At 51.9% G+C, this 141131-nt stretch overlaps 1 protein-coding gene across 3 annotated transcripts; it reads left to right on the top strand.

Moving 5' to 3' along the window:
- Positions 1-33943: 33943 nt before the first annotated feature.
- Positions 33944-118916, top strand: GFRA2 (GDNF family receptor alpha 2). Of its 3 annotated transcripts, XM_055300603.1 has the most exons (9): positions 33944-34673; positions 39865-40179; positions 46014-46097; positions 66042-66396; positions 104261-104370; positions 105087-105227; positions 107079-107251; positions 116557-116610; positions 117499-118916. In XM_055300603.1, exons 1-9 carry the CDS (start codon positions 34634-34636, stop codon positions 117619-117621), a joined length of 1395 nt encoding a protein of 464 aa, XP_055156578.1. In that variant the 5' UTR covers positions 33944-34633; the 3' UTR covers positions 117622-118916. The 3 variants fall into 3 exon arrangements, with proteins under 3 accessions (XP_055156578.1, XP_055156579.1, XP_055156577.1); XM_055300602.1 differs by lacking the exon at positions 33944-34673 and having other exon boundaries at positions 39584-40179; XM_055300604.1 differs by lacking the exons at positions 39865-40179; positions 46014-46097.
- The last annotated feature ends 22215 nt before the right edge of the window (positions 118917-141131 follow it).

Here is a 141131-nt window from a genome sequence, read left to right as displayed (position 1 = left end):
GTTACTGGGGAAGCTGTGTGGAGACACCTGAGTTATCTGACACAGTTTTACTTCTTTATCACATTGGTGTTTTTAATGCCCTTTACAGGTTCATGCCCAATTGACCTGTGAGAACCCCGGGCTCCTGCCATACTTCTGCAGCTCACCCTTTCCTTATATGCCAGCATCTCACTCTAGGCGCTGGGACACAGGGAGCTGCAGGGCCTCCTGTCTCCAGGGTGTTCCAAGACCACCCTGTGCTCTCTCCAAGCTCCTTCCTAGTCCCTGTTACCGGCTCTTCTGCTTTTCTGGCTGCCCCTCCCTACCCCTCCCCACCCCTCTCCTGTGGAACATGTGGAGTGTGACATGGGCCACCATACTTCTGCTCAGTTTTTCTGACTGCTTGAGAGACTCATTTCTTTGGCTTAAATGCAAATGCCCCCGGGGAGTGCTCACACACAGGGCCCTTGCCAGTGTTGGTATCTTGAAAAACAGGAAGGGCTTTATTAGTGAATTAGAGAGAGCATCTGAATGTTAGCCTAAGGTTCAGAATATGAAAGTGAGGCATACCATTCAGGAAACTGCAGCAAGTACAGATCGTCCAGGGCAGGGGTCTGCCGATTTTTTCTGTAAAGGGCAGGAAGTAGCTAGTCTACAGATAGTAAAAATCTATCTGTAATAGTCTTTGTAGACCATCTGGTCTCTGCGGCACAGACTGAAGTGTGTCGTTGTAGTGCAAAAGCAGCCACAGGCAGTGTTACAGGCTGAGTTGTGTTCCCCCAAGTCCATATGTTGAAGTCCTAATCCCCAGTATCTCACAATGTGAGTGTATTTGGAGGCAGGGTCTTTATAGGGGTGCTTAAGTTAAGATGAGGTCCCTAGGGCGGACCTTGATCCAGTAGGACTGGTGTTCTTATAAGAAGAGGAAATTTGGACAGAGATGTGCACAGAGGGAAGACCACATGAAGACACAGTGAGAAGTTGGCCGCCTACTAGCCAAGGAGAGAGGCCTTGAGAAAAAACAACCCTGCCAGAATGTCGATCTTGGACTTGCAGCTTCCAGAACCATGAGAGAATAGATGTCCATGGATTAAGCACCCCTGGTCTGTGGCACTTTGTTATGGCCGCCCTAGTAAGCCAATACAGGTAGAATGTACACAATCAAGGGTGGCTGTGTGCCAATAAAACTTTATGAACATTGAACTTTGAACCTTGTATTATTTTTATGTGTCACAAAATATTATTTTTTCAATTTTTCCCCCCATCATTTAAAAAAACGTGAAAACCATTCTTAGCCCATGGGCCATACGAAAAACAGATGGTGGGCTGTTCTTAGTCTGTGGGCTGCAGCCTGCCGACCCCTGGTTAGGGCATCAGATGTGACTGGGGTGAGGGTGGAGCTGTGACTGGGAGAGTGAGCCAGGTCCACTTTGGGCAGGCCATTCGTAGTGAGAGAGGAAGCCACGAACATTCTAGAGCCGGAGAGGGAGGTGGCTGAAACTGGATTTTCAGGGCAGAGATCATTCTCCTTGAGGCCGGAGGAGACAGGAGCTTGGTAAGTCTGCTTTCTCACTGAAGCCAGGGAGCTGCTAGTGCAGCTGAGATTGTTTTTGCGTTCTGCAGATTTCTCTCCTCTCTCTTCCCTGCTGGAGTACTTTGCAATCACAGAGTGAGAATCTTGTCTCCGGGAATTGCTGCCCATCTTTCTCCAAATGTCTCCCCTTTAGAGTCTCTGGTCATAGGATTTTAAAAAAACATTTTATTTATTTATTCATGAGAGAGACACAAACACACACACACAGAGGCAGAGACATAGGCAGAGGGAGAAGCAGGCTCCCTATGGGGAGCCTGATGCAGGACTTGATTCTGGGACCCTGAGCCAAAGCCAGATGCTCAACCACTGAGCCACCCAGGTGCCCCTCTGGTCATAGGATTGTAGCCACATTTTCTTTAAGTGACTGGAAAGTCTGTGACACCTGCCCCTCTGCACCATTGTTTTCTTTCTGGGCTGTTCTGAGCTCTAAGACGACATGCTCACTTTCCCCTAAGCTATCCCTCAGTAATTTCTTCTTGCTGGATCAGACTTAAGCCTGAGCAGGCTGTTGCCTTTGTTACCTCCTAAACCTTCTGCGGATAAAACTGTGAACAGATGAGTCTAGAGGTTATGAATTGCACTGTACTTAGCAGAATGAGATTGATGTGTATTGGAGTCGTTGCTAATGTGTCTTGATCCCATCCTGGGGCTGTGATCTGTATCGGGGAAGCACCATGTGTTCTGACATCTCAAACCTGTGGGGGGAAGAGTCCAGGGACACTCCCTGTCTCCCCAGACCTGATACGTGGTACCCATTTGGCACTGATCTGGTCCTGAAAGGTAGGTTGGGGGAGGATAACGCTCCCTATTGCACAGAGGGAGGAAAATCTGGCTCTGGGAGAAGGCAATCCACCCAAGGCTACACAGCCAGGCTCCAGGAAAGTCAGAGAGCAACACGGTCTGAGTCTGCTGTAGTGTTCCACAGTCACCAAGAGCCCAGAATCCCCGCAGGGCCTGTGGGGAGCCAGGATTCCAGAGGAAGTACAGACTCCACAGCCAGCACTCACTACCTCTTGTCAACCGACTCCTCCTGCCCCGTGAGTTCCACCCTCTAACTGCGCCTCCTCTGTAGGCAGAGAGTGTTCTCACTCTTTCCTGCTTCTGGACTTTTGCATATGCTATTCTCCCTCTTGGAATGCCTCTCTTCCTCCTGTCTTTCTAGATCCTAGCAGTACGTGGGGCCCAGCACAAGTCCCAGCTCCTCCCCGAAACCTTTCCTACACACCCAAATCTCTCCTTCCTCCCACCCCAAAGCTCCTGTCTTCTGGAGCCCTCGTTGGTGCTAACACACACATTGTCTCTTCACATCTAGTGCCCGTTGTCAGCGTTTCATGAGTTTTGTGGTTTCCTACCAAGAGATCACAAGGCGGGGAGCTAAGTCGTACAGGTCTTTGCAACCCCATCACATGTAGTGCTGCCCTAAAATGTGGAATCTCTTCAGTGAGTCCTGCAGACAGCCGGGGAAGAAGGAAGGAGGGAGGGGGGCAGAGAGAAAGGATGGCTGGAAGGAGAGAAGGAAGACAGCTCAGTGCTGAAAACCTTTGTGTCTTTGCACAGGTTAAAGTGCGGCCTCTGGGACAGGACATGAGCAGGAACTGGGGTGGGGAGTGGGTGGTGGCCAGGAAGGGCATTGGCTCTAGGAGGCACAGAACCTGGATGGACCAGCTGTCTCCTGGCAGTTGCGGAATCTGAGGGAGCATGTGCCTGTGAGGGGAGGGCAGGGGAGGAGGGTCCCGTAGGCCAATCACTGCCTCTGTTGTATTTCTCTTGGTGGTAGTGAGTGGAGCTGGGCCAGGGTGCAGGGGGTAGTCGTAGGGGGTGAGTGTTGATGCCTTTGGTGACAGGAGATAAATGAATCCATCCTGAAGAGCAGCTCCTTTTCTAGAAATGTAGCAGTTCAGCTCCTGACTTCACTGCCTTGGAGTTTTAATTAAATGTCAAATATAATTTAAGACTGCAGGGCTGATGGGTGTATGAACATGGAGTCCGGTGCCTCATCTTTGCGGGTCTCCCCACTACAAACCCAATTTGGGGGGTTAATTGATCATTCTTCATTTGAATGTGACATGAGAAAGCATTTGATTTCCCTTCTCTCCTCATCCTTGGTTTTGAAATAATAACTGGAAGAGTCAAAATAAAACAAAACCAAAAACTTGTGTGTGTGTGTGTGTGTATATATATATATTACATGTAGAGAAAGATGTAGGTTGGGACCTGTGTGATTTGAGACCTGTGGAAATCTGTGTATTTGACCTGCAATTATTCTTTGCCCAGTCGGGCTTGGGGTAGCAGAGTTACTGCCCCATTTTCTCTGCTGTGCCTGGTGGCCCAGGGCCTTGATAAAGCCATCCCACCCACTTCCCCTGCCCCTTTTGTGGTAGTAAAGAGGAGGGAGCCTGGGACACCTCTCTGGGTTGCTGGATGCAGTCAGCCACGGTCCCCGGAATCACTGCAAAAAGTGAGAGTGATTTGTCCACTTGCCTTGTGCAAATGAGGTCGCTGAGCCCAGAGAGGGAAGTGACATGGCTGAGGTCATACTGGGTTAGTGGCAGAGCCGGAAGCACAACTGAAGCTTTCTGGTTAGTGCTAGCAGTTGTTTGAAGCAGTGTGTGTCACACAAAAATAATTAGGGTAACTTTATTTTAATTCAATTCCACAAGGATGAAATGGTGAGTGTATTAGAGGCTGTAGAGAAGCTTAAATCGCACTGGACGCTCCTCAGAGATCACCTGTCTTTCAGAGGGTGATAGGTCTTCCTTTATAGGATCAATGTAGTTTTCAAACACAACTCTGTTACTTCCTTGTTTTTTTTTTAATACTCCTTTTTTCTTTTTTATTATTTATTTATTTTTTCCTTTATTTCTTTTTTTTTACACATATGCATTTTTTTAAGTTGGAGTTCAATTTGCCAACATATAGCATAACACCCAGTGCTCGTCCTATCAAGTGCCCCCCTCAGCGCCTGTCACCCAGTCACCCCTACCCCCTGCCCACCTCCCTTTCCACCACCCCTTGTTCGTTTCCCAGAGTTAGTACTTCCTTGTTTGAATCTCTGCAGACCTCTCTGTTAAACTCTTTCGCATGGCAAAGCAGGCCCTTTATGTCCTTCCTGACCTTCCTCTGCAGCCTCTTCCTGGCCAACCCATACCACACACCCATCCTCTGGCCCAACCAAACCTCTCCCCAGCCCCAGGTATGGCTTCCTGTGCAGAGCTTCCTCTGCTGGAATCTCCTTGGATTGGTTAGGACGGCATTGAGCTGCTCTTATAGGATACTGGCAGAAATAGGCCTTAAATCCCCAGGACCTTCTATTTCTCATGTGACAAGAAGACAGACATTTGTGCCAGACATTTGGCTATTCAGTAACGCTGTCAGAATTCTGGGTCGCTTCTCCCTTTCCACTCTGCCATCCTTAGCTTGTTGGCGTTTTGTTGTCTTGCTCAACACCTGGTGGTCGCAAGATGGCTGTAGTGGCTTTAGGCATCGCATTTGCATTCAGGGCAAGGGGAAAGAAAGGGATAGCAACAAATCCATCTGTTCTTGTGCTCAGGAAAGCACATGCTGCCTCAGAACCTTCCCTGACAGATCTGCTTTTACTTCTCATGGGCCAGAACTGGTTTATGGGACCACTGCTCGATACAAGAGAGCCTGGAAAGCCAAGAATATGGCAAGGGGATGAGGATTTCAGGAGTGGCTTATGGCAATGGGTTGATGCCTCCAATCAACCCATTGTGGGGATAATTTTAACCCTTAAGTGGGGGTAATTTTTAGGTATGAGCTTTTCTGTGAGCTTGATCTTGAAACATGCTCTGAGGTAGCGGGCATAGTAAAACACATCATCTGGACAGTCGCCCTCAACCTTGCTGGTGTTCTCTGCACCTCCCAGGTTAGCCACATTGGTCCTTGGCCCAGGGTGTGCTTCCAGAGTGATCCAAATTAGGACATGGTCTTAGGCATCTATGTATTTCCAGAGGTCAGCATAGCATTGACTTTAGAGCAGACCCCCAGAAGTTCTGTGGAATGAATACCCGGGTAGCCAGGGAGGAAAGGTAGGTGCACAGAGTTAAGCATAGTTAAGTCACAAGGCAAAATGTCTCATGCAGCGTTGTGGTAGAGACATTTACTGTTCGTCAAACATCTATGTGTTTCTCTGTATTTCCCATCCTCCTTGCAGTTGGAGGGAGCTATGTGACAGGGCCTGGCCAATGACTGGGAGGGGGCGTGACACCTGTCACTGTGTACAGCATTCTAGCTCTCTTTCCTGCCATAGTTACCTAGAATCTGTGCCCCGACACAGCAGGCAGTGTGACATGACACGAGCAGCCTAGATCTCTGAGCTCTTGCTCAGAGGGCACCTGACCCAGGCTGGACTTTGTATGAGTGGGAAGCAAGCCATGTTAAGCCATACAGAGTTTCTTTTTTTTTGTTATTACAGGGTAATCTAGCCTGACCTGCCTGATTCAGTCACCAACACTTATGTCTGAGCTCCTGCTATTTGGTTCTGGGTGTTAGGGAGAGAGGCAAGCAGAGAGGCCGAGGCCATGTCCTTAGGAGCTTGTTGTCTCTTACTTATGCCAGGTGGTGGACAGGTGTCTTCTCTTCCAGGTGGGAGTGGCTCTAGCTTGGCTCCCCGCCCCCCTTCACCACTTCGCTCCTCACACTGGTGGAGAAATTAGGCAGATTATAGGTTTGTGGTGCTATTGAGGCTGGAAGGCACTAATATCTAATGTTTCCCAAAAAGTTTTGATTGTAACTCACAATGGAAAATAGAGTTTACATTTCATTAGTATGCAACACGTATGTGCTTATGTGCGTGGGTGTGCCAGGATCAATATCATTGGCAATATATTCTGATATTTTGTATTCTGTTCAATTTTGTCAAAGAATATTCATTGTGGCCCACTGAATAGATTCCCAAGACCCTCTAATGAGTCTGCAGTTTGAAGACAATGAGTCTATACAATAGAGACTTTAGGGAGCTAGAAAGTGGTGGTTAACACTGGCCTGGGGATGGGTGTAGCGGTACTTCCTATAGGGAAAGGCCCTTGTCCAGTGTCCTGGAGGAGGCGCAGGTGCTGTGTCAAGTATGGGAATGTCATGCTAGGAGAGAACCCAGAGCAAGGCCTTGAAGGATAAGCCTTCGTATTTGTTTGGCTTCCCTGTAGGGGAGTGGCCATATGGGGGTTATGGGAAATAGGAAAACAGGCTGGGATGATATTCCAAATAGCTCCTACCTGGAATATCTCTGACTCCTGGAAGAACATTGCTGATTGCTTTGAGCAATCAGAACATGCACCAGCTGTGCCCTCTCACGCCCTGAGCAATGGCATCAAGGTAAGCCTGACTGTTTTTCTGGAAGTTGGACGTGCAATGAAAGGAGTTAGTTGTGAATGTGGGTGGGCAATGGTGATGGAGCTGGGAATGGCAGCTTTGGGTACCAGAAACCCTTGTGGGATGGAAAAACATGTCTTCATCACGCTCCTTTCAAAAGAACAATCTCATTATCTTTTTATATGGTTCCAACCCTCTCAGGCTTCTGAACATCTCATTCCCAGGTGAGGATCCTGTCTCCTGGGAGAGATCAGGACTCCACGAAGGTCAGGGGCAGGTCGCAAATAGGAACACCTGTGCATGCTGGGGCAGACGGGGAGGCAGCCTGCTGAGACACCTGTGTTCCGTGTTGCCGGGCTGAGGACAGAGGGAGGCACTAGGGATGTGGCTTTAGGTCCAGCCAACAAACTTCCTTCGCCATGAGTTTCAGGATCCAATAAAGAAAGTATAACGGCATCTGCCCTGCTGACCTCAGAATTATACCATGAGCATGTGATGAGGAGCAGTTAGATATCACCTTGAAATGAAAAAGTGGTTTATGAGCATAAGCACTGCCTTGGGGTGGTAGAGGGAGCACTTTCCTCCCGACTTGCCTAAGAAGGAAAATTTTTGTTTAAATAACAATAACAGAACAACAATAATAAACAATAATAGAACTGTCCAAAGTACGTGATTTCAGCAATGAAATTTGTGGGACCTAACTCATGGTTCTCTTAGTTTTACAACAGTGTGAAAATAATACATTTTTCATCAAGATTAGAAATAAAAACAATAATAAAAATCTAACATTTATTGTGTGTTGGTTATGTGCCAACAACCCTACCAGGTACTTTGCATCTCATTTAATTCTCACAACCAACTTGTGTAGTGCATACTATTATCATCTTCATTTTGCAAAGAAAAACGATGAAAAAGCTGGTATAACTCAAATGATGATCACATGGCAATTGTCCCACCTCACGAGGAGAGCTGAGAACGTGGTGGCTCCTCCACCCGTAAGCCTTATGTCATGCTACGCCTGAGTGCACAAATGCAAGGTCCACTCATTTGCCCTGTCCCCCAGCTGGATGGGGCCATCTTTCCTGCAAACACAGCCACGTTTTGCTCCCACTCCACTCCCTCTCCACTGGTTTCTCTCTGCCAAGCCTCTTAACTTCCCAAGAGCTTCGGTAGGAGTGTCGTATATGGAGCAAGTGCTCCAGGAGCAGAACAATCCTGTCACTTTCTCTGAGATCTGAGCGATCCTCCAATTATTCTGGGACAGGGCCTGGAGAATGGGGAGTGGTGGGCAGCCATCTGGGAGCTAGACAGGGAGTCTGCGTTCCTTCTCGCTCCCATATGTATAGCTACCAATACCCGACGGAAGCTTATGGCTCTTACTAGGCCTTCCCTGAGATTCCATAAATTCCAGGGTCTTCCCTGTGTTCATCTGCTTTTCCACATCTCTTGTCCCCCTTCTCTCCCACAATCCCCTTGGAGGTCAAGCTCCAGGCACACCTCCTCCATGAAAGGTATCTTTGTACTTTCTTTGTCTTTTGTACTCAGGGACATCTTTCCTTCTTGACACCCTGCCTGTTGACATTTGGCCACATATGGTCCTTACTGCTCGTACTGTGAAGAACACGTTGAGTTGAATGTTATCAATGGAGACCCAAGGCTAGGACATTCCAGGAGGTAGTTTTAGGACTTCTCTCATTGGGACACTCAAATGTGTTTACAAACCCACTTAAACTTGCTTCTGTCCATCCCTGATAGATCTTTATGAGAGAGGATGATGGTTTAATGAGCTTGAATTCCTCACCTACCACTTTGTATCTATATGCTGTTGGGCAAATCAGTCCATTTACTCAACCCCCAAATTAGGATAATGATACCTCAAAAAAGTGGCTGAGAAAATTAGAAATAATTATGTAAAGCACCTAGCACAATGCCTGGTTTCAATAAAGAGTTCTGAGGTAGTGGAATAAACCAGAATTGGGAGAACCAAGTTTTCATCCTGGCTCTATGACTGTTCAACTGAACTTGAACAAGATAGTTCTCTCTTTGGAGCCTCAGTTTCCTCATTTGTGGAATTAGCAGGTCTGGGCAGTATTTGAGGTCTCTTCTATTTTTTTCCCTTTTCTTTATAAGTTTTTATTTAAATTCCAGTGAACGTACGTGTAATATTCGTTTCAGGTGTACAATACAGTGATCAGCACTTCCATACCACACCTGGTGCTCATCACAGCAGGTGCCCTCCTTCATCCTCATCACCTGTTTGACTCCCCTCCCCACCTCCCCTCTGTAGCCATCAGTTTTTCCTCTAGAGTTAAGCGTCTGTTTCTTGGTTTGCCCACCCTCTCTTTTTTGTTCTTTTGTTTTGTTTCTTAATTTCCACAAATGAGTGAAATCATATGGTATTTGTCTTTCTCTGACTTATTTCACTTAGGAAAATACTCTCTGGTTCCATGTATGCCATTGCCATTAGTGAGATTTTGTATCTTTTTATGGCTGAGTAATATTCCATATTTATCTATCTATATCTATATCCATATCTATATCTATATATCAATATCTGTATCTATATATCTATATATCACATCTTCCTTTTCCCCCCCTCAGATCTAGGGTTAGAGTTCGGGGGTTAGGGCCAGGGTGAGGGGAAGGGTGAGGGTATGTGCCTGCTATTCTGCAGTTCAGAGTCCTTTTCAGAGTGTTAGGTTTAGGGTTAGCATTAGGGTAAGGGTTTGGGATTAGACATTACAGGTTATGGGTTACAGTTTTGCGTTAGTGTTAGTGTTAGGGTCATGGTATGTGCCTGGTACCATGCAGTTCAGAGACCTCTCCAGAGAAGGAAACCCTAGGCTTCTGTTGGGGTTAGAAGAGACTTAGCAGCCATCTCCTGAGCTGACACAAGGAGAGGATTTGGGCCTCTAAATGCTGTTTAAATAGATATTTAATTGCATCTCCTGTTTTTATCTCTTCCTCCATACTCATTTTCAAAAATATTACCAATTCTTAAAGGTTTGGTATCTTCCTAAGAATAACTAAGGCTGCTTCTCAGTTTTACTTATCTTGTGTTCAGGAATTCACTTTGGCAGATCTATGGTGAGGGTGAGGGTAGGGGTGGGGTTTACGATGAGGGTCAGGGTGAGGGTGACAGTTAGGGCAAGGCTATGTTCCTGGTAACCTGCAGTTAAGAATCCTCTCCAGGGTGTGAGGCTTAGGGTTCTGGTTATGGTACTAGTTGGGGTTATGGGTTAGTGAGGCGAGGGGCAGGGTAAGGTTAGGGCCAGGGTATGTGCCTGCTTATACTGCAGCTCACCACTGCTGTTCTTTTACCACCACCACCCCCCCCCCGGCAAAGAAAGTTTTTATTTAAATTCCAGTTAGTTAACATGGACTTAATTTTAGTTTCAGGTGTAGAATCTAGTGATTCATCCCTTCCATCCAACACCCAGGGCTCAAGTGCCCTCCTTCATGCCCATCCCCTGTTCACCCATTCCGCCTCTTCCCCTCTAGTAACCATCAGTTTGTTCTCTGTAAGTAGGAATTTGTTTCTTGGTTTGCGTCTCTTCCAGTTCTCATGTTGTCTCTGTCCCAGCCCCCCACCCCCCCACAAGGCCCGGATGAATGAACCCAGTAAGACGCAATCGGGTTCCATGAACTGCATTTTGAAGGTGCCTGTTTTCCCAGGGGACCTGCCTGGCCTCTCATCTGTGACTAGGGAAGCTGGGGCTCTTCCCCGTGTGAGGCCTGGCTTGGAGAAGAGAGCATGGGCAGGACAGAAAGAGGCAGGGCATCTGAGAGGAGGACAGCATGACCTTGGAGTTGGAGTCCTGTCGTTAGCCCAGAAATGACAGGTTAAGGAGGGACTCTGGCGTGCTGCTCTTCTCAACTTTAATTACTATAATTCTGAGAAGACTTGAGTCTAAGCCTTAGAATTCCTCCACGGAAAACCGTGTCTTTGCAGCGTCCGCAGACAAGGACGTTAGCGAACTGGCAGTCAACGCTCCATCAACTCCCCACGCAGGGAGGGCCGCCGCTGACAGATGGAGGTGTGTTTGCGGCATGGGTCAGAGCCTGCCGAGCACCTTCCACGTGCCTGGCTCCCCTGTCCCTGCGATCACATGGCTACTCAGCCAGTCACAATTATAGAGACATGAAGACGTCTGTTACCTCCTGGGGCGGGGCGGGCAATTCTGAATGAGGCAAAAAGAAGAAAAGGTGGGGAAGAGTCAGGGACCTTGACTTTGGGTGTCTGTACTGGATGGCAGGTCCATGTTACAAGGGGTGGCGAGGTTCCTCTCTGTGTAGTCCTGGAGGCGGGGGTGGGGGGCAGGGGGATGCCGTGTGTGTGTGTGTGTGTGTGTGTGTGTGTGTGTGTGTGACCATGATGGTGAGTGAGGGGCAAGGAGCAGCCGGCAGGGCTTGGAGAAGCCTGGCTTCCACTTGAGGATCTTACTCATTCATCAGGCCCAGATCGCCTGGAACCTTTCTTGATTCTAGAAAGGATTATTCAGTAATTTCGATGTTGATTCTTGGCAAAATTCCAAAACAGATGACTGAAACTGACGATTTGTGAGTTCTTGGAAAAGAAAGGTGATTGCTAGAAGCCAGCATGAGTTCACTTAGAACAAAGCAGATCAACCCACCTCCTTTCTGTCTCTTTTTGACAGCTGTTGGATAGATAATCAGTGGCAGGGCCTCTCTGCTGGGGGGGGGGGTGAGGGTGTAGAGGCCAGTAGGTGAGAGTTACCTTCTCCCAATATTATCCATGTGCCCATGTGAATTAGGTACTGCGGGGTGGGTGGCTTTGTGGGCTATCCCTCTCTTAAGTCTCTATTTTTATCCTAAATATACACAGGAGTGGGGTGGTCCCCACAGAGACTGAAGAAGGCACCCCATGCCCCACATTGCCACATGGGATGGCTGCATCTAAGGCACACAGGCAGGCAAGAGCATCATGGCTCCCTGGGAGGACTTCACCTGTAGATAAGGGGGAGTCCCAGGCCGTGGCCCAGGCCTCCAAGACTGTTAGCAGGAGGCAGGGGGATGTATGTGGGGTGCATGGGGAGATGACTCGGATGCCATTGTGGCCCAGGGCAAATTTAGAAGTCTGTGGATCCGGGAAAAGCTTTCGACTTCCCATTAACAGTGCGAAAGCTTGGGTCCTGAGTAGATTTGGTGTCCTCTCTCTCACCTTGGAGAGCCACCTCCAAGTCAGACAGACATCTATGGCAAGGCCAGTGAGAGGACCTAGCTTCCTAGTTTCTGTTTCTTTGAAGGTAGCAGCAGCCAGGTAGCCTCGAGGAGGGCTGAGTTTTATTTTATTTTATTTTTTTTTAGGGCTGAGTTTTAGACAGGTGTACATAACCCTGGGACTTCTTGGAAATCTTTGGGAATCAGATCCTTGGTTAAGTGATTGAGGACTTAAAGCCATAGTAACTTGTGCTTGAAAGGAAATGTGACCACATTTTATACTTAGAGGCTGATGAGACCTAGCTACTTGCCTGGTCAATCTTTGAACACAGTGAAAAATCACTCGTGGCAGCCTTGGGAAGAAATGACAAAAAATGAACTTCAGCTGATAGTGTACTTGGCTGAACCCATAGCTGCTGGACAGCTGTCCCTAAAGGGGATTGCTTAAATCTCAAATCTCAGTCTACAAGGGAGACTCCTAGTATTGCGCCATAGAACTTGGTCCTAAACCCTCGTCAGTTCAATGATTTCATTGATGATGCGGGTGAAGACACAGAGAGCAGTATTATTAAATTTTTAGATGACAGTTAGGAGGGATAATTGAGGTCCAGAGAAAGAGCCAAGGGCTTGAAAACATCCTGATAAGCTGAAATGATGCCTGAAACAAACAAGAGGAAATTTAATAGGGACAAATATTAAGCCCTATATTTAGGTAGTAAAAATGAATTATGTAGGTACAGTACGGGGAAGCATGATTTCGAATTAAAATTCTGTGCCTGAGACACGTTGAGCAGCAAGCTGCCTGATGGGGGCAGCAGAGAGCAGCAGCTTAACGACTCACGAGGGGGAGTGGACCACGCAGGTAGGGATGCTGTTCCCGGGCAGCAGGAGGCTGGGAAGCACAAGGGGACAAGGGACAAGCGGGCTGACGTGGGTAAGGGAAGGCTGATTTGTAGCACACAGGCTCCAGGTATGTGGGTTGTCTGAATCCACAAGGGAGGTGGGGTCCTGGTGCCTTGAGTCACTTCTGTCCCCAGCCTGCCGCCCTGGTCAGTCCTCTTCTCAGCTGGGGTTTGCCCAGTGTCTGCAGGGGCTTTCCATGCCCACTAGCTCCGTGGGGAGCCAAGACTGGAAATGACACACTTCTAGAGATGGAAAACAGATGAGTGACAGCCTGACGTTAGGGAGGGGATAGAGGGGCCCATGGTATCTGAGGGGAAGGACGAGGAGGAGGAGGTGACCTTTCTGGTGATGGAACAGTTCTGTATCTTGATCGCAGGGCTGGCTATGTGAATCTACACCTGTGAGTAAAAATGACACGGGGCTATACACACACATGTGCCATTGTAAACAAGTCAGTTTCTTGGTTTTGCTATTGAAGCATAGTTAGGTAAATTCTAACCATTCAGGGAAACTGCAGGAAGGGTCTAGGAGGTGGAACTGTGCAATTGTTTTTTTACAACTTCCTGTGATCTCGAATTATTTCTTTTTTAAAAGGTTAAAGAGAACAAAACCAGAAAAACTAAGCTACTGAGTTAGGGCACTCGTCACTCTGCGATGAGTACCCTCAGATGGGGGTTAAGGAGATCTCCATTCAGTCCTGCAGAAACTAGCTGTTAGGACAGCCTGTGGGGAGGGAGGGGAGACTTGTGTGCGGGAGGTCTTTAGGGTCACTGGTGTTTGAAGAGCCCTTGGCAAGGCCCAGGACGTTGGGAATATAAAGCTTATGCAAGATGGAGATGAGGGCTACTCCCCAAACCCACTGGTGCTCCAGGTGGGTGGAGGACTGGGGACACTCCACATTCCTGGGCCCTTGACACTGAGTTTAGTTAGTGGTTGCCAGGGAGAGATGCTTTGGGATTTTATCCTGGGAGGGACAATCAACTGTTGGTATGATCCAGTGTGGGAAAACCTGCCTCAAGTTCTTTTTTTTTTTTTTTTAAGATTTTATTTATTTATTCATGAGAGACAGAGAGAGAGAGGCAGAGACACAGGCAGAGGGAGAAGCAGGCTCCATGCAGGAAGCCTGATGTGGGACTTGGCCCCAGGGTGGGACTTCATCCAGGGTCTCCAGGATCACACCCTGGGCTGAAGGTGGCGCCAAACCCCTGAGCCACCTGGGCTGCCCCCCAAGTTCTTTAAGAGCTGGAAAAGCAGAAAGTAAAGGTCTCCTGGCTTGAGAACTTAGAGGGGGGTTGGAGCCCTGGGGAGACCTGCCCCCAAGCTCAGCCCAGACCTCCTGAGTGCAGGCTGAGGATAGCTATGAGACTGCCTCAATGAGACCACCTTTGGGGGAGGCCAGCTCTGATGTTTGCTCTGGGGGAGACAAGAGACAGAGAGTGCATGGTCCTGGAGGACACTGCCAGAAGGATGATCCATGGGGGCCCTAGCGACTTCCAAGGAGGTGGCTGCAAGTGTGTCCTCTGTCCTGGCTTTGCTGAGGGTTTGGGGCTGTCCTGCTGTCTGCATGCTGTTCCACCTGTCTCTTGGGGCCCAGGAGATGGCAGTCACAGTCCTGTTCCCAAAGGCAGTGGGATTTGAAAATGGATTTCCCAGAGAGGACAGAAGTGCCAAGTATTTCTGCAAGGCTACCAAGAGGCAGCTCTCTCCCCTGATATCTGCGGATGGGGGGGGGGTAGCAGGTGGCTTTTCAGTTCCCTCTTCTCCCCTGGGGATTGCTTACTCGCTGGGGCTCCTCCAGGTCCCCAAGACTGATGATACCCAAGGCATGAGATGCATAAGTGTGCTTCACTGCCTCTCTCACTCTGTCCCCAGGGCTCCATTCTGAGAATCGGGCCTTGGTCTCACACCACCTCCTCTTTTTGCCAGGATCCCTGAGAATCAGGCCTCTGTAGCTGACACTTCCTCCATTGCCATCCACTCTATGGCAGGCCCATAGCCCACTGTGGTGATGGCATTCTTCTGGGTCCTTGGCCCTGCCCCAGTCCTGCTGAGATTGGATTTCTGAGGGACAGCTCCCTTGATGCCTCCCATTCCCCCAGTCCCACAGGAACATGCCATGTTCCTGCTCCCTTAGAGCCCATTCCCCTGGAGCCTCAGTGTACCAAGGAGCTGGCATCAAGTGGTTGTAGATTTTGATCCATGCTGGTAGCAAATGCCCAGGAAGGACTCTGTCCGGGGAGGGGAGGGACTTGAAGAGACTACGGACATCAGTATGGGACAAAGGAGCAACTATAAGGCTCTAGACCAATTAGGGGACTTGGGGAGAGTGGGAGGCTGACTATACCCAGCTAGAGACAGACTTACCTGGTGAGAAGTAGGAGAAGACCACATGTGGTGGCTCAGGTCCATTCCCTGAGTCCAGAGTAATGGGTATCAACAGGGGCCTCTTTGGGTTTGGGGTCCTGTGCTCATCAGCGAAGGGAGTGGTGTCATCTGCTATGTGCTTTTTGTATTTGGCTTTCGAGGGAGCCTGTGGGGCTCACAAATTCTCCTTTCTGAGCTGAGCTGGTCAGAGACCATGGCTTGTTAATTCTGTGTCTATTGCATATCGTATATTAGAGGATGATCAAGAAGATAAAAAATGTGGGGTCCATTTATGCCCAGGATCAGCATCTGGGCCTTAAGGCACCAGACTCTATCACCTGGGCCAGGGCCTGCCTGGCCTTGGCAAAATTATGTTGCCGGGCTCGGAGGGGCATGCAGTTTGCATTTGCACTCCCCTTCCCAAGTCCTGTGTCATACCTGAAGTTCTCTCCCTTCCCTGACATCCGGAGGCTGCCCCAGGGAGCCCATTGCAAGGATGCTGTTCACAGACCAAACAGGGGTTGCAAGTTCAAAAGGCATTAAGCGACCTGATGACAATGTAGACTCAGACAGCAGGGATTGATGCATGAGGGCATGGGGTGTGTGTGTGGGGGTGGTCTGTGGGGGACTATGGAATCTGCACCTCAGCTGAAATCATTCAGACGCAGATTGTTTAAAAATTGTATCTGCCAGACACTTGGGTGGCTCAGTGGTTGAGACTCTGCATTTGGCTCAGGTCATGATCCCGGGGTCCTGGGATCGAGTATCGCATCCGGCTCCCCACAGGGAGCCTGCTTCTCCCTCTGCCTGTGTCTCTGCCTCTCTCTCTGTGTGTCTCTCATGAATAGATAAATAAAATATTAAAAAAATTGTGTCAAAGATGATAAATCTGCTAGAGTCTGGCAACTGCTCATGCTGACCTTTCTCTTTCGTCCTGCCCTTACCCTAGAAGGGAGCTCTCCAGGTCTGGTTCCTCTTCGGGGTTCCTCGCACACCCAACCGGGGACTCCAAGGAAGCGGCCTTCACTCACACTCCAGGCAAATACTCGACCTCCGTCTTGCTTTACTTATCTGTCAAATGGGTATAGTAACATGCTTCTAAATCCACTTTGAAGCATTGTTCTGAGGATGAGATGGAGTAGTATATTTTTAAAATTCACACCCTGTTTCATTCCACAGTGGATTTGAGGCAGCTTCTAAAAATACCTGCGATATAAAGGATAAAAATAAATAATATGTGAAATCATTTTGCGATTGTACTGTAAACACGTTTTCCTTATCGTTCCTGGGAGCAGTGCGAAAGTGATAATAGATATATTATTTCCCAGACTCATTTTCAATTTAACCTTGGCCTTCAGGGCCTTAACTGAAAAGCTGGGCTGTGGGGGTGGGGGGCTGGGGATCCTCAGACACGGAAGCCAGCCATCTGCCGATCCCTCAGGCTGGGTTTGCCAGGGGGTGCGCTCAGTTCTGACTCTTCGGCCTCTTGGTGCTCTGTGCGGAGGCTTTCCTGGCAGCCCCATTATCATCAATGCCACGCCTCCCCTGAGCATCCCCTCTGCGCCCTGGCCCTGGCCTTGGTGTGCAGACGCAGAGAAGAAAATGACCAACTCCGGTCCTACCGGGGCTGGGACGGAAGGACCCTGGGAGGGAAAGTCACACTGGGCTTAGCTTGATTGGGAAAAGTTATTAATTCAATTCTTTGTCCCTACGATGGACACCATAACCCTCCTCTTCCTCCCTCGGAGCCATGCTGGAAAGATGAAATAGGAACGTGCTCTGATAAAACAAAATTGCTATGCAAATGTAGAAAATAATCATCTCTGTTCAGGGCTGCTCTGAAGTGATTTTGAAAATAACGGAGCTGTTAGGATTTTGGAGCCGACATGACCAAGGGGGTTTGCTTGAAACACTCTGCAGTAGAGTCTTCCAGGGACCGATGCAGGACTGGGAGCTTAGGCCGCAGAGATGAGCCCTTTCCCAGAGGAAACAGAATGCCTATCAACTTTGGAGCATGGTTTGAATATTTAATATGTGCCTGGCACTGAGGTAGGCATTATGAGGGGAGAGTTGTTATGGGCTGAATTGTGTCACTGCCCCCTCTCCCCCCAAATTCCTACGTGAAGTCCTGACACTGAGGGCCTCAGAATGTGACTGTATTTGGAAATAAAGTCTTTAAAGAGGTAATTAAGTTAAAATGAGGCTGTTAGGGTGGGCCCTAATCCTATTTTATGAGGGTGTCCTAATAAGAGGAGGACGTTGGGTCACACGCAGAGGTACCATAGATGCTCACACGCAGAGGGGAGACTGTATGAGGACATAGAAAGAAGGCGGTCACCTGCCAGCCAAGGAAGGCGGCCACCTGGTCACAAGCCAACCCTGCTGGCACCTTGATCTTGGACTTCCAGCCTCCAGAGCTGTGGGAGAATTTAAGCCTCGTAGTCTGTGGCATTTAGTTCAGGCAGCCTGAGCAGACTAATGCAGATTTACAAAGAAAAGTACAAAGTATTCACTCCTTTAATGACTACTCAGTGAGCTGGGCACGATGTGGACGGGAGATACAAGTGTGAAGAAGAAAGATGTGGTGGGCACTCTCAGCAAGCCTGACGTCTGATGGGATATCCTGGCTGCCTTGCGATGGGGGAGATATAAGACCAGCGCTCGGAGAAAATACAATGGCATCTAATTATATGTGTATATGTGAGGTTTAAATTGAGTGGTGCTAACTGCCAGTGATGGAAGCACAGAGAAAATAAAACTGAAAGGAGATCATTAAGGGAGGTTTCATGGGGCAGGGGCTAGAAAGGCTCAGGGGATGAACATCTAGGCTGCTCTGGCTATTTGCAGGGGACTTCCAGGTCCAGCAGGGGTGTCCTGTCAGCACTGCTTCCTTGGAAGGCACCCCACCCTTGGGTGCTTCTCAGTGGGCGCTTCCCATTTGTCCCCTGGGAGCCCCTGTCGCTGCCCTCAGGCTGAAGGCTCCTGCTCTCCAGCAGCTGGGGCTGGGCTGGCCCTCGTGCGGTCCTTCGCTGCCATTTCTCCAGGCAGATGGGGACTGCTGGCTGTTCATCAAGTTAGCAATTAACAAGTAATTCATTAGGCGCCTAATGAACAAATTATTAACCTGGCAAGCCATGTCCAGCTGCTGACTGGGCGGGGAAATGGCTATTAATAAATGGCAGCTGTGGTTTAGTGGTTAAGGCATGGGCTGGGCAGCAGGAGCTGTGGGTTCTGGACGTTTGGGCCAAATTGCGTTGCCTCTCTAGGCTTTAGTTTGGCTGCTTACATGGTGGGAGTAATAAAACCCTATTAGTGGGCAAATGAAATGTCAGAAACAGTCTGTATAAACACAGGGCATTCAAGTAATATAAACTCCAAGGCCCCTTCATTCTAACTTCTTGTGATTCCACTTCCCCAAGCCAATGTAAGGTATGCCAGGACCATCCCTATAACCCCCGTAACTGGTAAGGGTCACGCACAACTTAGTGTGTGCCTGGAGCTCTAGTATATGCAAAGACGGTGCAGGGTAGGGCAGATGTGAATAATGGGTCCCTGCTCTCATGGAGCTTACAGTTTGTGGTTACCTGACATTCATACACAGCAAACTCACCAGAGTGCAAAGCAGTTTGTGATTGGGCCAAGAGCCACAGAATTTCAGGGGAGAAAAAGAAGTGTAAGCCCAGGTGAGGGGGAGCCTTGCAGGAGGGCAGGGACTTGAAGCATGACTTCATTGTGTTTTTCTGATTATAAAAATAACATGCACTCATTCTCCCAAATCTCCAAATAGAGAAAATTGGAAAGAAGAAGATAAAGATAATCTGTAATCTCATCAGCCAGAGATAACTGCTGTTGACATTTTTGTGTGTATCTGGGGAGGATTTTGACAGGCGGAGATGGTGAAAGGATATTCTAGGTGGAAGAAATGTCTTGAGTGAAAGCTCTGGGCTGGAGGAGGCTAAGCCCTGTGGTGGGGGCTTTGAGAGATGGATGTGCGGACTGGGTAGGCTGGAGCAGGGGTCCTGGACCAGAATGGAATTGGCAGCCAGAGACAGGGTAAAGGGGCGAAGAGGGCAGAAGGGGCCAGACTGCCGTGGGGGAGGGTGTGTGTGTGAGAGAAGGTGCCTTGTGCATCAGAACAGAAGCCCCAGCCAGCAAGCCAGCCAGCCCTCTGCTCTTCAATCACACTCCTGATGCAATGGAACTTATTGATGTAGCTGTCCCACTTAGGAGAAATACTGCAAAAACCCCGGCAGGAAAAATAAACAAATATGAAGCTGTAGCAGAGCTGCCAAGGGGAGTGTGGGACCAGAGGAAGAGGCACAGAAGGCCTGCCTCTAGTGGGACTGGCTGGGGCTGTTTCCTCCGTGTGGGCACGTCTGCTCAGGGGATGAGGAGCCTGCCCTGCTTTGTCCTCACCCGGCAGGTGGGACCTCCTTTCAGACTCCTGCCTCATCCCCGGGAGACATCTGATCCACAGATGCTTTTTGTCTTGTAAGAGCAGAAGAGTTGATAGTTGAAAAAAGTCTGTTCTCTGAGATACTTTAAAGGGTTTTGCAGGAGGCAGAGCTTTTCTTTGGCCCCCTTGGCAAAGACATCGATGCCCAGCACACACTCCACCTTTCTCCACATCTGCCGGTCCCCGTGCTGTCAGATGGGACTGCATATTTGTTCTGACCCATGGGCTGTGGGTGAAAGTGACCTGAATCACTCTGGCCAGCTGTCTACACTCCAACTCTCTCACTCCTGCCTCAGGGACAGACGGAGGAGGCCGTTTTGTTCCGGGAGGAGCAGCCACGAAACGATAGCGTGTCAATCAGTCTGGATCCCTGAGTGACTGTGTGGAGCGGAGTCCCTGCAAACCAGAGCTGAGCACTTTTGTGAAGAAGAAAGAAACCTTCGTGGTGCAACCCTCAGAGCCCCTGCAGGTGTTTTCTGCTGTAACGTATGTAGCCTAGCTTAACCCATTTTGGTTGGCTGAGGGCTGACATTTTATCTTAACAGTAAAACTAATACTTCGCCCTGGACTGCTTTCCACAGTTCATTGTAAACCAGGCTCACGCCATCATTTCAGTCCTAGGAGCAATTATATATATGGGAATTGGCCCCCGGCAAGAGCTCAGAAAGCGTTAATTCTTTATGTAATGACTTCCTGACATCCCCACTGCTACACACATCCGATTTTTAATCAATCTCTCTCTCTTCTATGCTCTAATTCTACCACTATTCAGCTTCCAAATGATGTTACACTTCTTTGTTCTTACATCTGCCTGCCCACAATCAGGGGGGAAGCTCCTTGATACTGTCTTATTCGAGACAGACAGCGTTTGTCGATTTTGTGTCTCAGTGTCTACTATGGCAGGTGCTTAGATGATGGCTGAGTGGGCCACAGCTGTGTGAGGGCAGTATAAGCCCATCGTCACTGTTTTCTGGAGACGCAGCTAGGTGAGGGGACTGGCCCAAGGTCACGCAGCTAGTCAGTGTGTGAGCCAGTGGTGGGCCCCATCTTCACGGTGACAATCACAACCCGTTGACTGAACAGGCGGTTTTGAGAACTGAATGAGATATTGCCAGGGTGCTTTGTGAGGCATTCTCATTATGCTGCATTTTCTAATTTAAAGGCCAGCGTGGGGTCCCAGTGGCAGGGTCAGAAGCTGGAGAGACGTTGAGAGGACTGGGCCGGGAGCCCCTTGGGGGAAGAGGCCTTGTCTGTGGTACCTTCGGCAGCAGGGCATGCCTGGAGCGAGGTAGATGCTCAGTCCAGTGCCCCCTTGAACAAGTGGACAGGAACCAGCAGGTGAAGGGAGGTGAGAAAGGAGCTGCAACTGGAATTCTGAAGGTACAGATCTGTGATGGGCGTGTGCAGGATAGGGAATGCACGCAGGCCCCATTACCGCCTGCCCTCCAGCTGCGTGCATCCCCTGGGGCTCACGCTGTGTCTGTCTTCTGCCCCTGCGGAAATGTTAGGGCTGGGTTGGCTGCCAAGCAGGTGATATTATGTGTGGCTGGTTCATTGTTGCACCTGTGTAGTCCATTTAAGTGCTCCCAGAACACTCATTAGCAAACAGTATCAGCCAGGGGCCTCCCCTATTCCTAGCTCCTCAGTGGGGTAGAGGGGCAGAGGGGAGGCCCTTTCTCAACCTCTGGTGGCCTGAATCCCATCCAAGGAGCAGATGGATGGAGCATCTGGGTGTGGGGGTCCTGCAGGGGCTGCGAGCAGCACCTCGGGAAGAAATGCCTGCTCCCTCAGGGCTGACGGCAGGTGGAAGCTCTTCTGTGGCAGGGATTGGTTTTAATCAGTCATCAGATTCCACCAGGGCCTGGTTGTTTTTCTTGGCACAGTAGGTCTCTTCCAACAGACCCCCGTTCCCTGTCCTTTAGGGAGTGGAAAGGGCTTTCTCTTTTGAAAAGCCCTTTGACTCCCCCAGTGGACACCCCTGGCCTGGCTGGAAACTGTAGGGTCAGCTAGGGTGTGATTTGAAGGGTGAAGGGAGCAGCTTCCCAGACACCTCTGAGAACCCCAGATCTTAGGACCAGAGGGCATTCAGAATTCATCAAGCAGCACTTGCAAATGGATTAGATGAACTTGCGTGCCCACTGCAAATGTCTGGTTATGGCTGCCTGGAGCGCTGCACTGAGAAGTCTTAGCTGCGATCAATTAACAGAATCTGCCATGGTTAGGAGAGGGGAGTGGTGCATGAATGCAGCAGATTTACCTTCTCGGATCTCATTTGAATCTCTCTCTCCTAGTGCCTGATTTCCACCATTAGAGAACCATTACCTTACATTAAGGCCTTGTCTCTCTCTTCATATTTCTTTAAAATGCATGTGTCAGAGAGGAGTACCGAGAAGGTATTGAAGAACTCAATGATTGATTGATCAGGATTGACTGCAAAAAAAGACCGTTATCAGTTTTGCTAGTTCTGGAAAATGCAACGCACTGACAAACTTAAAATACATGGATTATCGCTTGGGTTAGGATGTGTTTATCAGATTGTCTCTAAAGTGGCAGTTGGCTGAAAGGAAATGGGAGAGCAGGTCATTTGGGTGGCAGGCAAGGTTGGAATCCGGAAACCCTCCTCCCCGACAGGGTGCACACTGACGGGTGGACACCAGGGAGCCAGAGGTAGGGAGGCCCTGACTGCTTAGGAGGGGGCATAGACCAGCTCTACTCTTCTAAGTACACTCTGCTCAGAAACCCTTGGGAGAGACCTGTGTTTCTGACACTGTTGCCCATTCTCTGTTGGCTAGGTCTTCATCACCCATTTTGGGGGGGAGGTAGGTTTGGGGAGAACCGAGGTTGTAGCTGCTTCATTTCTTCAGAGTAGGAATTATTAGGGTCGCTGGGCTGAAGTGCAGGGGGTGGGGGATTACATGCTAACAAGTAAGAGCAAGGCAGTTCATTGTGTCGATCGGGATTCTAATGAACTGTTAACGTACTAAGTCTTTATAGAATTAGACTTTAAAGCGAAGAGTATAAGCCAATCTAGCCTGAATTAAAAGAAGTTAAATGGCAAAAAAAAAAAAAATCCTTCGGTCAGATTTATCAATTTTTCCTATGGAGAACAGAATGGGGGAGGAGAAGCATTCTATATGGGTCAGTTAGACCCCAGTGAGTCCAACAATAGGCCAGTAAAAGAAGGGTTTTTATTCAGGTCAGTGATCCTGGGCCTGAGCCTCCTGCTGAGCTTAGATCAGGGAAGGGGCATCATTCAATTCATTAATTCAACAAGCACTTACCTGAATACTGATTATGTGCCAGTCTCTGACCATATGGAGATGAAGAAGATGTAGGTCCAGTCTACATAGAGCTTTGGGTGGGGTGAGGGTTTAGACAAGAAAACAGGCATTGTCAGTAGACTATGGTAAGTGCTGAGCTTTGGAGGCCTTGGTTTTCACATCTGTGAAAAGGGGATATTCCTCTTTACCATGGAGCCCCAAGTCACTGGAGTAGCAAGGGCTGTCCCAAGCAGTGCACCAGGTGTGGGCTGCTCACTTCTGAAGCAGATGGGGAAGGGCTGCCCCAAAACATAGGGTGTTCTTCATGCACCCATACAACATTGCCACATGCAGCATCTCATTGGATCTTTCTCTTCTGTATGGCTGGTGGCGTAAGGGATTATCATCCCAGTGGACCTAAGGTTGCACATGGAGTGGGGACAGAGCTGGGGCTGAAACCCAAGTACACCCAGCTGGCTTAGTGCATGGGGTGAATAGGGTGGAAGATGGACTGGTGATTTTGGGCAGAGATGAAGAGAGGACAGAGATTCTAACAGAGACTTCTCAACTTGATGATGGTTCAACTTACAAACACTCAACTTTATAATGATGTGAAAATAATATGCATTCAGTGGAAACCGTACTTTGAATTTTGAATTCGGAGCCTTGCCTAGGCTAGTGACATATAGCACAAGCTTCTCCCATGATGCTGGACAGTGGTGGCGAGCACAGGTCCCAGTCAGCCAGGTGATCATGAGTGTCAACAATTGATACATCGACAGCCATTCTGTTTCCATCCACAGCACAATATTCAATTACGCGAGCTAGTCAACACTATATTATAAAATAGGCTTTGTGTTACATGGTTTTGCCCAACTGTAGGTTACTGTAAATGTTCTGAGCATGTTTAAGCTAGGCTGGACTGAGCGGTGATGTTTGGCAGGTTAGGTGCATTAAATGCATTTTCTACTTATGATATGTTCAACTTAGGGCAGGTTTATTGGCTGTAACCCCATTGTAAGACAAGGAAGATCTGTAGTACAAAGGCTGCCCTTCCTTCTTTCCTTCCTTCTTTCCTTCCTTCTTTCCTTCCTTCCTTCCTTCCTTCCTTCCTTCCTTCCTTCCTTCCTTCCTTCCTTCCTTCCTTCCTTCCTTCCGTTCTTTCTCTCAGCTAGGAAATCCTTACTAAGGGCCAGTTGTGTGAACTGTGATGCTTCCAAATAGTAATGGGTTCTTTTTTTGAGAGACACAGAGAGAGAATGTGTGCATGTGTGCCCAGGAACCGGGGGTGGGATAGGTGGAGGGTAGTGGGGTTGAGAGGAGGGAGAAGGAGAGAGAATCATAACAGGGTCTATACCCATTGTGGAATCCTATGAGGGGCTTGATCTCATGACCCTGAGATCATGACCTGAACCCAAACCAAGAATGTGGATGCTTAACTGACTGAGCCACCCAGGTGCCCCAGCACTGGACTCCTAAAGTTGGAACTCTAACCCTAGGCTGGCCTCTTTCCACAGTGCCACACTTGCCAATTGGGGTGTTGCCCCAGGAGCCAGGCTGCAAGAGTATGGAGAAGTGGGACCACCCCAGGCCTGGGAAGATCTCAGGATCCTGAAGCTCCCACTGCTCTCAGTAGTGCAGATCCCTTCATTTGGGACCATCCAATTATGGGGAGGCCATGGAAGGTGAGAGAATTCACCTGGGGCAGAGCAAAGGAGATAGAAGTTTATTGAATACATTGCAAGGGAGCAGTGGGCAGGACAGCAAAGGATAGGCTGTCTGCCGGGAGCCAGTGGTGGGAGAGCTATAGCTAAGGGGGTAGTGAGGAGGTGTGGGAATGTATGGAATTTCCCTCTTTTGGCACCTGTGCCTGGTGTAAATAGCCCATTGGTCAGCGGTGGGGGGGGGGGGGAGCCTATGGCTATTTCGAAATAGGTCGCCTAATGAGCCTGTTTGCACTCACTATTAGGCCCTTCTACCTTACTCAGGTTCCCATTGCTCAAGCCTGCTGCCTAATATCAGCCTCTACACCTAGTGCAGTCATCCCTCCCCCTCCAGGGAGCAGGGCCTCACTCAATTTTTGGAGTAGGGAGGCAGCAGGTGCCTGGACCTCTGAGAATGGCCCAACCAGGAGCCTGCTTTGTGGATATCATGACGCCTAGCACATGATGACTTGGGCTAGGGAGTAGGAGGTGGGGACTACACCTGCTGGCTTTGATGGGAGAAGCCTCTGCTTCCTCTGCTGAAAGCAGACAGCTCCCAGAAGAGGCCTGCTGTCAGGGAGGCTGATGGGCAGCTGGCTGTCCATGAGTTTGTGCAGTATGGGGGTGGGGGTGGGGAACTCCTCCACAGGTCCCATCCTTGAGGACATGGGAGTCTTGGGAGACAGATTCCATCTTGGCATAAGGAAGAATGTCTCAATTATCCAGGCTATTTAGGACTCGCAATGGGAGGAGAAATAAACCCCCTGGAGAAATGAGCACCCAGTTATGGGCAATGTTTTTGTGAAGTTGTCTTAGTTTTTACAATTAAAAAGTATTTTATTTTTATTTTACTGAAGTATTTGAGCAGAAGCCACCTCACAAATAGGAAGTTTGGAATCAGTTTAGGTCTGGGTCCAAGTCCTAGGTGAGCAACTCACTACGTGATCATGGATAAGTCACTTGATATCTTGACTTTAAGCTTTTTTTTTATCTGAGAAATGCCCACCTTACAGGCTGTTTGGGGGGGGTGGTCCAAGGGAGATGAATTTGCAGAAAAAAAAATCTTTGTAAGCTGTTGAGTGCTATGCATTTTTGGCTTTTTATTCTGGTTGTCCTGCAGGTTTCCTTCAACCCTGAGCTCCTGAGGGCTCATGATGATTGAAATTCTACCAATAGCAATTCATTCTTTTGGGTAAAACATTGCCCGTCCCTTTGGGAGCAGCATCATCCTTTCAGACTTTCCTACTGGGCAAGAGAGAGAATGTAGGAAAGCACAGTGCATGGGGGCAGTGGAGATAAGGAGAGATCATTTTGGATGATGACAAAAGAAGTTCCAGGATTAGAGGTCAGGGTGAGGAAGGTGGGCCATGAAGGTAAATGTGCTTAGCCATCCAAGCTCTAGGTTGGGTCCAGGGAAGGCATGTCTGCTCAGAGAAGGACATTCTGGTCCTGGTTTTCTGTCCATAACCGCTTGTGAGTTGCCTTCCAGCCCCCTGGAGACGGACCTGGGCCCTTCAAGTGACAGTCCATCTCAGACTTAGCTCTGGTGCTCCACCCACTTCGCCAGGCTAAGCTAAATAAAGACATAGTCTCTGTGGGGAGCTGCTGGGTCTGAGAGCTCTCCTGGGGGCCACTAGCCAGCAGGAGCCGGCTCCCCACAGCTTAGCAGAAGTAATCACTGCCCCTCTCCCTGGATTCTGCCTCTGACCTTGGGTAACCTGGCAGATGGCCAGTGCCTGAGAGCTGGGGTGGGTGTGCATGCTCAGGAGAGGATGTGGGGTTGTTCCAGGCAGTTGGGGTCTGCCAAGCACAGTGCTGGCACCAGGACAACTCTGGGGCGTGGCCTGGATGGTGCCAACACAGGCGGCAAGCAGCACAGTCAGGGCCATTGGGGAGGAGGCTTGACAGTGAGCTGGGATATTTTAAGCTGACAGTAGCTCACCAGAAGGGCCATTTACCAGCTCAGCTCCTGCTGCCATTGGGGAGTTGTGAAGGGGGCAGAGGAGAAATGGGGTTTTGCAGTTTTTTCAGGATATCCGTGACTTCAGGTGAAGGAGGACTTTAGACAAACAGTCCTTCCTAGATCTGTCCTGGATGAAAGAAAGACACTGCCAAAAATTAGTGGGTGCCTTCTCCCTCTCCTCCATGATCCCCTATGGTGGAGAAAGCAGCAGAGAGGCCCAGCACCTTGGCAGGATGGATGAATGCTTGGTTTCCGTGTTAGAAGAAACTCACTAGGTAAGAGTGAACTCACTAGATGAGAGTGTGGAAGGACCTACTTTTGAGTCCTCTCTCTGCCACTTGCTGGCTGCATTGTGACCTTGACCACGTCGTGGGACATCTTCAAGCCTGAGTTGGTTCACTTGGAAGGGAAGCTAATTTTGCTATGCCCTCCTCCCAGGGATGCTGTGAGGGCTTCATGATTAGGGAGGAGAAAGCCATGAAACTCGGAGGTGCTATATCCACAGAAAGTGATTCTGATAGTTCCCTGCCAGGAGTAACTTCCCATTTGCATTCCTGCATTCCTGCATCCCTGCATGAGCAGCAGCAACAGCAGCAGCAGCAGCAGCAGCAGCAGCATCCCCCTCTAATCGGTAACCCCAGGGCTTGGGGACTCCCTGGCATGGGTGGGGCTGCAGAAAGTTCTGGGAGGCCCTGGGGAGAGGCTAAGTAGAGCCAGATTCCCACCTCTTGCGGTGCCTACCTCTAAAGACAATGATGAAGCACAGAGAACATTGACCAAAATCAATTAGAGAAATCAATATCCCAGAGCACAGCATGCATTTCTTCCCTCCTAGCCTGGTCCCACCCACCCTGCCCTGCAGCCCAGTTCACTCTTGGGGATCAGATGGTTTAGTTGAATCCTTGCTAGTCTCCATTCCCAGACTAGTTCTCTCCTTCTAGGCCAGGCCTTGGATCTGGAGTGGCCCTGTGGGAAGAGGATGTTGGTAAGGGGGTCCAGCCTGCCATTAGCAGGCAGACAGGCGGCTGGAGCAGAGCTGGGAAAGCCCATGGATGAGCTGGGCACTGTGCAGCTGGGGCATGTTGGACAGGATCCTTGCTAGGCTCTCCACTTAACTCCAAGGATGAGGCCAGACAACGGTCACAGGAAAAAGAAAGAAATTTCAGTTTTTACAATGTCTTCACACTGGTTGCTGGGCAGGGCAGGGAGAACGGGGAATATTGAAGATGCTCTGAATTGGGATGGAAAAACTTACAGGCTGGAGAGCCATCACTTGGCTTATTTATTTAGGACCATAGGTTACCAGGGAGGAAGCCTGGATCCCAACTGCCAGAGTTCGAAGTATGTTTCTGCCACTTAAAATATGACTAAATTTAGACAAGTTAAATCACTTTTCTTGCCTCAGTTTTCTCATTTATAAATGAGGCTCTTAATAGTTAACTACCCTACAGAGTTTTTTTTTTTTAATTTTTATTCATTTATGATAGTCAGAGAGAGAGAGAGAGGCAGAGACACAGGCAGAGGGAGAAGCAGGCTCCATGCACCGGGAGCCCGACGTGGGATTCGATCCTGGGTCTCCAGGATCGCGCCCTGGGCCAAAGGCAGGCGCCAAACCGCTGCGCCACCCAGGGATCCCCACCCTACAGAGTTATTATAAGAATTAAAGAAATAACATGTATCTTGCCATAAAGCTGGTTACTTAAATTATTTTTTCCAATTGACAAAGCCTGAGAAGTCAGGGCTGGTCACCTTATCCTGGCTTGACCACTGAGTAGAAAGCAATTTCTCTCCTCCCGGGACTCTGTGATGAATCTGTTACCAAGAGCTTGCAAGTATATCTTTACATTGCCTTTGACACCTCCTCCTATCCCTGCCCATCACCACCTCCTTGGCCCCGCCCACCGCCACCTCCTGGCCCCACCCACCACCTCTTGCCCCCGCCCACTACCGCCTCCTTGTCCACGCCCCCTGACGCCTCCATCACCACCTCCTTGTCCACGCCCACCGTCACCTCCTGGCCCCGCCCACCACCTCTTGCCCCGCCCACCACCACCTCCTTGTCCACGCCCACTGAAGCCTCCTGTCGCGCCCATCACCACCTCCTTGGCCACACCCACTGTCAACCCTGGCCCCGCCCACCACCACCTCCTTGGCCACACCCACCGTCACCCTGGCCCCGCCCACCACCTCCTGCCCCGCCCACTACCAACTCCTTGTCCACGCCCACCACCACCTCCCATCCACGCCCACCACCTCCTGTCCCTGCCCACCACTGCTTTCTGTCCACGCCCACCGCCGCCTCCTGCCACGCCCACCACCACCTCCTTGTCCACGCCCACCGTCACCTCCTGGCCCCGCCCACCACCTCTTGCCCCGCCCACTACCACCTCCTTGTCCACGCCCACCGTTTTTCCTGCCCCCGCCCACCACTACCTCCTTGTCCACGCCCACTGACGCCTCCTGTCGCGCCCATCACCACCTCCTTGGCCACACCCACTGTCACCCCTGGCCCCGCCCACCACCACCTCCTTGGCCACACCCACCGTCACCCTGGCCCCGCCCACCACCTCCTGCCCCGCCCACCACCTCCTTGGCCACACCCACCCTCACCTCCTGGCCCCGCCCACCACCACCTGCCCCGCCCACTACCAACTCCTTGTCCACGCCCACCACCACCCCCCGTCCACGCCCACCACCTCCTGTCCCTGCCCACCACTGCTTTCTGTCCACGCCCACCGCCGCCTCCTGCCACGCCCACCACCACCTCCTTGTCCACGCCCATCACAACCTGCTGTTCACGTTCACTTTCTCCACCACCCTCTGTCCTGCCACCCTCTCTGTCCACGCCCACCACCGTCCTTGTCCACGCCCACCTCCTTCTGTCCCTGCCCACCACTACTGTCTACGCCCATCGTCATCTGCCACGCCCACCGCCACCTCCTTGTCTAGCCTACCACCTCCTCCGGGTTGGTGAGACTGTTAAAATTGCCTCCTAACTGTTCTCCTGTCTCCATCCTTCACAGGGTTGTCAGATCAATCATACCATTTTCATTATGTCACTTGCCTGCTCAGAAACCTTTGCGGCTTCTAGGGGAGCAAGTTGGAAGCCTTCGCTAGCTTGGTCCTCCACTGTGCATCCCAATGGCACCTTCCAGATCTTCTTCTGACCTGTGCCCATGATTCCTCCTAACTCTTGGACTGTTTCTCAAACCGTTCTTACCACTGTCTTTTTACCTTTGCCGCCCCCTTCCCAGAGCTGTCTCCTCTGTGTTCAGCCCAATCCTACCCATCCTTCCATTCCAGTTCAAATCCTGCCTCCCCAGCCAGTGCTGAAATCCAGTGATCCTAATTCTTTTCTCTTACGTGGCCCCAGTGTGCCTTTGGAGTGCTCACTCTTTTCATGGGTACGTGCCTTAACTCTATCTGTAAATGTTTCCATGGCAGGGGCAGTCTGTTGCTGTGCTGGGGACAGAAAAGGGGTCCAATAAATCTGTGCTGGTTGATTGATTTCAGGAGACTCTGATTGGCTCCTGTCCCATGGTGGTTTCTGACATGCCTTAGCTGGCACCTTCTTTTTATTCCTGTTGGTTTTCATGTCCAGAACAAGGGAACAATCACTCAGCCTTCTTCCCTCCACTGAAAGAAAGGAAGGGGTGAGATTCTGCTGGGGCAGCACAAATCTGGTCAGCTGAGCTCTGTGGCTAATGCATGTGTGCACATGCCTATGTGTGCATAAGCATGTATGTATGTGCACATGTGTGTGTACTGCACGAGTGTGTACTGCAGTGGGGCTGTAACCCCTTATCCCAGTCCTTCTTCTCTCTCTGCTACTGCTCTTACCCTCCAGTGAATCTACTCCACAGGATGATTAGGTCTAGAAAGATGAGGCTAAAGGAAGAAATTGAAGCCCTAAGTGTTCTCTTTCCCTCCCCTTTGCACATCATAACTTCTGGATCTTTAATGGTGGAGGGACAGGCAAGGTGGGTGGGTGAGCAGGAGGCTTACCAGCTGGTTAGCTCAGGGCTGCTGGGTTGGGCCCTTGCAGGTGGTCTGAAGGATATAGTACCTGAGGGCGTGTGAAAGTGCATCAGTGAGCCCCAGGGGCTTTTGTTTACACCTGCTGACTCTCCTTTCTCCCATGACTCCCTCTTGCAAGATTGCCTATCCCTCATCCTCTACAAAGTAGTCACTTTTTCCCTTGGATCCCTGTAGTTTTTTTTTTTTTTAATCTTCTCTTCTCATTTCCCACTAAGTTTTATGCCTTGTCATAGGTTCTCAATTCTTTTTCGGGATCCCAGAGGAAAAGGGTGACATTTTATGAATAACTTCCTATGAACCAGGTATTTGATTAGCTTCTGTGTGCACAGTATCTCATCTAATTTCTTCAGGATTGTTATTGTTGTTTTTTAATTCTCACTTTATAGAGTAAAAATTTTATAGATTAAATTGCCTATGGCTAGGATGTGTTCATCTGTATGTCCTCTGCAGATCTTGGCCAAGGGGGGCCTTACATATAGTACATGCTCAGGAAATAGTGGCATGGCCCTTGGACTCTGCGTATCTGAGGGCGGCTCAGGTTGAGGGCTGGGGTCAGCAGAGGGTGGGCTGTAGTGGGAGAGGCTTGTATAGATAGGGAGGAAGAGAGGGCCACAAGAAGCCAAATGTTGATCTGGCTGGTGTTGCCCACTGTCTTTATGAAGGCCTGGTGGTTCCATGTCCTGAAGGGTCCCAGCCATTTACTCCTTGCTACCAGATGCACCATGAAGGTGAGTCAGTGGGAGCCATTCCTGGGTGTCCATTGCTGCTTTCTCAGCCCCTTTCACCCAGAAGGGGCCCAAGCAAAGCTTCCACGTGTTTTAGAGTTGTCCTTTATATACCCAGCCAGGGTGAAAAGACAGCTCAACAAATTTTTGGAGGAGAAGGAGGGATATGCTAATTTGGAAGCCTGGAGTAGAGCCCCTGGAAGAGGGAAAACCCACAGAGGACACCTTAGTGTTGGGATGGTAGAGGGCATTTCATTTGGGTGACCAGTAGGCCCTGAAGTGGGGGAGCAGAGGGAGAAAGTTTATTTAGAGCAGGCTCCCAAGCTCTAGCCTACAGTCCAAGCCTCCCCAGCAGTGTATTTCCTATCGGCCTGTCATCCTTCCACCTATACTTTTCTAAAGCTGATTTCTTAAGACCCTGAATTTTGGAAAAGAGGCCGGGAGATCTTGTCAGATGTGGTCTTTTTCTAGAACTAGAGAGGCCCGGTGTAAAGGCAGGGCGGCCTGCCCGGAGGAGGCGTTCCCCATCCCCTATCCCCAAGCTTTCTTGGGCCTGGTCTTCCACTAACTGTCTAGGGCTGCGCCTCCATGGGACATCACTTAGTGGCGGGGGGAGGAGATGGGGCTCTGGCCTACGCCCCAGGGTCAGCCAAACAGGAGAGGCATTCGGAGGAGCCCCGCGCTGAGCTTCCCGGTCTGGGGAAGCCCGAGTTCCCGCCTAAATCCGCAAGATGGAAGTTGCTCCCTCTAGCTTTTCCACTAGCGAAGGCTGCTGGTTTTGTAAGTGACCCCTCCCTTCGCGCCCAGGTCGATTTCTAACATCTACTCTTTTCTGGAGTCTTGTTCATTTAAAAACGCACGGTGAGACACTACCAGATATGCCTTAGAGGCAGCCCAGATCCGGTTTTGGGGTAGCGCGTAAAGTTTACAAGGCACTGGAGGTACCCCACCCCAGCACCCCGGGTGCGCAGAGCCGAACACAGGGATGTGTGCACCGAAGCCGAGGCACGCAGGCAGCTCCAACGCTGCCGAGGATGTGTGTGCGCGCAGGGAGAGGGAAACTGGGGTGCCCGGCGTGCGTGGGCGTGCGCCCCCCGCGTGTCCAGGGCCCGCCGCCTCGCCCCCTCTTGCCGAGACACGCCAGGAACCTCAGCTCTCCTTCAGCCCTTTCCCAGCCAGACGCTTCCTTTTTGGTGCCTCTGGGCGTTTACTGTAAATTCCGTGACTAAAACACGCCGGTGAGCCCGGCCCATCGACAGATGGATCAATCGCCCCCTTCTCGGCTGGGGGAGGGGGACCCCACCCGCAGCCTCCGAAGCGGGCGGCTGCCGGCTGCCTCGGGAGAGCTCGGAGCCCAGCACGCCGCCGAGCGCGGGCCGCCCCGCGTGGCACGGAGCCCTGGCCGGTCGGTCTCGGGCGCTCCCGCTGGGGTGGGGTGCGAGCCCCCGGCCGGTGCCTCCCGGGCGCCTCGGGCTGCTCAGCGGCCTCGGAGGAGGCGGTCAGGCCGCCCGGGCCCCGCGGCCTTCCTCCCGCGCCAGGGGAGGGGAGAGGAGTGGGGAAGGGGGGAGTCTCCAAGGGCTGCAACGCCGGGGCGTGCGGGGGCCGAGGGCGCGGGGGGCGTGCGGGGAAAGTTCTCGAGCTCCGCGTGGAGAGCACACGTGTGTGCGTGATGGGGGCTAGACCCAGGCAGGCGGGCTGCGCGGCGGCGCTGGAGGGGGGTCCCTTCCCTGGCGCTTTCGGGGGGAAGCTCGGCTTCGATTCCCCGGCCCAAGGACGCGTCCGCCCAGGGAGGGTGGGGGCCCCGCCCCGCCCCCGCCCCGCCCCCGCCCCAGACCCGGGCCCCCAGCCGGGGGCTGTCGAGCGCCCCTCCCCCACGCCCCCGGGATGGCTGGGGGGTCCTGGACTCCACGCCCTTCGGCCTGGGCTGAGCCTCCCCGGGCCTCCGGGACCCGTGGGCCGAGGCGGCGGGGGCAGGGGCAGTGGGGGTGGGAGGGCGCAGCCCGCCCGCGGCGGTGGCGCGCTGCGGGGGGAGGAGCAGGGTGCGGAGGCTTTGGTGGGTCTGAGCCGGAGCTCGGGGAGCCGGTCAGTTGGCGGCCGAGGCAGCAGGTCAGTCCCGGGAAGGGCGGGCGGCGGAGCTCTGCTCTCGTCCAGCGTTCCCGGCGCCGCCACCAGCGCCGAGTGGCCGCCGCCGCTGCAGAGCGTCGCTGCTCCGCCGCGCCCCGCGCCCCGCGCCCCGCGCCCCGCGCCCCGCGCCGCCGGCCGCCTGGGAGCCCGAGCGCCGAGCCCCGGGCGGAGGAGAGGGGCGCGGGCGCGAGAGCCGAGAGCCGCGGCGAGGGAGCCGCGAAGGGGGAAGGGGGCGGGCGGAGGGAGGAGCAGGGAGAGAGGGAGAGGGGGAGGGAGAGCTGGAGAGAGCGAGAGCAAAGAGCGAGAGCAGGGAGAGCGGAGGGAGGGACAGAAGAGGGAACGACACGCGCACGCAGAGACACACGGTCACTGGAATTCCAGTAGAAAAAGTGAGCCGAGCAAGGGTTAGCGGGAGAAGATTTTTTTTTTTTGGATCTTTTCTTCGTCTTGGTGCGAAAGAAGCGACTCCGGGCTCGCGTCCTCGAAGCTCCCACTGGATTGTTCTCGGCGCTCACGCCCGTCGGTGGATTTCTCTCCTATTTGCATTTTATTCTGACCCCCACCCTCGCTGCTTTCTTGCAGCCCTTCACTCTCCGATCGCCTCGTCCCCACCTCCCCAGTCCGCTCCTGGGAAGCGCAGGGGAATCGGACCCGCGGGGACTCGCGCCTTCCCGGACCGGCGGCGGGGAGGACAGAGGGAGCACCAGGCTGTCGGCTCGTAAAGCAGATAAACCCTCATATACGTGCACGTTTGGTTTTAGTGGGCAAGGGGGGCGTTGAGAGGCAGCCCACCGCCCTCCCCCCTCCACCCCCTCCAGCCAGAGGCGAGCATCGCAGGACTCGGGATCTTCACCGGGCTGGACTCGCTGGCATCTCCGCATTGGATTTGGGGCTGATTATCACTGCTTGGCTATTATTATTGTTGTTGTTGTTGTTATTTTTTTTTTTACCCAAGGGAGAAAGACAAAAAAAAAAAAAAAACGAACACACAAAACTGTGGGATTTATTTAACATGATCTTGGCAAACGTCTTCTGCTTCCTCTTCTTTTTAGGTGAGTACCTGCGAGCGGGGAGGGCAGCTCGCCCGCCGGAGCCTGGGGCGCCGTGCGGGGCCGCGCGTTGGGGCGCCGGCGAGAGCCCGGGAACGCGGGGGGCGAGCGGGGCGCGGGCTGGAGAGCGGCGGGGAGAGCGCGCCGCGGAGCGAGCCGGGCCCGGGCGCTGCCGGAGCGAGCGGGCCCGGGCGGCCAGGCTGGGGGCGCGGGGACCAGAACCGCGGCTGGCTGGCTACGCTGGGGGGGTGGGGGGCCTGGGAAGGAGACTTGGAACACCCAGACCCCCGCCGCACACACGCACGCACACAGGCACACTCGCTTACTCACGCACAATGATAGCGCTCATTTCTCTTAAAATAATGGGTTCAAATTGCGGCAACTTAAAAAAAGAATTCCAACTCTTGATCTGGAGGGGAAGAGGGTGGGGAGAAGCTGTGTGTCGCGGGGAGAAAATTCGTGCCAGTTCCATCTTTCTGGTCGGCTCCCGGATCGACCCGGGTGGACGGCGTGGGTTTCTCCAGGATCTCCTGCTTGGACATCTGTGCGGGCAGCGCCGGCAGCCATCCCCTCACCTGCCAATCAGCCTCCGGGAAATGCATCCCGCTTCCCGCTCCCCGAACCCTTTTCCAGTGGCCCCACTCCCGAGAACACTTTGCAAGTTTCTCCCCACCCTTTGCCGAGCCAGAGGCTTGGGCAGGAGTGGAGGGTGGCGAGCAACCGTTGACTACCTATCCTTCACCACCCCTGGCCTCCTGGGGCCCCTGTCCTAGCTTATGGGAGGAGGCGGGAGGGAGGTCAAAGTTTTCTTCCTTGGGTGAAGAGGGAGAGGAGTGATGGAAAAAAAAGGGGTCTGAACAAAGACCACTGCTCATTCTGTAAGCCCCTTCCTCCAAGGGCGGAGAGGAGGGGCTGCCTGGCGCTCCTGAACCGAGGGCAGCCTCTTTCCCACCCAGAATTCCCAGCCCCTGGCCCCCTTTTGTGCTCTGTGAAATTTCAGCTGCTTGGGAAATGGGTGTATGTAGAGAGAGCATTCTGGGAGTGGAGGTGAGAAAGAAGGTGTTTTTGAGGCCCTGTGCTGACCTGGAGTCCCTGGTGGTGAGGCTGCTGCCCCTGGTAGGTGTGCTGGAGAGGGAGCTGGGTAAGGAGTGTGTTGAGGGAGCACACATCTGCCATGGATGCTGTTCCTGCCACCCTGGCCTGCTGTCAGCCTGTGGTGAGCCAGGCTGTCTCTGTGGGTCATGAGTGTACCCCTTTCCTCCTGGAGGAGGGGAGAAGGAAAGGCCTGAGGGGGTGGTGTCCATCATCGAAAGAAGAGGTGGGTGGGCTACGAAGTGCTCTTCTGGCTGGAATAGTGGATTTGAGTCAATCCTGGTTGGGCGCTGGACCCTATGTCTACCCCTAGCCTCTGCCCTCTCCTAGAAGCGCCAGTTCTGGGGTGGGGGGGTGCCCTGCCCTGCCCTAGGGTGTGGCCTTCACAGGTGCTGCCCCAGCTAAGCCAGAGGCAGCTTCTCTCCAGAGTGGGAGGGGCTGTGTAAGGAAGGAAGCTGGGTAGGTGCTCCGGGCCCACTAGGAGCCTGCAGCTCTTCCTGGCAACCTATTGCAAGTGGACTCTCATTCTGGAAGGATTGTTCTAAAACCTGACCTTTTCTCTCACTGCTGGTTTGAAAACCCAGCTTTCTGGGGCCAAGAAGAAAAGAAAATTGTATTTCAGGAAAAGCAGCCCTCTTGCCTGCTGCTGAGCTGTGTATGTACCCCAGAGGTGCTTTCTGATGTCCTAAGGTGGAGAAGTGTGGTATGGGCCCTTTGGTACTGGCTAGGCCTGGAACCCCATGTTGCAGGCAGGCTTTTCTCAGCTGAGATGCGGAGTGGACTTCATTCTCACAATACAGGTGTGTGTGTTGTGTGTGTGTGTGTGTGTGTGTGTGATGCACACAGTGTCTGAGACCCTGGGGGCCAAGGTGAGAGGAGTAAGAGCAGGGTGTCAGCAGTCTTTTGGCCTAAAGCCCTTCAGTTTGCTTCCCTTGAGATGCCCCTTTCCAAAGCTGGGGGAAGGCTTAACTGAGTGACCACTGGATATTAGGAGACTCTAGGTCAGCTAGCCAAGGAGGAAGGGATGGGTTGGTATGAAGGGAACTTCCGCCTCGGAACTACTTTCCTGGCACGGAACCCACAGTTGGGAGTTGGTTGGAGATTCCGCTTGGAGGGATTTTGTGGGGCTGGAGATTGGGTAGCAGTTGCAGTGTGTGTGTGTGTGTGTGTGTGTGTGTGTGTGTGTGTGTGTGTAGGGGGCACGGTGAAGTGTGTGGCCAGGAGCTTGGGTCTTCTGTGTGCTCTTCCCCTCACCTGAGTGAACTCTGGAAAGCGGGTGGCCTTTCTGGCCCAGTCCTCCTGACCTGCAGGGTTGACATACCCAGGAAGAGAACAAGATGAGATGGGGAAAGTAAGTGGGAGGGCGGGCCTGGTCAGAGGTCTGCTGCCTACTGGTGTCCTAGTGTGCATCCTCACTCTTGTGGGGACGTTTGTGCAGTCTCCTAGTCCCCCTTGCCTCTAGAAACTGTTCCGCATGTCTTTTTTTGGATGGATCTGAGTTTTCGCCTGATTTAGAACTGGGAGGCAGCAGGATACCTGCTGACCTTTACTCTTTTAGAATTTAGAACAGCTCCCAGTAGCTGTTTCTCTCTCTGGCCGGGCGTGATTGGTTCTGAGGGTCGTGACGCCAAGCAGAAGAGCCAAGGATGGGTGCAGCCAGGGAGTTTGGTGAGAGGATACACTGGCTCTCTGCAGTGTCTTCCTGCCCTGGTCACACATGCTGGCTGGCAGGATCAGGGAAGCTCTTGCTTTGGGCACAGGAGCCCAGGGCTCTGTGAGGAGGACCCCACCTGTAGGGCAGGCTGGGTAAGTACCCTATCGCCCCAGCGCCTTAGGCCGATGTGCTGACCTTTCCACCTGCCCACGATGCTGCTTTCTGGATCTGTCTCTGATGGTGCCGTCTCAGGCACAGTCAAGGTGGGAAGGGAGGAAGCTGCAGGGACGCTGGGGGAAAGTCTGGAAGCCCCAGGGCTGGGTCCTTCTTGAGGTTCTAGCAGGCAGGCAGGCTGGCTGGCTCGGTGGGGGCAGCAGGTGCAAGTGAGGCTGGGTCAGCTCAGCTGCTCCTGGGTGGCCCAGATGCCCTGAGTCCTGCTCAGGGACCTAGGAATTTGCTGAAGCCAGGAAATAAAGCTGCTGCCTCGGCTCGGACGGAGGACACCTCTCCAGCTGGTGCCCAGGCAGATGCCCCACCGTTGGTGCCCACACCCCATGCCACATTCTTCTCGGGCCTGCCCACAGCCCTCAGCTCTTTCAGTCCCAAGGCAGAGGTATGCCCCATGGGAGAAGAAATATCTTTTGCTCCAGTCCTTAGGCCTATTCCACTCCTGGCCTACCCCTTGCTCTTCCACTTCCTCTTCTTGGGGGGCAGGTCTCCTTTCTCCAGTGGTGGTGGAGTCCTTCCCCTTGGCAGCTGTCGGGAGTGACAGGCTCGCGTTGCAGGGCTCTGCCTCTAGGTGTCGCTGTCTCCCTACGGTAGCTCCCCCCCTGAGCTGGGCCTCCAGGGGGAAGGATTGAGAAGTGGCCTTTCTGGGTAGGGATGGGGGGTGGGGTGGGGTGGGGAGGGTGGATTCTGTGGGATTCTGGAGAGAGGACTTCTGGCCTAGGATCTCACTGCGCCTTGGGCTGAATGGAATGGACGGAGCCTCCCAGCCCAGGTCACTCCTGGGTCTTGGAAAAGGCAGTCTTGGCTCTGGCCTATGGAAGGGCTTTTTCTCCGGCAGGATCTGGAGTGGACAGGGAGACTAAGGAGATGCCTGTGTCTAGAGGAAACCATTTTGGGAGCTTGATTTTGATGGGACCAAGTGAGCCCCTCCCCGCCCTTCACTTTGGACTCTTTGTCCCCCTTGAGCCCCTTCCTTCAGAGAGGACTGTGGGTTTAGATGCTCTGAGGGGTAGGTAAAAAAGGTGGCCCAAATCCCGCTTGTTCACTTTTGGAGAGGTGAGGCTCCATGTGCAAGGCCAGAGTCCAAGGACGGAAGCTCTTTCTGTTTTGCAATTGGCTTATTATTTGGCTTTTGGAAAGAAGAAGAAGAAGAAAAAAAAGGAGAGACTGGGGGAGATGGTTTTAGAGAAGGGTGGAGAGAAGAGGTAAGAGAGAAGTAGGAGGTGCTAGAGGAGAGAGAGAGAGAGAGAGAGAGAGAGAGAGAGAGAGAGAGAGAGAGAGATACGGGAAAGGCCCATGTGGACACACACGGAGGAAATCTAGTTGCTCGTCAGGCTTGCCTGCAGCACTTTTTCTTTAGGCAGGGCTGGGGTAGGACTTGGCTACAGAAGGCACGTTTTCAGGTGTCCACCAGGTGCAGTTGGACTGGAGGGTGTAGAGGGCTGGGCTGCAAAGGGGTGACTGCTCCCTTCTGGGCGTGCCTCAGGCCATAGGTCAGGCTTGTCTCTCGGGGTCTTCTCTTAGAGTCTGAGAACTCAGGATGGACAGGCCAGGGGTCTGAGAGGCCCTTTCAGCCTGTGTGTGACCTTGAGTTTTCATCTCCCTTCTTTCAGTCTCAGTTTCCCCAGGGTAGAATGGGGGGCTGGATGCTGTGGTCCTCTAAGGTCCTAACAGACTAGGAAAGTAAAATTATTCTCTGCCGTTTTCCCAGTTGAACCCAGCATGTTGGCTTGGACCTCTGGCTGGACCTGAGGTTGATGGAGGTTTGGGCAGCAGGAAAGCCAGAGTTCCCCTCCGCACCCCCGGAGGCCCTGCGGCCCCCAGCTCTTGGTTGAGGCTGTGGCATTCTTCTCTGGCCTCGGGGTGTTTTGAGCCTCTAATGCTCTTGCACAAGGGTCTGCTTTGCTGAGCTCGGCCCCTGGGCCCGGGGCTGAGGGGTGCCGGCGTGGAATCCGAAGAGAAGCTGGTCGAGCCGGGCACAGGGACAGCTCCGGTTCCCCTTTGGGTGTGAGGAGGGCCATTGATGCCTTGGGATCCTTTCATAGCTCTTCCTCTGCTCGCTCCGAGGCGCCGTGGGGAAGGCAGCACTGAGTCGCCTTGGTGTGCTTTGGAGTGGAATGGGTGTGGAGTTCCCAGCAGGGCCCAAGCCCCAGGCCTGCAGCTTGGATCGGAGGTCCTGGCGGCCCTCATTCATGCTTGTCTTCCCTCCCCACCACCCAGACGAGACCCTCCGCTCTTTGGCCAGCCCTTCCTCCCTGCAGGGCCCCGAGCTCCACGGCTGGCGCCCCCCGGTGGACTGTGTCCGGGCCAATGAGCTGTGTGCGGCGGAATCCAACTGCAGCTCCCGCTACCGCACGCTGCGGCAGTGCCTGGCGGGCCGGGACCGCAACACCATGCTGGCCAACAAGGAGTGCCAGGCGGCCCTGGAGGTCCTGCAGGAGAGCCCGCTGTATGACTGTCGCTGCAAGCGGGGCATGAAGAAGGAGCTGCAGTGCTTGCAGATCTACTGGAGCATCCACCTGGGGCTGACTGAGGGTAAGCCCTGCTGGGCCTCCAGGGGGACGCGGTGGGGTTGGGGGGAGGACGGGGGAGTGGTGCGTGGGGACCTAGGTCCTGGGGCAGACTTGGTAATGGATGGAACTGGCCAGCTCTCCACTGCTCCCTGCCAGCAGAGCCGAGAACACAGAGGAAGTAGTTGGCCCACCTGGGAGGGCAGGTGTCGGAGGTGGCCAAGGGAGGTGAAGGAGGAGGCTGCGTAATAGCTGGGGATGAGAGAGGGCTGGTGAGGGGAGAAGGAGAACAAAGATGGAGAAAGGAGGGGAGTAGGGGGTCCGAGAGAGGATGGGCGGGATGGATGGATGGACTTGTGAAGTGGTAAGAGAGAAGGGGAGGCAGGAGTACCCAGGCAGCTGGTGTGGGTCATGTGCATGCAGGGTTGTGGAAGCAAACCAGCCCCCGCCACTCTCCAAAGGCCTGGGCTCTGAGCTGAGCCAGGCCCATTTCTGCTCTTCCCGTTGCCACGAGGCCTGCTCTTCAGGTGGCTTCCTGACCCCAGGGCTGGCCTAGTTACCTTCTACAGAGCTCGGAGAAGTGTGTGGGCAGCAGGCCCCTTCAGGTCCCAGGGTGGAACCTGTAACCGCCCCCTCCGCTAACACCCCACTCCCCTGTATCCTCTCCCTTCAGACTTCAGAGGGAGGATTTGCAAACAGTGCAGGAGGATTGGCCACTTCGGTCGGATGCTCATTTATTGATTCAATGATGATTTATTGAGAGGTTATCATCTGCTAGGCATTGTGGGAACACTTGAGAGAACAAGCTGGGGTAGATTCTGCCTTCATGGAGCTCCTAGTTGGAGGGGCAATACAGATAAATGAGGGGCTTTGTGTTGTTTGGCGACATGAGTGCTGTTGGAAAGCACTGTGCTATGGTAGCCCCAAGGCAACTTCTTAAAAATCTGAAGAGCCTTCCTGGAGGAGGCAGCTTCTAAGCTGAGACTAAGGAGTTTGAGCTACAGTTACACCAGGAGATGGGAAGAGTGTGGGAGGTGGAGGGGGAGGTTGGGCAAAGGCCCACAGGAGGGAGTCAAACTCACTTGCAGACCTAGCAGTAACCCAGTGTAGTCAAGTGAGTGGGGGATGAGGGGGGGCAGGACCTGAGGTGCAGTAGGGAGCCCTGCAAGGGGAGTCTGTGATCTCTGCTTCAGGGTGGTGTTTACGTGGTTCCAGTGAGGAGCGTAGATTGGAGGCTGCAGCTGTGGTATAGGCCAGGGGTAGTGGTGGCCGGCTGAGGACAGTGGCAAGAATGAGGGGGGCTCTCAGGAAGTAGAATCAATAGGTCTTGGTGAAGAAAGAGGAGTCAAGGAGGGCAGTTTGCTGTTTTGGGCAACTGGGTAGGCCATGCGGCTGGTTCACAAGAAGCAGAGGTTTCGTATCACGGGAGGGCAGGGAGATGCTGCCTTTATTTTGGGGCATGTGGTTCTTGTTGGCCATGCCCCTCATACAGCGGGGCATGGGGCTGGAGCCCAGGTGGAGAAGGAACATGGGACATAGGGATTTAGGAGCTGCCATCAGCCTGTCCGTGTCATGGGGGCCAAGTGTGCTGGGAGAGGCACGCTGAGAGGAGGGCAGGGACAGAGCCCCTGGGGATGACTGACATTTAAAGATGTGGAGGGGGAGGTGCTGGGAGAGAGGTGGAGGGATGGCAGGAAACCAGGAAGGAAGGAGGGTCAGCAGTCCCCAGTCCATCTGGGAGCAGGAGAGGGTGGGCAGCGTGTCCCTGTGCCCTCGTGGTGAGCTCTGCAGGGGTGCTGGGGGAGAGGCCTGCTTTGGGGAGGGAACGAAAACTGGGGAGCTGGGAAGGGTGACTGTGGACAATGGCTAGAATTTTAGTGTGAAGAGGAGGAGAGAACAAAGGATGACTTTTTCTTAAAAGATGTGTGAGGGTCAGGCAGCTTGAACTTGAAGCAGGCGGGTAGTGGGATGGAAGTGTTGCGGTGAAGAGAGGGGCGCGCTGGCACCGGGCCCTTGGTTAGCTGACATGGAGGAGCAGCACGGCCTCAGGATGCTGGGGGGAAGGAGGACACCGGGACCCGGTGGGGGGGCTCGGGGAACGAGGGTTTTCTGACCGGCGGCCAAGATGGTTCCAATATGCCCTGAATACGGGAGCAAAGCTGGCATGTAATTATGAACAGTGTCACCACCGTTAATAGCAAAGTAATTCCTCTGAATCAGTCTCCCGTTCCTAGCAACCTCGAGTCCTGGCAGCGGAAGTGAGCAAAGAGAGGGACACGGTGCCACAAAGTGCGTGTCCTTTATTCTCTGCTGGGTGAGGAGCAGGCCTCACGGGGAGGCCTCTCCAGTGCATGAAAACTGAGGCCCCTGAGCCCCCCCACCCCCCCCACCGTGGGAGGGAAGCTCAGGTGCAGGAGAAGGGTTGGTGGGACCAGGGTCCTTAGATTCTTATTTTCTTTCCCAAGGCCTTCAGGTTCAACCCGGGGGAGGTGGGGCATTGCTTTGGAGTGGGCTTGCTGAGGGCTGCAGGACACACAGGCCAGGGGACAGAAGAACTGCCAGCTAGAAGGGCCGGGTGGGCCACCTGAGCACCCTGTCACCCGAGTGCCTCCCTCTGGCATCACGGCGTCAGAGGCCGAGGACGCCGAGGACCTTGCTGGTCGGAGCCAGGCAGTGAGGCGTTTGGATGATGATGGTATGCGTAGTGGGCCTTAGGGTGCGTACTGCGCTGTGGCCTTCAAGGCCCTTTAAACCAGGAATGCCGGACTGGAGAGGCCTGAGCTGGCTTGCGGGTTCTCTTACCTGGCAAACGTCTGTGAAGGCCCGACTGTGTGTGCCTTCTTCTGGAGGGTGAGAGCACTGGGCTGGCCTGCCTACAGGCTGGGAGAGCCCTTCCCTGGGCCAGTACTAGAGCAGTCGACCCCCTCCGACCCCCTCCCCCGTCCTTCCTCGGAATCCACCCACCCCCATTCCTGGCTCTTGAGAGCTGGAGGAAGTTGTTGCCTTGGGCTGGCCAGGGGAAGCTGAGAGGCCTTTTAACAGCAGGTAATGTTCCTCTGAGTGACAGGATCCACCTGAGAGTTAATTATTCACGGTGTGGGATGAGTGGTCCCCCTGGGGGACGCTGTAAGCACTTCCTCCCTGTTCCTTAATAACACTTAATAACCTGGCTTGGGCCTGGGGCGGGGTGGGGGGACTGTGGAGAGGAGAGATCTGTGTGGGTTTGGACTTTGATTGTGGCTTCTCCTTGGCCCCTGCCGGCCCCTGCTGGCGGGGGTGATTCCCCTGGAGGCTTGGCCCTACCTTCCCCCTCCACCTGAGGCTGAGCTGTGTAGAGGCTGAGCACCTCCGCTGTGGACAGAGCTGGCGGTGGCAGGAATGTGGCCTTTGCTGAGTTCCTAGACAGTCCCAACTGCAAAGGACCTAGAGATTGTTCTGTCCCACTTTGATGGGGGAAGAAGCTAAGGTGCCAGAGAAGGGTTGGTGGGACCAGGGTCCCTGACTCCTTACCCAGACCCCTGTCCAGCTGCCCTAGGGAGAGCCTGTGGTCTGGGGCTCAGCTTTTCCTTCTGTCGCCATACCACAACCACCAGTATTTACATGGTGGCGCTGTCACTGACAGCTGCGCAGGGCACTGGAGACCAGGCTTCTTGCCTTCTCCAAAGGTGGCACTGAAGTTCAGGTCGTTCTCATACTATAGATGTGAAGAGCAAAGGCCTCTCCCACAGGTCATGGCCTAGGGATCTGATATCCTAGATTTTGGTCTGTCTGGTTGTGTGGTTGCCAGGATGCCTGGTGGCCAGGTGTCTTGATTTCCCACAGGTGTGTACTGCGCTGTGGCTTTCTCAGCCACAGCAGCAGACAGCGTGAGTTAACTTCAATAAGGTGGGCCTTTCTCCCATCCCGTCCTGGAAGAGGCTGCTTCCCCCCGGATCATACTACAGTCAGCCCCCCAGTTGGTCATACTAGCTGATGGGCACCCAGTGCCTAGCTCTGCCAGATGCAAGAGGGAAGGACAGGCCCTGGCCTGGGGGAGCGGTCCAGCTAGCACAAGACTGCCCCTGTGGGAAGTTCAACAGCAGCAATCCTTGTTTCCAAGTTTGGTTCAGTAACACTTTTAATTTTGGAGACCGTATTCGTGATGTTTAAGTACTTGGACTCGGAAGCCAACTGCCGGGGTTTGAAACCTGGCTGTGCCATTTACCAGCTGTGTGACCTTGGGCCAGTTACTTAACATCTCTGTACCACTTCAGGTCAGTTTTTTATCAATAAAACAGGGAGAGGAATAGCGCGTATCTCATAGAGAAATTAAGAGGATTAAGTGAGTTCATACATCTAAAGCACTTTCAGTGGTGCCTGCACTTAGAGGGCTTGGTATAAAATCATTTTCATCACAAAAATGTTTCCTAAGCTCTTGTATTATTTGGCCCCAACAGATAGCGGTGGCTGGTCACCCCACCACCCAGAGTTTGTCCAGTGCCTGTGGGTAGAATGGAGGACACTGAGATGGCACAGGCCTGGATAGTCCCGGGGAAGGCAGGATTGGAGAGTGGCCTGAAAGGATACGTACCATTTGGATGGCAGTCAGTGGGTATGACTGGGGCACCCACTGTGCATAGTTCACTCAGTGTGCTGGGTGTTGTAGGGCATGAGGGGTGCTCATTCCTATGAGGTGAAGTAAAGGGTGGGAGCCATTTCTCCAGGGGGAGAATGAACATCTAGGGGTCTGTGCCATTTTGGGCTATACCTAGCAGACAGGTGCTTTGCTCTGAGAACCAGCAGAGGGCTGGATAAACCTTGAGTGCTGGCCTCTGGGTGACCTGAGCCCCTTATGGGCAGATTCCAAGTCCCCTCTTCCAGATGGCTGGCACCTTCCTGCAGGTGGCCCCCCTGGATGCCACCACACATGTGCGCTTCTTTAGGTGCTGGACCTGGGTGGATAGGAAATCAGCGTGTGAGACTGTGGGTCATCACTTGTCTCCCCCGCCCCTTCAGCGTGCACACACACACACACACACACACACACACACAGTCTGAGTGATTATTCATTGATTTCTCCTCACAGTAACGTCTCAAGAGGATATTTCCTCTCCCGCTGAGGTGTTGGCGGAAGGGGCGGGAGTCCTGATGAGGAGGTGGTGGGTCTCCAGGGCATGCCTGTGCCATTTATCTCCTGTCACTCGCTTGCTTTTCCATTCACCAAGCCTCTGATGCATCCCGAAGCCTCCAGGAGAGGTCTGAGAAGCAGCAGGTGGTGGGGAGGCCAGGCAGGGAGTGCAGAGGTGGGGATCAGTCAGACAAGCTGGGGGTCAGGCCTCCACTCAGCAGACTTTCGGCTCTCCAATCAGACTCTTCTGATGACATGATGGGAAGCAAAGAGGAAGTTCTGTGCCCTTAGGTGGCCTGAGCAGAGCCAACCCAGTGTGATGGGAGAGAATGCTGGTGTGAGGGCCAACGGACCAGAGTCTGGTCTAGCTCAGCCGTGAGTAGCTGTGTGATTTCAGTCAGGTGGCTTTACCTCTCTGGGCCACCCGAGAGTCCTCTCTTGTGAAGTGGGGAAGTTGTACCAAATGACCTCAGAGTGCCTTTCGCTTCGAATCCTGTGATTTATACCTGGCCTTCTGCAGGCTGTCCACCTCCCTGGTGCTTTCTTTCCAGAAGCATTTGGAGGTGCTTAGAAGAGGGCTAGACATGCAGGGAGGTCAAGAGAGGGATATGTTAGCAGTACTGAGCTGCTGTGGAAGACTGCTAGAGAAAGAACTCACCTGTATGAAATTGTCAGTATTTCCATGGTGGCTTGCTCTGGTCTAGCACCATAGGGAGGGTGAGCCTGTGCCTGACGCCGGTTCTCTCTTCCAGGTGAGGAGTTTTACGAAGCCTCACCCTATGAGCCGGTGACCTCCCGCCTCTCGGACATCTTCAGGCTTGCTTCAATCTTCTCAGGTAAGTGGAGTTGCGCTAGGGGCTCCGCAGTCCTCCTAGGCGCCCTGGCCCTCAGTTGGCTCTGCCTTCCACCCGCAAGCCCCTTGATGTTTCTGAGTTTCAGGTCTTCATCTGTAAAAGAAGAAACCCGTAATACCCCACCCCACCCCGAGGTTGTGTGTGGAGTGGAGCATTTCTTGGAATTGACTAGAATGTGCCTACCATGCAGTAGGTCTTGAGTCTGAAACCTGCTGTCACTCTCTTGTTTTGTCACTGATCTTGCCCTGTGGGTCCTCCTTTCCAGTTTTCAGCTCTTTCACTTTGGAGTTCTACTTTGATCACGTTGTTCAACTTTTCTATGCCTTGGTGTCCTCAGTTGTGCAGTGGGATTGTCATGAGGTCTAAAATGAGCCAGTGGTTGTTAAGGGCTCAGAGAGCTGCTGGGCAGCACAGCACGGGGCCCCAACAGGAGCCCATAGCCGTGGCTGTGGGTGGTAGTATTACCACTCTCTGTTCCACTTGGGGACTCCCCTTCCACCAAGGGCTCTTCTTCTTGAACTCCACTGAGAGGCCTCTGAGTGCCAGGCCACTCATGTCCCGGCCTGCACAGGGAGTGAGAAGGACTGTGTTGAGCTCTCACTTTGCTTGCCATGGTCCTTGTTTAGGAGTCAGATGGGTTGGTTGGTTCTCTCTTCCTTGCTTGTTCCCTCTGGCATTTGGGAGACCCGTGGGCCCAGGGCAGCCACCCCTGCTCAGGCCCTGGGAGGGCCTTCCAGTCTTGGGAACTGGTCTGTGGGGCCTGGGGATGAGCTGCTCCTGAAGCCACCACTGGTGCTCAGAGGTGGCCGGGGGGCCTGTTATGGTACAGGGCCCCAGACTTGAGGTTTCTAGGAAGTTTTGTGGCAGTATGTGAAGCCTTCTCAAGTTTCTTTTGCTCTAAACTATGGGTTCTCAATAGCAGCACCGTTGAAGTTTTGATCTGGGTAGTTCTGTCCTGTGGGAAGAGCTGGCCCATATACCGTCAGATGTTTAGCAGTATCCCTGGCCTCTACCTACTGGATGCCAGTAGCAACCCACTGAGTCGTGACGACCAAAAATGTCTCCAGACATTGCCAAATGTCTCTTGGGGGCACAACTGCTACCAGTTGAGAAGCAGCACTCTAAAACTGTGAAATGAAAGACTCTCCAGTGAGACCCTAAACCCTTTCAAATGAAGAATTCCCTAGGAGACTGTTTTCAAACTTTCTTTCCTGTTATTGCCCCCCTAAGGAGAAAAGTCAATACTCTGTAGAGAAATACTGTCTTCATCTGTTTTGGCAGCCATAGCAAAATTCCATGTTGGGGAGTTTCAACAACAGAAATTTATTATCTCATAGAGGCTGGAAGATGAAGATTAAAGCCTGAGAGGGTTTGGTTTCTGGTGAGAGCTCTTTTCCTGGCTTGCAGATGGCCACTTCTCCCTGTGTCCTCACAGGGTGGGGTGAGGGATGGCACAGAGGGCAGGAGAGGGAGAGAGAGCGAGAGAGCCCCCCCTTTTTTTTTAAAGACACCAGTTCTATTGGCTGTGGCCTTACCTCCTCAGCTTTACAGCCTCATTTCACCTAATTACCTCCTAAAAGCTGTCTGCAAATACAGTCACATCGGAGATTAGGACTTCAGCATATGAATTTGGTGGGCACAATATATTTAGTCCATAGCAAATGCCAAGGAATACCTAATTTTTTTTTTTTTTTTTGGCCTACTCAGGAGCCAATTTTTCCTCACTTGGTTCCATTGAGACTATATGGGACTATATCTAAGCACTGATGTAGGAGGATACGTAGGTAGGTACCTGGGGGGAGAAATCCTGGAACCCGGTGAGAAAGGAGGCATTGGCCAAAGGGTGACCATCTAGATTTGCCCTTGGGCCCTGGTGGTGGTTGGGGGTGGTAGTGAATGAAATGGAGACTTCAGAGATGATCCTCATTGGTTTTGGGTAGAACTCCACATTGGGCTACTCCTTTTGAGACAGCCTCAGGGCTCAGATGCAGGTTAAGAATATTCTCAGCACGCGATACCATAGTGGGGATGCCCTGCCAGCCCAATGTACCTGGTTCCCACCGTGCTGGCTGAGTACTGCTGCAGGGGTGGGAGCCATTGGATTTCTCTCCAATAAAGAAATAGTTTAGGCTTGCTCCTTGAAGGTTGAAGGTCAGAGGTCTGCTTTTTGGAATCCCACTAAACATCTTCCTAGCAGAAAATCTTTATGTGATGGACTAGATACTCTGTGGGATAAGGATATTGACAAGTGAGGAAATTATCAGGTCTCAGCTCACTGAATCAGCTTCCTTTACCTGCTGCCTAGATGAAACTGGGCCCCACATGACCCTAGATCCCTGGGCTCTGAGGGCCGCTCCCCGCAGAGAGGGCCTAGCTTCAAGGTCTGTGACAGCTCCCCCCTTATTGCTCCTGTTGACCCCACCCCACCCAGAGTAGCCCAGCTTAGAGTTGGTGCATGAGTGGCCCTCTCTGGGAAGCTTGTGCACGTAGCTGGGTGGAGGACCCTGGCCAAGCCACCAAGAAGCCAAGCGGGCAAGTGTGGGGCACAGAGAAGAAACAAGGCTGGATGCGGAGCTGGGAGGCCCGAGTGCCATTGCATTCTCTGCCACAGACTTGTTTCTTTTCTGATGAAGGAAGACAGAAGCTTAGAACAGAGCTTCCTAATATTTGCCCATCAAGGCACATAGACAGCAGCAGCATTGTTTGGTGTACTAGGGTGAGCAGAGCGTCTTGGAGCTTAGGGGAACATGCATCCCTCTGTGGCTTCCCTGTGGGGTCAGCATCTGGGCCCCTATATCACCTACCTGTGGCTTGCTGGCTCGGAAGGCTGGGCTTGTGTGACCTAAGATCGGCACTGGTGCTTTAGGGTGGGTGATGAGGCGGCCACCCTGTAGGACTGTAAGGAGCCCTTCTGCACTTGCACATACTCATAGTTGTCTGTCCATTGCCTCCTCTATCATCTTTGTGTGGAAAGGCTGTGAGTGGGGACTATGTGGTCTTTTGCCCCTTCTCTAGGCCTTACTGTCCCCACTCAGTCCTCGGGACTCAGAAGAGTGTGCTGTTATCTTTGGGGCTCAGTTCCTACTGTCTCTTTAACATTTACTGTCTAAGAATTTGGGTCCCTGTCGTTGGAGCCTCCTGGAACGTTTGTTCTTTATCTCTGGCCTCCTCTCTCTGTTGGGGTTCTCAGAAAGTCCTACTGGGATTCTATTGGCAAAAAAAGTTGCCAGAATTTCTCTAGCATTCTGATGCCAGAGGCCCTGGGGGAAGGGTAAGCCTGTCCTTCTCTCTGCGTAGGCCCTAGGATCAGTAACTGGGTCTGGGATTACTGGTGTCCTGTTAGCCCTGAGTTCAAGGCCAGGAGGAGAGCAATCTGGCTCAGCCCTGAACCATGGCAGCAGTGATGGGAGAGGCATCCAGGGAGAAGGGAGTGCTCATGGAGAAATGAGGTTTTTCCTGCTTGCAGCAATTCAGCTGCCCTTGCAGGCATGAAGCGGGGTGGTTAGGGAGGCAGCCTAGTGCACAAGAAGAGTGTGGGCCTTCGGGCAGACAGTCCGTCTGGGGTTTGAATCCCGACCTGGCCACTTAGGAGAGTGTGATCTTGGGCCTCACTGGGCCTTCTTGAACATAGTGCCTATGTGTGCAACATGGGGGTGTGATACCTGCTGGGGGGGTTGCTATAGAGAATTCACCGAGAATGGACATAGGCAGAGTTGCAGAATTAGTCGTCCTCCCTGTACCAGGGATGTTCAGTAGGGGACAGGGGTTTGGGGAGCTGAAGTTGAGAGCCCCTCCATCCCCAGGTGTCTGTGACCCCATGAATACTGAACCCCAGCTGTTCACACATGGAGAGGCAGGAGAGGATGGAACAGGCAAGAAGAAGGTCTTATTAGGGAAAGGAGACACCGTTCAGGTGGAGAGAGGTTGTGGAAGATTCCACTGCTCGGTTCTCATGGAGGGAGGCCATCCATGCGAGGGTGAAGGGTCCGGGTGGCCCAGGCAGTGGTTTCCCTCGCAGCCACAGGGCCATGCTTTGGGGACAGAGAGAAGCCACAGGCAGATGGCCTGGCCGGGCTGGGCATTCTTGGCGTGGAACAGGAGCCTCTGGGGCCTCTGCATCCACTGCAGGCCTTACCAGATGCATGGGTGTGGAGCATATTTATGGAAACATGTCCCTCCTGTAGCTGGAAGGGAACTTGGAGATCACCTAGGCTCAGGCTTTCTCTGGACAGAAGAGGAAACGGAGACCCCAAGAGCAGGGCCAGACTGGACTGGGAATCTAGTGCTCGCTTCCACCCTGCCTGGTGGTTGCTCAGGCAGGTGCCTGTGAGCCCTGGCTTCCTCTCCTACAGCAAGGCACTGCAAGAAACACCTGCCGTCTAGAGTTTCTGTTGGGACTAAGTGAGCTACTGCAGGCAAATGCTTGACTCAGTGCTGGGGCACATTGCACTAAAATATGTAGCTCTTTAAAACGTATGGAGTGGATTCTCTAAGGGCAGATGACTAGCTGTGGCAGAGCTGGTCTGGAAGCTTCCATCTGGAAAATGGTTGCAAGGCTTTTGGTGACATGAGGTTGCCTCCTACCCACGATGGTGCTTGGTGGGGGCTGGAGTGGGAGCTGACTGGTAATTTTCATGGGACAGTACACCCTGGGGACTCCTGCTGAGCCACCCTGACCTTGGTGAGCCATGCTGTGGGGTGGTGGGGACACACGGAGGCTGGCGAGATGTCTGGGCCCATGGCCTTTTGTGGGTTGGAGGAAGAAGCCATGGGCGCTGTCTGCCTCAGTTGGCCAGTGAGCCTCTGGGGTGGATGGGCTGTCTTGCTTGGATGAGGGCGGGAAAGGCCTAAGGATGTTCTTGTTTCAGGTTCCAGTGGTTCCGTTTTTGGGGGCTTAGGAGTGGAGGGCACCCTATCCCTGCCAAGAAGTCTGGCAGGTGGCCCCTGACAGATGAACACCACCCTTGCCCTTGGTACCACAGAAGTGTCATGGTTGGGGCATGTGTGTGTTGTGGGTGTTGGTGTCTGTGTCAGTGCATCTAGCCTCTCCATATTCCTGGGGGTGCCTTGCACTGCGCCGTGCTCCTAGTATATATCCGCAGAAGATCCTGGAGTGGGCCTGCTAGACCTAGTTTGAATCTTGGCTTTGCTCTACCAGCTGGGTGACCACAGGGTGGGTCACTTGACTCTGCTGACCTGTAAAACCGAGCAGTTGGGGCCTTCCCTGCGGGGGTTGGTGATGATGCATGCACAGGTCCTTATGTGGCGCTGGGGCAACCTGGGTGAAGGCCATGGGTGGTGCTGCTGTGGGCAGGAGGGAGCTGATGGCTTGGTGTGGGGTGTTAGACCACATGAGGAGAGGTGTGAAGAGGTCCAGGCAAGTGTGAGGGGCCTGTGTGGGCTGCACCTTAGGAGCATCTGAGGTTTAGGGAAAGGCGGGGCTCCTAAGTGCTTCGTGGGAGAGGTGGGGCTGGGGCCCACCTGTTTAGTTCAGTAAACATTCAGCTTGCTGTGTGCCAGATGCTACATCAGACACTGCTTTAAACTGATGCAGACTCACGTCCTCACTGTCTGGTGGGGTGAGCAGACACCCACTTAGACACTCACCAGGAGGCTTAGTGGCGGTGGTGGTGGTGTAGACCAAGTGCTGCCTGGAGAGTTCAGTGTGCTTGGGTAGATCATGGAAGTCTTGGAAGGGGAGAGAGGGGTTCTGGAAATGCCATTCCTGGCAGCATCATGGCTTAGAGGCCTGGCCCAGCTGGGATAGTGAAGGAACCACACATCTTCTGGGCCTGGTGAGCTCCAAGGACAGTGAAGAGAGATCCTGATGTCAGATAGGAGATTGGCCTCTCTGGGGTCTCCTTGCCCAGGAGTCCTGCCCTGGACTTCTCTAGAACAGAGCTCACTCAGCATGACTACCTGACTGGGGAGGGGCTGAGGTCCTTGCCTCCAGAGCCAGGCCTGTGTGACAGTCGCCCCCATGGCCACTGGGGGGACCTGGTTCAGCTCTGCTAGATGCCTGTGGAGGCCCCTTCCTTTCCCTGCTCCTCTGAGGGGGTGTCTGAGCCTTTCTGCCCCTAGACCCTCCTCCCCTCAGGTTGCTTGGCAGAGACTGGAGAGCAAGGGCTTCACCGGCTTCAGCTGCTTGGCTGGTGAGTCTCCGAAACCCCCTTCTGAGGCAGCCCCTATGAGGAGGTGGGTGGGGAGGCGGTTTGGGGATGGAGGACAGGGAGGAACTGAGGAAGCAGGCGGCCTCTCTCCCTGCCCCCCTGCATGGTGGCTTAGGCGATAAACTGCTTATCCTCAGGTTGTCTCCCTGAGCCGAATGCAGAAGCGTGTTATTTAAATTTCAAAATCACATTCTTCTTCTAACAGCTGTCAGAGACTCTGAGTGTCAACGAAAATTGGGCTTTAGCTGCAGCTCTATCACCTCTTCCTCCTCCCCTTTCGGGAAGAGCTCCTCTGATGGCCAGGGAGCGAGGGTGTGGGGTGTGGGGCCAGGGACTGTGGGACTGTGGGGACGGAGGAGGGGAGGTGATGGGTGGATCGAGTCAGGTGACCAGTGATTCTTGCCACACCCATCAGCAGTTGGGAGCCCCTGGGAGGAGGCCAGCTTCGCCATCAAGGGGTGCCGAGGTGTCCCCCCTTCCTTTTTGTTTCCTGCTCTCTCCTAGCAGTGCTGTGTTCTTGTGACCTCGGGCTTCCGTCAGTGGGTGGGAGGATCTGCTTGTGCTAAGGTGTGAGCAGGGTGTTGGTGACATCATGCTTCGTTGCCTTTGTGTCCAAAGAAGAAACTGCTGTGAGAAAAAAGGAAGGAAGGAAGAAAAGAACAGGAGAGAACAAAGTTTAACCCCAAAGAGAGGCTTTTTTAATGGTAGAATTTGAGATGTCATGGTTGGGGTGAGGTTTTTAGGGTGAAGACATTTTCTGGTACTTTTTATTAGGGGGGTAAGGGCAGAGGGAGAGGGAGAAAGAGAGTCATAAGCAGGCTGCACACCCAGTGCGGAGCTCGATGCAGGGCTGGATCTCAGGACCCTGAGATCATGACTTGAGCTGAAATCAAGAGTCGGACACTTAACTGCCTGAGCCACGCAGGCATCTCTTCTGGTACTTGTAAAACAGCGTCTCCTAGGGGACACCTACTTGCTTCCTTTCGGGTATGAAGACAGGCTCTGCCAGCAGCGTGGATGTGGGGTTGTTCTGGGCTGGGTCTCTCTGCTCTTGAGAGGCTCCTGAGATGGCTGCAAGATTCCGTCCCCCCGCGCATGCTCCTGGTTTAGCCATGCACTGTGCTCACCTGATTTATCCCGGCATAAGGCAGGGTTTGGGTAACTGCCCTGGGGCTGCCCCTTCCAATCATATCTGTTGATAGACTCCTTTAGCCCCATGGCTGTGGAGAGAAAGGCATAGTTCTGACTGGGGTCAGAGTGTGTGGAGGGTGGTATGTGTGGGGTGGTGCAGATTGTGTGTGTGTGTGTGTGTGTGTGTGCTGTGAGCATGTGTGTGTATGTGTGTGTGAGGTGGTATGTGCATATGGCACGTAGGATATGTGTGTGTGGGTAGCATACGTATGGGGTATATTTGTGTGGAGTAGCATGTACATATGAAAGTGTGTGTGCATATGGTGTGTGTGTGTGAGGTGATGTGTGCATATGGCATGTATGCTATGTGTGTGGGGGTGACATGGGGGTGGGGTGTGTGTGGAGTGGTATGTATATATGAGGATGTGAGGTGGTGGTGGCAGTGGTGCATGGGTGCGTGTGTGTGCGTGTGTGTGTGTGTGTGTGTGTGTATGTGTGGCCTGAGTGGGCAAGTGAAGAGGGGTGATGGGGCCCTTCCCTCAGCAGAACAATCACTCTCTTCAGCCTTCTTTTTTACCGCCTGGGGAAACCCAGGGAACACTGGTCCAGGGCTAGATACTGAGGGGCATTTGAAGATGGGAAGTCCATTTTCACGTGATCAAGAAAAATAATTATTGGACTAAACCTTTATATGTATATTTTTGGGCTTCCTATAGTCTGGAGGCTTTGTCATTGACCTCTGGGCGCTTATGCCCCATCTTGCAGAGGTGGTGTGTGTGTGAATTCATCCTTAAACTCCAGAAGCGTCCTTTGCATGCTGTGCCTCGTTCTAGGTGCTGCGGATATGTTAGTGAACGAGACAAGGAAGTCTGTTGCTCTTATGGAGCTTATTTCAATTAGCTTGAGACAGAAAAACAGAAGACAAGCCAACAAACAAATTAACAGCACCGCCAACAAATAGATAGTGATGAGTGCCATGCAAGTTAAATAGGAAGATAGGACAGAGGTGGCTGGTGGGTCCTCCAGATTGGGAATGCCAAAATTGGACTCTCAGGAAGGATCCAGCCATGAAGTCCCCAGGAGGAGACACCATGAGGGAGGGTGGGACCTGGGAAGGCCATGTGGCTGGGACTCAGTGAATGAGGTGGATGTGGTGGTTTGGGGGGTGAGCACAGATGCAGGCAGGGGCCAGATCACTGGGATGCTACAAGTAAGTTAAGGACTTTGGATTTCATTTGAAGAGTGATGAGAAACCTTTTAGGCACTTGGGTAGCACTTAGGATTTTAGGCACTTGAGAAGCACAGTGTGATTTATACTTTTGAAAAGCTTACTCTTGAGCTGCGGGAGAGTGGATCATGGGGTGGGGAGGGGCACGGGTAGGAGTGGAAGCCGGAGAGCAGTTGGAGGCTGTTGCACAGGCTAGAGTCCTAAGACAGTAGGGGATGCAGAGGGATTTGTTGTGGGACGGAGCTAAGGACAACTCTGGTAATTTAGGCTTGAACTACGATGGAACTGCCATATATTAGGATGGGAAAGAGGGAAGGAGAGGTTGGGGGGGCCAGTAATCTAGAGTTCTCTGTCAGACCTCTGCCTGGAAATGCCAAGTAGGCAGTTGGATGTAAGCCTGGACTTCTGAGGAGAGGTCAGTGTTGATATATAGACTGAGAGTCGTTAGCATATAGATGATATTTAAAGCCATGGACCCATGAGGTCACCTAGCAAGAGTGTGTGGACAAAAAGAGAGGGAGGCTGGGCTTCATGAGCAGGGGAGAAGAGTGAGCAAAGAAGTTGAGATGAGGGCCAGTGAGGAAGGGGAAAGCAAGTCAAGGGTGCTGGGGGAAGCCAAGAGAGGTACAGGTCTCAAGAGAGAAGGGGTCAGCTATGCCCAATGTAGCAGAGAGGTCAGTTCAGAGAAGTTTAGTCACATGACCATCGCATGTGGCAGCATGGAGGTCCCTAATGACCTTGACTACACTATCCTTAGTGGGGCCATGGGTTGGAAGGTTGATTTGGGGAGGATGGAAGAGAGGATGTGAGGTAGGAAGGTAAAAACAGCAACTGTAGATGGCTTTTTGGAACTTCTTTGTGAAGAAGGACATCTTAGGATGAGAAAAGCATATTTCATAATCACTAAAAAAAATTTAACTTATGGTTGGTGCTTCCAATCACGCATCCATTCACCAGAAATAAAAAATGCTGGGGTAGCCCGGGTGGCTCAGTGGTTTAGCGCCACCTTCAGCCCAGGGCGTGATCCTGGAGACCCGGGATCGAGTCCCATGTCAGGCTCCCTGCATGGAACCTCCTTCTCTCTCTGCCTGTCTCTCTCTCTCTCTCTCTCTCTCTCTCTCTCTCTCTCTGCCTCTCATGAATAAATAAATAAAATCTTTAAAAAATGCTGATGAAGGATTTAGGTGAATCGTATCAATATGAAATGCTTCAATTTTGTTTTTAATTGTTGTAAATACAAAATTAAAGCTGATGTGCCATTGTGGGAATTGGTGTGACCATGGTCAAAAACCTAGTTTAAAAAAACCCACTCCGATTACATTTGAGAAGACACAGAGCCCTCAAAAATGGCCGAAAAAGCCCCTTCAAATGTGAAATAATGAAATTTTAATTTTTAATTGCTTGCAACACAAATTAAGACTAATAAGCCCTTTGAAGAATTGGAGAAAGAATTCTGACAGTGGTTAAGGTTTGACAAAATATAAAATGATGTTTAAGAGCAATCGGTTTTTGGAATAGATTTTCAGTGAATTTGCCATTCATCAAATTAACTTTTGGTGTGTTGGTTTGCTTCCAAAAATATGGCTGACCCTGGAGGGTGCTGGGGTGGCTGTGTGCTGTGTGGGTCTGGAGGTGAGAGAAATGTCCCAGAGAAGGTTGAGGATATGAGGGAGCTTGGGACTTCTACTAGTTTGAGGAGGGCAGGCATCTGGAGCAGTGGGGATGAAGACTGTGGTCCCACTGGATGCCTGGCCCTTGAGTGAGGACAGAGGACTGGTAGGCGAGGCATGCTGGGATTGGCAAGGTCATCTCTTGGGGAAGCTGAGGCATTACTTCATGCAGATGGTATGGGGCTCCTGGCCACCACTCCAGTGGTGAGGAAGATTCTGGAGTTCCTGATCTCTTAGGCTCCTGGATGAGCAGAGAGCCTGTCTCTTGTTCACCAATGAGGAGACTGGGGACCCTTCTATCTTTTGGGGTGTGGTGTGTGAGGCTGGGGCAAGAGGTCCATGGGATGAGTCTCTTCCAGCAGAGTTATGTGAAAATGGAGAGATTGGGGGGGAAGATCTTTCCAGCTGGGGAACACATTCTTAAGCAAGCATTTATGGCGCATGTGCCGGGAACTGCGAAGGCATTTTTATCTATATTATCCTGTCTCATCTTTAGCATCCGTCCTATGTGCGGGCAGCCTGGATGTTTTATCCTCGTTTTGCAGATAAGGAAAATAAATGCGGCTCAAAGAGGTTGCATAACCTGTGACGCTTGCTCTGCTAGCTGGTGGCCCAGCTAGGTCCTCCGCCTCCCAGCTGGGCCAGAGTCCCTGCACATCATCATCAGCCCAGCCCCCAGCAGGGATGGGCAGGGAGACTTGTGAAGCTGCAGAGCGAGCTTCAGGCCAAGTGTAACTTTCTCTTTGTTACTGGATTATAGTCTCTCACTCAAAGGAGAATGTAAGCTTCAGGAAGGCAGGGGCCTTTGTTGGTTTTGTTCATTTCTCTGGCTGGGCTCCACATGTAGTGGGTGCTCAGGACGCAAGTGTTGGGAGAGTGAGTGAATCTTGGGCAACTGGGCACGGATGGCCCCATGAGGGTGAGGGGTATGGTGGTGATGGTGTGGGTGGCTACAGCCCATAGGGAAAGTGGGTTCCCTCTAGTTCCTCACCTGTCCTGCTTCCCATCCAGCCCCATTTAGGGTTGGTTTTGTCTGCATCTCATTGTCGATTGCCCCTCTGCTCACCCTTACATCCCTACTTCTTTGGACTGAGTCGATTGTCCTCTTTGGAGGTCTTGGCTTGGCTTCCATGACACCTGGCTTTGTACCACCTCCTGGTCCACTCCTTCCCAGTGTCTGCTAAATGATGGCATCCCAAGCCCATCCTGTCCTGAGCCCTTTCCTCTTCTTTGTCATCACCCTCAACTTGGGCCACCTGATTTAGTCCTCTGGTACCAAATAGCCTCCATGTCAGTCATACCGTTTTATGCCTCTAGCTCAGACCTACCTCCTGCACTCATTTGTCCTTCTGCCCTTTCAGCATCTCCACTTGGACATCTAGTAGGCATCTCCAACTTCAGTGAAAACAGAATTGTGTGTTTAGTTCTGCCCTCCTTCTCCCCTCCAGGTCTTTCCTTTTTTTTTTTTTTTAAAGATTTTATTTATTTATTCATAGACACAGAGGGAGAGAGGCATAGACACAGGGAGAGGGAGAGGGAGAAGCAGGCTCCATGCAGGGAGCCCGATGTGGGACTCGATCCTGGGTCTCCAGGATCACACCCCAGGCTGCAGGTGGCGCCAAACTGCTGTGCCACCAGGGCTGCCCCCTCCAGGTCTTTCCTGTTTTACAAAGTGATTTCACCATCCACCTGGTGCTCAAGCCCCAAACCTAAGAGTTTTCCTGAATTTCTTTTTCGTCCCATTTAGCATCCCACCCATCCTGTTGTTTTTTATCTCTAAGTTATATACAGAATCTTTGTAGTCACTACCCACCTGTGACTTCTCTTCTCTCTTACTTCTGCTTCGTTAAGGAAGCTTCAGCCACTTTACTCTTCCTTTGGCACACACCAAGCTTATGACTGTCTCAGGGCCTTTGCACATGCTATTCCTTTTGTTTGGGATTCTCTTACCTTGGATTTTTTTTGTGTGTGTGTTTCACTCCTTCTGCCCACCATTCTTTCTCAACTTGGATATTACCTCCTAGGACAGAGCCTCCCATCCCCCAGTCATTCTCTTTTGAATTCCCTTAGTTTATTTTCTCTGTAGCATGTATTAGCACTTTAAATTACCATATTTATTTGATAATATGTTTATTATCAGTCTTTCTCTCACTAGACTGAAAGCCTCTGGAGAGAAGGGACTCTGTCTTTTCAGTTCATAGGTGGATTTCTAGAGCATGTGGTCAATACCTGAACATATTTGTTGGTTGACAGCTGGCTGTGTGTGACTGACTGCCAGCCGACAGGACCTTGGGGTCTGCGCATGGAGGAGGCAGGTGTGGCTGTGAGTCCTTGTTTATGCGAGTGTATTTCTATGCATATAAATGCTGTGTTTGCATGGGACCAGGGTAGACTCCTTTTAGCCTGTTTCTAAAGGAGGTGGGATGGGAATTTCCTCACTCCCTGCAGCCCTCAGAGTCTTACACTCTGTGTGTGTGTGTGTGTGTGTGTGTGTGTGTGTGTGTATAGGGGCGTGAGGGTTAGCAAGAGAATCACAAAATATAGACCATATAGTTCAAAACCTGTCATTTTTCAGATGAGGCAGTAAGACCCAGAGAGGGTCAGGCTTTATCTGGGGATTGACACGTTGGGAGAGTCAGAGACAGAATTAAGCCTCCAGCTTCCACTTTAGTGGCAGAGCTGTGGAGTATGGCACAGAGGCCCAGGCTAGGCTTGGGGCTGGACATTGCAGCTAGAAATGAGATAGGGGCAAGTGACCAGGCTGGCAGTTTCTTGGAAGGCCAGAAGGGGAACAGAAATACCAATACCCAACACCCCAATGGATTACAAGTATCACAGAATGGTGAGCATCTTATTTTACTCCCACAGGGAGAGGCCTTTTGGTGGTTGAAGAGTCTACCTTGAAGCTTCCAGTTGGGTTGAGGGTGAAGCCCCAGGGGGTGTGCAATAGAGACCCATCAGTTGCCTTCTGCTGAGGGTGGGTTTGGTAAATATGCTGGATCAGATGTGTGTGTATTTGAGGAGTGGGCACTGGCAGCTTAGCCTCTCCTCCAAATCACTGGTTCTGCAAGTTGGGAAGGCAGCCTCAGAATCATGCGAGAGCTTGCAGAATCCAGATTCTCAGGCACCAGGCATAGAGTTTTTGACAGGGAGGCGTGGGGCCTGTGCATTTGCATGTTACAGGCACTTTAGGTGACTCACAAATGCACCAAAGTTGAAGAACCTCGACTGTAAATCAGTTATTTCCTTCTGACTGCACGCACCCTGCTGCTGGAATGGGAGATGGGCGTAGGAATAAATATTTTTATTTTAATAGCAGTGTAATTTATCACATATTAGAAAAATTCAGAACTAACATAGATGTTATCATTTAGGATAAATCTGGTTAGGTATTAAAGAATTTAAAGGGATGCCTGGGTGGCTCAGTTGGTTAAGTGTCTGACTCTTGGTTTCTGCTTGGGTTATAATCTCAGGGTTGTGAGATAGAGGCTGAGGGCATGGAGCTTGCCTGAGATTCTCTCTCCCTCTGTCCCTCCTCCCACTTGTGCCTGCATGCATTTGCTCAGTTGCTCTCTCAAATCAATCAATCAGTCAATCAATCTTAAAAAAATTTAAAAATTGACAATTGAAGACATTTAAACATTTTTTAAAAAAGATTTTATTTATTCATGAGAAACACAGAGAGAGAGGGAGAGGCAGAGACACAGGCAGAGGGAGAAGCAGGCTTCATTGCAGGGAGCCCGACGTGGGACTTGATCCTGGGTCTCTAGGATCACACCCTGGGCTGAAGGCAGCACTAAACCGCTGGACTACCGGGGCTGCCCAAAATTTAAACATTTTATTTAAAAATTAAGAGATTTATTTATTTAAATTTTTTAAATTTTTATTTATTTATGATAGTCACACACACACACACAGAGAGAGAGAGAGAGAGGCAGAGACATAGGCAGAGGGAGAAGCAGGCTCCATGCACCGGGAGCCCGACGTGGGATTCGATCCCGGGTCTCTAGGATTGTGCCCTGGGCCAAAGGCAGGCGCTAAACCGCTGCCCCACCCAGGGATCCCAAGAGATTTATTTAAAGGAGAAATTAATTCAATGTTCGTATGTGTGGTACTGGTAACGTGCCAAAATTGATATAGGCGGACCAAGGTGACTGCGTTGTGATAAACCCAACTTGATACAAGTGTCACACAGATATTTCAGGATTAGCAGTTTGAAGATCTAGGGACAGATGGTCATTGGCTCAGGGCAGCTCCCCAGGAGGGAAGAGGGGAGGCAGGGGAGGCTTGGCTGGGGTGAGGGAGCTCCTCTACAGTTGTTCCCTGGCCCTGTCTCATGGAGGGGCATGGAGAAGCCAGGGTGTGTACCCAGGGGCTGGAGCTGGGAGGCTGAGTTCCCTGAGTTTCTGTAAAGTATCAAGGTGGTTAAATCCCCCCTCACTCTCCCTTGGCCCATCTGGGCTCCTCACAGCAGACCTGAGAGACCTGTGTAGGGAGGAGCAGAGTGAGTGTGGAGAGTAGGCTGGACAAGGCCTATGTGGACTTCTAGCTCCTGAATTCTTTTTTTTTTTTAATTTTTTTAATTTATTTATTTATTTACGATAGTCATAGAGAGAGAGAGGCAGAGACACAGGCAGAGGGAGAAGCAGGTTCCATGCAGGGAGCCCTATGTGGGACTCGATCCCAGGACTCTGGGATCAGGACCTGAGCTGAAAGCAGACGCTCAACCACTGAGCCACCCAGGTGCCCCTAGCTCCTGAATTCTTTGCAGTCCTGTGTGGTCTCTGCTGGGTGGTATGGGAGGCGGGTAGCAGGGGCCTCCCTCCCTCCCTGCCCTTTGGACATTTTGGTCAAGGGGCTGAGCCCCTCGCTGGGTGAGGCTGCTATTTGCAACCCAGCACTTTCCTCCCTCCTCCCCAAGTGGGGTCTCCTGAAGAGAAAAGCAAGCCTTCTGGACCCAGGGGAGAGGCGGTCAGTGGTGAAAGCGAGGGGGTGGTTGTGGGAAGGGGCCTTCTGGTGGGCCTGCCCGTCTCGGCCCCGGGCCTCCTGGCTTGGAAGGAGAGCTGAGCCCGGGCCAGCCTCCGGGGCCGAGCTCCCCCAGGGTGGGCATCTGCTCCGGGAGGGTCGGAAGGGGCATCATCCCTGTAACCAGGCAATTGCTGTTACTGTTGCCACATTTATTGTTTTTTTTTTCTAGGAAATTTACCAAGTTTTGGCCCAGGGGTTTACATTTCCCGCCCCCTAGCACAAGCTCTCACTATTCAAGTTCCAAATGGAAGGCACTGAGGCTGTAATTACAGCGGCATTAGCTCAGAACACGCTGAGAGGAGCAGGAACAGAGCACCTGGGGAACCTAAAAGCAGCCACAGGCCCAAATTAGCTGCTGCTCCGCGTGCGGCGTCGCCCCGCGCCTCTCCGGGGGCCTGGCCGTCCTGGCGCTCCTCCACCTCCGCCCCAGCCTGCTTTGCTCGCTCTTCCCTTCCGCCCGCCAGCGTCCTGACAGGTGCAAGGAACGTGGAAGAACCACCTGGCTGGCGGGGGAGATGCCCCAGAACAGCCTTTGTGTCGACAGGCATCCTTGGATCCTGGCCCTGGCAGGATGGTGTGGCCACAGCTCGGGGGTGCGGTGGGGACGGCTTGGGAGGCCGCACCCCACTGTGGACAAGCCTCTCTTGTGCACCCCTGGGCTCCTCTTTCAGTTTCCATCTCCTGGTATCCTGAATTGCCGTCGGCTCCCCCCAGCTTTTGCCCCAACTCTTTGTTCACTTGGCCTGGGGACCCGCTTTGTACTCGTTTTGCTTCCTCTGACTCATCCTGTAGGTTCAGCAGAGATGTCACTGCTGCTGTGACCCCTGGGCTGGGCACGATGCTTTCGTCTCTGCTCCTACAGCAGCCTCACTTCGCTGATGCAGAGTTTAGCACTGCCGCAGCCTGCCCCCTTGTTCCCGGCTGGGGCTCTGAGGAAGTGCTTGGCACATAGTAGGCCTTCAGTAAAGATTTCTTTATCCAGTGAATGGGAAAACCATCCTCGATTCCCTCTCTGCCTTAATCCCCTTTTTGTTTTCACAAGAAGAAGAGAGGGAACTTCTCTTTTTCCACCTTGGTAGGGCTGTTGTTGGCAGGGTGTCGGGGTGAGGCCCAGTCTTTGTCCCTTGTCTCCTGACTTTCACATCTGAGCCCTTCTGGACCACATTGATACTTGACTAGACATGGCCTTGCATTGACCACTATTGTTGGCTCCACGTCAGTTTGGCTTCTTTAGTAATATTAGCCAACAGCTTTCGAGTACTTGCTAGGAATTAAATATCGTTCAAAGTACATTTATTCTTTGACTTGTTAAATTTGTCTGCAACACCTACCACGTACCAGACATTGGGAAATATGGGTATTGCAGTGAGTACAACCAGTAAAGCCCCTGCTTTCACGGAGTTTATATTTGACACAAACAAACAAATGACAAAGGAAGTGTATACTATGGTAGATGGTGATGAGTTGTGGGAAAAAGAGATCAGAGTAGAGGTAATGGGCGTGGATTCTTATTATGTATAGTGGTTGGGAAGGATTCACAGATTTGAGCAGAGACTTGAAAGAAATGAGGAAAGGTAATGGGGAGGAGCATTCCAGGAAGAGGAAGCAGCAAGTGCAAAGGCCCTGAGGTCAGGGCACGGTCCAGGAAGAGCAAGGAGGCCATTGTGGCTCAAATTGAAGAAGTAACCATTAGGAGTAGGAGGGGAAGTCATATAGAGCAGTGCTGGCTAACAGAAATATGAGTCACCTATATAATTCTAAGTTTTCTAGTAGCCACATTAAAAGAGTAAAAAAGAAGCAAGTAAAATTAATTTTAACAATACATTCTTTTAAAATACTTCCACAATATTATTGTTTCAATATGTAGTCAAGCTAAAAAATTATTAATGAAATGCTTTACATTGTTATTTTTTCTTAGTAAATCTTCAAAATCTGGTGTGTATTTTCAGAACCTGGTATGGACATCTCATTTCGAGCTAGCCACATTTCAGGTTCAATGGCCACATGTGAGTAGTGGCTACCATGTTGGATGGCACAGATAGAGCCTTGAAGACCACGCCCAGGCCTGAGTGAGATGGGAATCCACTGGAAGCTTTGGGGCCCAGGAGCGTGATCTCTCTGCCTTAGGTTCTAGAAGGTTCACTCCAGCTGTGATGAGAGAGGATTGTTTTAAGGTAGGGGGTGGAGTGGGTGCAAGGACAGAGAAGGGAGACTAGGAACAGAGGCTCCTGCCAGCATGTGGTGATGATGGCTTAGACCGTGGGGGTGGGGAGCAGGGGTGGTGGGGAGAAGTGGTTGGATTCTGGATGTTTTTTGGAGGTGGAACTGCCTGGTTTTCCTTATGTAGTGTGTGAATACAAGAGGAATCATGGAGGTACTGAGATTTTTGGCCTGAGCTACTGGGAGGGTGAGTTATTTTCAGAGGGAGGAGGAGGCCTGCGCTGGGGAAGAACCTCGCAGGGAACATGTGGGCTTGATTTGGGGTATGTTAAATTTGAGATGCAGGTGTCAGCCTTTTAGGTAGAGTGGGCAAGCAGACAGTTGGACATACGGATCTGGGGTTCAGAGGGAGGTCTGGGTGGGGGCCAGCCATGAGGGCCCTAGAGAGTGGGTGCATATAGGAGGAGGCTGAGCCCTGGAAAAGGCGGAGACTGCTCAGACAAGTGCAGGGTGGCTGCAGGAAGACCACAGAGAGGGTGGGCCATGAGGAAAGGGAGCCATAGGGGGCCACCCACTGTGGCCAGTGTCCTGATGGGCTGAGGAAGAGGATCACTAGCAGGAGGGGGAGGTAAATGCCAGGCTGCAGCAGGTCTAGGTGAGACCAGGAGGGGAGAAAGAGACTGCTGGTATGCACAACTCCATTGAGGGGTTTTGCTTTCAAGGAAGCAGAAAAATGGGGTGGTACCTTCACGGTGGGTCATGAGGAGGCTTTTTTTTCTTAAAGATGGGTGGTGTAACAGCTGATGAGGATGATCTTGTAGACACGGCAAAGTTATCATGCAGGAGAGAGAAAAAAGTGAGCCATGTCATTCAAGAATGCTACATGGTAGGTACTGTTTTGCAGGTGGAGAAACTGAGGCAGAGGAAGTTGGTGTGTTTTTTTTTTTTTAAGTCACTTGTCCAGAGCCACACAGCAGGGCCATCCAATGCAGATGGCTCAGTTCTAGAGCACCCAGTCTTAACTACTGTGCTCTTCTGCCTCTTGGTTTCCTAGCTAGATTTGTGAGCTCTTCAAGAATGTGACCACCTCTTACATATTTGTCTCTGCCCCAGCACCTAGCAGAGAGAGGGCTGTGCAGAGGTGGGGTTAGACAGATGGTTAATGACCCAGAGACCTGAACATAAGCGGCGGTGTTGGAAATGCTCAGGCACCTGCACTGGCCATGGGAGGGGGGCATGGCATCAGCCTCCCTCACTCAGTGTCCTTCCCACCACCTTCCAGGACCTTCTGTAAGGTGGGTGGTACTCACTAAGTGTTGGCAAGCATTTACTGGGTGGATGAAGATTGAATAAAAAGGCTGTGGCTCCTCCATCCTAAATGCTAAGCTGATGTTGTACACAGTGCTGGCATGACTGGGTTCCTGCTCTGGTTTACCAGCCAGTGTGCTGGGGGACCTTGAGCAAACCCTTGCCCACTTAGTGCCTCAGTTTCCTTATCTGTAAAATCAAGAGGTAGGATTAGGTGATCTCCCATCTGGCTCTCACCAGAATGTCTCAGGTGGGCACGTGCAGACTGGATTCCTGTCTCCCTCCTCTTGTCATCAGGATGGACAAGAGGCTCTCTGTAGGTGAGGGTCAGCTGGCGGTGGAGGATCAGGTGGTCCTTAGAAGAGCTGAGACTTGTGGGATGATGGAGTAGCCACCACAAAGGGAACGCCACAATTCCTGAGAAGTCTGCTTTTTGTCCAGGACATTCCACTCCATGGACAGTGGTGCAAAACTTAGAGCCATGGCACTAATGCCAAGGTCACAACATCCAGCACATATACCCTTTGGCTGATATGTGCTCAGCCCTGTTAGAGTCCGAGGCTGACCTTTACCCTCCACCTCATGGTGCCAGGGCTCCCGCCAGCCCCTTCCGTTTTCGTGGTTCTCTGTACTAACTAGCCACTGTAGATCCCCTGCCTTGGGACAGTTTGAAATGTGTAGGGACAGTTTCAGTGGCCATATGGTGGGTGTGAGGATGGTGTAGTGGTGCTATTTGTGCTCCGGCTGCTGAAGATGCCTTGATGAGAATTGTCCCTCCCTAAATGCCAGCAGGACCCTTGACCAGGAGCCTGCTCAAGTGTGCTGCTCCTGGGTGCTCAGGGGCCTGGGAACCCAGCCTGCCACAGGTTGTATGATCCTGAGCCAGTCATCTTATTTTCCATTACTCACATTTATGAACATGACTATGAACGCCTAGTTGCTTGCCATTTTGTTTGTTATAAGTTTTAAATAAGACTGAATTAGCAGTCCCCATCCTCGTAGCTCCCTGCACGTACATGCTGCTCTATACCAGGTGTTGTCCTATAAGCCCATTGTGGACCTGCTTATTCGGTCATTTAAATCCTAACTGCCTATTAGGTGTCCCCACTTCACAGATGAGGAAACTGAGGCAAAGGGCTTATTGAACGCCGGGAGGTGTTCCCAGGGAGCAGGTGCTGTGGTCTTCCCATGCTTGTGCGGGCCTGTGACCTGCTCGCTCCTTCCCCTCCAGGGACAGGGGCAGACCCGGCGGTCAGCGCCAAGAGCAACCACTGCCTGGACGCTGCCAAGGCCTGCAACCTGAACGACAACTGCAAGAAGCTGCGCTCCTCCTACATCTCCATCTGCAACCGTGAGATCTCGCCCACCGAGCGCTGCAACCGCCGGAAGTGCCACAAGGCCCTGCGCCAGTTCTTCGACAGGGTGCCCAGCGAGTACACCTACCGCATGCTCTTTTGCTCCTGCCAAGACCAGGCGTGTGCCGAGCGCCGCCGGCAGACCATCCTGCCCAGCTGCTCCTATGAGGACAAGGAGAAGCCCAACTGCCTGGACCTCCGCAGCGTGTGCCGGACCGACCACCTGTGCCGGTAAGCCTGCCGCCACGCTACTGCTTTGCAGCTCGTGGGCCCAGCAAAGAGGGGATTCAGGTATCCGCCGACCGAATTGCCGGCCACTCATTCATTGGGTGCAGGTTCATGGTTTCTGTGCCTGCTCCGCGCTCTGCTCAGGCTTAGCACTGTGGGAAGCCGCAGGGAGCAAGCCCAGGAGTGTAGAATTTCAAATCCTAGACCTCTAGAGCCTGGACTAAAGGGACCTTCAGTGGATTCCATCCCACCTCTGCAGGAGGCCCCCACCTGATGTCCTCGTGAGGTCACGTGGCCATCAGGAAGGGGCTTTCAGAAATCACAGAGGTGGCTCCTTGCACCCTGGTGGTGGAGCCAGGCTGGTTCTGGCCTGCAGCGCGGGTGCGAGTCTGGCTGTCTGGGTTGGACTTTTCCGCTTCCTAACTGCCTGGCTCGGAGAGAGTTGTAAACATTTCTTGAGTTGCCGTTCCTTCACCTGCAGACAGGAGTACAAATGCCCACATCACAGGGTTGTAACGTGAGGATTAGATGAGGTGATGTGTGCCCGAAGCTTGGCACAGAGCCTGGCCTAGAGGAAATGCTTAGTGAGTGTAGCCTAATCATTAGGAAGGTTTTTTTGATCGTCGTTACAGGGAGTTGAAATTTGCTTCTTTACAATTCTTGTTTGTTGTTAAGCATTTATCAAACCCCTGTTGCACCCAGCACTAAGTTGTAAGGCCTGGGCGCGCAGAGGTGAACATCGTGCTCTGCGAGGAATAGCCAGTCCAGGGGGTGGAGACAGAGAAGACAGTGATCCCTGTGCAGTGGGATGAGGGCTGTGGGCTCTCAGATGAGGCACTGCAGGTGGAAATCGTGGAGGGACATCTGCCTGGGGGTCCAGGGGAGGGGGTGTTGAGCTCAACCTTGAAAAATAGGAAGAAGAAAGCCAGAGAATGTTGTCAGCTGGAAAAGCATATTCAGAGGCTGGAGGGTAGGAGAGAGCCTGGCCTTATGGAGAGCTGCGGATGGTGGGGGCATGTGGAAGGAGGGCTGTGACGGGGGGAGGCCACAGGCGGGGCTGCTGGAGGAACAGAAGTCACGGTAGTGCAGATATTCAGAGATTGCTTACTGTGTGTTGGGCGCTGGTTTATTTTTTAAATTTTTTTTAAGATTTTATTTATTCATTCATGAGAGACACACACACACACACAGAGGCAGAGACACAGGCAGAGGGAGAAGCAGGCTCCATGCAGGGAGCCCGATGTGGGACTCGATCCCGGGACCCCAGGATTAGGCCCTGGGCCGAAGGCAGCCGTCAAACCACTGAGCCACCCAGGGATCCCCTGGGCTCTGGTTTATTATATGGTTTATCTAATTTAACTCTCACAATAAAGCTACGAGGCAGATAACTATTATCATCTTTATCTGTCACACAAGGAGATCGAGATGCAGAAAGTACCTCGCCTAAGGTCACACGGCTCATACGTTTCAGAGCCGGGATCCATCAATACTGCTGCTTACCAGTGTAGCGTACTGGCCTGGACTAAGCAGCTATAGGAGTGGAGAGAAGTGTATCATTTCAGATATGATTTGTAAGTAGACTTGCCCGGACTGGGTGATTGGTTGAAAGTTCCCTGGGGGCAGAAGTCATTTCTGTTTTGTTTACTCCACACCTCATCCTGCACAGAGAGCCTGGCACATGGTGAACACTCCACAAACATTACCTGAATGGATAAATGAGCGGTGACCATCATGTTTCCTAGTTAAATACTCATGGGACGAAGGACCCATTCAGCGTGGGGGGCGGGTTTTGAATATGCAGCATTTGTGGTACCTGGAGGACCAATGCCATCCCCTTGGCAATGTCTGGGGGCATGCTCAGCAAAGGGGCTGGGGTGGAGAAATGGGCTTGGGAGTTGTTGGGCGCCTCGTTGGTGATTAAAGCTCCAGCAGTGAGTGAAATGGTGCAGGGTGGGTTGGTGGAGTCTCGGCTGGAGATGCCTACAGACTTGGGCATCCTCAGTGTTTTGGTGATAAGAGAAGCCATTAATGTGGACAGTGAGGCGGAACTCTGCCGAAAACACAAGTTCTTTGAGGAATTGCAGAAGAAGGGGGGCTTGTGACAGAGAGGCTCGCAGGTAGAGAGTGGACCAGAATCCAGAAGAGACGGGGGTTCCTGAGGGAGGGAGGGTGGGAGACATGGCGCCTCATGGTGTGTGTGTGTGTGTCCATGGGAGGGAGTGTGTATGTGGTGTGAATGCAAGAGTGTATGGAAGTGTGTGTATGCTGTGTATGTGTGAGGCGGTGTGTGAATGTAAGTCTCTGTGAGTGAGTGAGTGAGTGAGTGGAGGCGGAAGCTAGTTGCAGTTGATCTAGGTCTGGCAGGAGGCAGAAGTGGAGGCGAACCCTCTTGTTGAGGACATGCACGAGAGGGAGGGAGAGAGAGAGAAACACAGAGAGAGGGCAGCCTGGGTGGCTCAGTGATTTAGTGTCGCCTTCAGCCCAGGGCGTGATCCTGGAGACCTGGGATCGAGTCCCACGTCAGGCTCCCTGCATGGAGCCTGCTTCTCCCTCTGCCTGTGTCTCTGCCTCTCTCTCTCTGTTTCTCATGATTAATTAAAAAACCTAAAAAAAAAAAAAAAAAAAAACAAAAACAAAAAACCAGAAACAGAGATACTGAGACAGAGCCTGCAGAGGGAAGGGAGGCCTCTGTGCCATGGGAGTATGGGGGCCATGTTGGATGAAGGAGAAGCGCTTAGTTGCGTTTGGAAAACAAGCCCTGCCTGAGTTCAGAGATGGGCCTGATCCCCAGAGCTAGCTGCAGGCTCTGGAAAGCTGTGTAGAAGGTGGACCTTTCTGTTTTGCTTACTTAAAAAAAAAAAAAAATAGGTGTCTTATCACCTACAGACACTGCTTGAGGCGATTTAAAAGAAACTATGCAGGGGCACCTGGCTGGCTCAGGGGCACCTGAGTGGCTGACTCTTGATCTCAGCTCAGGTCATGATCTCAGGGGCCTGGGATCCAGCCCCGTGTTAGGCTCCATGCTCAGCAGGGCGTCTGCCTGAGGATTCTCTCTCACTTTCCCTCCCCCTGCTTACTCTCTCAATCTCTTTCTCTCTCAAATAAATAAATGAATCTTTAAATAATAAAATACAGTAAAATGAATCATACATACACAAAGAGGATGGTCAGAAGAAGAAACGAAGAGCCCTGTAAAGGAAGTCGGGAGCAAATGCCACAGGTGTGCGATCTAGCAGTCACTGAGCGGAGCTCTGAGCCTCGGGTAGCTGGGATAGAGCAGGACCTTGATGAGCCGCATGAGTCCCAAAACACGATGGAAGGGAGCAGAGCAGTTCTTGCATGGAGATGCATTCTCTCCTTCTTCTAGGTGCTAACATGACCTGCCAGGCCGCCTCACACAGTGTATTTGCAATGACAGCATTGACCACAGGACCCATGAACAGTACTGTCTCTAGATGTTTGAATTGGGTCAAGAATAGAAATTCTAGGTGCTCCAGGATGTGATAGGGTTGCCTGCATCCAGGATGGGGCTAGTAGGGCCTGGGGCATTATAACAGCATGGCCAGGTGTCCTCTGTGGAACTTTGCCCATGACTCAGAGTTGAGGCTTAAGGCAGGGTTGGGGAGGTGCACGTGGGTGAAATAGACTGATAGGTGGTGGGTGGAAGTGGTTGTCATGGACACCCTCGAGCTAGAAGACATACTCTTGGTCTCCTGGGTGGTCCTGGATGGCCCATTTCACTCGTTATGCCTTCCTTTTCTTCACTGATCACAAGGGGATGCTCACCCATCTCCAAGGACCCCTCCACGGTTCTGAGTCTGTTGGGGCAGCCTTCTCCCCCTGCACCTCCACTTGAGGTTCTGTTCTTGGAGAGAGGAGCTCTTGGCACAAGAGGACACAACAGAGACCCCTCCTTAGAGGGCCTGGGAGGGCAGATTTGAAGGACCTAGGGGCAGGCCTGGAAGGAGAGGGGCTCACTTCCCTCCCAAGCTCTTGCAGGCCTGACATACTGACCCATGGACCCTTCCCCATGTCTGCGGAGGAGCCCAAGGAGGTGACGGGTGGCAGGAGGGGGCATGTGGAGAAGAGGCAGCCCAGGCTTCATTCTGCGCTCTGCCCAGGAAGGAGCGCCCTCCCTGGCATTGGATCTTTTTAGGTTTCTGCCCTCCAGGGTGGGCACCGCAGGTGGAAATCTTCACTGTGAAATGGGAGAGCCCATTGCTATGGTGTTTGGACGAGGAAATGGAGACTTTGAGTCTTCCTTTTCTGGATACTTTAATGGACAAAGCTGGCTTTGATGGGAGTCATGACAAAGCTTCTTTGAGCTAACTCTTTGGGAATGAGGCCCTTGCCTGCAGGCATGTCTCAGAACATGCCCTGTGCTCCAGTGCTCTAGCACCCAGTCCTCACTTTGCCAAGCCTGCCTCGCCCCCTTCACTTTCCTGCTGGGGGTGTTGGCCTGGCTATGCTTCTCCCTGAGTGAATCTTGGCCCAGGGTTCCTGGCAGGGGGCATGGGGGTGGGGGACAGCTCTGCCAGAGTTCACCTCACCTGGCACTACATTAAAGCAAGTTTGTTAATCTGCTTTGGGGCATACCCAGGGGCAGGCCTTGTACATCCCCAGTGTGATATTTAATAGACTCTGCTGTGCCATCTTATGAAATGTCACTAACCACAAGGTGTTGGGGTTTGAAGAAGCCTTTGGTTAAGCAAAGACGTCTCCTTACGGGGCTGGGGTTCTGGGCAGCACTTCAGAATCTTCCCCTGATTCTTTGGATCAGGATCAGCATGGAAGCTTCCTACTCCAGCCATGTCTCTAGCCTTTGTCTCGTTCATATCCCATGAGCCTTCAGAACTGTAAACTTAAGACAAGGGGAGGCTTTTCCTTTTAAAGTCTCCTGATACGGAGTCTGAAAAGCCCGGAGAATCTCTTGGAATGAATCCATGGAATTTGGTCGAATTCTCTCATCCCAGCTCCACAGTGGGCCATGACCTACTTTTTTCTTTTCTTTTCTTTTTTTTTTTTTTAAACCTGATCTTTTGATTGCTACCCTCCACTTACACTCATTATGAGGATGGTCTGGACTGTATGTGTGTGTGCATGGGGGCAGGGTATATGGGGCTGGAAAGCTGTGGGGAGGATGATTCCGTTGTCTTGTAAACTGTGTCCCCTTTCAGGCCTTGTTTGGAAGAGGCTGTCTGAAATGCCCTATTCCTCTTGGTCTCCCGAGAGGACATAAATAACTTGGTGCTGGCCCTGTGCCATATCCTGGGCTGTAATTTAACCTCTGGATGCTGAGGATGGGTATAAATAGATTCCAGCCTGGGGCTACCCTGGCTGCCTGGGTTCCTTCATGCAGTGGATGCTGTCCTGGTCTGGGAGGAATGCTGGGAAGGCAGAGGGATGGGGTCCTCTCCATCAAGGTTGTCCACATGGAGTGGGGAGAAGTCCCTTCGGCAGGCTCGCCCTCTTGCTTAGCTTGGGGGCATGTCTGGTGTCTGCAGGCAGGCAGTATATTTGGGCAAGTCTGGATTTGATTGGTGTGGTCCTTCAGCTTCTTTTGGATTCTTTATAAAATCTGTTGGCTGACAGTTTTAGTGGGCTATCTCTACACAGCAGCAAATGATTATTTGCAGGGGGTGGTGGGCTCTGGGGCTTCCAAGCCTTTACTTCTTTTAAAGGAAAGAGTCTGGAATATCGTGAAATCATATGCAAAATTTCATGTGTATGTTTGAGAGAGAAGTACGGTGCTTTCATTAGATTCTCGAAGGATTTCTGGACTCCTCAAAGCTCTGTCTTTTCTAGATGTCCAACTTGGATTGGCTGCCTGGAGGACTGTGAATGACTGACTGATTAGTGATGTCTGCCACAGGCATGGGTGAGGCAAACTGGACGCCCTGCGGGAATCCAACCAGTGTTCCAGGGCCCTGTGGGTCACCTGGAGTGGAGGAATGTGGGTCTTCAGGACGTTCCTTTATTCATTTGACAGCTATTTATTGATCATCCACTGTGGGCCTTGTGCTGGGATTAGAGTTAGTAAAGTAGGTGCAAGTCCTTGCCCTCAGGGTGCTTACGAGTCTAGTGCCAGCATGCTGTCATTATTGCCTCTGCAGCGAGAAGAGAGCCACACAATCAACTAGATGGTAGCATTTCTGCTCAGGTTCTCTTGACATCACAGTTCTGGTCTGCTACCTACCAGGTCTTCCCTGGGTCACTTTGGTAGCACTGAGGGCAGCCCTTGTGAGGAGGAGCCACATACACATGAACCTGGCTTAGGGCCTGCCAGGCTTGAGCAGAGCTCGGAGCCCCAAATCCCAGTCTTTGCCCAGGAGTGCCATGGGGTAGAGAAGTCACCATCTTCCTGAAGAAAACCTAACCAGCAAGGTTGCTAGTGGATGGAGACTCTACATGCGGGCAGCATTGTGGGATCTTCAGCCTTGCCAGAGACCCCAAAACCCATCTTCCCACTGGGGATCCCATGCTGACTCCTGCTGCTGGCCTCAGTGAGGGTTCTGCTTGCCCAAGGATGCCCAAATGACTCCTCTTGGAATTTCTTGTGGCACATTGAGACCAAGCTGGAATGTTGAATGTCATTTTAACTGAAGGCTCTGGGAAAATAAATGCGGTGGGAAGCCACTGCCTGCATATCTAGTTTACATCTTCCAGCTCTGCCCACTGCAGGGGTCTTAGCATGGCTGGGCAAAGAGTGCCTTAAACCTTTATTGTCCAGGCTTGCTGCCTGGATATCTGGGCTCTGTAACGCTCACACCCCACAGAGATGTGGTGGTGCACCCCTTGTCTAGCAGAGGCTCCCACTTGTGGCATTCTGCATGAGAACCCCTCCATTGCTGGATGAGCAACAGGAGTAATGACCATTTGGAGGAGACGCCACTAACGCAGAGAATTGGAGTACAAGTCATTAAGGTTTGTCCACACCAGAAGCATCACCTCCACTTGTATGTGTGTTGCTTACACAGGACCAGGGCACACTTTCAGCTGCTATCATCTTGCATCGTTCACTGGGCTCCTTTTTAAATAAAGGCACAAATTCCATCATGGGGGCTCTCCCCTCATGACCTCTAATCACCTTCAAAACCATCACACTGGGGATCAGGATTTTAACATATCAGTTTGGAGGGACATGAGTATTCACTCTATAGCACGAAAACTTACCTTCCTTCAAAGCCTGTGTGGTCCTCATCTCCTAGCTATATCTTTTTTTTTTTAATTTTTTATTTATTTTTTATAGTCACAGAGAGAGAGAGAGGCAGAGACACAGGCAGAGGGAGAAGCAGGCTCCATGCACCAGGAGCCCAACGTGGGATTCGATCCCGGGTCTCCAGGATCACGCCCTGGGCCAAAGGCAGGTGCCAAACCACTGCGCCACCCAGGGATCCCTAGCTATATCTTTTACTGATACTTTCTAGAATTTGTCTGTATCCTTCATGTGCCACTGATCACATGACCTTCCTTTAATACTTTATTGTCCCAGTTAGGTCTCTGGTTTTTTCCATTCTTCTATTACTACTGTGTTGACTTATATATTTATCAAATATTTACTGGGTGCTAGGCACTGTGCTAGACATGAGGTACTTACTGAAGGATATAGTTGAGATGGTCCCTGTTCCCCTGGAGCTTATTGTCTGATGGAGGAGATAGTAAACAGATAAATATATAACTGGCATTTGCAAAATGAGTGGGACATAGAAATAGAGGAGCTACTTGGACAGCGGTCAGGAATAGTTTATCTGAGGAGGTGATATTTATATGGAGACCTGAAGAATGGAGAAGCCAGAGGTAAGGCAGATAGGAGGGAACATTTCATGCAGAAGGAATAGCATGTGCAGAAGTTTGGAGCTGGGAGGGAGCCTGGCATTGCTGGAGAAATGAAAAGAGGCCAGTGTGGCTGGAGCGAGGGGGCCCCAGGAGGGAACAGGAGCGGGAGGTGAGAGGAGGGAGGCAGGGCCAGCTCACACAGAGCTTGCTGGCCACAGCAAGGAGTTTGGATTTAGTTGTAGGTTGAAGTATAGTTGACATACAGTGTTTTATTAGTTTCAGGTATGTGACAGCGATTTGACAATTCTATACATTACGCAGTGTTCACTAAGATAAGTGTAGTCACTCTCTGTCACCAGACAAAGTTATTACAATATTATTGACTCTGTTCCCCATGCTGTACATTACATCCCCGTGACATATTTGTTTTATAACAAGGAATTTGGATTTTTTTTTTTTCTGAGCACAATTAGAAGGAAGCTTTGAAGCCAACTAGGGACATTATTAAAATTAAGATTACTTGGGCTACTGTGTGGAGAGCCACGGGAGGAGGCAAAGAGCCCGGGAGGAAGTTATCCTACTATCGCCAGACCAGAGGTGATGGAGGTGATGGCGGCTCAGTCCAGGGGGTGGCCGTGTGCAGGGAGATAAGTGGGCAAATGTGAGATATTTTGAAGATGGAAATGATATACCTTGATGTGGGAGTGAAGAGACGAATTGAAGGATAACCTGCTGGCTTCTGGCTGGAGCAGCTTGGTGTGTGATCATGCCATTTTCTGAGATGGTGAAGGCTTAGACAGGGAGATAAATCAGGGATTCCATTTTAGGCATGTTAATTTTGAGATGCCTTTGAGACATTCCTATCTGGAGCTTGACGGGGGTTATAAATTCTGGGGGTCATTAGCATATTTCTGGTATTCAAAGCGAGGGCAATGGGCAGGGTCTCCCGGGAAAGGCTAGCCTGGGCAGAGGCACTGAGAATGTGCCTGGCACCTGTAAGTGCCTGGTAAGGGGTTGGGGGTGGTGTTATGGTGCCCCAAGGTGTCTGAAGGAGATTTGTGAGAAAGAGGGAGAGGACAGCTGTGCCAGATGCTGTGGAGAGGTCCAGAAAGATGAGGGCACACAGCTAATTATTGGATTTGGGAAAGTAGAAGGCACTGGTGACCTCTTCCACAGCGGTTTGGGTGAAGAGGTGATTGCCGAAGCTTGATCAGAGTGAAAGAAATGTTTGTCAGTTGGTTGGTCAGAGCTTCTTGGGAAAGATCCCCAGGAAAGGCAGCAGGTGCAGCATGGAGAAGTTGCTCCTCTGTTCAATGGAGAAATGGCCAAGGGGACCCCAACCACTGGCTTGGCTTTGAGAAGTATAGGGTGGGAGTCACTGCCACCATGGGCATGCTCAGGCACTCCCATGGCACTCTGCAGGGCCACACCCTGGGCCAGGGTGAGCCTGTGATTCTGAGGCTGCTCAGCCTTGGGGAGAGCCCGTGTTGTGAGCTCCATTTGTGTCATGGCCTCTGATGCTGACTCTCACACTGCAGTACGATTAGGACTCTAATCCTCACCTTGCATGTCCTCCCTGGGCTCTGAGGGGCTGTGATATGGTTGCCATGGACTCAGTTTTTCTAGCTATCACCAAAAGGGTCCTTAAAATACAAGAAGAGACCTTTCTTTAAGCCCCATGCCCTTTTGAAAAACCTACATGAACACCCTCCCAGAGAAGACAGGCTGGGCTGCCCGAGGAAACTTGCTTTTTCAGCCTTCTTCGGCAAGGAGGTACATGCTACAACACTGAGGAACGTTTGAGAAGTGCCTCTAGGGCTACTGCATGGGAATTCCTCTCTGTGGTGTTCAGGGGTGGGATGTGACTTTTCTCATGGTCAGCTAGGATTTGTTCTTTGTCTTCTTGGGGTGATAGCCACAGGGGTGAGGCAGCCCTGTTCCCCTTCTTCCTGGTATCCTAGAGCTGGCTGTCCACATGGGGGCCCTTTTGGAGGCTTTTATGGAAGACTCACAGCCCTCATGCAGGTGTCCCAGTCAGCCCAAGGTCTCTGAGGTGAGGAAGCATATAACCATTGGTGCCCTTACCTGGAGTAGAAGCAGGACACTGAGGTATGCGTAAAGAGTAAGATATCCACTCTTCATTTTGGAGCAATGGGGAATCTTGGGATAGTGGCTCACAGCCTGCCTTGCCCAAGGTGCATTGCTTTAGTCTGGCAGGGGTCATCTCGAGCGTGTGACTCCTCCACCACTTGGCCTGTGGCAGGTGCTCTCTGAGCTCTGTGACTTGCTCAAGAAAAGACTCCCCAGATTATATTCTTCAAAGGGTGGAATGAAGCAGCTGGAGTCACAGTCCTGGCTTCAGATCCTCACCTTGGCAGTTGTGTGAGCTTGGACAGTTTCTTTAACATCACAGAGCCTCTGTGTTCCTCATCAAAATAAGGGCAGTAACATGATGCCACGTTGAAGCCTGGTAACCCATTCAGTGGAACTATTGTGAGTGCTTAGCACCCAGGACACTCAGGTAAACCACAGGCCTGCCCTGTACTGGATGTGAGATGGAGGGCTTGCCTCACTGAGGCTGGCAGAGGCCATTGTGGAGGGCAGCTTTGGGTGGGGGGAGATATCTGAGGCAAGTTTGAGGGAGGAATAGGGCCTACACAAGGAGGCAGGCCTCTCGTCCTCACAGGGGGAATGAGTATGTTATGAAGTGGGGGCTGAGAGCCAGTTTGATTTTCTCCAGAAGACACTGGGAAGTCATGAGATCTTTTAAGCAAGAGACTAACGTGATCCCGCCAGTGTTTTGGAAAGATTTCTTTTGCTGCTGTGTACACAGTGGTTTGAGGAGAGTAAGGCTGGAGACAAAGAGGCCCCACTGGGACCGTGTTGCGATGGGGCCTCTGGTCAGGCCAAGGCAGAGGCCTGGTGCAGAGAGACCGGGTCAGAGACACTTCGGAGACGAGGTCAGTCTCAGGAGACCTACAAGATAGGGACTGGAGAGAGGGGGGAGTCCAGACTGATGCCATGGTGTCCGGTCTGGTGGTCTCCTGATTGGTAAAGCCATCACCTGAGAGAAGAGGGGAAGATGAGGTCTAGGCCCAGAGGGAAGATGCCTGGGTTTCAGAGCTGTTGTCGGCAACAAGTGGAAATCCAGTCGTGTTTGTATATGTGGGAGTTCCGGAGGGAGGCTGGGGCTTGGGATCAAGATTATGGAATTAAGGGAAGTAATGCAGGAGCGCAGTGAGCGTGGGACCTGGCACACAAGCATAAGGTAAACATTAGTTCCTTTAAAGAGCATGTAAGCTCATTTGGGGAGACAAGTCTCACACGTGTGAAAACATTAAATATGAAGAGGAGGCCCCACTTAATTAGGTGTTACAAGGATTAAACTGCTTGCCGCAGGCATTCAGAGAAGAGAAGCCTTGGGACTTGAAGGGCCATGGAAGGTGCTGTGGAGTCAGGGTCTTACGGCTTGGGCTTGGCTTGTTCTGGGCAAGGAGAAATGTCCTGTTTGGAGCAGAAGGTGCTGCAGGTGGAGGGAGGAAGGTGTGTGTGTGTGTGTGTGTGTGTGTGTGTGTGTGTGTGTGTGTGTGTGTGAGAGAGAGAGAGAGAGAGAGAGAGAGAGAGAGAGAGAGAGAGAGATATTGGAGCTTTGAGATGCCCTGGGGAGACAGAGCACATAGGGTCTCCCCCAGCTCCTCCCAGGCCTTCCTCTGTTGATCCCAATTTCAACAGACTCAGGGTTTTCCAAACTTGTTGCTTAGTAAGGGGAAGAAATAGAGTCAGGTGAAAAGGGTCCTGGATTAGGAGTTATATCCTAATACTGTTGCAGTCCTAGTACGACGTTTTGCAGACACTAGACTGTGATCTTGCTGGAAACTGGGATGGGTTGCTTTTTTAGGTAGTGAGTTCCCCATCCTCAGAGGTACCAAGCAGAGGCTTGAGCTCCCTCGCCAGGCTCAGATAAGTATCAAGTTGGATGGGCTTTGTAGGTTCCTTCTGAGCAGGTGTGACACAGATCTCCTGTCTCTTGGGGCCAAGTGAAGAGAATGGATTATTTGAGCCAGGAGGCTCCCTCCCTTCCCTTTTCTTCCTTCTTTTTTTCCTCCTGATTTTTAAAATGGAATTCACTTTACCATTTTTGCTGATTATAAAAGTGATATGCACTCGCTATAACACATCGTTCAGGCAAGATAGGCATACTAAAGAAAGTAGGAATCATCTTTGACTCTAACACCCTGAAATAAGCCATGGCAAACATTTTGGAGAAAATATACTTCTAGACTTTTTAAATATGCATACACATATTTTAGTAAAAATGATGTCATGCAGTACATGCTGTTTTGTAAGCTATTTTTTTCCTCTAAATATATTGTTAACATTCAGCCTTTGTTAACATCTCCATATATGCAGGTTTACCCAATTTCGATGGCGGTCTGGTTTTCCCCATGGGTTTGTGTCCCTGGGGATGACATGCCCCCTTGGTTCTTTGTACACGTGTGCATTCACTCTTATTATGGGAGAACCTTGTGTCCGGATCCAAGCCTGCGGGATGGTAAGGGACGGCACATTCTAGGCCCTTGGAGAGGAAGGGGTACCAGACAGCAAGGCCCTCAGAGAGCTCTTGGGTCCTGGACTCAGGACTTCCTCAAGGTAGAGGGAGGGACTGGTTTGTGGCTCGTTTCTCTTTGTGGGTTTGGGTTGCGTTCAGCTGGAGTGGGTCACTCATGAGAGTGTGGTCTGTTTCCTCTAACTTCTCAGAGGCAGTATGTAGGGTGAGGACTGTAATGGAGCCAGTGAGTTTTAGAATGGAATATGTGAAGGCCTCTTTAGCAGCTATCCAAAGACAAGGAAGCATGATGCCCAAGGTGGAGAATTTTAGGAGTCGGTATGGGGGTTGGCACCATTAAAACATAAGCTAGCTGGTGATGTTGAGAGTGAGGGGCCGTGGGGCCCACCAGTGAAGCCTGGACTGGAGAGTACTGGCAGGCCGAGCCTGGAGGGAAGGTCTGGGGCGATGGCATATTTTCTCCACTTGGTTTTCCTAAGTGCTTTGCTTCTCTGGGGGAGTTTTAAGTAAACTAAGCAAGGATCATTGCCTGCTGCTCGCTAATCCTCCCCTAGTTCCAGCAGGGATGATTGGAAATCCCTGAGAAATCAACTAGTAGCTACCGAGTAGTAACCAGTGAGCTCAGAAGACTGGGGGCCCCAGCAGCAGAGGCAATTAAGCTGCCAGCTTGCCCTGCTAATGGACCGAGATGCAGAGCTGTGCTTGGAGCACAGGTGGGCTCTCATCTCCTAGGCAGGGCGAGAAGAAAGCTGGGCAGGTGAACAGGTCTGGGAGGCCCCTGCCTCCTTCTTCCCCCTGCTAGGAATGTGTCCACAGAAGCCCGGGGGTGGAGGAGGCACTTGGCCACCTCTTCTGCATGTTCCTCCTTTTGTATTCCAGTTGCTTTAATTAAGGTCTATGTCTTTAAGGAAATTGGGCTGGTAGAGGGGTCCTCAGAGAGAGAACCAACCCCAAGCACCTTCACTGGTCCAAAGGTGGGAAGGGGAGAGCCCTGAAGGTCCCTGTCCACTGGCCTGAGCATCCTCCTCCCTTCTGTGCTGCTGGAAGGAGGGGTGGCTTGGAGGGACCCTGGTGTGATGGTGTATAACAAGGGGATTGGCAGGGGTAAGGCCTTGGTTTCCATTTCTTTAGTGTTCCTCAGCCTTATTCCCGATGGGAGAACAGTGTGTTGTCTGGAAGGTGGCAGCTACAGGAAGAATAAGACATTGTACCAGAAAATGTGTTTTTGTAGAGCCCCATAAGATCTGTGAGTTCAGGGGATCCCTGGGCGGCTCAGCGGGTTGGCGCCTGCCTTTGACCCAGTGTGCGATCCTGGAGTCCCGGGATCGAGTCCCGCGTTGGGCTCCCGGCATGGAGCCTGCTTCTCCCTCCTCCTGTGTCTCTGCCTCTCTCTCTCTGTCTATATAAATAAATAAATAAATAAATAAATAAATAAATAAATCTTAAAAAAAAAAATCTGTGAGTTCACTCGGAAACAGAGCTGTAGGAGCTCTTGAAGCTCATCCCAACAAAATTTCATCTCTGGATAAAGAAACTGAGGTCCAGGGAGGTAAAGTTATCTGCCCAAAGCCACACAGCTCAAGAATGGCAGAGCCCAGGCCGAAGGGCAGGTCTTCCCTCCCCGGGCAGGGCAAGGCATCTTGGCCTGGCAGTGGGTGCATTGGACAGGGAGTCAAAAACCGGGGTCCCAGGCTTCGGACATGGACCATTTCTGAGCCTCAGCTCCCTTATTTAAGACTGTCTCCCTTACAGGGCAGTTGTAGAAAATAAGAGATCAGTGAAGGTGCTTGTAATGCTGCAGAGAATCCAGCCCCGATAGCCCCTCCCTGCATGTCTGAAAGTGTGATGTGGGGGTGTCCAGGTGGCACAGGCGGTTGAGCTACTGACTCTTGGTTTCAGGTTGGGTTGTGATCTCGGTGTCATGAGATCGAGCCCCACTTCGGGCTCCTTGCTCAGCGGGGCGTCTGCGTAAGATTCTCTCTCCTTCTGCCCCTGTCCTCACTCAAGTGCACACATTCTCTCTCTCTCTTTCCTCCCTCTCTCTCTCAAATAAATAAATCTTTTTAAAAAGTGTGCTGTGTTCACCCCCACCCCAGACAGAGCCCTGGCCTCTAACCTGGGGAGGAAGGTGGGCAGGGATGGAGACACTGGGCAGATCCCTCAGACCTGGGAAGGGGTGGAGTACAGGGAAGGCTTGGTGCCTGAGTACTTGCAAAGCCCTGAAATCGCTTTTGGCTTCTGGCCGTGGACAGAAGGTCGAAGACCAGTTGGATCATGGGCTAGACCAGACCTCTGCTTCTTTCCTTTTCCTTTCAGTTCTTTCCCAGGGAGCCCATCAGACAGTCCGGAGACCCTGTAGTCCTGCCAGAAGCCCAGCCAGTCCATGGGGGACTACAGGCTGGGCAGGAAGGGCTGGTGGGGGGGTGTCCAGTCAGCGCCCCCTTCACCCCGCCTTTCCGCATAAGGACTCATTCCTACATTGCTCATGTCCCCCGCCCCTCTCTCCCCTTTGCATCAACATCCTAGAGGTCAATGGCAGAAAGGAGGAGGGAGAAACAGAAACGATGATGACTTGGATTTTTTTCTCCTGTCGGAGCCTGGGGAGGGTGGTTGTTTTGCTTCCTGGACCTCAGCGGAGAATTCTCTGCCAGACAATCATCTCGGCGCTTTCATTGCTTTCTGATGCTCCTCTAACTGCACAGGGTCGGCTATTAAATGGTCATCAAACCTCAGCCTCTATCCCATCAATAGTCATAAAGTTGGGGAGATAAAAGCCATGAGTTTTCCATTATAGCTGAAAGCAATGCTGTAGATAGCTATTTTCTGAATGCTGCAGATAGATGTATTTTAACTAGAGCAGGGTTTCCAGTGCCCCCCAGCTCAGCCGTGGGCCCTGCTGGGCTTGGATAACCTGCCAGGTAGTTAGAATGGGGTGGGGTGGGCTGGGGGTGGGGGCAGCCAGCGTGTTCTCTCTCTTGTTTCTTTTCTCCTTGGAGATTTGAAAGGGCCCATCTTCAGGTGTGGGGTGCTGAGCAGAGGTCACAGTGGTGGGCCTGTGGGCTTCAACCCTTCATTCTAACCACATGCTGTGGATAAATGCAGGGGTCATCATCTGCTCATTCTAATGACAAATGACGCTCCTGAGCTTGGGCTGTGGGCAGGCCAGGTGCCTGGTGATCTGTGGGGCTTCTGGGGAGGGGCAGACTGGGTCGGTGTGGAACGGGACTGGCTGCTGCCCGAGGAAGCTGGGAGGCGGGATGGGATGCGGAACCTTAGGAGGATGGCCGTTCCTGATGTACAGTCCTTGTAGCTTCTCACAGACGAGCAGGCCATTTGGAAATGGATTTTGCAATCAAACACCTTGGCAGTGAGCAGCCATCAGATAAGTCCTCAGAATGAACTTTTCGAAGCACTCAAAGCCCGGGCCCCTCCTGCCTCAGGTTCCGGAAGAGTCTAGGATTTGAGGCCCCTGCTTCTGGTCCCTTTCATGGCACTCCTTCTGGGCGCCTGGGCTCAAGCCTCCCTGGGCATGTAAGTTGTCTCTGGGATCTTGCACGGGTGGGCCCCCCTGCAGAGGATGTTTTCCTGTGAAATGGAAAGTGCCCATTCATCTCAGAAGACCCTCGGAGGTCATCACCTCTTCGAAGCTTCTCCGCCTTCCAGGAAGCTGTGTTCTGTTGCCTGTGTTCCAGCACTACTTTGTCCCAACCAGTCAGAGCTATTCTTAGGATGCATTGTACTTGTAAAGTGTGTGGATTTTACTCCGCAGCACTCTGGGGTCAGATCACATTTCCTGATCTTTCTAAACCAGCTATAGCTCCCCCTTCCCCGCCATCCTGGCTGGCAGGAAATGCAGTCCCAGTGAATTGAGCTTCCCTTGTCTGTGGCATGCAGGGGCCCCCCCGGCCACCGCAGGTGAGGGAGGCTCAAGGGGGGGGGGGAGCCTGGTCTGCGGCCTGTGGTGCTGCTCCTCCTGCCAGCCCCACTGACCATGGATCCTTCAGCATTGGCTGGGTAGCCCTGGGCCATCACCCCTGTGAACTCTGCTGACTCCAGACTGGCCCAGAGAGGCCCTGCAGGTACTTCCCTCAAGGCTGTGGGGCTCCCTGACCCGCTGTCTCAGCTGGGCCCCGGGGCCGCAGCCCCAGGTTTCTTCTAGCCCGGGGAAGTGGCCTTCTGTCTGGCCCCGCTCACCAGGCCTGGGCACCTCTGGCTCTCAGCCTGCTTTCACGAGGTGTCTGAAAATAAGGCCTTCCAGTGGCAGGGCCACCCAGGCCTCCTGGCCTCCGAATCCTGCTCACCTTCTAGAAGGGGCACGTGAGCGTGTGGGGAGGAAAGGGAAACACCTTTCATCGTCATTATTCATACTGTGCTGCGCCTTCCTTAAGGAACGCGAGGCCCAGCTGCCTGTTCCAGGGCTTTAACCTGCGTGTGGCCCACCGAGTGCGTCTCTCGAGCTTGTGCTGGCGCTTGTCCATTTACCCCGGCATCCAGCCCAGGGCCTGGCACGGTGCAAGGTGCAAGAAGTACTTGAGTTCTTGAATGCTCTTTGTCTCCTGAAACAGAGATTGTAGAAGGTAACTTAACCTTTTCTTGATGACATGGTGCTCTCATTGACGGGCGGTGACGTCGTGCAGATGGCACGCGCTGATGCCTTCAGGTGTTCCTGACTTGGAGACATCCGTTTGCCCCTGCACTAATTAGCCCCAGATCCTGTGAATTTTGAGTCACTGTGTTTTGCTTTTCTAGTAGTTCTGTCTCCTTCTTCGTGTTTGCTGTCATTTCCTGCTGAAGGCTCTGGCTGCCCCTGGGAGTTTCCTTCTGTCACCCTTTCTCGTTCTCGGGCTTTCCGTGGAAGAGAAAACCAGATCACCTATGTTTTAGAATTATGTATGCACCAGGACCGATTAGACTCTAAGTGAAGAGATAAAGGATTTTCTTAGGAGTAAAATATCTGTTTCAGTGTGCAAACGTTATACTCCATGCAGGCGGCTTCCTTGTTCCTGGCAGGCTGCCAGATGAGTGACCTACAGAAGTGCTGTTGTGCTGGGGCCCTTCCAGATTAAAAATATATATTGTAGGATGACTTTGGAAAAGGGACAAGAGAGCATATTAAGACCTTTTGGAATTAGAGTTGGCTATTGAGATGGATAAGGATAAGCAAGTTCTCTGTTTTCTCTGCAAAAGGATGTGACCAAATCCTCATTGTTCTGTTTTCCCTGATGACCTTGGGTAACAGCACAATTTTCCCCTTTTTGTCACTGACTGCAGGCCCAGGAATTGGGATGAGGGCAGGTTTGGTTTCCCGTGGGGTTGGTACTTGCTTAGGCATCGTGGAGCTGTTACTTCCTTACCCTGTGACAGTGAGCACCACACTGGTGACCGTGGCATTACTGACCGTCCTAAGCCGGGGTGCTGTGAGGACCAGATAGAAATAAGGCATGGTGGGTAGCCCGGTGGCTCAGCGGTTTAGTGCCGTGTTTGGCCCAGGGTGTGATCCTGGAGACCTGGGATTGAGTCCCATGTTGGGCTCCCTGTATGGAGCCTGCTTCTCCCTCTGCCTGTGTCTCTGCCTGTGTCTCTCTCTCTCTCTCTCTCTCGATTAGATAAATAAAACCTTTAAAAAAAAAAAAAAGAAATAAGGCATGGTGAGGGCTTCTTTTCAAATATGAGGGAAATGTGAGTTAGGTTGGTGTCAGAGGCTTACTGGAAGGGACCAGGCCTTGGCCCAGAGTTCCTGAGTCCTAAGCCGACATCAGCCCTTCATGCTGGGAAACCTCAGGGATGTTATGTAACCTGCTGGGGTTTGCGCCTTTATCTGAAAACAGAAAGGCTGAATGAAATGACACTTATCCCAGCTTTTGTGTTTCGTAAATTGGTATGCATTATTTCTAGAATTGAGGGCAGGGGGCAGAGGGAGTATGTGATCTGAGGAGAACCGTGGGTTCAGGGCGTTAATAAAGTTTCTGCCATCCAGTGAGGTTAAAAAAAACAAAAACCAAAACCAAGGGCTTTGCACTGACATCTGTCTTATGATTCCGTTAGTTTATACGAGAAGATGTGGGTGGTTAGTGTTTATGGCTACTGTACATGTGGTTATGTGAGGTGTGGGGGGCAGAAGAGAGATCTCGAGGGCATGTGAGACTGCGCAGGAGCTGCTGAGCCTTTGGAAGAGGGCCTTGAACCTTGGATTGTTCTACAAGGCCCGGAGTTTCAGCACACCGGCACACACACAGGAGCTGGAAGAGGGGCCTTGGGTTAGTGGCTGGCCCCTCTGGGCAACAGCTTCATTTCTGGAGTGAGGGGAGTGGGCTCACTGGTCTCTACAATCCCTCTTGTGCCACAACGCTGACAATCCAAGAAAATGCCTTTACAGCCCCTCCTCCTCCCTGCCAGGGTTCTGTCCCTGGGGCCCTTCCTCGAGTCCTCTGGGTGGTGTGGCCCGTGACAGCGCATCTCTCCAGGGCACCGTGGCTGCTGCATCTCTGAGTCTAGGTTTGCCGGCTCTGAAAGCATGTCTGTGGGCTGTTCTGTGTAGCATTTGGGCTTCCCGGACTCAGAAACATGTGGGCCGGACAGGGCAGGGTGGGAGCTGGCCTCCTAATTCTTGGAAGAGGAAGAGCAAAACAGAGTCATTCCCTGGTGACTCTGCCTGGGTCACTGTGCCCTTCGGGGGTGGCAGTGGGAGGGAAGAGGACTCACTGTGCGTGTTCTCCGGGGGATGCGTGTGTAGTCACACGAGGGGCATGAGGGGATGAATGTGTGTGTACGCAGTCAAGAGGAATTCCTTCTGTGAGTGGGTCTGTGTGCTGTCTCTGGATTTTGTCAGCATGCTCCCCCGAAGTGTTTCTGCACGGCAGGGGCCACTTCTGTAAAGAATTGCTTTCTTCCATAATGGTAATGAAACCCACGCTTTCCTTTCCGCTTTCCATGGTTGTAAAGTGGGGAGATCTGAAATGCGAGAAGGAAAGGCAGGTGCACCTGTAGGCCCCACCCTTGTCTCCTGCGGCTCTTTCCCTGGGAGATCTTCCCTGGAAGGCCACCACCCCTCCCTCGGTGTGAAGGGGCTGGACAGGAGTGCCTCTCCACGTGCGGTACCCCCCGGTCACAGGGATATGGCTCACATGTTCACTGACACCGAATGAAGCCTCAGAGAGGCAAAGAATACACGTGGGGAATCCCCCACATTGGAGTTACTGCTTTTTGGGCTTAGCATGCGCCTTGAGGCTGGCCAACGCCCATCCTGCTCTGGTCTTGGTCTGCCGTACGTGGTGGGCACCACTTGGGATCTACCACCTGGACGCAGGCCTAAGTGCCTGACTGTGCTGTCCAGACCCCAGAAAGCAAGGCTGCCAAAGGGACTTATCCATCCCCCTGTGGTTGACGCTGGATGGCCACCCCTTCAGGGGGCCAGCCTTGCCCAGAAGGACGTGGGGTAGGTGAGAGGCAGGTGACACTGATGGAGCTCTGTGTGTTAGGCACCGGGTCACTGTGTTAGGAATTTTCATGCCCAACCTCACGTGTTCTTCTTGACCAACCCTTTGGGGCGGACGCTGTTGTTTCTGATCTGGTGGGGGACACCCAGACCAGAGATTTTAAGCCACTTGCCCAAGACCACATGGCTTATATGGTGAGCAGAAGCCTGAAGCAGGCTGGCTCCAAAGGCTGTGCTTTCACTCTGCTTCTGTGTTGTCTCCCCAGAGTAGCCCCTACTTCAGTCAACGGTGGTGGTTATTAAAACACCGATTCCCGGCTCCCTCCTAAAATCTATTGAAACAGAATCCCTGGATTTGGGGCCCAGAAATCCGGTTTCGCCTGGCTCTCCCTAGATGATTATCTTCCCAGTAGGGTTAAGAACTGGTACATGTAGGCACACCGTGCCGATGGTCCGTGACGTATGGGGTCCTCTAGAGAAGGTCCTGGGACGTGCCGTCTGATGAACCTACTTCCGAGATCCACCACTGAGGGGCTGTTTGTTTGCCCGTGTTTTCTCCTTCTCTGCTTTCTCTAGAGCTCCCTTCCAACGGCAGATGGAGTATGCTGGGGCGACAGAGTGGTCCGGATGTATCTGCTGTTTACTTGTGTGGAGCATCCAAAAACTTTTGTTTTAATATCCAGCTGGCATTTTTACTATTAAAATGACCTCTGCTTGTTTATTCTCTGGAATACAATCCAAGTGTTTGCCGTGAGCCCAGACAGTCATTGGAAATGGGATGTCGGTGCAGAGAGACACCGTGGCGTGAATGGAACAGATGGATGGGCCCGAGCCTCCAAGACTGAGTTAGGCTTAGTGTGGAGACTAGTGCTTGTCGTCAGACAGAGAGTGGTGGCGCTTCTGCATGGGTCTGGCTGACCCATTACAGCGAGTTGGCTGCCAAATGGCATCCTGCATGGTCTCTCTGACTGCAGTGCTGGGGCGCACCTGGCCCTTGGAGGACAGAGGATTGGAGTCTGAGGCCCTGAGGAAGGAAGTGAGGCGAAGGCCTGTAGCTGTCTTTCCCTGGCAGGACACAGAGAATGGGGAAAGCACAGTAAGAATTGCTCCCTTGGGGTGTCGCTGTAGCATGTGGGTCCTGGGGACCTGGTCTTGGACAGGGCTCTGACCCTCTAGGACAGCTCCTGAGGGCCTCCCAGAGATGGCCCTGAGGAGGGACAGAGGAGCTGGCTGTCCCTGGGTGGGCAGCAGAGTCTGAGATCCTGGAGAGTTACAGCTGCCCTTGGAGGGGTGCTCAGCCAGGCTGGGCACTCAGGGGGGCTCAGCCTGCATCTGAAGTCAGCTGGGGGGTGGTGGGAGATGAGAAGAAGCACCGGCCACAAGGGGAAGGTGATTGATGAGTCTAGGTGGGTTGAGCAGCGTCCCTCCAGAAGTTCATGTCCGCTTGTAACCTAGAATGTGGGCTTGTTTGAATAGGGCCTTTGCAGAGGTAATTAGCTGAGGCCATCCTGGGTTAGGGTGTCCTTATGACAAGGGGAGAGCTACCCTAAAGGCATGCTGGGAAGAAGCCAGTGAAGAAAGGCAGGGGCTGGAGAGATGGAGCTACAAGCCAAGGAACACAAGGACTGCTGGGAGCCACCAGCCCCCGCAAGAGCTGAGAAAGCCTCCTCTTCTGGCAGCCTCAGAGTGCTGACCTTTGACCTCAGATGGCTAGCATCCAGAACTGTGAGGGAATTAATTTCTGTTGTTATAAGCCACTCAGTTTATGGTGATTTGCTAACAGACTGAGGCAGGGTCTCCCACACTTTTCCGGTGTGGTCATGAGGCAGGGAGAGGCTGTCTTGCTGCTGTCATTTGACCCTCAAGGCTGGGGGGCCCTGGCAAAGGCCATGACAGCTCATATCCCACTAGAGGCAGGAAGGAGGGGGGCTCAAATGGGCAGCTTTTGTTTAAGAAAGGCTGGGAAATTCTGAGGGAGTGGGAGTGAGATGGTGGGTGCCAGGGTGCTTGGCTGGGCTAGGTTCTGTTTTGGGGTGAGGTGTGGCTTCTGAGCTGGAGAAAGACCATGATTTTGAGGCCAGAGACCACGAGCAGGTGTGCTGTAGCCCTGTGAGGGGCACGCCTTCCTCCTGGCAGCAAAGCCCAGTGCTCTCTGGGTGGAGCCTGGGTATGACTCTTGGTGGGGAAGGGGGCAGAGTGTGTTCAAGCTCAGGCATCATTGGCTCTGCCTTTGTGACTGCCCTACCCTGGAGCCTCTTTCTTGGATTCTACTGCCACTCTAATACCTACCCCCGGAGGACAATGTCCACCCCACATGGGAGCAGCAGCCAAAACCCTATGAGGACCCGAGCTTCGGGCTCATCTGGGTTCAAGTCTCTACCCCAGCACTTCTCAGCCATGCCTCGAGTCATTTCATGTGTCCAAGGCTGGGTTTCCTTCTATGGAAAGTGGGGTATTGCTTTTAGAGGTGCTTAGGAGACACGTCATAAACACTGCAGATTGTTAGCTGTTACTATTTACTATTAGTTTGGTAGGCCTCAGTAAATGCAAAGGCAAGACTGAAAGGAAGTAATTATAGAAAACATAAACAGCATAAAAATATAGGTTTCCAAGATACAGGCAAGTTTCAGATTTTGAGTGCCTGGGCTGGCTTGACACTGTCCTGGCTCCTTCTTTCTCTCCCTGGGCTGGGTGCTGGGCTTCTGTGTAGTGATCTGGCTCCTGACCTGGAAACCAGGCAGCCTCTTCAGGCTCCTATTGCTGGTGACAGCAGCCCCTATCCATTTGGGGGAGCAGGGCTGCTAGCTCTTTGGCGGGAACTGGATTAGAAGGACCCAGCTCTGAGGTCTCAGTTTTGGGAGAAGCTCAGAAGTCTTCTTTGGGGTGACCTAACTGGTCTTAACCCTTGACTCTTTAACTTCTCCAAGTTGGCTGGCTCTGCTCTGAAGATGGAAGCTTGGGTGGCATCCTGTTCTCTCTCGTGCCTCTTGCTGTCCTCCTCTGCTCCCTTTCAGAGCAGGAGGGCTCAGAAGGGATGGTTTTTGAGAAGATCTGTTCTAGGAAGGTGAGTGGGAGCAACTTCTGGCCTGGAAGGCTGGCGACCAGAAATTATGTGTGGGCCATGGCCCCATGGCAGCTGGCCATTGCAGCCTTGTCAAGATGTTGACTGTGTCACAGGGACATACCAGAAGTGATGCTCTGCGTGATGCCATCAGATGTGCTACCTGTATTTGAGCCTAGAGGGGGTTGGAGGGCTAAGGAGACTATTGGATCCTGTAAACTCCTGAATGCCTTCTGGGGTATGACAAGTTTTTATTTCATTTATGTTCAGTTCAGTGCACTTACTAACCATTGTTTGGGCATCCTGGACACCTTCATTAAAATAGCAGCTTGGGGATCCCTGGGTGGCTCAGCGTTTAGCGCCTGCCTTTGGCCCAGGACATGATCCTGGAGTCCCGGAATCGAGTCCCACATTGTGCTCCCGGCATGGAGCCTGCTTCTCCCTCCTTCTGTATCTCTCTCTCCTCAAATAAATAAATAAATAAATAAATAAATAAATAAATAAATAAATAAATAGATAAGATAAAGTAAAGTAATAGTAAATAAATAAATAAATAAATAAATAAATATTTTTAAAAAATAGCAGCTTATACCCTTTGCAGATCCTTTGCCTACAGATCATCAGCCACCTGATCTTAAATTGCCATTCCCAGTTTACTTCCTGGTTTGAGAAGTCTCTGTTGAAGGCCTTCAATAGCCTGGGTATCACTAAGTATCCACTACTTCAACTGGGTAGTCAAAGAATAGGTCTCCTGTCAGCTCTACAACTGGTGTACCTTCCTCATTACCATAGACCGATATATCAAAACTCATTGTACCCCATTCCAGTGCAATGGTAGGTTGTACTCCCTCTTTCCTTTCAACACCAGCAACATCACTAGCAATATCCAGATGAAATGTAGGTTGCCTGTAAGGATGTCCAGCTGGCCAAGGGATAGCAAGAAAGAACACCGTGAAGCACCATGTCCCCCTGGAAGACCATCCGTGGATGGACACCGTCAGGCTACTGGGAGATGCTGCGTTCCTGTGCAGGAAGCTGGAGGATTGCTCCCTAGGGCCCGGGGTCACATGTATCAGCCTGATTGACTTGTGCCCCTGTGGTGTCATTCTCTTGTAGCTCTCCTGGAGTAGAACCTGACTGCCCCCAGTCCCTCTTGTTTTCTGTTAGGTCTGGGCGGTGGTTTGTGATGTGTCATCCACTGTGCCTCACCATCCTAATGCTGTCATACTGGGGATTAAGTTTCGACATACACATTTTGTGATGACACAAACACTCTTTCTGTAGCAGACCCCTCAGGGGCTTCCTTCTGTGTGGGCTGGAGCACAGGTGGTCTGGAAAGCCCTCTCTTTGTTGCATCCAGACTCTGGGACCTCACTCGAGAATCCACTCATTCACACTCATTGCCGGATCCACATCCTACGCTGCATCCGCCATAGGCTGTGATAGCCTTCCCTTCCTTTCTGCTTCTGCCCTTATGTGTATCTCATTTTTGACTCAGGCTTTTCTTCTCTCTGTCCTTTGTACTCCTGTGCCCTGTCCCCCATCCTTTGAAACTCAGCCTTGGCAGAGCCCTGCAGGGTATGTGTAAGAGACTCACTAGAAGCAGTGAGGAACTTGACTGGGCCCCAGAGGCTGCTTATTCTAAGATGAATTCATTTCGATGCTTGATGAGCTCACGAAAGGTCTTCTCACTCCTCACCTGGCATCATATCTTCACATAGGAATCACCATCTTTTTCTTGCCATGGGGGAATGTCTGTCCACAAACTTTATCTTCTCAGATGAAGCCAGAGGCTTCCATTCAAATTCTCAGACGCTCCAGGGTCTTGATGTTTCACTGACTTTCAGTAGGGGTTTTCAGGGTGCTAGTGACTAGCCCAGGGATACCCAGTGGCCATCTGCTTCCCTGAGCAGTTTGCCGAGTCCTCTCTGATTTTTGTCCTGCCCATTCCCTGTGGGAGACATGGATACGTGCTGATCCATGGTAAGCCTGCAGCTCTGTGGGCTCAGCACTGATGCACGGCCCACACAGGAGGGCATGGCTCCTGGCTTTCTGATGTCAAAGGGAAACTTGAGGTCACTTCCTTTGGACTCGGAGGGCAGCAACAGGGAGGACCCACACAAGTCAAGGCATAGGGGAAGGGCCTGTGGTTGGGGGGGATGTGGTGTGCACCTGTCATGGTGGCAGGGCCCTCACATGGGTGCACACGTGAGGGTGTGTGTGGTGAGAGTCCCATTGTGGGTGACTCAGATGGCCTGTGTTCTCTCCTCCCTGGATGCTGCATTCTGTGTGCTTACCTTAAACTGACAGGTTGGAACCCCCTAGTTTATAGATTTTATTTTTTTAAAGCCCTTTTTGTAAAACACTAACCTCAGCGAAGGAGAAAGAGGGAAGAAAGAGAAAAAGAGCTGAGTTCAGCAACTACAGTTTGCTGTATTTTTCATCTTGCCTCAGCAAGTTGGGACCACAAATAATCTGGTCTTCTATGCTTCAGTGATGCTGCTGCTCAAGACTGCGCTCTCCTCCTAAGGCAGGGTATTCCTGGGAGCCGGCATTGGTCCCCTTCCCCAGCCTGCAGGCTCCGATGGTAGTGGTGGTCCGGTGGTCTGGTTGTGGGTGGCCAGGGCAAGGTTCCAGGGGGAGGCAGAGCACAGAGGGATCCCTGAGCAGCAAGAGGGTAGGTCATTAATTTCAGAATGATTTCTGGAATCAGCTAAACATTTCCTTTTAACCAGTTTCCCCAGCCTCACATTCTTTGTTAGTTCAGGAAAAATGTCATTTATAATGGATGTTGCCTTGATAAATTGCTCCCAAGAAGCATAGCGTTCTCATTAGTCTATATAATGAGAAATACTCTTGGTGACATGACTGCCCAGATATTTGCCTGATTGGAAGAATATTTGCCTATGCGGTCCTCCCTGGATGGCCTAGAATTGAGGGCCAGTGGGAAGGGGCTCAGGGCCCAAGGCTCCCTGCAGACTCTGTGGCTCCAAGGGTGCTCTTCCAGCATTCTCTAAGAGCAGACCCCAACCACACGGGGTCCTTCCTGCTTCCTGGTGAGCACAGGCTGTGGTGTGCAGGTTCCTTACCTACGTTGACACACCAGCCCTCTCCTGTCCCCTGTTCTGGCTGCCTGCATGGGGAGCTGGTCTTTTGAGTCAGCCGAAGAAGAGAGTTTGTATGCTATAGTCCTGCTTTCTTTTTTTCTTCTTCTTAATATTCTGAAAGAAGAAAAAGAATATACATATATATAGTGAATTCTGTTTTTGCGAAGTGCTTTTGCATATGCGGATATGCAGTTTCATTCCAACTACTCTTCTGCATAGGTATCAGAGCCACTTAGGTACTGAGAGATTGCAGTGAATTCCAGGGTTTATGGCTCGTAAGCGGTGGCATTTTGACCCAAATACTCTGCTCTATCACTGATTCCTTTTGCCCTTCTGCTTGTTTGAGAATGGACAATTTACCCAGCCTTTCTCCACAGGGACCCATTGTGTTTTTCTCTCTAGGTCCCCAAGGCACTTCTTCATCTTAAGAGTGGTACTTAAGGATGTGTGTTAATTCTTGCAGGCCACTGGGGCCTCCTTTAGCAGATGGCTATTACTAGAGATAGCAAAGATACTTTTCCAAATTCCTAACAACCACCAGGCAGGATTAGAGGAGGAGGAAGACAGACCTACCAAAGGACATTTTGGGGAACTGAGGTATCTTACTTGGTGCCTAAGTAAGATACTGATGCTGATTCATTTTGCTATGCTGTCAGCTAGAAGCTGCTAGTAATTTTATTTTTCAAGACAGGCTATTAGGAGAGTTCTTGGCTCTCCTCCTACTTTAAGGAAAGTCTTCAAGTCCTCCACAGTAGTCCCATCCATCCATCCATCCATCCATCCATCCACCAACTTACCCATTCATCCACTCACCCACCCATCTAACCATCCATCTGTCCACCTAACCATCCATCCATCCGTCTGTCCATCCGTTCATCCATCCATCCATCCATCCATCCATCCATCCATCCATCCATATTTTCCTCCCTCCTTCCCTTCCTCCTTCCATCCAGTGGCTGTTGAGTCACCATTTGGTGTCAGGTACTACTCTGGGCATTGAAGATTCAAACATGAATGATTGTTTCTGTTCTGGGATCCCTGGGTGGCACAGTGGTTTGGCGCCTGCCTTTGGCCCAGGGCATGATCCTGGAGACCCGGGATCAAGTCCCACGTCGGGCTTCCGGTGCATGGAGCCTGCTTCTCCCTCTGCCTGTGTCTCTGCCTCTCTCTCTCTCTCTCTGTGTGACTATCATAAATAAAAAAAAAAAAGATTGTTTCTGTTCTGAAAGAACTCCTAGTTTAATGGGAGAAACAGATATGAAAAGTATACGTTATGATATACTTGATGGTGCAAACGAAGTAATTGGAGTTTGTGAAACATGTTTGGAGTTGGAGCAGAACATTGACAGAAAGTGTTCTGGAAGAGCTGGCACCTGAACTGGGCTTAGAGGTTTAAGGAGGACATGGTTGGGGGATGGCATTCCTGGTAAAAGAAGCTCCACAGTATAAGGATCCATGAAACATCATGGTTGGGGAATGTGTGCTCTTTGATATTGCTGCAAGGCTTGGGTGGGAGAGAGGAGTGTGAGGAGAGATGACATGATAGACATTAGTGGAGTCCAGATTATGGGTGGGGATCAGGGTGGTACATGATGGGCTGAAGAAATCTGGGTCATGAGTGGGTCTGTAGTCATGCGGGTCAGAATGGACCCTTCATAAAAGCCAAGGCTAGCATGCAGGGCACAGCTGTAGGTATTAGATGGGAATCTTGGTTACCTTCTCAGAAACTACTAGACTATTTTTTTATGGGTTGGGAGGCTCACAGAGGGGAGAGTGCTTGCCCAAGGTTGTACCCCTTGTAATTTGCAGAGTTGGAGTTTGAGGGTCATTTTGCTCTTAGTCATGACGCTGTCCCGCCTCTTCTGTGGCTCTGAAGTTTAGGTGAAGCATCCTAAAAAGAAAATAGTGGATTTTTCTCATATGTTATGTTTCAGGAAATGTTATTTGATGTAAGAGTCTATCTGAATATAACAATATGCCATGGAATAATAGGGTTTGAATGGATTGCAAAGGCTGAGAAACACATTCTTTGGAGGGGAAATGCTGAGAATAACAAAGATGGGGAAGGATCTGGGTTTTTGAGTAGGAGGTCCTCATTGTCAGGAAGGGGAAGAAGAAATGTTGGAGCTGCTAGAACAGAGAAGAGAGGAAGTGAGCTAATGGGACTTCAGGTGTCAGTGTCTCAGGACTGATTCCTGTGGTTAGGAAGACCATGTGAGTGGCTGGCCACTGGGAACTGGGACCTTGCCTGCTCCCTGGCATTGCAGGATCCCCTGCTACCCCCAACTGGAGGGAGATGGACCTGGAGCTTTTTGCTCTGGAGTAGGAGGGAGGGCGGTGGTGGGGGGAGAGAGAGATGGAAGAAACGTAACCTCATACCACCAACGAGAACCATATCAGCATTCAGAGAAAGTTGAAAGAAATCTTTCAGCTGGCTGGCTACCTAGCTCAAGGCTAACCACACTCTTAACACAATAATAAGTCAATCCTCACTGAATAATTAAATAGAGAGCCTTCATAAGTATTGACTTAATGTGACAGCAAGTCTATAGTGACTCGGGGTTTGCTTATGTAAACACAATCTCTTGTTCAGCTTACTTAGCAGTTCAATGAAATAGAACAGTCCTTCAATTAAAATCAAATGATGCATATGTTTAATTCTTTTCTCTTCTTACTGGATAATAATAGGTTTGGAACATAGGTGAAGGGATTGGGGAAAAAATGGAGAAAAGGGTATCTGCCCTTCTGCTTGTGTGTTTAGAGGCCAGTGGTGGTCTTGGGAAGAAGGATATGGTCTTGGCTCCCATGTCTGGGCCCTGGGTGGGAGGTCCATCCAGACCCTGCTGATCTTCTCCCAAAGCAGCCTTGGGTTGGCCACTGTGGTTGGTGTAGCTGTCTCTTCATGTTGGACTGGGTCTAATTGATTTCTTCTGGTCAGTTGGAGGTGTGGTGGCTCCAACCACAGAACTCTCCAGGCCATTTCTTGTGGATGCCCTCATGGCTCACCTGGAGGGGAGAAGGGGATGCTGTGCGATCTCTAGGCTGGATGGCAGGGGGTGGGGGCCAAGGAGCAAGGTGGCATGCCAATGATTCCCTTGGGTGACACCAGAGAGAAATAAACCTCCCTCGTTCTGTGGCTTCAGAATGCTGGGAGAAGGAGAGGGGGGCCGGCCGCATAGCAGAAGGGAAAACCCATTGGCTTCGGAGCAAATATTTGAAGCTCAGTCTTCTGGCTTTGCTTCTGAGATAGTAACTGAGTTGATTAACCTCTCTAGGTCTTTGTTTCCTTATCTGTAAAGCAGAGGTAATAATGCCAGTTTCAGATAATTGTTGTCAGAGTAAAATGTGGGGATGTTAGTAGAAGTACTTCGTGTGACACTACAAATGCAGGAGATGCTTGTTAATAGATCAGAGATGTTATGTGGCTGGGCCTGAAGAGAAAGGGCTCATGCCTTCTACACTATGTTCCATGCTCAGGAGTGGATAGTGGGGTCTTGTGATCTCAACAATAGTGTAGTGAGTATGGCTGGGGCATCTGCTACACGCCAGACATTGTCCAAGAACTCACATACCCTTGCTCGTTGGACATCTCATTCCGTCCTTGCCATGACCATATGACATAAATACTGTTACTACTTCAATTTTCCAGGTGAAGAAATGGAAGCCTGGAGAGGTTTAATGACCTATTCAAGGTTACACAGCTAGTGAGTAGCTAAAGCCAAGCCTCAGACCCAGTCAGCAGACAAGATGTCAGAAATTGGACCTTCCAGCTGAGTGTGCTGCTGGCTGGGTGGAGGGGAGAGGGGCTCTCGCAGAATTCAGGACCTCCGGTGGGAGGACAGCAAACATTTCCACTTGTGGCAGCTTGTGCTGGGGTCGTGTTCATGTCCAGAAGGGCCTGGTCTAAGTTTCCCAGCTTGGCACCTGTCTCCAACCTGTAAGCTCCTAGGTATTGGAGCTGCCCTGGAGTAAGGAGCCGGTTCCCTGAGGTGGTAGCTTTTCTCTCTTTGTCTTGGGACAGAGGGACAGTGAAATTTGCTGATGCTCCTGGAACCAGTAACACAGTCTCTAAACAAAGGCTTAGAAAAATCATTGTTTATCATAGCTCAGGATTCGTGAGGCCTCATTCAATTAAACTTGAAGAAATAATTACAATCTTAAAGAAACTTTATTAAAAGAGAACGAAGTGAAGACCGTATTCTATTAGTATCTTTGAAATTTACTTCTGGATCTCGTTGGTTTATATATTTGCCGTTTTTTCCTGTTTGCAGCCAGAGTGCACAGACTGTATTGTCTCCTGATTTTTAATCCCTTCACGTGATCTCATGTTTGAATTTTCATATGTTGGCACAATCCACATCCTTGTCATTTTTAATAGCAATGCAGCTTTCCGTGGCTCATCTGTCTGAGCCATTCCCTTTTAGTTAAGCAGAGGAAGGAATCCAAGGCCAGGTCCATCTCCCTTTGTAAATTTTGTTAGCATCTGTTTCCTAAGTTGCTCTTACTAAGGTGCTCCTGCAATGCTGGCTTTTTCACATGGGTTATCAGACCTTTTGGGGTTTGGTTTTTGATCTGTGTCCTCTTCAGCATATGCCTTTTTTTGATTGCTTTGAACTCGGGCAGAGAAGATCGTATAAAATCAGAGAGTAAAGCTAAACGTTAGTTAAGAATTTTCTGCTTTAAGTATCAGAGCCCCAACTAGCTTAGGAAAATTAGAAAGGAATTTATTGGCTTCCAATAAAATACAGAAAGGGCAGGAGTATATTCCAGGCCTCAGATACAAATAGGCCTGTCTCTCCTTGTCTCTCGTTCTGTTTCTCTCTGCACGGTAGCTGCATGTTTATTCTTATTGTGACCAAGAGGCTATAACTGTGGTCCTGATTTATCTGGGCTCACATCTATGGTGTCTCATAACCTGAGAGAAAAGAATGTCTCCTTCCTTGCTGGCTCCATTAGGAAAACCTCAGGGAAGGACCCTGTCTAGCCTAGCTTGTGTTACTTTCTTCTCCCTAAACTACTCGTCAGTGTGGGCCAGGGACAGAGCTGTATGGCTGACCCAGCCCAGGTCATGTGTTCACTTTTGGCCCAGGAGGGTAGAGTACCATGGTTGACAGCCTTTCCTAGAACTACCTGGCTGGAGGAGGAAGTCCCTTCCCTCAGTCCATCCCCAGGGGAGTTGCTATTCTGGGCAGATAGAATAAATATTCACTACACACTTGAAGAATAAACAGAAGGGCAGGAAGCCAGGTTGGTACTTGAGTTCATGAATAAGTGGTGGCAGTGTCCTGGAGAAGAGGAAAGGACAGAGGATCAGGCTGTCCATGGTGAGCTCTGGAGGTGTCAGAAAGCAGCCACATGGGTGAAATCCATTTTCCCCTTTCTCAATGTCACGTAATTGTGAACCCACTTAACCAAGCTCTGCACTGCTGGAGGCACCTCAGAAAACCATTCCAGAGGCACTTGGGTCTATTAAAGCCATTTTCTTGCATTCCCATAAATTGTCTATGAGGTCTATCATAAGTAATTTGCACTTCTTGGGAGCCCCTTTTCCCCTCTATGAAATATTCAGGTGCCCTGCTCGTTTGCATGAGGCAGTGCTGGTGGCTGCCTCTGGAATCATCCTCAGCAGTGGTGGATTGTAACAACAGAGCCGAGAAAAGACCGTGTCCTTGTTAGCAGGTGCCTGGTCTTGGTGTGCTGGCTGTAGGGTATATAGTTGTGTGGCCTACCTCTCAGAGCTGCTGTGTCCTTGCTGGGGAATAAGTCTACTTTGTAGGATTGTTCAGACAACTAAATGAGATAACAGTTTTTGGCACATAATAGATTCTCAATAAATATTAGCTTCTTTTTCTCCTTCCCCACTTCTAAGACCAATAGAAACCCGTTGGTTTCTGTGGCAGCAGCATAACAGGTATGATCTGATAAATGGGAACTTTGGGAAACTGACAAGAACTTCAAACCATAAAGCCACATACTGGCCGGCATTGGAATGCTTTGGGATTCTGTGGAGCAATTCTCCTTGTATTATTTTAGGGTAGACAGATTTGAGAGACTCTGTGTTTAGGAAGGTATTTATAATTTGGATCAAGGATGATATAGGTGCCTATATTTTCTCTTGGCTAAGACCAAAGCACAGAACTGAAAGGCATGTATCGTGTAGATGTATGGCTTGTGGGGATAGGTGAGTGTATGTGGGTATGTGTATAAACACGAGCACTCTTTGCCTCATGACCACGAGCCTTCTCAGGCCATGGCCCAAAAAATCACTTTCTTCCCTGGCTAGGTGGGGATGTTCAAAGCTGAGATCAGATAAGGGAGTGGGGTCTGAAGGGCCCCCCAGAAGCCCAGCTCTGCAGCCTGTGCAGATTGCCACGTCCCCAAACTTCAGTGTGCCTCACAATCACCTTGGAGGGCTTGTTAAAGCACAGATTGCTGGACTCTCCCTCTAGGATGTCTAGAATGTCTGTCTCCATCTTGTATGTCTGGGGTGGGCCTGGAGAATTTGCAGGTTTTCTTTTTAAGATAGATAGATACACAGATACATAGAAACATAGATTAATTAATTAATTAATTAATTACACACACAGAAAGAGAGAGAGAGAGAGAGAGAGAGAGAGGGAGAGGCAGAGACCTAGGCAGGGGAGAAGCAGGCTCTCTGTATGGAGCCCGATGTGGGACTCGATCCCAGGACCCCGGGATCACTACCGGAGCCAAAGGCAGATGCTCAGTCACTGAGTCACCCAGGCTTCCTGAAAATTTGCTGTTCTGAGTTCCCAGTTTATGCTATTGCTGTTGCTCTGTGGACTATACTTTGAGAATCACTGATCTATAGGAGGTCTACCCCACCTCTCTAGTCTGGGTGATTTCTTCTTGTTGATCTTTGCATGTCCAGCCTTGCCTCTTTTTCCCTCTGCAGGAGCACATCTGCCTGTCAAATAGGGTTGCCAAATCTAACAAATAAAAATTTGGGATACCCACTGAAATTTGAATTCCAGATGAAGAGTGAAAACCTGCTTAGTACTAGTATTGGTTACATTTAGCTTAACATTAGTATGTCCCAGATATTGCATGGGATATACTTACACTAAAAAATTTATTGTTGACCTGAAATTCAAATTAAATAGACATCCTGTATTTCATCTGGCAACTGTTTCATCAGAGTGGGGGTCAAGTGTCTCTCTGTGCCTCTCCTGCCACTTCCCTGTGATTGAATAGGCTACAGCTGCTGGTGAAACCAGCCCAAAGAGGGTTTGTGTTTTTCGGACAGAGCCACCTGCTGCCCCTGAGCTCATTTGGCAGTCTTCACTTGGTCTCTCTGGGATGGACCTGGCTTGTGTTCATATGGGTTCTCTTGCTGGCTCTCTCTGCTTTTCTTTGTCTGTCTCTCTTTCTCTTATACTTTCTTTTATGCCGGCCTGCTTATGGGGGTTCTTAAAGGCAGAAATTTGTAAAGTGATGGGGATGGGCCAAAGAAAAAGTCTGTTCCTAGCAGTGAGAACAGCGTCTGGAGAGCTGACCTCATGGTATCTGCAGGGAAGAGCAGCAGAGAGCCCCAGCTGGCTCGCCGTGCATTATGAAAAGGATAACATTTGCCTTGGAGAATGCACCTCCCAGGGCCGGGTAGGGAGTGCTCACGTGGCTGGTTTGCATGGTGGTTGGAGTCCAGGATGTTGCCAGCTTGATGGAAGTTGACATCACTTGGTCTCAGATGCTGACAGAGGGAGCCAGTACCATGGACATCAGCCTGTCTTGAGGGGCAGAGAGAATCTGAGCAATCAGAGGCCTTCTGGAGACTTGGATGCAGCATCCCCAGGACTGGCCCCATTTGACCCTCCTCTTGCCAAGGCCACTTTCATCCTGAGAATGGAGAAACAGTGGAACGTAAGGCCTAGCCATGGCCCTTCTCTTACCTGCCCTGCTGCTGGGCCCGCTCCTCTCTTCCCTTTCTCTGAATGGAGCCAGTGAGTCTGCTTAATAGGAAGTAGGCCATGGCCTTCGAGGGCTCTGGCAAGGGAGCATTGTGCATGTGGCCTGGCTTTGAGGGCCTGTGCTCCTCCTCCTGTGTCCTCAGAGTGACGTGGAGAGTAACAGTGTGGCAGGGAGGACATTGTGCAATTGGGACGAGGGACAGGGTGAGGGGGCCATCTCTCCTGTGTTGCCTTGTATGGGATGCAGACCCACCTTAGCAGGTTGAACAGGTATTTTTCCTTCTGTACTGGACACAGGAAAAGCTGTTTCTTGCTTGTACTTGCTGGTGCTTGGCAGGCACAGTGCTGGGGATGAGGTGTCCAGATAGAGAAGAAAGAGAAGGTGACGCCTTCTGCCAGTGCCCCAGCTAGCATACAAATCCCTGCGAGGAGGATAGGCAGGCATGGCTCACCCAGTTTGCTAATTGGGGCCACCAAGCTCAGAGACATGACAGGCCTGCCCAAGGTCACACAGCCAGTGAGTGAGAGAGAATGGCCATGGGACAGATACTCTCTCCTTTCCCAGCAGCTGGATCTGCCCTTCCCCCCGCCCTCACTTGGAGCTCTATCACCGTCACCTTCCAGGTCCCAGCTTCCTTTTCTCTCTTTTGTCTAATGGCCTTATCTCTCTTTGTGGACAGTCACATTCTCCTTGCTCATGCTTTGTGCCTTCTCTAGCCTGTGGGGTCCAGTGACGTTTTGGGGCCAGGCAAGATCCTCAGGGTTCCTAGTGCCAGTGAGCGGAGAACTTACCTTGCAGAAGGGAAGGAGGCCCCATGTGCCCCGCGGGGAGTGGAGTTGCCTGGGAGGCTCCCCTCCCATCTGCTGCAGTGGGCCCTGTGCTGCTGCAGGAGGGTGAGCCAACACTGACCTCTCATCAGGCCCTGGATCCTGGCCTGGGGGACACTCTACCCTGACCCTGTTAGCTGGGATTTCCTATCTGACATTGCAGTGACTCGCAATGCAAGGGTATCCCTCCCATCCTTAGTCTGTCGGTCACATGGCAGGGGCTCAATCTGTGTTTAGAGGAAGGATGAAGTTGGTAAAGTCTGCCACTGTGGGAACACACGTTTCAGTTGGAGAGGCCAAATGGAGCAGTAGCGGTAAGTCTCTATACAACTAAGTATGAAACTGCATGGTCCAGACTTTTTGTGTAGCTGGAGTACAGGGGCGGGAGAGATCCACACAGCTGGGGTGGCCAGAAAGTGCTTTGTGCAGGTGGGTCTTGGGGAGGTACTAGGAGGGGGTCAGGCCTTAGGGTGATTAAATGGCATAGGAATGCTCTCCTGTATTTTGGCTAAGAGATGACTAGGAGGCCTCTTTGATGGGGGAGGAGATGGAAACAAGGAGCTTTGCTTGTTATCTAGCAGCTTCCTTGCTCACAGCGTGCAGGAGCTCCGTTCTGGTTGTGTGCTGCCCATCTGCAGTGCTCCTTAGTGCTGGGCCTGACCTTGTGCCCTTGGCTCCTTCTAGAGGGAGGCAGTGGGCCAAAATGAACAGTGAAGTCTCTGGAAGGGTTGGATGAGTTTCCTGTGGTCGCTGAAACAAAGTCCCACCAGCTGGGAGACTTGGAAGAGAATTTTATTCTCTCACAGTTCTGGAGGCCAGTAGTCTAAAATCAAGGTGTCCGCAGGGCTGTGCTCCCTTTGAAGGCTTCAAGGATGAACTTGAAGAAAGAACCTGTTTCATGCCTGTCTCTTAGCTGCTGGCGTTGCCTGCAATCCTCGGCCTTCTTGGGCTTGTAGATGCGTCACTCCAGTCTCTCTCTCCGTCTTCACATGTGTCCTCGTGATGTCTTTCCCCCTTTATATAAGGACAGCAGTCATCGGTTTGAGGGCCTTGAGGGCCCACCCTAATCCACTCTGACTTCCTGCTGGTCACATCTGCAAGGAGCTCATTCTGAAGTCAGGTCCTATCATGGACACTGGGAGTCAGGACTCAATTCAGCCCACAGCCCGTGCCTGGAGCTTTTGTGTTGCTTGCCTCCAAGACAACTGCAGATTTCCTTTCCTCAGGGATGCTGAATGTTGGCTCTGGAAGGACCCTTCCAGGGCCTTTGCTCCAGAGCAGTGAGACCTGCCAGAGAGAGCTTCCACCCTGTCGTTAGTTCCGGAGCAGAGCCCTGGCTCTGCTGCTCAGGAGCTCTGTGACCTTGGGCAAGTTACTTAGCTTCTCTGAGTGTCTGCTTCCTGCTCTGTAATGTGGGACCGTAACGTTGACTGCTTGTCACAGCTCAAAGAGTTCGGATCTCAGGGTGAGGACTGAACGAAAGACAGATGAATGTGCAAGTATCTCTTCTTAAATCATTTTTTATTGTGGTAAATTATGCCTTGCGTAAAACTTACCATTTTCACCGTTTTTGAGCGTGCAGCTCAGTGGCATTAGGTCCATTTGCATTGTCATGCAGCCAGCACCACCATCCCACTCCGGAACTTTTCATCTGCCCAGACTGTGAAAATGCCTTTTACAAAGAGCACTTTCTACTCATGTGATAAATAAGGAACCCGAGTCCCTGAAAAGTAAGAGCTTGAGTCGTCCAGTGAATTAGGGGCACAACTGAAGTGAGAACCTCAGTCCCCTGCCACGTAGTTTGTGGTGCTCATCTTCTTCAGTCTCCCACACCTCTGTGGGCTGCAGGGTCTGGGGACACAGGAGGCATCACTGGGGTTGAATTCCTCCAGAGAGCTCTTCCTTTGCCCCAAACCACATCCCCCCCCATCCCCCCAGAATGTGTCCCGAGGTGGGACACACACAGCTGCCTCCTCTCAACCTCTTGACTCTCTCTACCTTTGTCTCCTTCGTCAAGTGGGACAGAGCTCCTCTGGAGGACTGGGGGAGCTGGATTTGGGGCAGCCTTTGGGATGGCTTCATGAGGTACCTTGTGACATGGAGAGAGTGGGGGCAGGGAGTCAAGGGCTGGGTTCTGGCCCTTCCGGTAGCTACCACAGTCTTCTCACTGACCATGTATTGGTTGAGGTCCTACTGTGTGCCCATCATTGGGGAAATACCAGTGAATGAGACCTTCCTCGCTGCTTGGAGCTGCTGTGAGACACAAATGGTATGATACATGACGACCCCATGGCAAAGGGCACTCACTACAGGAGGTGATGACAAGGGGTGGGGGGAGGTGAGCTGGCCACCCCCAGCCCAGGCCTATGGGAGTCTGGGTGCTGGGACAGGTTAGTCTTGGGTGCCTGAGGTTCCATGTGACCTTCCACATCAGGTACTGGAGACAGACCTGGGTCACAGAGCATCCTCGACCTTGATGCGGCTCATGGTTGAGGAGAGAGGTGCCCAGGTAGTTATGAAGTAGTATCATGGGTGCCAACAGAGGGGAAGCGGTGATGTCACCAGGGGAAGAAATGGCAGACTCTGCCCTTATGGGACAGAGGAGGAAGTGGAGGGACGACAGCCGGGGTGGGGGTCCTTTGCTCTGACCCAGTCCAGAAAAGGCCAGTCAAGAAAGTCTCCTGCTAGGGGTACTCTTTGTTTAGCTGCCTGGGGGCTGGCTCCTCTGGCCCTCAGTGGATCCTGGGAGGTGGCTGGGACAGGGATTATTGTACACATTTTGCAGGCAGGTAGAGTGATGTGTTGAAGGCCTTGGGCAAGGTCACCCAGGAGTGGGGCCAAGCAGAGAGGAGACCACTTTCCTGCCTTGGTCCCGGGCCTCCTTGGCAAACCCACCCCATGTTCTCTCTGTGTTCCTCAGACTCAAGATCCATTCACAGCCTGCCATGCCTCAGCTGTGTACCTGGTCCTCCAGGAAGTCCTGCTGTCAAGGAGCTTCCCCGCATGAAGCCCCCAAAGGCTTGAGGCCTCTCCTTTTCCTCCTCTCCATCTTCCTAGCTTCCTCCCGGCCTGGGAACCTGTGGGGAGGAGCTGCTCTGCCGCAGAAAAGGTGGGAAGGCCGCCAGACTAAACCGTTCTCTCTGTTGGGTCTTCTCCTGACACCAGGTCCCGACTGGCAGACTTCCACGCCAATTGTCGTGCCTCCTACCAGACGCTCACCAGCTGCCCTGCCGACAATTACCAGGCGTGTCTGGGCTCCTACGCTGGCATGATTGGTAAGCCGCCCCCGCGCACCTGTGCCCACAGTGGCACCTGGCTGTGGGTAGGGGGCCCGGCTCGGGGCCAGAGGGTGGACAGTCTGCGCTCGCTCCTCTCTTCAGAGAAGCCAGAGGAGAGGCCAGCCCTTTATCGTGGGGAGAGCAGGGCCCTGGGAGCCTTATAAAGCTTTTGAAATGAGAAAGTAAGATTTATTGCATGGTTTGGACATTCCAGGCACTGCCCTGAGTGGTAGACGTGGACTGTCTTAATTCTCACAACAGTGCTTCCTAGGGAGGGGTTGGTATCTCCATTCTACAGATCAGGACACTGAGGCTTAGAGAGGCCGAGGAACTCGCACAGGTTCACCTTGCTAGTAAATGTTGGCACTGGGATCTAAACGCTGGATGTGAACCTCTGTCTCCCTGGCTCTAGAGCACATGCTCTGCTTGCTGGCAAAGGAGGCAAAGGACCAGGCTCCAGGAAGCAGGGGGCAGGGTGGTGGCCCCCGATATCTCCTCTGCTGTCTGGCTCTGTCCTCGGTGTCCGTGTCCCTCTGCCCCATGTGGTCACTATCCCCTGGTTGCTGGGATAGTAATGCTCAGACTTTGTGAGCTGGGATGTATGTGTGTTTGAGGGGGCAGTTGGGAGGGAGGGGGTGTTCCCAAGCTGCTTCTCTTCCAGAGAGAAGGCCTTACTGTTCCCTCTCCTTTGCCTTCCCCTTCCCTCTGCCCAGGGTTTGATATGACACCCAACTACGTGGACTCCAGCCCCACTGGCATCGTGGTGTCCCCTTGGTGCAGTTGTCGTGGGAGTGGCAACATGGAGGAGGAGTGTGAGAAGTTCCTCAGGGACTTCACCGAGAACCCGTGCCTCCGTAAGTCCCACCAGTCCCTCCCCGAGATCCTTACATCCCACTGGAGCCCCACATCGGGAGGTCCTATGGCATCTATGGGGCTTCCCCAGCAACCTGCAGAGACCTTGGGTTTTGTGTTCTTGGAGACTCATGCTACTGAATGGTCAGTAGGCCAGCCTCAGTTTACCATTGGAGACCTTGAACCTATGTCAGGGCAAGGTCAAAATTTTCTGGCCTATTGTCCTGACAGCTTCAGCCAGGTTCCAACTGTCACCTGTCCCTTTAAGGATCCATTCTCCTTTAGAATTGGTGACTTTCTTTTCAAGTCATCAGACTGCTATTCAAACGGCTACAGAGAGAGCTGAGCCACAAATCCTGCCTGCCTCGATCTGCTCAGTCTGATGCCCTTGCCTTCCACCCACTTGAAAATCGCCTCCCTCCTTCCCTGTGTCCTGTCTTCCTTCCATCCATCCTCCCTTTCTTTATAGCACTGGGGATCTGGAGAGATGAGCGACAGTGCCTGTCATTGAGAAGTTCGTGGTCTGATGGACACACGCCGTCAGGGGGTTGCTGCGATCGTAGTACAGGGTGAACGGTGCTAGGGTGGAGGTCTGCGCAGGGCTCTCCTGTCAGCCTGGAGAAGGCCCTAAAAGCTTCTCACACCCTGGCCCATTGAGGGACAGTGGGCGTCTGTCAGCTGATGAGGCAGGGAGGGCAGCCAGCCCACCCGGGCAGAGGTGCTTGTAGGAACTGTAGACTACCTAGTCTTGCTATAGGGCGTGAGGATGCCTGGAGTTACCTGGACAGGGACGGAGAGTCCTCCTGAAGGACCTCGCAGTCCTGAGGATGTTAGGATCTTATGGTCCTGCTGGTGGTGGATGTGGGCCACTGAAGGAATGTCAGCAGGTGGCATTGTGGGCGGACCTGCATTGCAGAAGGCCCGCTCTCTGGTTCTGCTGTGGAGGGGTGGGGATGTGGGTCTGACAGGCGGCCCGACAGAAGTCTGCTCAGGGGGCGGAGAAGCTGGTCATGGAGAGGATGGTGTGACTGAACTGAGCAGAGGTGGGGAGGGGAGAAGAGGGAGGGGGTGGACAGATCTTTAGGAGGCGGGCTTAACTGGTGGCAAGTGGGCAGTTAGAGAAGCATAGTGGGGGGCCTGGGTGGGGAGAGATGACCCCCTTCAAGACTGGAAACATGGCCAGAAAGCAGTGATGCAACGGAACGGAGCCATGCCTAGTTGGGACGTAGATGTGATGACCTGGAGATGCGTCTGGGACTTGGAGGTGGAGGTTTCTCTAGGCACTTGGTTCCAGCGCCAAGTCTTGAGGACAGTTTTGTTCAAGAGGTTCCATTATTTCATCCTTAGTGCATTGGTGCTAATGGTGTGGGAGTGGGTGAGGCCACCCCAGGAGAAGAGCTGAGTCTGGGGCTCTTGGAATGCTGGGTGGGGGGGACCTGGCACCTGTGCTGGAGGGCGTGTGGGAGGGGTGGGGGGGGTTGTCGGTGTGGAGGAAGCCTCTGTAGGGGGAGTGGTCTGCAGCATGGGATGCCTTGGAGACACCAGCACCCGCCGCCCTGGGCCTGCCCTGCTGCCCCCTCCCGGTTCTCCACGCGCATGTCCCCTCTTCCCTTTCTCTTCCACATTTCTTTCTATTGTGGTTTCTTCTCCAACCTCCCTCTTGCTGTTTTCTTCTCTACGTGTGAGCTGTCAGTAGCATCTGAAAGGAGCTGCAGAGAAGTTGAGTTTGGACAAGCCACACCCCGTCCTCAGCTCTAGGTTGATACAGAGAAGGCGGTATCGGGATGTGAGGGGCAGACGTGATGGAGGCAGCCCCTGGTTTCTCTGTGACCACCTGCTCTCTCCCCCCACAGGGAATGCCATCCAGGCCTTTGGCAATGGCACAGATGTGAACCTGTCCCCCAAGAGCCCCTCATTCCAGGTCACGCAAGCCCCTCGGGTGGAGAAAACACCTTCTTTGCCAGATGACCTCAGTGATAGCACCAGCTTGGGGACCAGCGTCATCACCACCTGCACATCTGTCCAGGTGAGGGGATGTGTCTCTGCAGCTGGGGAAAAGGAGTTGGGGGTGGGCTGAGGGTCTAGAGAAGCACCACGACACCACAGGCGAGTATGGGAGATGAGGTCAGGGACGGCGCACGCGAGGTCCTTCCTTTGGATCGGGATCCAAGAGGCAGGGAGGAGCTGTTGGGGGTTAGTTTTTTTTGTGCCTACGTTCCCTGGGCATTCACCTTACAGGTAAGAAGCACCCGTCCTCTCACAGGATTGTGTTAGATGCCATGGGGCACCAGAGAAATGTAAGGGGTACCATTACTAGCCATCTGCTAATTACCAGGGATAGTGCCAGTGACTGTCTACCTACTGCATCGAATTTTCACACAGTAAAGTGTTGGTCTTCTTGTTCTACGCACAGGAAAATGGCCCGGGAGGGTTAGGGAGGCTACCCAAGGTCACACAGCTGGCTAGTGATAGAGTAAGATTACAAACCTACGTCAGACTCCAGAACCCATGATGTTCATTTGTTTGTCCATCTGTCCATCCATCTATCCATCCAGCATGTGTTATGTTGCGTTGTGTGCCAGGACTACTGTGGGGTGTGCAAGGGAGATCTTGATGAATAAAACCGACACAGTCCTGGGTTTTGAGGTCCTTGGTCCTTCCCAAGATCAAACATTCAGTGAGCATCGGGCATGGACTGTGGTCAGGGCTCCCCACTCAGCCTTTCTCTGCTGAGCTGCCCTCAGGCCTTCATGCCATTGGCTACAGCAGATTCTTTGCTTGGGAGATTGGCTCTAGTTAGAACACACACGCACACACTTGCACGCACACTCTCACACCTATACTACTCTTACATAACACACACAACACACCCACACACTCTTCCTCATGCACTCTTCACATAATATTGTCTCTCTCTCTCTCTCTCTCTCATGCACACGTGTGCATTTTCATACACTCAACTTACATATATACGTTCTCTGTCACACACACACACACACACACACACACACTTTCTCTCACGCATACACCCACCCACCCCTAGAGCGAAGTGTGAAATAGGACCTCATGCTGAATATCAGAGCAGAGCAAGGGGATCAGTGAGATTGAGGGTGTGGGGTAGAGTGGGGGTGGCCCTGGAGTTACCAAGAAAGTTGGGGGGCTCTGAAGTACCTTTCATGGTGGGGGCACAACCTAGGGAGAATGGGCGAGGAGAACAAGGCCTGGCTGTGTGTGTGGAGGGGGGCAGTGAAGACCACGGTCTGAGTGGGGCAGCTCGCTCACGGCACCCACAGGCACCCACAGTGCACGTTCACCACAATGTTTCAGTCACTCTGGACAAGGCCCTTCTGGAGGACCAGTGTACAGCCATGTGACTCTAGCTGACATTGTTGTGCTCTCTGCTTGAAATATGCTAGAGGGTAAACCTTAGGTGTCCTTACCACAAAAAGGGGGGAAAAAAGAGGAAAATGGTAAAGATGGGAAGTGATGGATATGTTTATTGGCTTGTGAGCATTTCACAAGACGTGTATACATATATTGGGTCATCAGATTGTACACTTTAAATATATACGATTTTAATGGTCAATTATAACCTCCATAAAGCTGGAAAAAGCCCCAGTGTGAGGAGAACTAGATCAGGGATGGGGCCTCAGGGAGGCATTCAGGTCCCCTGGACCTGTCATACTGGAAGAGCAGGTGGGGGTGCCCGTCCTGGTTGGGAAGCTGCTCTCCCTCCCGTCCTGGCAGGCTCCTTTGTGCCGGAACGGCTGACCTCCGAGTACCCTCACGTCAGACTGCATGGACCCTTCCATGCCCTGCTCCCCTCCATTAGGTCACCCCTCCAGGTCTGGGCTGAGGTGCTGGTGTCACCCTTGGGCAGCTCCTAATTACACTAGCCATGCTTGAGTGACTGCCGGCGGGGGCTCGGGGGCCTGCTGCACGATTGCCAGCTCAATTTCATGCTAGAATGGCAGGCAGCTCGCCGGTCGGGGCTGTGCCACCTGTCAGGTGACCATGCACTGGCACGGCCCCCATGTCCGTGGGCACCTCCCCCCACCCACCGCCTCCCTGAGTCCCTTGGGGCCCAGCTTACTCAGTAGTGGCGGGGGGGGGGGGGTGCTGATTCAGCAGGTAGCTGCCGACCTTTCCCAGACTCTTATATGACTCACCATGGGTGTGGACGAGTTCAAGGCCATGGCCTCTTGCCTCACTGCGGCCCACTCAGTGCCTGATGGCTCTGATTCCTTCCTTTCCCCTAGTTTCCCTCAGCGGTCTGCTAAACTGTTGCCTGGTTTCTTTTAGCCTCAGCCTGGTTTTTCTGCAGACTCACCATCTGGGGGCTTGTCTTACACTTGGTTTGATTCCAGTGGAGTTAACACGATCTGTAAGTGAGCTGATGTATGGGAAAGTGCCTGCAAGCGGAGTGGTGCTCCGTGTGTGTTAGGTGTTACGAATGTCGGGGTGCTGGGCTGGCAGGGGGCTCCCCACGCCTGGCCTCAGTGACCACCCACTAGGAGCCACTTGGGGCAGCACAGCTGAGAATGGCCATCTTAGGAGCAAAGGAGATGCAGGCGCCATCTTGGTGGGGGGGGGCGCCAAACATCACTCCTGGTTCCTTCTCACTGAATCCAAAGGGGAAGGGCCCCCCCTGCTCCTGTTTTCATCACGGTCTTTAGTGAGCACCTCCTCCTCTGTGCCAGGTGCTGGGAGTGCAGAGTCCAGCTGGAGGCTGGTGTGGGTGATTTGCCCCCTCCCCAGCTCATACCCTCTCCCTCAGCTCTGCAGACTTGGAAGGGCTCCATGGTGGCCTTTGTGGGGGCTTTGGGAGTGACAGCCACCCATAGTTACAGACGGAGGTCCCTGTGTGAGGGCAGAGACAGGAGGCTGAGGCCCGGGTGGGGTCAAGGGGACTAAGGGACTTGACTGATTTCTGTCCTGCCCCTCAAAAGGCCCAGGTCTTCGGGGAAGCCTCAGGGACCCCCTTCACTGACCCAGGAATGGCAGCCAGTTGGGGACCCCACATAAGTGATTGGACATCAGGACCAGAGGGCCTTCTGAGATCTCGTTTTCAAACCCCAAAGGATGGAAGCTTGGCGAGGACAGTTACTTGTCCAGAGCCCCCGGCCGCCAGCTCCTGGACAGTTTCTTCTGCAGGGCGATGGATCTTCCACCCCAGAGGGCTTTCCCACGATGGGGGGCAGGCTCTGCAACCCGAAGAACTCTTGTCTACATCATGGGGCTGCTGAGCAAAAACATGGGTGTCTACAGAGGAGCCAGGAGCTAGGAGACCCCCGAGTTGGCCCTGTGTCTGGGCATCCTCGATGCTGTTTTGAGTCCTGCCCTCATAGGCTTCCACTCCTGGCTGGGCCCCCACTCCAGGCAGCCCTGCCTGCCTGAAACTCTCTGGAACTTGGAGAATGCATGGCAAGATCTGCAAAATGGTCTCTCCTTGTCCCTCTGGCCTTGCCTCTCTGTATGTGCATATACACCCCCCTGTGTGAATTCCCTCCCTGATCTGGAGGCAGCAGGTCAGCCGTGGACTCTCCTCCAGGGCCCTTTGTTTCTGAAGTGCAGTCAGCCCCTCCCCAGGTGTAGACCCGAGGACGGCGGTGAACAAGATGCTGGCCCGTGCACCTGCTGGCTCCTTGGAGTGAAGTGCCCGTCTTTCCTCTCTCTGCATGGCAGATCCTACTTGGATTCACCTTCCAGAGTGTTCCCCTGACTCTGCTCCTGCTCTGCCTCCCTTGAGCCCCCATCATGATGTGTTCTTCTTGCTCTCCCAGCTGAGCGTCCCCAAGGATAGGGGCTGTCTCCCCCCTCTTAGTTGCTCTGTGTACCCCAAGGCTCAGTGTGTGGCATTGAGTAGGTGCTTCAGAGATGTTGGGGGAAGAGCCCAGAGTCCCCAGTTCATTGGGTTTATTGGAACATCCTGCTGTCTCCATTCTAGAACAGGCCTTGTGTGCTTTCTTGCTTGTGGGCAACTCTGCTCGGCTTACGTCCTTCTCGTAGATGCCGCCTGTGTGCCTGCCATGAGGGTGGGAAGGTGAAGCAGTGTTTCTGTGGAAGATCCATGAAAATTGGGTCCAGGCCCCACCTTCTGTCACATGATGAGGCCTGGACCAGGATGGTACAGTGGGTGCGGGAGGCTGGGAGACTGGCAGCTGGTTCTTGCTTCCTCTGGTCGTGGTTTGTTTCCAGCATCCTTGGCATTCCCATTGTTTTTTTCTGGGCCAGTTTGCAGGGACCCATCAGATCAACCGGAGTCTCGCCTTTCCCAGGGCTGCAGGGCCCTGGCAACACAGTCTCCGTTGCTCTTTTTGTCTCTACCAGCCAATTTTGCTCTTATCCTTGGACTTCCCATCACATCTGGGGGAATTAGAAATGTATTTGGAGGGGTTGACGCAAGCCCCCCTCACCACACACCTGCAGTAGGCCTGGCAGCCTGCAGGTGCTCTTGTCTCCTCCTCATCCTGCCTGCTGTCTGGCTGGATCTCTTACCTAGTGCACAAGCCCGTGGGCATCAGATTGGGGTGCTGAGAGGCCTTTCAGTGGGTTGTATAGTCCTGATTTATAAATATGGCTCATTTCCAAGCTTTGAAAGATTTGAATACATTCCCTCTTTTCTTCCCTTGGTCTTGGCCCCCTTGTAGTGTTCATTCATTTGTTCATTAGTGGCTTTATTCAACATAAGTCCTCACTCCATGTTACTCTGTTCCAAGCTCTGAGGCTGACCAGCTCACTAGGCCCATACCTTGGTCCCACACGGGTAGGATGGACAGGATGCATGCCAGATAATTGAGGGGGGAAGCCATAGGCACACGGGGAAAACCGATAAAGTGATGTGGGATCCAGGGTTTGGATGGCTGCTTTGGATGGGAGTGGAAGCAGAGGACTCTTGGGCAGAGTTAACCCCGCTGCTAGGCCTGGAAGAACAGGGAGGGCTGAGTAGGTGGCGATGTGGAATGGAGTGGAGTGGGTGAGGGTGTGGGTGACGGGCAAGTAGGAGCAAGGGCACACAGTCAGCATAGCACAGAACAGGTCTGGTAGGGAACCTGCTGGCCACATCTGGCCTGCTACCTGTTGGGATAAATCAAGTTTTATTGGAACACAACCACGCCCCATTGTTTACATATTATCCATGCGCTACAGGCAGAGTTGCCTAAAATACTTACTAACCAGGCCCTTTGTAGAAAGTGTTTGCCTGCCCCCTGGTCTAGAGGAACAGCAGGCTCTGGGTTGGGTGAGAACGCAGGGTACTGCCATGGGGAGGATGGGTGGGAATACAATCCGATTAGCAGGCTGAAGTGGGGAGTGTGGAGGGGCCACCAAAGGCCTTTGGCCGGGGAGTGTGGTGATGGGAAGATGGGTGCTGCAATTTGGGAAGATTCTGATGACAGATAGAGATTGGTTGGCAAGGGAGATGCCCTTGCAGACCTCTGTGCTCTCTGCCATAGTTGACAGTCATAGGTAGGCAACATAGGAGGGCTGGATGAGGGGATGGCGAGGAATGGAGGGGAAGAGGAGTGAGTTACCACGCGGGCCTGTCAGGAGGGAGGTGGCCAAGGACATTGAGATTTGGAGCTGGGGCTGGGACCAGAAGCAGAGGACGCAGTGTTCCCACAGATGCAAAGCTGGGCTTGGCCCTTGGGACCCAAGCCACATGGGCAAGGTCCTGGGACAGCCAGACCTAGATTTAGGAGTAGGGACAGAGGTGGGCAGGGAAGAAGAGGAAGATAATAATTCCTTCCAACTGCCTGGGCAAGAACCCCCCTGAGAGAAATTTCTAGAAGGATGAACTTCGCCTTTGCTGCCATTTTCCTTCTTCTTCTGTGTCTGTGCTCCTATCCCGGGTCAGGTCCCTAGGGCCACCTGCTCCTTCTAAACTTCTGGAGGCAGCCTGCAGTATAGCCAAGAGCCTGCCTCCATGTCTGAGGGCTTTACTCTTAAAAGCTCTGCTCCCTGCCACCCTTGCAGCCCAGACCTGTGCCCTTTGAGATACATACCCCCACAGTCTCAGGGCTTGCCTTGAGGGAAGGAGAGGCTCAGGGTTGGGGTGGGGATGGGGCAGAGGTTGGAGCAATTAACCTCTGTTCCCCTAAACTTCCTACATAGGAGCCCAAGAAGATTGGTGAGATGGGCCTCAGAGGGCAGCCTGTAGCTGGGGGGATTTGGGGAGGGAGGTGGCCTCTTCTGCTCCTGTTTTCTTAACTGACACTGAGGTGACCATGTAGATGTTTATTTTCACAGTAGGGTGTGAGCAGACTGTGACTTGTTCATCTTTGGAGCCCCTTGCGGGAGCCATGGGGAAAGTTAATGGTGATGGAGAGAGGCAATGGATTCGAGCCCCTGATGGTTTTGTCATTAGGTGGTGGAACCTCCTCTCGTCACCTTGCTCGTAGGCCGCTTTCAGAGAAGTCATCTGGTGGGCAAAGGCCCGCACTGCTCTGTGTGGCCAGCGCTGGGGGAGGGTCTCAGGGTCACCACGGGGGACCTTCACTGACTGCTCTGTGTCTGCTGGAGGTCAGGTGGCCCTGTCCACCTGGGGCGGAGACTGCTCTCTGCCCTTTGCTTTTTGAGTGGTGGTCAAGCAGGGTCTGGGTAGCCCCAGGCTACAGCTGGCCCTGGCTTTCCCCTCAAAGCCTCTTCCTGGGCCCTGCCTACATTTCTCATGGCCCTGCCTTAGGGTGCAAAACTAAGCTTGGCTCAGCTTCGCACCTTGTGGAATGAAGGGACCCTTACGGGTGTGCGGAGCCTTGCTGTGCCAGATGCCCTGCCTCATGTAGTTGTCACGGTGGGTCAGGGAGGTACGTTGGTCTATCCCTATTTTATAGATGATAAAACGTATGTTACAGTAGATGATGTGACTTGCCTGGATGAATAAGACTTGAGCCCAGGGGCCTCTCGGGCTCTTCCTTGGATCCAGGGATTGTCCCGCGGTGATGGATACCAAGAATTAGGACCGTTTGGTTTAAAAAGCAAGGCCGGATGGGTCTGTGAGGATAAAAATCTGTAAGCTAGATTTCTGGGCACCGGAAGGAGGTACTTTTGGACAGCAAGAGGAAGCCCAATGTCACCTGGGCCGTCAGCACACATTCAGTGTGTAGCTGTGGCTCTGGGGCCTGTGGGACGGACACGTCATTGGTTCAGAAGGACTTAGTAAATGCTGTGGGTGATGGATACACAGTGGGTGACATGGGGCATGGGGAGCAGGGAGGGGTCCTATCCCTGATCTTTGTGGAGGCCCATCCTTCTCTCCCACCAGAGTCCCTGTGGCACCTGTCAGGGATTGCCTTGGGGCCGGCCCAGGGAGCTGTGTCACTTTCTCCCATTTCTGTTAATGTGGGTCTGATGAGAGGATGGAGACACTCCTCTGCAGCTTCCTCTCCTTGTCTATCCTCCTCCTCCTCCTCCTCTGTGCCCTCCCTTCCTCTCTGTTCCCTGCCTCCTACTCCCTTCTTTCCCCCTCTGCAGCCCCATCACCCCTAACCTCCCTGCCATGTGCTCCTGGGCTCCTGGGGTGTGCCTTTCCTTTTTCTCTCTACTCTTCTTCCTCTCTTGCTTACTTCTTTCCTCTTGCTCCTCCTCCCCCTCCTTTTTCCTCAAATATTTGCCATCAGCCCCCTCTCCTCTCTTCTTGAGGAACCTGTCAAGTCCACTCATTCTGAGGAGCACAATCCAGCCAGAGGCCGGCTCTGCAGGGTGTCCACCTTCAGATCTCACCTCCTCCCCCGCTCCACCCCACTGGTTGAACCCAACTCCAACATATAAAACAAAAACAGTTGCTTTGTTTGAAGTGGGGGTGAGGACGTTGATCCTGACTGTCTAGTTCTACACAGGTTGCGTAGTTAGTGCCATTGTGGGGAGGGGTTGCACAGGAGGGGACAGGGACCCGCCACCCCTAAAACCAGTGAGAATGGGAAAGAAGGCCAGGAGAAGCAGATACTGGGCCATGTGGCCCAGGATGTCCCTGGTGCTGTGAGTCCCTGAGGCAGGGGTGTGGGGGGGTGCCTGAGGTAGGAGGGCATTAGGATGGAAGACAGTGGTGACAGCACAGCCAGTAGGTGGGGTGGGCAGGCTCTGTCCCACCATGGCCTCTGACAGCCCTGGCTGGAGCTGCACTTGGTGGAGGCCGTAGAATCCAGCCCTTGGGTTCCAAAGGGTACTTCTGCAGGCACAAAGGTGGGCGGCTCAGCCCGGCTGGATCTTGGCACCCGGAGTCACTAGCTGGCACTGTAGTCTTGAACAGGATCTTCTTGGGTCAGGTCCCTGGTTCCATTCCTATTGTGTTCATCATCACTGTGGTCACGTCTCCACCGTTGGTAGTGACTTAGATTTTGGCTGGCCTCTGTGTGACAGCTGGGGCCTTATTTAGCTGACCAGATGCCCTGGGTGGTAGATTGCGTATGAAGTTTAAGGGATTATTGATACTTTTGACCAAGAGCAGTGATTTAGGAATAATTTCTTGGGCTTCCCGGTGCTTTTGGTGGCCAGAGCGTCCCCACAAGTGCTTTGGGAACCAAGCCTTTCAAAGCCAGAAACACCATGTCCCCCAGCTGGTTCCCATGGATCATTATGATGATGATAACAAAGGACGGTTCTCATGCACACTCCCTAGTCCTGCATCCAAGTGGTTATGCCAAGAGTAGAGAACCCTGGAAGCATCAGCAAGCCAGCCTTCCATTCTCATTCCTCACCTTGGCCACTGAGCTCCCAGGTGTCCCACATCTGTTTAGGGTGGAATGGCCAACACTTGCCCCCGTTGCCAGATGTCTTCCTAACATGCACCAGCGGTAGACTTCACTAATCAATTACAGTTCTCTTCCCTACAAACCCAGACAAAGGCTTATGAGCTTTTTGGAGCTGGCACTTGGATTCCTGTTCTGATCTATGACATTCATTCATTGATTCATCCTTTCCTGCATCTAGTAAAGCATTTACTAAGCTTATGTTATGAGCCAGACACTGCCCAATGCAAGGAAAAGAAGCCACGATCCCTGCCTTGTCAAGAGGAGCTCCGAGTATAGTAGACAGATATGCGAATGGCTTATGACTACATAATGCCTCAAGCTGGATTGCAGAGCTAGGAGTCTCCTCTCCAGGAGCCCTGGGGAGATAGGACCTAAGTGTTGGTGGTGTGAGAAGGGGACAAGGTTCTTTTTTTGCTGCTTGGGATTCAGCCAACATCTTCTCATGTACCATGTGCTTGTTTAATGCTGCCAGTGGTGGGTGGCAGGGCCGTGGAGTATTTGATCTCATTCAAGTCATAGGACAAAGCTCGGCCAGAGAGCTGGCTCTGGTGGCCTGGCCTTACCAGCACCTTCTCTTCCACAGGAACAGGGACTGAAGGCCAATAACTCCAAAGAGTTAAGCATGTGCTTCACAGAGGTGAGTGAAGGGCAGAGTGGGGGGTGGGTGCAAGGGCCAGAAGGGGGGTGTTTCCCAGGGGAGTCTCGGACTTGGAGCCCCTCGATCCCGTTGCGTGGGCCTGACTAGTTGAGCTTCTGACCCACCTGGACCTGGGTGGGCACTCACTGTGCTGAGCATCCAGGGCAGCAGCCAGCACCCTCGGCCGTCTCCTTGGGTGAGACACAAGCAGCCGCTCTGAGCAGAGGCCATCCCCAGCCTTCCTGACTCTTTATGACAAGTGTCCTGAGCACCTGCTCTATGCTGGTTTTGCGATGTTGAAGAGGTAGCGAGATGGGAAAAGACACAGTCCCTTCCTAGAAGGAGGCCCAACACAGGAGCGTCTCTTTGGCCACATCTGTAGTGTGTGTGTAGGTATTTATATATGTATAAAAAGGAAAGGAAGCGTAAGCTGCTAGAGGAGGAGGGAACTCAGACACAGATGTGCAAGGAACAGAGGGATTCAAAGAAATTTAGGAACAGGAAGGACAGAGTTTCTCCCGCCTCTCCTCTCCTCTCAAGAAGCAGGTACTTGTGGACCCTGGGAACTTCTTGAGATCGAAGTACCATGGCCCTCCTCTCTGCTCTGTGTCCGTAGGCCCTCGTACTCACCTGGCAGCATCAGCCCATTTTCCTGGGCACTGCTGCTTTGGCTCCCGCAGCCCAGGGCCCAGCTCAGCTCCACAGAAGCCCGCTCCCTCTGCCGGCGAGCACAGAGCAGGGTCCCTTGGGGGGACGGGGAAGGCAGGGGCTTGAGGACTCAACTTCTTGAGTCCTTTTCTTTGTCTGATCCCGGGCCTGCTGACTCACTTGGTTTTCTGTCTTTTGTTGTGTTCTTTGCTTCTGTTTCCCCTTACGCCGCGGCTGCAGCTCACGACCAATATCATCCCAGGGAGTAAAAAGGTGATTAAACCTAACTCAGGCCCCTGCAGAGCCAGACCTTCGGCTGCCTTGACCGCTGTCTCCTTCCTGATGCTGAAGCTGGCCTTGTAGGCTCTGGAAACCATGTTGGGAGATTTCCGGAAACTACACAGATGAGAACACCCGCCTGGCAAAATGGAAACACACACAGACACACACACACACCTTGCAAAAAAAATTTTTTCCCCACCTTGTCTCTGAACCTGTCTCCTCCCAGGTTTCTTCTCTGGAGAAGTTTTTCTAAACCAAACAGACAAGCAGGCGGGCAGCCTGAGAGCTGGCCCACAGATCCCTCGGCAAGGGGAACCCAGCGCTGAGGATGGGTGCCAAGGGTCTAGACGTGCCCTTCACTTTCTCCTGGTGTTTTCCTCTCTGGATCCTGCTGACATAAGAGACCAAGATGACACCCCTGCAGCCCAAGGGACTTGTGGCTGTGTTGATGCGAACTGGGGGCAGGGTGACTGCCCTTCTCAAGCTTACCCACTCCAGGGACCTGTGGGGGGCTTGGCAGAGGGTGTCAGGTAGCAGGGCAGGGAGGCTGGCTGCTGGGGGTCCAGCTGGGTACCTCAGCACCCCCACTTGGCTTCAAGGATGGAGTTTATTTCACCCTCTCTGTCTGTGGGTCGTGTGGGTCTGCATCTGACCTGGGAACCCCCAGCGATGCCTGTGGAGGGTGTGGCACTGGGTTCCCTGACTGTGGCCTCGAGGGGGTGCTGGGGCCGGTTCCAGGGGGCTCCGGAGCTCATTCCCTTGGGTGGAGGGAGCAAAGCTTGGGCACCAGCTCAAGGCTGCTGCTTCCTCTTTGGTGGCAGGAATTTTGAAATCAAAGAGAAATGATCCTTTGTTGGCTCTTCTGGTTTCTTATGGGTCCATTTGGTGGGTCTCTCCCCCGCCCCCCGGGGAAAGGGGTCTCTGAGAGGGGCAGAGAAGAGCATGGTGGGATGCCTGGCGGCACCACGCTCTGGTGGCTGCAGCTTCTCTCCTCCTCTCGGCTCCCTGTTCCTCTTTCCCACGTTCTCTCCTCATTTCCCAGATGAACACCAACTGTATGTACATAACACGACTCCTTTCTCAACATATATGTATATACACATCCATATACATATATAGTGTGGTTCCCCCTTTTTTCCTTTTTTTAAGAGACAAAACTATCGAAATAATACCCCCAACAGATGAGCGAAAATGTATTATTGTAAAGTTTATTTTTTTTAATAATGTTGTCTATAATGGGAAAAAAAGGAGATTGACTCCCTGTGTCTCTGCCTCTGTCGGGCTGACTGGGCTGTGGAGGGGGGTTTCTGATCCGTATTCATACGTAGCCAAGGCTCCAATAAACATACTAGGAAGCAGTTTGCCTTCTGCCTCACTCCCGGTGTGACTTATCCCCATATTTTGTTGGCCCAGTGCTTACCTGGGCTCGTGGTGGGCCCTGGGGGGAATGTGTGCACGCGTGTCTACATCGTCCTGTGTCTTTGGTGTGGGTGATGGAGCTCCTTTAGGAGATGGTTTCCACTTGGTGGATCTCTGCATCCTGGCTGTGCTGAACCTGCCAGGCCTGTCCTCTCCTGCCTCACCTTACCAATCAGTGCCAAGGCCTGTTGGTCCCAGCCTTGAAAAGCAAGCAAGCAGCAGTGGGGATGGAAGGGTGGGAGACAACTTGACCTTGATGCTCGGGTCTGTTTTGGTTTTAAGGCTACCTGGGTGGTCCCGTTTAGTGGCCCTGTTGGTGTTACGTAGAGGAAGGTGGTATCTTCCCACTGGGACTCCTGGTTAATTTAAGGTATGTGACTCTGAAGGCAAGGACCTGGCCTTCTGGGTCCCACCAGAGAAGGAAGATGACTGTGGTCCATGCCTTCTTCTCTTTTTCTCCGTTTACCACCCAGGCTCCACCTGGACACTCCTGGAGAGATTCTCCTTGGAGAAGACTGGGACGATGCTTACTGGCTGAGTGTGTGTGTGTGTGTGTGTGTGTGTGTGTTCACATGCGTGTATGAGTGTGTGCACATGGTGAGAGGGGAGGGAGACTGCCACGTGGGGGATGTTCCCACTGTCAGGACCGCACATGATCCCATCTTGTCGCCATTGGGAGATGAGATGCTGTTTTTCAGTCTCCCAATTCTGGATCCTCCCCCCAATGGCTCTTGTGTCCAGTTGCAGAAACATTGGCCACATTGGCCCATGGGCGTGATTAGTGTGGTGTCCAGGTTCTAGCCCATGCACGGAGTTGACAGTGGGCCAGCCAGTCCTCTTCCCCAGCCACCACTGGCCTTACTCTGGGCTGAGGTGGCGGTTGAGTTTACTTGGGAATCCATGTTGTTTCTGGTTTTGTTTTGTTTTAAAGATTTTATTTATTTATTCATGAGAGACAGAGAGAGGCAGAGACATAGGCAGAGGGAGAAAAGCAGGCTCCCTGCAAGGAGCCCGATGTAAGACTCAATCCCAGGACCGAATCACCCTGAGCCGGAGGCAGATGCTCAATCACTGAGCCACCCAGGCATCCCAATCCATGTTCTTTGTGAACAGGGAAGACTGGCTAACTAAAAGGCTTTGGGCGGAAAAGACTCACAGAAACAGTGGAAGGTGGGGGCACCAGGGAAGGCCAGGGCAGGAACCAAAGGACATCTGAAGGGACAGAAGGCGCGATCTACAGGGTCAGCATGCAGCTGCCTCTGAGATGACGGACCACCAACTGTTGTCCAACTGGCTGTACTGGGGCCTTGTGCCCACCTCCTGCCATACTTTGGTGGGAGAGGAGAATATGTCATGTCTGACATTCCTAAGTGATAGAAGCCCTTAGCTTGTGTAATGGAGAGAAAATTTCCCAAAAGGAAATGGAGGCGCCAGCTTTACTCTTTCTTAAAACCTCTCCTTGTCCAGATATCACATAGCTGAAATTTTACTGTTAAATATTCATTCCTTTGGTTGAGATGATTCCTGTTCTCTGCAATCCTCTCCAAATATATAAGTAAAACTGGGAAGAATAAAATATTACTACCTTAATGCTAATTAGTTTAATGGTTTGAAGGAATCTTAGTAACATTAAGACATTTGGGCTTAGACCTTGAGATTCAGTTTGGGGAGCAGTTAAGTAAAGAGGATCGGGAACAAAATCAGAAGATTGGTAAGGGCTCCAGAGATAGAGCTGAACTTATTTTAGAGTTCTCCTGGGGAGAGTCAGCTGCATGAGGCAGGGGCTCACTGTGCCTTTACCCCATCAGCACAGTCTGTACAATGTGCTTTCTATGCCACTAGCCCCTTGGGGATTCCTGATCTGGGGCATGCATCTATCTGCAACTAGGCCTCAATACCTTGTCAAGACAATGACCGCATAGGAATGCTTTCCTCCTCCCTGCGGAAGCTTCTAGCCTGGGACAGTTTTGCTCAGCCAAGAACCAAGAGACATCTGCTTCCTGCCTGGCTCAATGCCCTGCTGCCCTCCTCTAACTGACATAGCTAGGACCACTCAGACTGCGCTGAAGGCCCAGTGGAGACCTGTGATGGCAGTGGATCCCAGAAAGCCAGTTCAGGATCACAGAGGACTCCACATCAAGTGAGCTGTGCCCTGGTCCTGAGCTGACCTTGGTGGTGGGCTGCAGAGCTGAACTTCTACCTTGTTCTGAGACCAGACGCAGGGTCATTATCAGTTCCTTGCATCCCACACCCTACGTTTATGACCTGCTTGCCAGCATAGATTTCTCAGGACTGAGCCCAACTCTGCTCTCTTGAGTCCTTCTAAGACACAAGCCCTGACTCCATCCTCATGCCCTAGCTGGGTCCTACTGTCTCCACAAGACCTTCTTAATGCCAGGCAGCTCCAGGGCTGCCAGGGTGGCCAACTGTCACCTGCGTCTTGGCACCTGTCCATGACTCACCTGCTTACTGAGATGCCCACCCAGGATCCCTGGTTTAGCCTCCCCTATCTGGTTAACTGCTGGTCCTTGGGTTTCCAGGGTCTGATGGTCCACCTGCAGTGGCTTAGCTTCATCCCGAGGGCCTCATGGGGGGGGGTGTGCATGCACATGTGGGTGCGTGTCCCTGTCTCTAGTCGCCAGCCCTGTTCTAGGGTCTCCCTAATGCCTATATGAGACAAAGATTTGCCTTTCCTCATATAAGCACAAAGCCCCAGTGTTGCCTGCCATGGGGGAAATTCCTTGCCAGTCTTTTCTAATTTGTGAAGTGAGTTGAAGCTGGGTCTTCCCTCTCTTGTAGGCTAGGATACCAAGGGATAAAACTGGCCATACCTTCCGTGTTAATACAAGTAAAGTAGTCACAGTCTGTTGCCCATTCTTTTTTTTTTTAAATAAATTAATTTTTTATTGGTGTTCAATTTACCAACATACAGAATAACACCCAGTGCTCATCCCATCAAGTGTCCCCCTCAGTGCCCATCACCCATTCTTTTAAAGTCTCAGTGGGGAGTAGATATTTATCTTTTAGAAATAGATCTAATTTTTATTTATTTATGATAGAGAGAGAGAGAGAGAGAGAGAGAGAGAGGCAGAGACATAGAGGGAGAAGCAGGCTCCATGCACTGGGAGCCCGACGTGGGATTCGATCCCGGGTCTCCAGGATCGCGCCCTGGGCCAAAGGCAGGCGCCAAACCACTGCGCCACCCAGGGATCCCTAGATCTAATTTTTAAAGGAAAAGCTAATGTCATTTGGAGCCAAAACTGGTAAAATATTGATATCATTCTTAGTGGTGGGTTTAAATAGTCTGGTTTCTATCATCCTCTTCAACCCTACATCATCTACACATTTCTCTTAGATGATAATTCAGGTCCTTCTCAGTGCTGAGCCAGCTCTGGAGGGGGAGAGACACAGAGGTCCACATCCAGGGGCTTTTCCTGCTGGGTGTCTGAGCAAGGCAGGGCCGGCCCCATCTGCCCACCTGACCACTTAGAATTTCTAAGTTCAGATGTGTTTTCTAAAAGCCCAGCTATGCTACTTCATCGTTACACTCCTATCTTAAAACAAGCGAGGGAATGGAAAGAGCTTTGAAATCTTCACCAAGATGCGGTTTATAAAATCAGGGTCGTGCAGAGCAGCATCAGTTAATCAGAATGCGATTTGCCACATTTCACTTCTGGAGTGAAGTGCTTTCTTGTGCTCTACCTTCCATAGCAGGGAAAGGGAAGTGAGCATTTTAGGAGGATTTTAATAGCATTACTCAAAACCGAAACGCAACGCGGATATTTAAAAATATGTATGTATAAGATTTAACTAGTGTCTACATAGCTTTCACCATGTGCCAGACACTATTCCGAAACTGCATGAGTATCAGCTCATGCCATTCCCACGGGGATGCAGTGCCATTGGCTCTCTTTCCCCATTCTACAGACTGAAGCATAGACAAGTTACGATCCTGCCCCAGATCGTGCAGAGGGAGGGTGGCTGCCCTCAGACGCAAGCCCAGGTGCGCCGCCTGGTCTGGGCTCAAGCTGCTGTGCCAGGCTGCTGCCCGAGCTGAGCTCCCGCCTCGGTGCCCTGCACTGTGCTGGCCTGATGAAGACTTCCCTGGGGGGCTCCAATGGATCGGCTTCATTGCTGTGTTTTCCTTCCCTGCCCCAGCCTACAGGGCACAAGGTGAGGGAGTTCTGTAAACGCAGTTCATTAAATCCAATACAGTGTGGCCTCAAGACAGGAGAGAAGCGCAAGGAAGATGCTGCTGTGGACGTGGCTCACCCCAGGGTCTTCCTGATGGGGAGCGTTCCACCTCTGGGTGTGCTGGGAGGGGTGTGGACCTTGTGGGGAAACAGCTTTGGCTGGAAGATGGCCTCTTGAGGATGGAGCCTCACCATCTAGGAACCTGCTCATTAGACTCTGAACCTGCTCATTAGACTCTTGCCTTGGGGACACCATGGTGTGGAGGAAAAAGGATACATTGGGGGTCAGGCGGACCTGAGCTTGATTTACAAATCTGTCGCTGATCAGCTGAATGATCATGTCCAGTGTGAGCTTTAGATTTCTCATCGGTAAAATGGAGCAGGCTGTTGCTGCCTCTTGGCAACACTTGTTGAGATGAAATGGCCAAGGGCCTGGCACTCAGTGGGCAGCTGCTCAGCCATGCCCCTCCCTTCACCAGTGGGTGTGCTACCCTGGACCTGCACACATTCTCAGCACCTGTCTGGCCCACCAGTGCTCTTCCTCTTAGCAGCCAGATTCCTTGTGGCAAACGCAGGAAAATGGTAGTCATTAGGCCCCTGGACTGCACTCTTTGAACCACTGTCAAGTGGGGTTGAGAGGGCAGGAGCAGTGGGGAGAGAAAAAAGGGAAACTTGTTATTTGTAAAGAAAAATTGACTTGATTTATGAGTTACTGGGGACAGTGGCTATAGAACAGCCAAATGTCATGCTCTCTGGAGTCCTTTTGATTGGCCACCCCCTCTCCATGCATGATGACAGAGGATGTGCCGCTGCAGTGACATCTCAGCTCAAGGGCACTAGGGCAAATGCATCTCAGGTCATCAGCCCCAAACGGAGACCAGGAAGCATTGATCGGCTGTGGGGCCTGAGGATGATGTCAGCACCCACAGGCAACAGGCTGGCGTGGAGTCCTGGTGGGCGCAAGGCAAGAGCAGAGCGACTTAGCGACCATGGGTTCTTGGGAACAACCTGTGGGGATGGAGCCCCAGGCTCCTCTTTTGAGATGAATTCTGAATTACCTTCATGCTTTCTGAGCAGAACTGGCTCACCTCTGTGATTTTCCTATAGAAACAAGGCTGGCAATGAGGCGTGAGTCTGGGCATGTTCAAGCTCACAGGCTCTCTTCAAGAAATATAAGGGTACACTTGGGTGTCAGGGGACCTGCACTCAGAGTCTGGCTGGCCATCCACCGGTTAAGTCCCTGAACTTCTCTGAGCCTCAGAAAGGTTGCTCTAGATCAGAGATCAGCAAACGTTTTTATGTAAAGGGCCAAATAATAAGTATCATGGCCTTTGTGGGTCATGCCATCTTGGTTGCCAACTACCAACTTGGCCTTTGTAGCTTGAAAGCAGTCCTAGGCAATATGTAAATCACGGGGCCTGACTGTGTTCCAATGAAACTGTATTTACAAAAGCAGACACAGGCTGAACTTGGCCTAGGGGTCGTAGTTTGCGCCCCCCCCCCTTGCTCTAAATAATCTCTGAGACCAAGCTCTCAATCGCCTGCAGGCTGACCACTGAGCTTTAGTGGTTGGGAGTGTTGATGGGTGGTGGGGCTGGAATCATCCTGGGGTCAGAGAAAGAGAGCCAGCAGTCCACCACGGTGACAGGGGAGGTGAAGTTGGTGGTAGAGGGCACCAGAAGGAAGGGCCCCGGGGCTGGGCAGGAGAGAGGAGAGGAAGCAGGTGCCCTGGGGGCTGTGCTCACAGAGCTATGATCTGGAGCATGGGGGCTGCGCTCGTGCTCTGCACAGGAGCTTTGAGTGAGGCGTGCAGATGGATGGGGCTGGGATTCAGCCGCACTCAGCTCACACATCCCTAGGCCCTCCTGGGGCTGTGGAGGGGGCACCGCTTGCTGGTTTGCACGAGGGCTCCTGCACATACTGCAGCAGGGCCTGCGGCCGAGAGCAAGCAGCGAGGCTGCCGTTCCAGGGCTGGGAGGGGAGAAGGGTCACACACGCACATCGAGAAGGTGGGTGTGGCAGCGGGGCCCCTGAGAGCCCCTGCGTGGCTGTTGGCAAGTCACTTAACCTGGTCGGGCTCCCCTTTCCTCATCTACAAAGGGAAGGGTCAGAGGCACTGCTCTCCGAGGTTCCTTTCCGCAAATGGGATTCTGTGATTTTATGACTGCCAGCTATTTCTGAACTCACCAGCCCGGCACAGAATGACTTGGAAGGAGACGGAATTCATCTCTCTTTCAATAAACACCGCCACCCGCTTGGTTGCTCCAATTTTTCACCAAGTGTCTTGTGCAGAGCTTTGGACTGCTGCCGTGGGGCTCATTCTGGGTCTGGCGGATGGTGGCGCCCCTCGTGCTCTCTGCTCCATTTCTTCTTTCAAGGCAGCGTTTCTCAGAGCGTCAACACCTGCCAGGGCCACATGGAGCGATGCCTGCCGTGTCCTGGCCTCCCCACTCAATTCCCCATCTCGACCTGGATGCTGCTCAGCACTCCGAGGTCACGGAGCTGTCTCCACTTGGACCATCCAGGCCCACAGTGACTAATTGTCATCCAGTAGGTCTGCAGGCAGCGTTGGCCCAGCTGCCACGGCTGGCATGATTTGGGGGTGCCCAAACTCATGCAGCCAGAAGAGAGACATCTGGGGGAACCCCCTTCATGATCTTTCCTGGGTGCGTAGTGGATGCCCCTTCTCTCCTTCCTGCCCACCCACATGTAGGAGGTTGACAATTTAAAAGAAAGGCTATAGCTCTCACTCACTACTTCATTTAAAAACCAGAGTCTAGCCTGGCGGGCCAAACAAATCCTTGTGGGATGACACCTCTGGCCCAGCCCATCCTTCACTTTTATCCTCTGTGGAAGATGAAAGGCCTTTTTTTCAGGGGCCTCCGTAACCTGAAATCACTCTTAATTCTCATTGTGTTAGAAAGCCGGGTGGGTGTGAGGCCACAGGACGTGAAGGACTCTAAAAGGCCTGCATCCCCCAAGTTTGTTTGTAGCATTTCGACCTGGAAGCTACTGAAATAACCTTCTCTTCCAATCAAAGAGGTGACTTAATTGGCTCCTGGAGATGGTCCAGAGGGGCCATTTCCTGGTGATGGGGTGACCCCTTGGTAGCCCCTCGAACCTGCCCAAGCCCATGCATCTGTGTCTGGGGCCTGGGCACAACACTGGAGAGGACAGGTCTAGAAAGACCCCCCACCCAATCGGAGGAGTGCTTGTGGGAGCAGCCACAAGTGCTGGGTCTCTGTCATGGGTGGGACGTGGCTGAGCTTGTGCTGTGGCCCTCATTCCTCCATGGGCGTTAGCTGGCAGGGCTTCCTCCATAACCCCTGGCACCTGCCCCTGAGTCTGCTGGGCAAAGGACCCCATGCATCTGGGGAACAATTCAGCCTCGTCCTGGGCATCTCCATGTGGACTCAGCGATCCACAGCTCTGACATGAAATCCCATGGTGTCAGGACAGTGGGGGTGCTGGGGAGACAGGTTCTACCTCCTTCTGAACCGGGATATGGAGTTAAGAGCTGAAGATGGGGGAATTCCTGGGATCCCTCCAACTTCCACCCTGGGGGCTGCTATCCCAGAGGCCCTTTTCCCTTTTCTCTTCACTCCACCCTCTGTTGGGCAAGGGCTGTGGCCTTGGATGCTTCCTGTTGTCCAAGCCCTTCAAGAGTCTACACCTTAGATAGGCAAATGTGGGGTTTGAGTATGGGTAGAGCTCAACAGATTAGCTGACTCCGAGGTGCTGTCGTCCAGGAATTCTCTTCCTTTAAGTCTGTCTTTCCTCCTTCTCCTTTCCATCATCTTCTGCTGGGCTGGTTTTCCCTGGTGTCATCTCCTCACCCCAGAGTATCTGTTCAGCCTCTGTCGGCCCTGGAGAAGTAAGGGCTTTCCTCCTTGGAGTTCTCTGCTTCATGTCAGGTTGCTCTTTCTCTCAGCAGCTGGGTCCACCTGGGCGGCATCCCGGGGATGTGTCCCCTCAAAGTCCTTGAACTAGCTTCTCTGCTTCCATCTCGATTATACCATCTGAGGGCTCCCACCATCCAGTCCCACCCCTTGGCAGCATCCTCTCCGTGAGCTGCGGAGTTGAGAAAAGAAACCATGGGTTCCCCTCAGCATGGCAGGCAGCCTCCCTCCACCCATGTGGATCGCCCTAGGAACTCCATCTCCTGCTCTAGTAGCCTCTTCAGATTTTCCTGTGCATTTTCTTGCATCCTTCCATCAATTGGGGCCATATTCTTCTCATTGAATGAATTGGGAGGTCAAGGGAGACTCATCTAAATGATTAAAAAAAAAAAAGTCTAAACTTTAGAATCTTGCGTAACAAGTTATATGATCTCTTTGTAGTAGGCCAAGGCCCTTGTAATGGCCTGTGAGACCCACAGGATCCGCGGCTGCCTTCCCACCTCCTTCCCCTCTTCACTCTGCTCCAGCCACATTGCCCTCCTTGCTGCTCTTTGAACAGGTGGCCGGATGGCTCCCAGCTCAGGGTCTCTGCAGTAGCTGTTCCATGTGTCTCGAGTGTTCTTCTCCTAATCATGATAGCTACCTTCTCTGCTGCCCACTTCGGGTCCCTGCTTAAATGTTGTCCAGTTAATGAGTCCTTTCCTGTCCACCTCCTTCAGGACTTCTTATTCCCTAACACTTTACTTCTCCAAAGCCCATGTCACCTCCATGTGTGTTTGGAGTGTGCAGATGTGTGTGTGTGGGTGTTGGATATTTATGACCCATCTCCTTCCACTATAATGTAAACTCCAAGAGGGCAGGATCTCCATCTGTTGTTTCTCCATGGCCGTATCCCAGCACCTGGAACAGTGTGCCTGGCAGAGAGGGACCTCAGCAAATGTTTGTTGATTGAAATAAAGTAGATGAGGAGTTTCGGTGGGTCTCAGGAGAACGTGCGGGTGGCACGCTGAGAAACAGGGTGTGGGAGGAACAGAGAGAATCTTGAATTAGCATATCAAAGTGGAAGCCCAGAGAGCACTGGCCTGGGACAGCTTTTCCTTATTGTTGAAACAAGTCAGAGCCGGTGCTCTCTCCCAGGCCACACAGTGCGTCCCTAACAGCAGGGCCAAGCCTAGACCTCAGGACTGTTAGTCAGATCCTCCTCCTTCCACCTTGAACAATGTTTTCTTCTATCAGGGGGTTGTATCCATGCCCTGTGATCTCACTTAAAAGAATTAATTTGCTTAGTGAGCTTTTCAAGTGAGTAGGACCTTTCAGTGGAGCCGGCGAAGCACCATGATTCACACCTGGTCAGATTGGATGAGGGTGTCTAAAGAAAACCCTTGGCCGAAGACGGAGACTTGAACATCTGATTTAAACATATTGAGCGGAGTTCCTGTGCAGGAAGCATATTTGATCACCAAGCTGATGCTCATCTGGATTTTTCCATCCCGTCCCTCCAAATCACTTTGTGTCCTGGTTTACCCGGCCTCACCCTCCTCATTAAAACATTGGGAGGTTAGTGAGGAAAAATCTACCCAGGGTATGGGCCTGAGCTGGGAAGGGTTAAAGACGGGCCCTGGCTCGAGAGGCAGAGGAAGGGGCAGGGGCTTATTCACTCTGTGGAGCTACTGATAGTAAAATAGGGAAAATTAAGTCTTGCTTGTTCAGGTATGTGATTGAGAAAGGCCGTCAGCAGAGGGACGAGGAGCTTGTTAGAAATCACCAGGCCATTACAGCCGATCAACAGCTGCCTCTTGAAACCGGGAGGACATAGATACAATCTCAGGATGGTGATAAAATTGAAAGGTTCCAGCGCGCCCTGGCAAACAAACAGAACCTCATACAAAGTCGATTTGGGTGAGCAGCTCCCCGCCCCCCCCCCCCCCCCCGATCATAATTATCGCACCAGCCATGGGTGATGGGGCCTGAGGGCCCTCGGTCCGGGGGCCAGTGGCGGGGGGCGGAGGCCAAGGTCCCTGGCCTCCTGTCGGGGTCACGAAGCTGCTGCTTTTTAAGACAAAGGAGAAGTCAGGGACCAGGAATGGCAACCTCTCAGTCTTAAGTTTTTGAAAGTTCCTGACAATCTTCTACTTAAAAAAATGCTTCGTGTGCATGACAGCGGGCTCTCCTCTGGGAAGGGCTGGAGCTTTGCATCCGAGCGGCGGCTGCATGACCGTGACCGTGACTGTGACCAGGGCTGCCTTTCTCTTTCCTGTGCTCTTGTTCTGCTATGAGGGGGCTGGGGGTGTGGGCACCAGTGGGGAGATATATATAGTATATATATATATACATCTCTTCTTGCAAAACAATGAGGGTGGGTGGGATCATTCACTCTGATGATGCTCTGAACCAAAGTTCCTTTGTGGGACGCTGACTGACAAATCAAAGGGCAGTGGCCGAAACATGGTGGGACCATAGAGACCCGTTTCGTTGGCCCAGCCCTGCAGCCACCCAGCTGCTTGTGGCCTCACGTAACCGGGGGGGCCCAGGGTTGAGCCTGGCAGCAGGCTGGGCCGGGGGAGCCCACGCCACAGGAGGGGTCCTGCTGCCTGTCCACCTGCCTTCCCGTCTCAAATCCCAGCGAGAGCCTGTCAGTTCAGGGCATTTCCTTCCATGGCCCCGGTGATGGCACTCTTCATGTGATAATTTGCAAGTAGTGAAGAGTTTTGCTAAACCTTTCATTTGGCTTTTAAAAATGTCATTAAGTATTTGCACACGATCTCCGAAATCAAAAGAAGGATGGAAGGGGAGAAAAGCATCCACAGAGAAGGCTGCTGAGGGATTTCCCCTCTTACTTTAATTGGCTTCCCTGTGCGTGGTGGAGATCGCCTCGTAATGGAAGATGGATAGGATTTTGACCCTGCATGCCTTTGGATGGAGCCTAGGATGTATTTTCTCTTTGGGGAATTGCGTGCACGGCCCTTGGGGCTGTATTGAAGTGGCAGTGTCCTTGTGATGGAGAACAGGCAAAGGGCAGAGGGGTTCTAACAAGTTCCTCATTACTGAGAAGTAGTCATTGGTAAGGGCTTTTTTTTTCTTTTTAGATTTATTTACTTATTTGAGAGAGAGAAGGAGAGAGCATGAGTGGGAGGGGCAGAGGGAGAGGGAGAGAGAATCTCAAGCAGACTCTGTGCTGAGCACAGAGTCAGATGTGGGGCTCGATCTCATGATCATGAGATCATGACCTGAGCCGAGACCAAGTATCAGATGCTCCACTGATGAGCCACCCAGGTGCCCCAGATGGAGGCTTTGGACTGGCTGCTCCACCAGGGCCTGGCAGAAAAGGTGTGAGGAGAGATGGTATCTGTCTGGGAGTCAGAAAAGCAAGGCTGCAGTCCTTGGCCTGGTCCAGGTGACTTCCTTATGTCTGCCTCAGTTTCCTCTTCCTTCAGTGAGTGGTTTGGAGCAGGTGCTCAGGCAATCTAGAATGAGTGGAATGGGTGAGAGCCGTGGGTGGCCCAGTGGAGACTGTGGACGGTCTCAGTGTAGGCCAGTTCAATTTCCTGCTCCTTCAATGGCAAGCTGCTGCTAAGTGACCTTGGGAAGCCACTGAACCTCTGTAAGTCTCAATTTGTCACCCATAAAGGGGGTTGAGTGACACTTATTCTGAAGAGTTGGGAGTACTAAATGAGCAATGTGAAGGTAGTGCAGGGCCTGGCACACGGTAGGCTCTTAACAAAATAAGGTTCCCTTCTCGTGTCCTTATTTCCTCGTTGTCCACATCTACGTTTTTCTCACTCACTGGCTGTACCGGTTTTGAGAATTGGAAAGTCAGATAAGGCGACTGTATTTGTTTGATCCCCTGTATAAATAGGTGCAGTGGGGGACATCCTGGCGTTCTACTCTCCGCTCTCTTGGGGGATTGCTGTAAGTCACAGCCACTTGATGAAGGTTTGCTTTGTCTGTAAGCCCATTCTGGAAGACACCGCCCGTTATAGGCAATGACCCTGAAATACATGATCTCAGATTTTAGTACAGGAAAAATGAAGTCCTCCTTGATGTTAGACTACTATAGAACAAATCATATTTCCCCTTTTGGCCTTGACTGTCAGAAAACTCAATTAAATTTTGTGCTTAGGAGCTATAATACTTGAAATACTTGTGTTACCTAACCTCTCTCACACATCCTTCAAGGAAACCTTCTCTGACTCCCCAAGTCTGGGAAATAGGCCCCACTCCATTGCTTCTGGTATTCATGCTTGCCTCAGACAGGACACTGTCAGGCTGACTTTCTTGCTCCCTTTCTCTCAACACACACACACACACGTACACGCACACACATGCATGTACAGCACACTCAACACATCCATGCACACACGTGCATGCCCACACACATACATGTCGGTGTACATGCACACACATAGGCTCCCCCCTACCCCCGGCTGTAAGTTCTTTGAGGCCGGAGTATGTCTTTCAGCTCAATACATCAGCACAGAACACCTGGCATCTGGAATCTATGAAATACTCAATTAGCGCTCATCGACTAAAGGTGAATGGCTGAACAAGTGGTTTATATAAAATATTTTAGTTCAGGTGTCAGATATAATCATCTTTTCTATTCAATGGTGCTTGATCTTTTACATTTTGATCTTTTACAATTATTGTATACCTTTTATTATAAACACAATTCTAAGGCTTTTGGAATTATGTAGGGTTAGGGATGTGAACAAGGGAACAAATAACTAAATTTCTCAGCCACAACACCTCCTGTGCCAACTCCAGCCAGCAAGCCCCTTGTGCAACAGACCACAGACTTTGGAATAGAGCAGGACATGCATTTTCTTGGCTCTGTCACTTAACCGCTGTGTGTCCTCGGGCAAGTGGCTCTGCCTCTCTGACCTTCTGTCTTATTTATGAAAATGGAAGTAAAGAAGTTTCCTTCATAGGGCAGTGGGAGACTAAATAGACCCCATAAGTGAAATGTGTCTATTTGTTCCCTAACAAGTGCTCAGCAAATGTTTATGATGGGTGAAAGAGTCCAGCGCAGTGGCGTGATGTGCCTTACATGTCCTGCCATCCTAACTTCACCAGAAGCTCCCAAAGGCCAGGTACTTTGCTTGATGCTCCTTTTGTGTAATCTTGACTGCCTGGCTGGACACACTGGCTCTGCAAGTCCCCGAATAAACTTCTGAACACCATTAGAGACACTGTCCAGACAACTATTGGTCTGGTTCATGGACTTGTAACACGTGGACCTGGAAGGGGCCCTTAAGGTCAGGATCTGCCTCTCATTTTATGTGGGAAATGGGGGCCCAGACAGGCACCATGGCGGCTCCACACAGCTGGGTGGACGGCCAGGCCCAGACCCTGGGCTCCTGACATCAGGCGAGAACACCTTCCCTCCCCTCTGTTGTGCCCTGGCTGCGACGGACTGAACCTGGCCCGGGACAGTGGCTCTCCAGGGCACTGTCCTGAAGCCACAGTAATTACCCATGGTGTAGGCTTGGAGCTTTATGTTTCCAAAGAGCTATTTCACAGCCATGATCTCATTTCATCCTCTCAGGGACTATGTGAAGCAGGCCGGCAGGCGTTTTCATCTGGATTCTCTGTGAGAAGCTTAAGGCCCTGAGAGGTCAAGTGATGGGGTGGCAATCCCTCAGCCAGCTCGTGGCCCAGCTGGAATAGAAAGAGCAGCTGGGACCCCGGTTCAGAGCTCTTTGCCCTGTGCCTGGTAGGAGTGCCCCCAGGGGCTACTGTGTAGCCGTTGGCATGGTCTCTGAAGTTCACTCTGAAGGTCAGAGACTAGATCCCAACCAGTCCAGCCTACAGAAGCTGAGAGGGCCTGGCCTCTTGGGAAGGCCACCTCTGCCCGTGGCCTACACAGGATGATGGCATCAGGGGAGGACAGGGGGCTTAGCTTTGAAGGCCTTGATTTGTCTCTGCGGTGGATTCAAAGTCAAATGCTCTGACTGGCAGTGTTGCCAAGGACAGTATTAATGTGGTAAGGGTCGGGGGGAAGGCTGCATGTGGAGTAAAGGCCCTGCAGTTTGCCTCTGAAGCTGTATCATGTAGACACACACGCCTCTGTTCAGACCGGCCACCCAGACACACGCACGGATTGGCATTTAGCAACTTTCCAAATTCGAATTGCAGTTTAAAATTAAATCCACATTTAAGGGCTTTTAAAGCATAGCCTATTTATTCAGTGGCTCTTTATGAAGCCCTCACCAATTTATAATCTATGCGGTAACTCACTCCACATTGCTGAGAGCTGGGTGTTAACCCTTACCTAGAAGAATCCTCTCTCTCCCCAGACAGAGCCAGTCTCAGTAACTGGAGCCTGTAAGATGATGGAGGGCCAGGGATTGCTGGTCACTCATGAGGCAGATGGGCACTTGCTAGGGGGAGGTGATCTGTTTGCACCCTCCTCCTTGGCTTGATGACCTGCTTCTTCTCCTGGTCAACTAGAAATCCCTGCAGGCCTGGAGCCTGAGATGCAGAAAAATTTATTCATTCAACATCATTTATCTAGAGCCTACTAGATGCTGACCATGGAGGAGCCCAAGGAGGACATGCCTTAAAAAGTCCCTGTGGGCCAGCCAGCAGGGTGGGCTTCCCTTCCACATGCATGGGTACTGGTGCCATGAACTTTCCCCTAGCTCCTTCTCCACGCCCTCCCAGGGAATGCAGAAAGACGTAGCAGCCCCCCAGGGAGATCCCCAGGCCTCAGCTTAGCTTCTTTTGGTGGGCAGGCTGTTCTCTGAAGCTTTTCAATTAAGTCTGTCCTAGGGAAGAAAATCCTTCCTGATACTTGGGCTAATGCAAGCAACTTTCTCTGCAATATCCTTCTGGAGAACGACTTGGGCCTTAGGGGGTGTTTCTTCCACTTCTGTTGGGGACCATTTGTGCTAATAATTTGCAGTCTCAGTTACATAACCGGGCCTTTGTCAGTGGTTTTCCGACGGGACCTTATGTGAAGTTGGGGTTTGCTGTTCAGCAAGCATTTCTAAGGAATGCTCCAGAAAGCCCATGGTGCTGTAATTGTGTGCTGCTGGGCTCCTTGTGCCCCCTGGGGCTCCAGCTCAGGTTTCTGAACCTTTGTGGTGCCCCCTGTCCCAGAGGCAGCTGCTCCTGAGCACACTCCATTCCCCAACCCCTCCAAGTGCATCTCACTGGCAGGTCCCACCACACCTAATTCAGGGGGAGCAGGGCAGGTATTGCAAGGGATACAGTGTGGCAGAAGGACCTCTCCTGCAGGAAATGTGAGTCCAAGCCAGCCCCACACCTTCTTGTTAAATGTAAAGCTCAAACTTCAGACCTCATTAACTAAGATCTCATTAATGGCAACGATAGTAACTAACATTAATTGAATGCCTTTTAGGCATTTTACATGTGTTATCTTATTTAATCCTATTCATGTTCCTATGAGGAGTCAGTTTCATTTTCTCTATTTTATGATCATGGAAACTGAGGCTAACAGAGGTTTAATACCCTGTCTAAGGTCACTTAGTTTGTGGTAAGTGATGGTGGCAGATGGCTGGGATTTGAACCTCCTGCTTATTGCTTTGCTAGCTTGTCCACTGGTACACACACATACTGGATGTGTTCTATAAATCCAGTTCTGAAATACAAGCGAAGTCCTTGCCCTGGAGAAGCTCAGAGTCTAATGGGGGAGGCCTTCCTTGAAGCACGCCATGTGGGCACAGCCCAGGGGAAAGTGCTCAGGAGAAGGCGTGCAGAGCAGACAGCACTGGAGGGCTCCTCAAGGGTAGGCTAAACATTAGCAACAGTTGGCACACAGAAAAGACTCTGCCTTTGTGGAAGCGGTGGGGTGCTTGTGCTGAGCCTGGAAGAGTGGGCAAGAGATGCCAGGCAGCCACGGGAAAAGGGCACCCAGCAGAAGGAACAGCATGTGCGGATGCCCAGAGGGAGCTAGCCCTGCTGCTGAGCACCTTGACTTGTTGGGTGTGGCTGGAATATGCCCGGCCCAGGACCAACGACAGGCTCATTTGTCTGGAGGAAGTCTCGTATGGGTGGAGAGAAGGGCCTAACTGGAAAAGTTCATGGATCTCAGCGTCATGCCGAGGCTCATCTCTGCTATCCATCAATGCCTTCCTCTTTCACTTTTAACACTTAAACCCCATTTTTCATATGGTCGCCTTTGGCATCGTGCTGTAGGATCTCACCCCCTGCATTAAGCAGTTGCAAGCTGCTGAACCCAGCTACATGTTCTGGGGTGTCTGGGAATCTCCCTCTCCATGCAAAACCTCCTCCCCTAGTCTTAGCACGTGGGAAGCACCTACTAAACTCGTAACTTGCCTTCCTCGGTTCTCCTCATTCTCACCAACCACTACCGTGACACCAAGCAGTCCCAATTCTAAATTGGATTTTCAGGAGATTATGAAATTAGTGTGTCCTACTAAACTTCTTCAATGCCTCTCTTATGTCCTCTCTGAAAATCTCAAGTGATAGGAGAAAATTAGGAACAGTTGGGATGAACGTTGGCCATAAACACTACCATAGCGGGTGGCAGGTGTGTGGGCGAGATCAATTCAGGCTTCACACTCACCATACTTATCATCTCATCCCACACCAGCCTCCAGACCCTGAAGCTGGAACTCATTCTCCCTTTACCCAGCCCCACCCGTGTTCTTGGATAGGAAGAGTCCATATCATGAAAAGGCCAGTACTCCCTGGGTTGATGGATACATTTAATATGATTCCAACAACATACCAATGGGTTTTGTTTTCCCCCTGGAATTAGACAGAGTATTTTAAAGTTTATATGAAAATTTAAACAAGCAAAAACCTGGGATTATAGAAATAACTTAAAAAAAAAAAAAGAGCAGTGAGTGGAGACTAGCCCTACCAGGCAACTTGCAAACACTATATAGCCTCAGTAATTAGAGTAGTGTGGCAGTTGGTATAGAAAAATAGGCCAAAGGGACAGAATGCTCCCAAGATAGGCCCAGAACATATATAAGAAATTATTAAATGATACAGTGTCCCAAATCAATATGCTAAAGATCAATTTTCAATAAAGGATGTGGGGACCGCAAAATAGCCATTTTTGGAAAAGATAAATTTGGTTCTGTGCTTCATGCCATGCACTGGGAAAATCTTCAGGTGGAATGAAGATTTAAATGTTAAATACACACACATAAAAATCCCATAAGGGAACATGGAGATCACCTTTGACGAAGACAGACTTCCTAACTGTGATTCAAAATCTAGACACCAAGGAAAAGATGAGGAAATTTGACTATGTAAAATTTAAAAAGTTTATGCATGCCCAAAACACCATGAGTAGAGTCAAAAGGCAAATGACAAACTGAGAAAAAAGTATTTGCAGCACATATCACAAAGAGCTAATCCTTCTAACATGAAAAGATTTAGAAATCAAGAAGATCCACAACCCAGCAGAACAATGGACAAGGGATATGAACACTGAGTTCATAAAACAGAAATGCAAACCGTCCTTCCCCTTCTAACAGATGCGCACTCTGTTCATAAAGGGAGGCATGCAAATGAAAATGACACGGAGAGATACCAGTTCTCACCTCTCAGCTCTGGCAAAAATCCCAAATCTTGACGAAACACAGTGCCGGCTAAATTGTGGGGAAGCACGCGTCCTCCACCATCGCTGGCAGCGTGTCAAGAGTAGTGTTTCCCTGGGTGAGACACCAGGGATGTCTCCCCACATCACAAATGCATCCACCCTTCCTCCCAGTCGTCCCACTTGTGGGGGTCTGTCCTACAGATACAGCTGCACAGGTGTGATGTCACATATGGACAAAGCCATTCAGGATGCCAGCGCTGCTGAAAGCAGAACCTGGGAACGAACACTCCCATGTCTGGCAGCAGGGGAAGAGATAAGTGTATTATGGTACATCCACCCAGTGGAAAATTGCAGCGGTGAGAAAGAAAGAGGGAAATCTCTATGTAGGGGTGTGTGGAGAGCTCCAGGATATTTTTGTGAAGTGAAGAAAGCTAGGTAGAGAATATGTAAACAGTATCATATCTTTTGTGGAAAAGTGGGAAGAAATAAGAATGTATGTATTCTTTTGTGTTTATATTTGCATGAAGAAACATTGGGAGGATAATAAGGAGTTGATCAAAGGGTTCTCTGTGGCGGGGAGCAGGGGAGGTACAGAGCAAGGCTTCTCTGGGTTTCTTTTTTTACTTAGTTTGGGCTTTTGGTGAGTACATTTTTTTTATCTGACTTGTCCTGGAAGTCTGTATGTTCTAATCCAGCTTAATCATAAGAATCACTTGGGTCACTTGTGAACATTAATCCAGATCCAGGCCCCTGTCTGTCATGGGCCCTGGGAATACGTGTTTCCCCACAAGCACCAGGTTACCCTGCGAGGGGAGCTAGGCAAGTGCGGAAGCCCCTCCGTGGCCATAGGCGCCAGGCAGACAAGACCGACCCTGTGTCATGCCCCAGGTCCTGAAAACCCAGGGTCCAATTGGATGGGCACGGAAATCTCGCTCCTTCCCCTGGGGACCCTGCTCTGCTCCCCCATCCAGCCGGTCCTCCCATCCTGCAGAGAAGCCCCACCGTTACATGCCTTTCTCCGGCAATCAAATGCACGTTGGATTTCATTTTCCACAGTTTGCATTATGAAAATGACAGATTTGTTTTTGTTTTTTAAATATGAAATATTATGCTCTTGAAGATACTTTTTCAAACTATGCCCACCCTGGCCCATTCCCCGGGGAATTCTGAAAACTCCAATGGACACACCTATCCACCGACCCAGCAATGTCCCTCTCCTACCCTCAAGGATGGAAGATGCTTAAAGTCATCCCTCTGATCCTTCCTCTCCCTCCAGGAGGCACTGCCTCCACTTCTGTGGAGAGGATAATGCAGAGGGAGCCGCTAGTCCTGAGAGGCGGGCAGTGGGTCACTGTGGCAGCCCAGTGGCCCTGGGGGTGTCTCTTGGCACCAGGCCATCTCGCCTTTCTCTCCTTCTCGAGCTCTCCTCCCTGTCCCACAGACTGTGTGTCCCCAGGGCCGTGTGTTCCCACAGGCCTTGTTCCCATGGGCCATGTGTCCCACAGGCAGGTCACCTCTGCTGCCTCACCTTCTGGCTGACATAAGCTCCCCCCACTTAAAGTTTTTTTTTTTAAGATTTTATTTATTTATTCATGAGAAACACAGAGAGAGGCAGAGACACAGGCAGAGGGAGGAGAAGCAGGCTCCATGCAGGAGCCTGATGTGGGACTCGATTCTGGAACTCTGGGATCACGCCCTGAGCCGAAGGCAGACGCTCAACCACTGAACCACCCAGGCGTCCCTAAAGGGTTTATATAATTAATTAATTAAGTATGTTTTTAGAGAGAGAGCACATGAGCAGGAAGTGGGGGGCAGAGGGAGAGGGAGAGAGAGACTCCTTAAGCAGTCTCCATGCCATGCGTGAAGCCCAATGTGGGACTCAATCTCATGACCCTAAGATCATGACCTGAGCCGAAATTAAGAGTTGGACGTTTAACTGACTGAGCCACCCAGGCACTTCCATTTTTAAGGGTTTTGTTGGTAATTTTCATGGGGGAGCAGCAAGGACTAACCCAAGCCATGACCATGAGGGAGTACAGAGGCTGGGGAAATGACATGACCATGGTTTGGGCCTCAGGCTTCAGTTTCAAGGCCCTCTCTGGAATGCACTCTGGAAGTTAGGGAGTTGTTTCTGGAGACTCCATGCCAGGCATCAGCCCTTTAAGCTTGTCGGCTGCAGAGAACATGCCAAGGGGACCCGGAGGGTCTCTGGCTGAGTGGTGTCCAGCAAGGGCTCTCTGTGGGCCCAGAGCCAAAGGGGCAAGACACGGAAAGGAACATGGGCTTTGAGTTGCGTCTCCAAGGACGGTGGCGGCTCTCTGTGGCCTGGCCCTTTGCCCCACCCTCTCTTGGCTGCTCTTGCAACTTGATTGTTTTTGTGTTTTTGTGTGTGGGTTTTGTTTTTGCTTTTGGTTTGTTGTTGTTGTGCTTTTCTTTTCTTTTTCTTTCTTTTTTTTCTTGTATCAGGAGGAAAACGTCTGTTTCCTTCCTGTCTCTCTCTGAAGTCCCTAAGGACTCATGAGAGTATGTCCTGGAAAAACTTGGGCTTTCCAAAATGTGCTAACAACAAGGAATTGTGAGCCAGAGATTACACCCGCCAAACCCGGCCTGTGGTAGGCGTTGGGAGTGTCGTTCTGGCAAGGGCAGCTCCCCCTCTCGCCAGCACCCTACACTGCTTGGATTCCACCTGTGACCCCTGCACCCTGTTAGCAGAACATCTTCTTGGAGGAGGGCCACGCCCCTTCTCCTCTGCAGGACTCAGTTCCCTCCCCAGTGAAATGGGGGAGCTGCTCTAGGCCCCTCTCCAGAGCCCCTGCCAACTGGCGTTCCTGCCTAGCACCTGCCCTCCCCTGGCACGTCTCTGCAGCAAACCTTTGGGGTAAAGGGAAGCCCCTTTGAGAGGCAGCATCTTTCAGCCCCTTGCCCTGGGGGACAAAGCAGCTTTCACTGGCCTTCCTACCGTGGCCAGAGCCAGGCATGGACCGGCAGGCTCAAAGAAGCAGCTCCCTGACACGATGGGCCAGCTGTCCCCAGGCTGACAGCCCTGGCATGCTGAAGGCGGGGTGGCCCAGCTGCCCACCCACCTCCCTCTGGTCTGTTCTCAGTGTGGCTTTGAACCTTCTGCACTAAGGGAGGATCCACAATGTGTCAAACTTCAATCCCCTGGAAGCAGACACTTTGCTCCACTCTTCACATTTTGCTGAATTTCAGGCTCCATTTCCTGCCGCCCCTCTCACTCTCCCTTGACTGGTTGGAGAGCAGCCCGTTCTCCCAGGTTCTGGAGCCAAAGCCTTACATTCAAGCTGATGAACCCAGCGTGGTCATCCGGGGGCCAGGGAGGGAAGTCTGGAGAAGCTCCAGAGACTGGAGCTCTTAGGAACATTCTCGTTTTTATGGGCTCTGACGGTTCTGTCATGAACAGACGGACTGGCACGTGTGCAAGGTGTTTGGCGGGAACTGCTGCCTGCAGAGATGATTTTGTGGCAGCCAAGGATGTCTTTGGCGGGGTCCTACTCTCCTTTGTGTAGCCCTCCCAACCTCTTAGGGTGTCTTCTCTCTTGCGACCCTGTCTTTATCGCTCACGTTGGCTGCGAGGGAACTGAGTCCTGCAGAGGAAAAGGGGCATGGCCCTCTTCCAAGATGTTCTGCTAACGGCCTGCTGTTTCCTGAGGTCCCAGCCACAGAGCTCTGCTCCTCGTGTCTTGTGGAACACGGGTGGGTGCCCGTCCCTCTGTGCTGAGCACGCTGGAGATGTGGCGGCCCTGCCCTTGAAGATGGTCAACGGAGCCATGAGCACTGCCTGGCCCGCACCCAGTCCACCCAGTTCAGCAAAGGCTACTCATTCTTTCCCTTCCTCCGAGCTCATCCTTCTCCAGCATCCTGATGTTTCCAGGAGAGCAGATAAAAGGCAAAAGTTCATGCCAAGACACGAATCCCCTCTAGTTCTCCCTGGGGTTCCTTCCACCTCCCACAATTGCATGCCCTGTGGGGGTGGGGGGACCTTTCCTCGTGGCTCTTGGCTCCTCTCCTCTCCAAGTCTTCAACCTGCACCTTCCCGTCGAAAAGCGGCCGGAGTCTCATGTCCATGATCCACATGTGGTGTGCACGCACGTGAATGTGTGTTTGAACACTATTTTTGGAAGGAGGCCGGTGCTGGGAGTCCAGAAACCTGGCTTGAGATTGCTGTTAATTAGCTTCGTGACCTGGGGTGATTCATCACACCTCTCTGGACCTCACTGTCTTTACAAAAGAAGGTAATGCTGTCTGCCCTGTTGACTCGCTGCAGAGTAATCCTGGGAGAGGTTTGGAGGGTGTCTGTAGAGGTTTCATCAATGCTTGACAAGGTGCCTTCTGCAAACTAGGGATCAGCCCTGCTCATCCTGGCGTGCTCAGCATTACCGGTCTCGCACCATTTGGCAGCCTGGAACTGCTCAGGAGCTGGGGTTCCCTCCACCCACAATCCCGTGGACACCCACTCTGTGAATGCTTCTCTGAGTGCTTTCCTGGCTGCAGTGAATTTCCAAGGCCCACCCTGATGGG

This window comes from Nyctereutes procyonoides, unplaced genomic scaffold, assembly GCF_905146905.1.
Source record: "Nyctereutes procyonoides isolate TBG_1078 unplaced genomic scaffold, NYPRO_anot_genome, whole genome shotgun sequence".
Taxonomy (NCBI): Eukaryota; Metazoa; Chordata; class Mammalia; order Carnivora; family Canidae; genus Nyctereutes; species Nyctereutes procyonoides.
Note: the sequence above shows the minus strand (reverse complement) of the source record. Positions and strands in the feature narration are given on the sequence as shown.

Excerpts from the sequence above, each read along its gene's own strand:
- GFRA2 (XM_055300602.1), top strand. The coding sequence starts at position 39,762 with ATGGGTGTGGAGTTCCCAGCAGGGCCCAAGCCCCAGGCCTGCAGCTTG. Across the intron at positions 104,371-105,086 it reads CTCCTACGCTGGCATGATTG|GGTTTGATATGACACCCAAC; the intron begins GTAAGCCGCCCC and ends CCCTCTGCCCAG. Across the intron at positions 116,611-117,498 it reads TAAGCATGTGCTTCACAGAG|CTCACGACCAATATCATCCC; the intron begins GTGAGTGAAGGG and ends CCGCGGCTGCAG.